Source organism: Phoxinus phoxinus, assembly GCF_949152265.1.
Source record: "Phoxinus phoxinus genome assembly, chromosome: 5".
NCBI lineage: Eukaryota > Metazoa > Chordata > Actinopteri > Cypriniformes > Leuciscidae > Phoxinus > Phoxinus phoxinus.
In genome coordinates, this window is record NC_136880.1 from 10402547 (window position 1) to 10546725 (window position 144179).

Sequence of the window (144179 nt, forward strand, 5' to 3'; positions counted from 1 at the left end):
CATTGTTGGTATATTGTCTATTACCATTGTTGGTAGATTTGTCTATTATCATTGTTGGGAATTGTCTGTTAACCATGGTTTGGATTGTACTCCTATTACATTGTTGGTAACAACTGCTGTCATAAAAACTAAATTGTTATTGTGGTAACGCCACCGTGATATATTATTTGTAAATAATCTGAGAGCACAGTAAATATGAAGCCTAAATATCAATTACAAATGGTGATGCTGGGGTGGGATTAAATAAGTTGTCTTCTTCCCACTCCCTTTCAGGCAGAATTGAAATTGAAATTGATTGTTATATTTGAATACTGTATATCTGTTTTGTTGTTGTTGTTTTTTTAACCATATTGTCTACCTTCATATATATATATTTTTTGTGCTATTGCCTGGAATAAACGAATAATAAAAAATAAAAAATAAATTATATTTGGCTTCTTAAAAAAAAGTATTCCCTGAATTAGGCCTACTTCTGTTCAATTGTTTTATTATAAGTATAAAATTAGTGTAATGAGATATAAGTTCACTGCAACTGATCCAACATCCTAAAGATAAATTATTATAATCAGAAGATATTTCTGGTGTTATAAAATATCGCATAGCCTATTAATTTTCAAAGCAAAATGTATATTAGTCAATATTATTGTGCTCCTATATGGCGCGCAGCAGCGCTCGTTCAATGTGAAGTTTACAGCAAAATTGAACTATTTGCACGACTTTCTAAGATTTTCAGATGGAGAATATTCCTGTGAAATGTAAGTTTTACAAACACCATGTCTCAAACGCATAAAACAGCACAAAATATATGCAGTTTGATGGTGGATTGATTTGATCTATGATCGACCTCCAGGGCTGCTTAAGAAACGCGTGCACACGCAGTTATCTAGACTAGATAAACCTGGATCAAATTAGTGGGATTGCGTGAACTTGAATTACCTTTTATGAAACCGCTTTAGCCCCAACTTATTTGTTAGGTTTATTCAAGTCGGGTTTTGGAATTTAATCCACGCTTTTCTTAGCGTCTTTTATGGAACAGCCCCCTGCCCTGGCTGTCGCAGCTAGCTCGGGAGAGACTGTATAGGTGGTACAGCCTGAGACACGCACAATAAAAATAATTGCCTTCAGCATTTTTGTTTTGATTTTCCCTCCATGTACCGAACTCGTACCGAACCATGATGTATGAACCGAACAGTGACTTCTTGTGTACCGTTCCACCCCTAGTATCTGGTATGCAGAATTTTAATGCATGTGTTGTATTTTTATGGTCAGACTACCTAACGCTAAATCGAAAGGTTGATGAAATCATGACAGAGCTGCGTCAGCTGCGAGAAATAATTATGCAGCAGCAGCAAGAAGTCACTGAAGAACAGGCAACATCTGTGGAACAGATGCAGACAGAGGAAGAGCTGTCTGCATTTTGTTTAAAGCTTAACCAAGAAAGGCCAATTAGAAAATCCATGGTGATTACCTTTCTGTATAAAAATCTAAGTATACATATTTACATTAAATTATAGATACTATATATATATATATATATATATATTATCGATAAAACTGTTACTTACATGTTTTTTAGATTGCATTCAGTGTGCGACTGTGCTCTGGGACAGTTGGCCAGTCGATACGAAGGATGATGCGGGCATTTGGGACAAACATGCTATGGTCCAAATTCAGCATAAAGGGAAGAAAAGGAAAAAAAAGTTTTTCAGGACCTTCACATCATGAGTCTTATCAAAAGTAAGGTCTAGGACACACTAGACGATTTTCAAATCTTAACCAATTTTAAAACTAACCGAAAAACCAAAACCCGGTACCGATATGGAACCGGTACCTAACCGGTATGTAACCGGACCGAATCAATTAATTCTGACCGTGTTAAGGTGATAAATGTTTATTTATATAACTATTTAAAGCACAAATGGAGATATGAGTTCTGCTATGATGATCCTAGTTTGTTTGTGCCGTTCAACTTCTGTCTCTGTATTGTTTACAGGAACATCATATTGGATGCTGCAGGCTGACGAGTGCTTTAATGAAATTACTGCATTATATTTAGCATTGACATTAACGCTTGTCCAGGACAAGTAAAATTTTTTAAACTGAAACTGTACTGAGGGTACATAAGCCTAGCTTTTGCAGCCTCCATTTGGGGAGGTGCGCGCGCAGGCAAATGCCAGTACATAATAAAAAAATTAAAACAATTGCAATATCATCAAAGACAATACATATATCGCACATCCCTAAGCACATAAAGAATGAACTTACAATTTTACTGACATTTGCCAACTTTCTTCTCCTTCTCTCCTCCTGTTTCACGTGCAGGAGACAGACTGCCGTAAATGATGCGGATTGTCACGTGAACAAGCAAATCCACAAAGATATAATAATAATAAAATAATACGTACACTAATTATAGTTTTAATTTGGAAAGCATTAATTTGGAAAGCATTTAGACACGTCTAATTCAAAGTGTCATCTAAAATGTAAGACCTTTCATGAGTAAAAATAAGACATTTTAAGAATCTAACAAGACTTTAAGAATCCACGTGAACCCTGTTTGAGGTGAACGTGTGAAACGTGAATAACAAGAAAATAACAATGGAATCGCCAAAATCCGATAATTTTTATTTATTTATTTTTTGCACGTTAAATAATTGTAAATAATGATATGTATGAATGAAGCACATGAACCTCCTCTCTCGCTCGTCAAACACACAGACCCAAAGCGCTGCACCTTCACAAAGCTGTTCAACCATAAATGGCTGACCATGCACATAACACTACTGATAATTGATATTTTAAATATCAATGTCGATTTTTTTTCAAGTGGTGCTCGATGCAGAGCCAAATGGGAGGAGCTAGAGCTCCAGCTTCTCCTTTGCTGGAGCTCTAGCTTCATCTCGCTGGATCTAGTGTGCGCAGGTATAGTCCGTTCGAAGTTGAACTACCTAATATCTAACTTATATCTCACAGTAAGAAAACTCTGTACTTTAGGGATAAACCGAACTTTGATATGTATAAAATCTTAATCTTACATGTATTGCTGTCTTGACATGACACTATTAATGTTATTGTTTCTGACTCCCTGAAATATGAATCGGTAATACTATAGGCTAACATTTGCGATAAACATCGATTAATATGTGCTAGCATTCTTCCATCCCCCACAAGTGGTACGTAGTGTGTCTAATCATAGTTTTTATTAAAATATTTGATTAACCTGCACAGATGCATCAGACAATACTTTTGCGAGGACAGGATCCCCTGCTGTCTATCGAGAGATGCGCAGTGTGCTGTATAAAATATCACTGTGCATACTGTAAATCGGTGTATAACCATTAACACGAGCTCCGAAATCATGTAGCTAATCACATGCAAAATGCAGTGCAACAAGAAGGTATGTGAATTATTTTAATTATACTGTGCCTTGCTCAAAAGTATTTTAATGTTGTTGTGCTCTTGAGCAATGGCATCACAAAACCTCTTCATAGGCATAGGTTCATAGGATTCACTGTATTAAACGTAAAAAATAAAATTGTGCTAATTTATTCTTTCTACTTTTTAGATTTTATCATTTTCAAGTGTGGTTTGAAGTGCAGGCAATCACCACATTTTCACTGCTGTTACTGTTCATCAAATGGCTGGTTTTAGACTACTGGACTGCTTGTTTCCATTTTATTAAAATAGTTTAATGCATAGCCTGTCTCCTTGAAGGTTCAGTCTATCCAAAATTACAGTCAATATTCCATTTAAATTGACAATATATATATAAAAAAATACAACTTGTTGGAGTAGGCCTACATGCTTTCACATTTACGTACAAAAAGGGCAATTACCTTAAGTCTAGTTATTTACATAATCATAGCAGACATTTTTATCCAAAGCGGGAAAAAACTGCGGAAAACGAGACTGTTTATCCTAATAAAGATAAAATAACCCATAGATACAAAGTGTCAACAGTTTTCAACAGTTTTTAGAAACACAGAAACACAGTGCCTGTGAGCAATGTTCTTATTAAGTGTTTACGTAATGTCGTTTGTCACAGAAACGATACTGACCATGCTGAAAATAATTAATCATCATAATCATGACAAATATTAGAGAAAAATAAGTATGAATGTATGTAAAAAAAAAAAATTATGCGCGCATCAAATGTCCTTTCTTCACGGTTGAACTCGCACTAACAGGCTTGATAGCGCTTCAAACTCTGTCAACTAGATCCAGCGAGGGGGAGCTAGAGCTCTAGCTCATCCCATTTGCCGCTGCAGCAAAGCCCCGCCCACTAAATCCAGCGATGTGGAGGTGGAGCTCCAGCCAAGGAGGAGCTGGAGCTCTAGCTCCTCCCATTTAGCTCTGCATCGAGCACCTTCTCATTTTTTTTACTCGCAGTTGTAGTTGCCAGTATTGGACCCTGTATTCCGCTATCAAAGCTAAATCGACCAACCTCCAATTCTAACCTGCCTGTGGCGCCGACAAGATGACAGAAGCGAGCACATTACAAATCTTACCATTAAATACGTTAACATCTGAATTAAGAATGACGTTATAAAAAAGCAACAGCAACAACTTACCAGTATTTTCACGCATAACCTCAAGATTTCACTGGAAGAACCCACGAATCGATTCCCGCCTGGACGACGTTGACGCATGTGCAATTTGCAATTATAGGCCTACAGAAAAACCAATGTGTAGGCCACCTACTGGCGGTTTAGTTTCATGTTTAAAAGTATAATTTTATTATTTTTTTCCTCAACATTTCTTACTTGTAGTTTCAAAACAAACATTCTCATAACAATTTAATGCCGTTGTAAATTTTCCAATTAATTAATGTAAAATGAAAGATGAAGCACACAAGATGGTGTGGGGGTATATAATTTGTATAAAGGTAAAAGAAAATGCCCTATAGGGGTGAATATCACAAATATGAAAATTTTAATATTTCATATAATTTAATACAAAATATTTTTTCCCCAGATAAGCTACTTTTTACTCCGACAAGTGAATGACTGATTTACTTGTCCAAAGGACAAGCATGACAAGGCTTAAAGGAGAACTCCGGTCAATTTTAACATTGAGCTCAATTTTTAGTAAATTTGGAGTGCTGTCAATACAGAGAACAACGACAAAAATCGTTGTTGCCTACCCTGATCCTATTTTTAAAATTTGCACCCTATTGACTTGAATGGGGCAAGTTTTAAACCTGCTTTTATCCTCTTAACATCTTTGATGTGTCATTACAAGTGCCCAGCCATGTTGAGTGATTCCTTCAGAGTGAACACGAGTGAATCTGACTGCAGTAGATGTGAAAGATATGAATAAAAATGATGTTAATTCAGCCAGCGCAAATACCTGTATTTAGTTCCTGTTTTCGGTGGAAGTCCAAAGTAGTCGATTGTCGAGTTCACGCGCGTGATCATAGTAACTAAACCTATGCGCGTGAACTCGACAATCGACTACTTTGGACTTCGACCGAAAACAGGAACTAAATACAGGTATGTGTGCGCTGGCTGATATAACATCATTTTTATTCATATCTTTCACATCTACTGCAGTCAGATTCACTCGTGTTCACTCTGAAGGAATCACTCAACATGGCTGGGCACTTGTAATGACACATCAAGGATGATAAGACTAAGAACTGGTTAAGTTTAAAACTTGCCCCATTCAAGTCAATAGGGTGTAAATTTTAAAAATAGGATAACACAGTGTAGGCAACACCGATTTGTGTCGTTGTTCTCTGTATTGACAGCACTCCAAATTTACTAAAAATTGAGCTCAATGTTAAAATTGACCGGAGTTCTCCTTTAATGTCGAGCCCTTGTAGTAATATGAAACATGCAGAACTTTTGCATTACTGTAGCTATAATAAAGTAGATATTTGATATCAAGGATTATAAAATGGCCTGCTTTAGCAGATTTGACATAATCAGAGACAATTTCTGACTAAGAAAGTAGCCCCATTCAGATTGAATATTTTTCCTATTTTTTCTTTGGTTTCATGTTTTATCTGTTAATGTTTTTTTCAGGAGCATGCCTTCAAAACTTTAAGGCTGCAAAGATGCCAGAGATAGAGGGAGAAGTGGCAGAGTTTTTAAAGCATGCCCCAAACAAACGTGGAGGACCAAAAAAACTCAGGGTACTTATCTACATGCAATATGTCTATAATTACAAGGACAGTAAAACCTGATTTTTTTAAAACCTAGAATATACAGTGTGCAAACAGTGCATACACTTGCGTGTGTGACAGAGATAAAGAGATTTATCTGATTAAATTGCCTTATATAAGGGTTTTCAAAATTGTATATTTATTTAAGATTGAGGCTATTTACATGTTAGCAATGACAAAGCAATTAGAAAGAAACACTTGTTGTGTCTTGTGTCTTATGTGTTCCTTTTTTTAAGACTGATGAGCCCACAGCTGAAGATGATGACGAGGTAATATACTGTATTCTTCATCTAATTTTTTTCTATATTTCTACTGTTAGGCCAGGGATCAGGGAACATATTGGCCATGAGCCATATACTTGTTTCACTGATTACTAAAATAAAGCAAACAATCTCACAAGTTTTATTTTTTTATTAATTTTTAAGTAATTAGTTGATAGCTTGTATGGCTCTACCAGTGTAGGGAATGATAATAACCAATAATTGATAATACTCATGAGTCATGACATTATTTTTTCATTCTTCTTTGACAGACCCAAATTGGACAGGTACACTTTCATATGTTACTTCACAAATTAATTGTTTCACTGAGGTGATGAACTGATACAAATTTGTATTTTTTTAAATAGGCCTCTCTAAACACAAACAATTGATTTTATTACAATGATTTGAATTTCAGTCTCCCCCCTCTTCCACTCTGACAGTGAAGACCTTGGAGTTTAAAGTGTTTCTTTGCCATTTTGTTTTTATTAAATCTATTACTAATTTGTATATAATTCTTTAAAATTTCCATGTGTTTTATTGATGATTTATCTTGTTGTTTTGTTTCTTATAATAATATTATATATAGATTGTATCATTATTTATTAAAAAATTTGTAATATATTACACAAATGTAATCATTAATTAAAATAATTCATTAAAATCATTAATCATATCATATCACTCATATTGTGTTATTAATTAATAAATTATAAAGAATTTGCTTACCTTTTATGTTTTGTGTCCAGTGATTTCTCAATGTTTTGAACGGGTCCCAGAAAGAATTGTGTTAAAGATGAGTAGCCCACTGATCGATCACTCTTCACACTGGAATCTTGGAAGACGGACGTGCATGGCACCAGTTGCAAAACATAGGCTGCTGCTTCAAACGCTGCTACATCCAAGGATGGAAACATCTCAGGTTTTAGTGAGAACACGTTCTTTCCGTGAATTTTTCGAGTTTTCGGGTGAACGTGGTATAAACCAATTGGAAAAAAAGTACCACATAAGACGTGATATTGACGTTTTTAAAATGTCACAGGATGACGCATGTTTGAAGCAATATTAAAAAACTATTTCTTCAATGTTGTGAAAATACGTATAAAAAATCTATAACGTTAAAAAAATGTTTCAACCACATTGTGAAAATACGTATTTATAACGTTAAAAAAATAATTCAGCCACGTTGTGAAAATACGTATTTATAACGTTTAAAAAACCCTACATCTGTCGTATTAAATACGTCGGATAAAAACATTGTGACAACTTTTTCAGGACGTGAAAAAACCGTTTTCGCAACGTTTTTGTGTTTGCTGGGATCTCATCGCATTCAAGTTAAAAAATGGGAGGGCGTCCATGTGCACTTTTTTAACCTAGGAAACTCGTATGATAATTTCGAAAGCACGTTATGCCCCAAAACGTCACAGGAACTCAAGCTCAGTTATTGTTACCGGGCGGTCCATTTCACTGTTGCATTAAAGCGATGACTGCTGATTTTGTTTAAGTTAGCTCCAGAGCCCGTCTTATTACCCTTATTAGACATTCTCTGTTAGCTCTTTGATGTCGGTTTACTTCGAGTCGGAGGGACTGTGTCAGGCATGTCCGATTACTAATGTACGTAGTAACTTGTGGATGAGCGCTGAGCGGTTCCCGCGGATCCTTAAAAGGTCTTAAAATAGATTTTTTAAATTTAAGGCCATAAAAAGTCTTATTTTTACTTATGAAAGGTCTTAAATTTTAGATGACACTTTGATGTATCTAAATGCTTTCCAAATTAAAATTATCTAATTAGTGTACGTATTATTTTTATTATTCTATCTTTGTGGATTTGCTGGCTCACGTGACAATTCCATTTACGGCAGCGTATTAGACTACGTCTGTCTCCTGCACGTGAGAGGAGAGGATAAGAGATAGAGTAAATGTCAGTTCAATTGTAAGTTCATTCTTTATGTGCTTAGGAGTGTGCGATATTGTCTACTATGAGGATATTGTAATCAATGTTTTAACTGTACGAGGCACTGCGAGTGCGAGTTGACATCGCGTTTGTCTCTCATGCTGCTTTCACTGCGTGATGTGTCAGTGCAGTTATAGATATGTCCCCAAATGAGTTTTTGTCTTATCCTAATATAACAACATAATATGATATAAATATATCACATGAGCAAGAATGCCGTTTTCCTTTGCACAATTGCAAATTTGCTTTTTGTTTTATACAAGTTTAATTAACAATAAAGTTAACATTGTGAGTTACTTTTTGGACACAATATTGTCAATTTTCACTTTATATCACCGACGAGAATATCATAATGAAACCGTAGTCCAACAGACAGCGATACACTTTTTTTTACTGAAATCCGCGTTTTGAACGAATCATTTGATTTAATGAATGAATCGGTCGTTTGAACAAATCGGTTGAATAAATGACTCCAACTCGCTTATTAAGGCAGTGACTTACTGCCACCTACTGGTGGGTTTAGTTTCATATTTAAAGTACCCTTTAATTAAAATGTTAAAATTGTAAATCATTTCATATTTATATATTGAATAGTTTTATTTATGCAACTGCAAATTAAGTGTAAATATAGTAATGCCAGTTCGGATGCCGCTTCTGTGTCTCCTCTGCACTGCAAGGATGGATTTTAATTGAATGGTGGCAAATATTGCCCCTTAATAAAAATTTTAATTTCAGTCACTACTGTGAACTGACCACTGCATAGATAGAATATGTTAAATATGAATATCTTCGTGAGTCTGCTGTCAACAACAGGCCTAAACCAGCCATGGTACCAGTACAAAATCAGTAAAATATCATCTAGTTATTATCAACAAAACTTTGAAAATATCGAGATATTTTTTTGTTAATATTGCACACCCCTAATGTACGGTATTCATTTTTTTTTCTTGAGGTCTTAAAAAGCCTTCTATTTGTCTTTATAAAATGTGCAGATACTCTGGAAAAGGTATAATTGTATTTTTATGAATGTAAACATGTTTGTTATATGTTCAGGAGAATGTTTTTGGTAAAAAGAGATGTTAAAAGTGTTCAAATAATAATTTTGTTCTGTATAAAGAAATTATTTGTTTCATTAGTGCAACGTTTACAAAATATTATTTCCCTAATTTGTTTACTCTTCAAGACCATATATCAGATGCATATTACTATGTGTATTAAGTAAACAAAATGCTTACTCTTCACTTGTGCTGTGCACAATGACAATGTCAAGATGGTGAATCTGAGATGCATTTTTATGTGTATGTATTAATTAGTGGTATTCAGCATCATTGACTAATTTGTTTGTTTGTCTTTTTTATGTGAAATGGGGAATGAATGGAGAAGTGCTGAGGTAAGTGTAATTTTACACTCAATAGTTTTCAGTAAATAGCAGATCAGTCATATTTAGATTTCACCACTCTCAATGATGTAAAATAGGGCTGGGTGATGCGTCATCAGTCAACGGTATCCATATATATCGCCGGTAAATGGTAAATGGACTGCATTTATATAGCGCTTTCACAGACCCAATGGCCACCAAAGCGCTTTACATTGCCTCACATTCACCCACTCACTCACTCATTCATACACCGACGGCGGTGTCAGCCATGCAAGGCGATCCAGCTCGTCGGGAGCAGCTGGGGTTAGGTGTCTTGCTCATGGACACCTCGACACTTGGTCAGGTGGAACCGGGGATTGAACCACCAACCTTTCGGTTTGTAGACAACCTACATGAACCACTGAGCCACTGCCGCCCGTACACCACTGCCGCCCGGTACACCATTGTCGGTAACAAAAAAAAAAAGTCAGATATCGTGCTTGATATTTTCATTAAAAAGCGTGTACTGCCCGTAGATCTTATGGGCTGTTCACATATCACGTCTAAAAACGTGTGGAAAGTGCGGCTGTGCTACTGTCTCCTTATTTCCAAAGCGCTTGCACTCCTGTGGAGTCTGTCGTTGCTATGCAACCATGAACTGCGCACTCTACATCATGTTGACTGAAGGTGCGTTACATTTGACAGTGATAGCAAAGTTAAAGATGGTGCGAGGACTACAACATTGCCCAACATCAAATGGCAAACGTAATGAAAGCAGAACGAAACTGTACTACTTATTATTTGGTGTTTTATTGACAGTTTATCAGTTTAGACCATACTGCGAAATACGGGGGGGTCCGGGGGGGGCTCGACCCCCCCGATTAACCCACGAGACCCCCTGAAAGACTCAAAAGCAAAATTTGAAGGGGGTCTCAAATTTTGTCTAAAATAAAACAAAACATTTTATTGTCACTAATGGTCACTAAAATGTTTTTAAGCTCACCATGTCCAGTATTCAGAATTCAAAACATTTATTCACAATCAAAAATATGTTCTATTTTTTGCCAAGCGGAGCAAGCCAGTCCTGTGCACGTATGCAAATTAGCCATATGCGCCAAATAGAAGAAGAACGTTGAGAAAACATACTAAAAATGGCTAGCAAGCGAAAGCTTAACCAGAGTGTATCACTCACCCACTTTGGGTTCACAAACTTCACATTCAAAAAGGTGGCACTCAGAGATGAAGGCCCACTCGCTACCAAAACAGAGGATCCCAGAAGCACATCGATTAATTGAAGCCGAGTGCTTCAAAGACGAAGCAGGTGCTGAGGTAACTTTAGCGGCTAGTTCTGCTAGCAAAAGTTGTGTTGCTAGCTGTCACGTATTAGCCGGGACGTCCCGTATATTAGGATTAATATATTCGTCCCGTTTAATTGACTGCAATGATCTAAGTAACCACAGACTGATACAGCAGCAACACGACACATGAGAATTATCATGACACCGCCATCATACAATCACAGCCTACTCGCGCGCATCAGACCATAAGAATAACAAACTCTAAACTGAGAATTAATCATTCTTTTGTGACAAATCAAAATCATTATTTTGTGACAAAACAGAATCCTCTGCTGTCTGGTCGCTCCCGGTTCGATCCGGACTCGCGCTATAACGGCAAATCCCTTTACAATCACTGTCCAGTTTTTATTTTGGCAAATCAGTTTTGGCGAATTCAAACAACGTGATAATAGTCCAACATCCATCCAGCCACGCAAAAAAAACACCAACAAAAAATACATGGAATCTACCTGAGGGAATAATATGCTGATGTGATTTGCTGCTCGAGAAACATTTCTGAATATTATTAATGTTGAAAAAAAAAAAAAAAATGATGATGATGAATAGAAAGTTCTGGAAACCAGGACGAAAACCAGTATTCGAACCAAGGCATCTTTTGTCTATTAACTTAACCCTTGAGTGTTTTCAATTTGTAATATAACTGTTCATATCTGTTCTGTTACAGTTTGTTTCTGTTACAGACATTTGTACAATTATATGAAAAAAGAGAAAAGATTAATGATAAATTATAAACTGTAAAAACTAAACTTTTCTCTTTGTAACATCTTTTTTCAGGGTTGAATGTAATCATAATGTAACATTATTGAAAAAAATTAAAAATAAATTCAAAGCAATAAATTGTTCATGTTATCCCCATAAATTAAATTTATTTTACTTTTCTAAAGTGAATTTTACATAAAAAAAGCTGTTTTTGTATAAATTTTTTTTTAAATGTATTTATATAAATGTAAAATATTTAATTAATCCTCCAAAAACTGCATACATGTGAAGTAAAAACATTAATAAACAGAGTAAAATTACATTTGTTTAAATAAAAACTATTATTTTGTTACACAATTACATTTTGTTGCACATGTCTGCATTGTAATGCACAACTTTGCCTCTTCTTGTTATAAAACAACATGCATCCAAACAACTTTAGCCAATGCAACCTAAAGTGATGCTTTAGGAATACTATAGCATATCGGATTATCAAAAATTGTTACGTGTGTGTGTGTGTGTTGTCGTCATGTAGGCTATATACTGATTGTCTTGGCTTGCATGCATCCATGAAATATTGTAATGTTATAGGCCTACTGCATAGAGAGACAATTTTGATCGGTATTGCGCAACAATCGGGAGATGGGGACCCCCCCGAATATTGATGGATAATTCGCACACTGGTTTAGACCAATGCAGCGTGGGCCAATCTTGATTAAGTGATAATGTTACTACACAGCGCTAAGAGATCCAGTAAAGAAAGCATTTGAATTTGCCTCAAAAATAATAACATTGCTTTGAGATGTATTGAGAAACATTCAAATATCACACTGCGCTGATGTGGAAACCAGAAGCTGATGTGGAAACCAGAAGAAGCACTGTGTCATGAATGTACTAGTTATGAATGTACTAGTTATATAGGCTTTAAGTCCACGGATCAGCCAAATTGACCATGGATTTAATGTAGTGACACTAACTGTAACCATGGAAGTTTGGCAGGAATAGTAAAATGCTTTCAAAACGTTAAACATCTTTTTCCAGCACTTTAATCTATCATGTAATGACCAAAACATTATTTGTTCATCCTTCAAAGATTAACCCTATTTATGAAACTAAAAGTTTCAAGATGTAGAAAATCTCACACTTTAATAAATACAAAATCTATGATTTTTTTCTGGCATTTCTTAGTTTTTGTTGGTTTAAACCGAACGATATGAAACATTTATCATGATGATTTTTTTGGCTATATCGAACAGCCCTACGTCAAAGCGTGTTACCCTCGATTTCTGGTTTTATCTGTATAGAAAGCATAGAAACACCAAAGATGCTTTAATGTTGTCCCTGGTTTCACAGACAAAGCTTAAAGTAGTTGTTAAGACTAAAATGCATGTTTGAGCTGTTTTAAAGGGCACCTATTATGGAATTTTGAAATGTACCTTTCATGTAGTGTGTAACATAGATCTAAGTGAACAAAAACATCCTGCAAAGTTTGAAATATGAAAGTGCACCGTATATAAAGTTATTGTCTTTCAAAAGTAAGAGTCGACTCGGAGTCATTTTTATGAATCGTTAGAAGACCAAAGCTTTTTCTCTGACTAGATGACGTCAACTTGTCAAGTTATTTGAATACGATACGCCCACTTATTGCGCTCCAAGGCCAGGGAAACATCAGGGCGACGAGACGCTGTGTTCTGAAGTGCGGCTCAAAAGCCAACTTTTTTCATCTGCCCAAGGAGGAGCATTTGAAGACTAAGTGGCTACAATTCATATATACAACTATACCACAGAAGTATAGTCTGAGCCTTGTGCTTTGCTCGCGCCATTTTGAAGACGATTGCTTTTTAAATGCAATCAAACTTGGATTCGCGAGCCGGCTGATATTGAAGGAAGGTTCAGTTCCAAGTGTATTTGCATCAGCTTCCTCCTCCGTATCACAACCTGTAAGTGTTATTGATAATTGTTGCTTTTATGTTTTATGTAGCATGCTTAATTATTATTTTGTTTGTTGTGTAAGCACCGTTTAGCTTCTAGGTCTTCAATGGCAATTGTATTGAGATATGTGAAGTGTTTGTCGTTGTTTTCGGAGTTGTCTTAAAGAATAGAATAATACCTCGTAGTAACGTAACTGCATTTTTTTTTTTTGTAAAAAAGTTATGTTTATGCATCGGGCTAATGCAAACAAAGACTGATTGTGCTTTTACAATATGAACTCTGGGCTATGCTCGCTAACATAACATTACATTCTTTATCTTATTTTTAGTTTTTTCCTACAAACTACAAAACAGTGGACTATAATCATTATTATAACACGATTTAATTGATAAAAGCATCATTGTACTCCGTGTTAAACAATAACTATTATCTCTGTAAACACTGCTGGGTCATCTGACCAATCGCAGATTAGCGTCGCGCAAAGGAGGGGTTTGGAAAAATGAGTCGTTGAACGAATCATTTGGGAGTCGGTGAGCAAATCAGGTAAAAATAAATGCATATTATACGAAAACAAAAGTGTTTTTTGACATTGCATGCATGTAAAACTGTTGTTGGGGACTCCCTAAACAACATTAGGAACATTTTAAATGTCATAATAGGTGCCCTTTAACTAAAAGCATATCTTATAATATGGTGGTGCCATTGTTTTGTCTCAAGATATATCAGAAGTAGAGGGGTTTTAGAGGGGTTTATTAAAGCTACTTTTATGCCCTAATTGAACTAATGCTGACTTAATCTAAGCCATGTCTGTAAAACCAAGCTTGTTTGTTTTATTAGACAGATGAACAGCTGCGTTTAAATACATTTATTGACAGAAAACTAATGATGTTTTTTTTATAGCTGAACAACACGGATTATCTTATTGTTTGAATAATGTGTTTGTATTGTGTCTCAGAGACAACACTATTGTGAAGTCAGTGTGTAACAGCATAAGAAGAAATAACTTTATTTGTAGTAACAGTAATATGGCATTTTAATCAAGCTGTGCCCTTGTTTTGAATAAGTGATCTCTAGTGGTGAAATCTAATATTACCTTTATTTAACCAGAAAAGACTCATTGAGATTAAAAATCTCTTTTCCAAGAGCGTCCTGGCCAAGACAGGCAGCAGCACAATTAACAAGATTACAGACATAAAACATATAAGATATAACATCAACATATAACAATTTGTGCCAGTAATAAATAGTTATAAGATCATAACAAAAATTAAAAAATCAGTTTCACATACATTATCACAAGAAATAACAACAGCAAGGATCGTCATAATATCGTCATGTATATACTTTGCATTTAATATCAGATGTGTTTAGTGGATGTATATTATTAATGGTTCTATTTCAATTAAATAAATTCTGGTAATCACTCAATTGAATTATTAATATTTAATTTATAATAAAATGTATGTAAATATTTACTCACGCCTAAATAATTATTAGCTACCTTTGATAAATTGTAATTTGTTCAGGAGAAGGTTTTACAAAAAAAAAAGATATACAAACTGTTAAGGGCACAAATATCAATTTATTTGCGAAAGTTTTTGTTTGTTTAAATGAATTTATGATTAATGTTATAAATTGAATGTTACAGGCTAGGGAGTAAAATACAATTTAGTAAGCATTGTACTAAACTTGTTTTTCGATGTGTCTTTTTATGTATTTGCAGATGCCACGTGGAAAGGGTTTCCGTCGGTCCCAGGCGGCGAAGAGAAGGAATGCTGAGCGTCATTCGCTCAGTTCCTTCTTGGACTTAGAAGAGGTTGTCTCCTCTCAAAAAAAAGGCACCCCACAGCTCTGTAACCAAGAATCTTGAGACAGAAAACTGTCCAAACTGCCGCGAGGCACCAAATACTTGTCATACTGGCCGCAAGGCTGCTGAAACTTGTCATACTGGCCGCAAGGCTGCTGAAACTTGTCATACTGGCCGCAAGGCTGCTGAAACTTGTCATACTGGCCGCAAGGCTGCTGAAACTTGTCATACTGGCCGCAAGGCTGCTGAAACTTTTCAAAGCTGGAGTGACATTAACAGTGATTTGCATGTCAATAACTCTGATCCTTTTCCACTGAAAGTCATACAGGGTTCCTTCCATCATCAGGGTGATTCCCGATTTGGTTTCAACAGTGGCAGACAGTGTGCAGCAAACAGTGTAACAGCAGTCATGATGAGTTTGCTGAAGGATATGCTGACCTGGACAACAGAGGACCTGAATGCTGTTCTGTTGCATGGAGATGAGCTGTACACATCTATGAGATGGGTACATTAATCAGGCCACGAGCTACTGGCAGCTGAGCGCCGTGTTGGAGACCCTGTAGAGCTCCGCTTTAGGGTATGGCTCGATACTTTTTTGCTACTTTGTAATAACTTTCTGCAGCCAGCGTTTCTGGAAATGAACGAAGACTAAATGAAATTTAAGACCTCGGATGAAAATCTGGCCGTTTTTAAGACACTTTAAGGACTCAAAAAAAAAAAAAAAAAAAAAGACAACCTAGCTTTAAGTCTTTTTTTTTTCGTGTTCGCATTTATGAGGAAAAAACAATGTTACGTGTCAGTTCTCCATTACGGACGCGAGCGCTCTGAAAGCGGCACTTGCTTTAAATCTTTCACAGAGACCTCAAAAGCACAAAGCCTTTCTTTAAAGCGAATTTCGTTTTGTATTAATTGTATCTTAATTTCAATCAGTGTTTCGTTATCCAATTTCCTTTTAATAAATAAAAAGCAGACAATTGATAATCACGACAGCGCCTGAACTGGAACTTAAACTATCATCCATGAACTGAAACTCAGCGTATAAGGTAGCCTACTCGCCTCACACACCTAAAAAAAATAGAAATATATCTATTATCTACAGAAATCTCTGCTTTTAAATAGAACCATTCAAAATAAAACTATGTAATTCGTATGAAATGTGCATTTCTCTCTGGCGCATTCACTACTGCGAAGATCGCGAGTCAGCAGCCCACACAGAAAACACTTGTTTATTAATAAAAAATTAAAATGTCTCTAAAATGTGTTAAAATGTTACAAAAATATGGAACAATATTTTACATATTTATAATCATTACTTTTGCTGGTTCTTTGTGACAGCTTTTATGTGCCGTTTACATGAACGCGTCACTGCATCAGCACCGAGAGCGAGAGAGGATTGCGTAGAACGTTCACCGAAATCTGATTAGTCGAGAGGATTTATCGCGTTTAGGCTGAAAATAGGTTCGGCGCTTATTGGGGTTTGGAAAGAAACTGCATCTTGCAGTACATTTTAAACAAGGAAATTATTATTATCGTTTATCGCGTTTTGGGAAAAGAGCTCTTCATTTATTGTTTAAAATAAAACAGTGTGCTTCAATAATTAAAGTTTTCAATGTTTTTTTTTGTTTTCTGCGCTTAGAAAATGCAGTTAACCCTCTGGGGACCAAGGTGTTTTTGGGGCCCTTGGGATGTTTTGAAATGCCCTGACATTTGTGCTTTTTTCAGTTATTTATAAACATGTTAATGGCAAAGGTGTAAATTCACTCTATATAGCACAAACGGGGCTACCATAATATGTGAGCAACATGTATGTACATGTTTGTATTTTTAAGAGAATGTTTATGCGTGGTTATTGAAAAAAAGAAAAGAAAGTTGCTGAAATGAGACCACAAAACGCATACTAAATATGTTTTCCGAATACTTTTGACTTGTCGCTTCGAGTTCTGGCTTCAAAATTATGTGAAAATGATGCGTCGACGATCCAACACCATGATGAATGGTAAGTGGTTCACACCTGAGAAGACAATGCCCCCCGCATAATGAGCCATTCAGGTGTCTCACACAAGAAGGAATGTGAGGACAATATATATATATATATAAAATCCAAATATAAATTAAAGTCAAAAGCACATTTTTAGTACATAGTCATACCTGGAAACCAATCCTGTTCAAATAGGCTATATGAGCCATTCTAAGTTCAAAGTTAGATTTGGATACTTTTTTTTTCCCACAATTTTTTTTATACATGCAAATTGTAAAAATTTCTAGTAACTGTATTTTCAGAAAGTTTTGGAATACATCCTTTGCCCAAATGTGTCACTAATAAAAAACAATAAATAATTTAATGAGAAGGCTTATATTGACCTATAAAGATTATTTTACACCTACCTTGTAAATATATTTTTGCTATTTTATTAAAAAGTGTTCACATGTAAATCAACAACAATTACAATTTTAACAATATTTCAAGTGTAATCTTTCTTTTTTTAAAGTATCATACATATTTCAAAGTTAAGGATTCATTAGTTTGATAAAGCCTAACGTTACATTGGAACAAACACTAACATCTATAGTTTATGAGTTTATTTTTGACAAAACATACTATATATTTAACATATGAGCAGAAACTGGCTAACAAAAGCTTATTTGATGTCTATTTTACAGTAAAAACTTTATAGTCTATCCACAACAAGTAACGTTAGCAACAGCGCGCATATATGCCGTTCATTCATCACACACACAAACGCGATTCATATTTAAACAGTCTTTTTGCGGTTTACAGACACTATTCCATATCGCGATTACAACAAAGCATATAAGAATAAAAAACTTACTACTAATCCTCAACTGGATCCATTGCTCCTCAAAGTAAAACCAGCACTTCTGAGGTAAGTTTCCCAGGATTATTCCTCACAGCCTCGCAAGATGATAGTACATTCATCTGATTAAATTTGGTGTGTTTTATCGAGCTGATGTGGCCGGTTTGCATGTATTGCCTCAGATAATTTGCGTTTCAATAGTGCGCTCTGCGTGGGCGTGGTCACATTAAAAGATAAGGAGGTATAATGAGCTGAAATGAGAACTCGCTCTTTTTATATAGATTACATAAACAGAGAATATTTGTTTTAGTTTTGAATTAGATAATTTAAAACTACACACTTAAATGATTATAGAGATATATAGCTCATGTCTGAGTGAATAGTATTCGCTGAGTTTTATTTGAGTTTAGAGACGTGCTTCAGAAAAAAAGTTCACGGAGACGGAGAGGCAGAAAGCACACCCTGTATATTTTCTTTATTTTACAAAAGCACAATGTTTTATTTCGATTGTAAGTGGACACATAAAAAAGTAGACATTTAACAGCTTATTTTTCATATTTCTTAAGTCTGTATGACCAAAAATGACAGAGTATTTTATGTCTATTTTGCTGCTATGTAAAAAAAAACGAGCAAAACGCGCCCGCGCGTTTTTGGTCCCCAGAGGGTTAAAAAGGATGGCCGCATTGATCGTGCTGTAGGAGTCTGCAAGAAGCTGGTGAGCCACTTCTCTCACAGCTGGAAGGCCAGCGATGCCCTGGCAAAAGTCCAGAAGGAACTCAATCTACCATCACATTGTCTCATCTCAGAATGCCAAACAAGATTGGGGTTCCAGACAGATGATGATCAGCAGGATATTAGAGCAGCAGCAGGCTTTAACTCAGGTCCTGTCTGCAGACAAGAAGCTGCGGCATCTAATTCCAACCTGGCAAGATATAGATGTCCTAGAATCTGTAAGCAAGTCACTGGGACCAATGCTGGGTTTCACTGATGCACTTTCAGGGGATGAATACGTCAGTGTCTCCTTTGTAAAGCCAGTTCTTCAGCTCTTCAACACTTCACTACTGGAAATGCGAGAGGAAGACACAGATCTGACCAAGAACATAAAGAAGAAGATGCTGGACTACCTCAACGAGAAATACGAAGATGATGATACTCAGAAGCTGCTAGATATGGCATCTTTTTTGGACCCCCGGTTCAAGATGGACTTCATCAGTGCAGACAAGAAGACCCAAGTTAAGGCCAGAGTGGCATCACAGATGATGGAATGCCAGGAGAAATCAAGCTGCAGCACTGACGTGGAGCCCAACGTTACCAGTGCACCCCAGGCAAAGAAAGCAAAGAAGTCATTGGGAAGCTTCTTTAAACAGAGTGAAACTGCACCAAAAGGTGATTCCTCTCTGACCCTAAAGGATGCTTTGGAAGCAAAGTTAAACATCTACCTGCTAACACCTCCAATAGACAAAGAGGAGGATCCACTTGCATGGTGGTAAGTACACAAACTAAGATTTCCTCGTCTCACCAGACTTGCCCGCAAATACCCGTATATTCCTGCAACAAGCTCGCCGTGAGACTTTTACCGCCTTAAAATTGCGGGGGTGTATTTGCTGCCTTTGACCGCTAAGAGGCGCTACAATCGCAGACTTTGAAAAGTGTCAGTTTATTCTCTCTATTGCGTAATCTGCCACCGCGCCGCGGCTCATTGAGAAGGATTGAAATGTGGTAAAACAGATCAATTCAAGTGAAACATGTAGTTAAATGAATTCATATAATCACAAGACTGAAATTAAATGTAGGCCTAATACATTTAATAAATAATGAAAACATTTCAACACAAAACATTGCAATAGAAAAATATTAGGCTACATCAATCAGGCTTTGCAAGAGCAAGGTCTTAATAGCGGACCGACGATAGCGCAGTGGACAACGCAACAGCACGAGCTTCACGCGATGCAAGATCGAATCTCATTAGCTTTGGCTGACAGCGTTAATGTTTTACCATTCTTGATGCTTAGATAGGTAACTGTTTATTTGAAGTCAAGCGTTTTGTTTAATTATCAATGGCACATTACAACATACATTTGCTACTTTCCAGTAGAGCCGCTGCACAGACGACAAAACTGATGAAGGAAGATTGTCAGCCGATCGCGTCAGAAAATGAAAATGACGAAGCTATCTTTAATCTGCTAAATTATTGTTTTGTGAATCATCCACGAAATTGAGATGACTGACAATTGATACCCGCTTAAAGGAAGAAATTTTTAAAAACAGATCCTGGACATTTCAAGGTTTAAATAAAGTGTCGGGGGGCAGTTTATTTATTTAAAACAGGGTTGCATCGAGTTAGAGTTTATTTTCTAAGTAAGAAACAGAATCTTATTCTTGCGACATTTTAAATCTGTATTGCCAAAGAAATTGCAGCTAAATAAACAATTAAAACAGTAGGCTAGTCTACAAAACGAAAATAGTTCAAAGCAACATAAATTAAGATTTTCTTTGCTTCTCTCTCGTGCTGGATCTCTTTTATTTTAGTTTATTTAGTCTCCCTGCACTGCGCGCGCCGGGGTCTCTCTCGAAATTAAACAAGATTTCAGGGTAAAACCCCATTATACAAATAATAGCCTACTGATGTCGCTGTGTGTCATCCATACAAATCACGAAAAAAAAAACTGTAACAAATGATTGAGTCTTGCTTCAAACAGAATGCCTGGTTGAATTTATTTCACCGTACAATAAAACGAGGTGGATCGCGAATAAATAGCTCTGTATCTGCTGCTCACTTGCATTCGTTTAGTTGGCAAGAACGCGTTTCGTCGATAGTTCATGTTTAGATAATGCCAGATTGTTGACACACACACATGGCTCAAACATGTTAAAATTCTACAAAACTAGTTGAAACAAATGGATTGAACACTTCAACTGAAAGTGTGTGTGAAAAACCTTTAAATACAATACATAAAACTACAATATTTATAATTTAAGGGCCTACATTTGGACACATCGAGAGATTTATCTTTAAAAGTATTTTGCCTTTGCCTGGTCATCAGGCTCACTCTGCATATGAAAGACAGAACATTAACACCTCCTGAACCCCCAACCCCCCACAGGCGATCTGAGTTTGAGACCGAATTAAGACAAAGAGAAGTCGCAATTCACACTTAATTCTAGACATTAGCATTAGGCTAGTAAAGTGTTGATAATGAAATAATTTAATTATTTAGGCTACATGTAGGCTAATAGGCTAATATTTCTGTCATAAAAGTTCATTAATAAACATTTCATTATTTCAATAATTGAAGAAATAAAACGCTACCTCGGTTTGGCCAGCTTTTTCCAAGCAAACCTAAATACAAACGCATGTTCATTTGTTCAAACGCATGTTCATTTGTTGTCATGAATACAATGTTCAACTCAATGTTAAATTCCACAGGGATCTTTGGATCCTTACAACCAGGGTGCGCGATTTGTGAATTAGCTATTATTATTTTTTTATATATAAATCTCGAACCACAGTGCTTCGTGCTGCTGCTAAACTAAATAACATTTATATAATAATTATGAACTTAAATGAAACAATATCGCAACATTTCGACAAATAAATTATCGGATCTATTTTTACAATTTAATTCAGGGCGATTTAGCCTAGACTACAGCTAGTTTGAGTAGATCCTCTGCACCTCTCGGTTTCATACGGATTACCTAATCAGATAACATTTATTAAATATTTAGACATTTAAAGGCTTTAGACATAGCCGGTTTCTTATCGTGTCTGAGCGGAGGAAAGTGGCTTTCGGTTCATTTTTGTGACGCGCAGTTCCCGGAGACAGAGACGACGACAGATACACTTTTGAATAAAAGTTTGAATATGAATAAAAGTTTACAGTTTTGAACGATGTAGGCTACTCTACTCTGATCTGTATGACTAAAAAACTACGGAGTAGCCTATTAGGGCGTAGGGCCTAAGTTATTTTATCTGTCTGTTATGAGAAAAATAAATCCAAATGAACGCGCAGCCGCGTCTGCCGAACACTAATTCAACATGCCAGAATAAAACCCGACTTTAGAACAATGGATAGCGCCACTCGGCGTGGTGTGCCAAAATACTTAATTATAAACTTCAATATTTTATTCAAAATAATCTCAAAACGCTTTGTGACATTTTGAAAGCCGTGCATAATTAAGGCACTGGAACCATGAACTGAAACTGGTTCTGATTTTATTGTTTGTCGTTTAAACGTGCCTGTTGCATATCTTTACATTATATATTTTAAATGGTCTATTGGTGAAGTCATTTATAGCATTGATTACTGTGGAGGGAGGGGGGATTAAAATAATTCAGCAGAAGCAGGGATGTTTAGACCAGAAGGAAATCCCCGTCCCCCCTGGCAAATCGCACCTTGCTTAAAACCATGTTTTACAAACTCTTTATATAACCCAAACTTTTTTTGTTTGTTTGATTGTCTGCATTAATAATAGGCTATGACATGCATTAATAGGCTAATATAAAATGTACAATAATCTTTGTTTGTACGGGATTCGAACCTGTGTCATTCAAATGACCGATACGTAAGTTCTACCACTCGGCCATGAATTTACTCATTTAGAAATGCCCGGTTTATCCAATCTGTTCCAGAGAAGCGCTCATCATTCGTCTCATTCCACAATAGAGTAGTAAACAAATAATCAGCTTCTTTGCACCTAATTTATTTTTGTTCGTTATTTTTGTTATTATTATTATTTTATCACGCTGCTCCCAACGGGCAATAGGCTTATGTCGCCCACCGACGTCTAGGCTACAATATGAAATAAAGGCTATATTGTTCTCGTCTCTATTTTTAAATTATGATTCTATTTTTCTGTCCTAAACAATGTTCTATAGTAGCCTATTTCATCTGTTAATTGACATTAACCCCGCTTACATTTCAAAATTCGGCAATAGCTGCTGTTTTGCACAATGTCCCTCTGCGCCACCTGGCGGTCATTTCGCGAATGACTTTGAAATGCGACTGGATTATTTTTACCGCGGTAGTTTTGCCGCGGTGCCTGTCGCGGCGGTAATAGGCATTCTGGTTGAGTACCATCTGTAAGCATGCATGATCATGCTAAAGAATACTCAGTATTCTTAGAAGTTGGATAGAAGTTTTATTTAATTTTGTTTAGCCATGATTATGATGATGACCAACACTGTTTTACTTTGGCACTTTTGCTAAGAAAAGTTAACTTAAAAACAAAAGATTGTGAACCAAAATGCTTATAAGTTGTTTTATAAAAAATATATTTATTTTAAGTTATATTTTTGTAAACCAATCAGGGGGGTTGGTGTAAAGCTGCTGTTTTATTTAAAAATGTGTTCTGCTTTTGTGTTTACTTTACAGAAATGTTCTAATTTTTTAATAAAATATTAAGTGACCTCTTTGTCCCTTGTAATGAAGCTTGCTTATTAGTGAAATTATTAATATCATGGAATGGTAATTATTGAATTTATGGCTCTCAATATCGTTGGGGTAAAAAATATCGCAATGTAATTTTTTTCCAATATCTTATAATAACTTCTCCCTAGCTCAATAACTGCAAATGAAAATGCGCAAATTAAGCACAAGTGAGCTGGGGATATAATTGCTTTCTCTGTTATTATCATCTGTAACGTCTGATTGATTATTAAACAACTACCACGTCATTTAAAAAAGGGGATGTACCTGAATTTGGGGAAAATTGATGTCGTGACTCTGGGTCCAACACGGTCAGGTTTTGGAGGATGATGTTGTCGAGGGGGAATGCAGTCATCATCTTTGTGGTCACAGCTACAAAGAAGTCTCTCACTGCTCTGACACATGATCAGTGATCACATAAAAAAGTACAGGCATTGTATGATGGGATGTCAGTTTGTTAGCTCTTAGGATGTAAGCTGATTTGGATAACACAATAATCATAATGTTTACTTTATCATCATTGGCACAGAAGAGGAAAGTTCATCCATGTTGTCTTCCAAGAAGGTTTGTGCAAAACAATTATTTGTCTGGAAACTGTTGGCTGGCCTCCTTGAACTTGATGTCCTTCAGTGGGACGTCAGCAATAAGGCTGGCAGGGAGAAATCTTCCCATGAATCTTCTCACCAAGCTGGTCATCTCCTGGTGCAGCCTATGGATCATCACTCTTTCAGCCTAGAAACACATGATGGATGATCAGTTATGAAAAATGATGATATCAGCATTATTTATTATAATTATTTAAGTTTATCTTTTGATAGGCTGGCTGACCTGAAACATAACATTGAACTCTGCCAGTGGTTTCAGAACCTGGGAGAGGAAGCAAGAGTCAGCAAGCTGAGCCACCTGATTGCACAATATCGGAGTATCTTCAGAGTCTCTGAGTCTGTGAACTCAGCAAACTCTTTGAAGATTTCACAACGTTTGGCACTTAAGTTGAGAAAGGTAAAAAACAAACAAAAAAAACCAGGAAAGAAATAGTTAAATAATGAAAAGCCAGGGAACCAAAATGACATCCAATAAATATCAAATTGTGGCACAGAGGCTCTCTTTTAACTTATGTGCAAGTGTAACGGCCGGGCGGAATATCAATATGCGTACCTTATGTCAAAGTGAGCATATATGCTGCTGAGGATTTCTTCAATAGGCTGGTGTAGAGCCCTAATGCAACATCCTGTTGCCAGCTGGACCAGATAACAGATGCATCCCATGTCAATTAGGCCGCGCTTGACTTCGAGGTGTAACCTTTATTATTGTTCGGTCTGAAACGGCGGCCAGTGACGGATGGTGTAGCAATATTGTTGTCCGGGTGGAAATCGGCAGAAATTTGGGAGAAAGGTCGGTCCGGGAGATTTCCGAGAGGGGCTTTGAAATTCGGTAGTCTCCCGGAAAAATCGGGAGGGTTGGCATGTATGCCTACAGCAGGGGTCATCAACTATATTTGTTCAGGGGCCAGAATTTTTCTCTGCAAACACTGTAAAGGCCAGATGCTCGTAATATAAAATAAAATTAGTATAGTATCCGAAGTAATATGTTATCATTTGATATACTAATTCTCATTCCAAATTTCTGTTATTTTTTACATATTACCTGTACTGCAGCAAGCCACCAGCAATATTTTAGGCTTCATATTTGTAAGGTTGTCAAGCTGTCCATCACTGTCACATGCAGGTCGTAGTTTGTGGAGAACACTAGAAGAAAGGCCTTCTGAATATATTTGAATGAAAAATGGCATTCTCAAAGAGCCATGAGCAGAAAGTTGATTCAGAGAACCGTAGTTTTAATGAAGAATAGACTGATCATACTGCCTACTTTTAGAAATGCTGTACCTGTGTGCCTCGAAAATTTGTGCAGGAATCTGAAGCCTCTCATGATGACCTCTTACTCCCCAACGACGTGCGCTGGCTCAGTAAGGGCAAAGAGCGTTTCGTTTAATTTTTTTTAATGCAAAGTCAATCAAAAGCGGCAGCTGACCACCTGCGCATCATGCAAGACACAGAATACATGTGCAACGTTGCATTTTTAACGGACATATTTTCCCATTTGAACGCACTAAATCTACAACTACAGGGGAAATAAAAACCATGGTGAATATGATGGAAACAAACTTGATCTTTTCCACGAAGATTTGTTGTTGGGGAGGCTGCTACACTTTCACACACTTAAGACAGTGGGTCACAGCAAGGTCACAGAGAACATGAAGACATTTATCACATAGCTGAGGGAAAATTTATCTGCCAGATCTGATGACTTTGCCATTTCCAGGGATGTCATTGGATTCGTGCGTGACCCGTTCACTATCAGCCCAGGTGGAGAATTCTCCGCTAACCTGAGGAAGGTGATGCCGTTGGACGAGGCGGCTATTCAAAGTGAACTGATTGACATTCAGGCCGCTGGTGACATGAAGGCTGCTCTCCGTGGTGCTGAAAGTTTGAGTGCCTTGTACCCAAGAGTATGACTCACTGAAGACATTGGCCATGTATGTGCTCACCATGTTCGGATCAACATACACCTGTGAAGCTGCGTTCTCTCTATACAAACGCACGAGAGGAACCGACTGTCAAACCAGTCTTTGGAGGACTGCTTGCGCATAAGCCTGACAGCTGTCAAGCCCAATGTCAAAAAGATAGTGTCGAAGAGGAAATGTAACTTCTCCAATTAAGCAAACGTGAGTATTTTAGTCTTGGGATTTTCTTGGTTTTACTTTTTTTGTGTTTATTTGTTGGATCACAGGCTACTTTCATGTTATGTAAATCGTAACATTTCTAATAACTGAGGCCTGTGGCTTTTATTTGTCATTAGAACTATTTGCTGATGTGCAAGGCTTGCAGTTACCATGTTTTTCTCTGTTATGTTGATGGTTGTTATTGAGACTCATAATTGTGCGCAAATCCCAGGCGAGGAAAATTGTAGCATTTGTTAAAAAGTGAGCATGTGAAACAAAAGATGTCTCACGGTGTATTCACACCTGCCTTGTTTGGTTCGATTGAATCGAACTCAAGTTCGTTTCCCCCCTTGGTGCGGATCTTTTGGGCAGGTGTGAATACAGCAATCGCACTCGGGTGCGGACCAAACAACCGAACCGAGATCCGGCTGAAGAGGTGTTCTCGGTACGGTTCCAAACGAACTCTGGTGCGGTTCGTTTACGGTGTGAACATGAACTGACCCAATTGCAGAAAGCACTGCACCTTTTTTGACAGGGTCAGATTTTAACTATGTAATTTGGGATGATGAAATGCCTATACATTAGTGTTGCAACAGATCGCAGTTGATCTGTTATCCGTAATCGATTTTCATATTAATTTCTAAAGATCGATCCGTAACTCAGAGGATCGATTTAATAACAGGCCTACATTTTCCCCATAAACACACTGAGACATGGCGACCGGCGGCGCTGCTAATGCGTTTCTCTGAATCCACGACCAGAAAGGAGGAAGCGTTCACATAGCGCGTTTTTTGCGCGTGCAAATTCGTTTTCCAGGCGCGCCTCTGTTCATGGTTGCATAGCAACGGCAGACGCAACGGGAAAGCACGCGCTTGTGGAGAGGAGAAAGCGGTGCAAAATGCGCTCTCCATGATGACGAGGAAGTATCATCAAAAAAATTATTGATTTCTAGCCCTTGCATTAGCTTTACTACTAGATATATTAATTGAGATGAGAAATAAAAGACCGCCCTGTACAGCTACGATCAGCTGTTCGGCCGAGCTTTCCATGTTGTTACGGAAAGGCCGCTGGTTTTTGTCACATGACCTGTTGAGATGCATTGAAGTGCTTCTCACTGAATTTGCACGCGCACAAAGCGCGATATGTGAACGGCCCCTAAAGTGGTATCGTGTGCGGTTGCATCTAGTTTAAAAGGCCTTTTAAATATGAACGCAATTTTGGATTAAATAAAAGGACAGTCAAGTCAAATAAAACACGTTTTATCTCCTGTTTAGTTGGTAACACTACATTAAGATATTCATTAACATTAATGCCTTATCTAACATCAACACATTGAGTGAACAATACATTTGTACAACATTAATGTATGTTTGTGAATGTTATTTAATACAAACACTTGATTGTTCAAAAACGTTAAAACTTTTGATTTTAAAAATATAAGATCGGATCGGATCGAATTGAATAATGATAATCGATTCAAGATCTTGAGAATCGGAATCGATTCTTGATATTTGAATCGATACCCAGCACTAGTACATAGACATATAATCAGTGTATATTTTGTAGTTCGTATATTCTGTAGTTTTGCATTTATTAAAACCATTATATCCATGACTGTTTCTGTTTGAAGGTTCGTAATTACAAGTCAATGAGATATGCCGATCCAAGAGCTACCAGCTCTTATTATTTACTACATTGAGTAGTTTAATTTTGTAAACACAGGAAAATTAATGTTCACGGCCGGAAAGTTAATATTTCTTGGAGTTTATAAGAAGGGATAATGTTACGGTGTGACATGTGTTAGCTTCGTATTTCTTTCTGTTTTGAACCATCATGTATTATCGTTTCTAGTTGTTTATACTACTAAATACAGCTTACCCAACATCTCAGATTAACCTGACATTGCTAGCTTCCGTTATTGTCAGCACAACACGCTAACTCGCTAGCCTTTTAACGCACCACCCGTGCGCTCAGTTATTTATTTTTCTCGCACGCGCCCGCGCCTTTGAGTTCACAAAAGCCCAGGTGAGTAAGAATCAGTCAACAAACACGGTGAGTAATGTCTTCTCCTGTTATTGTCACCTGCACTTCATGTCACATGTTTACCATAGCCTTCTCTGTCGGCAATATAGGATTTATATGTGATAAATGCAAGGAGACAGTCAGGCTGACGGAGAAGATTTCAGAAGTAGAGACACGCATCCAAACTTTAATCGAGAATAGTAAGAAGAGTGCTAGAGCTTTAGATACTATTTTGGATGCGCCTAGCCTAGTAAACTCTTTACATGAGTCGGTTCCGGCTGAAGTAGAGCCCGTGCAGCAGGGCAGATGGGTGACAGTGAGAGATCGCTCTAGTCGCGGATCAAAAAAACACTTTTCCGTTCCGATAACAAATCGATTTGCCCCGCTCAGTGAAACACCCACTGAGAATTATGCTGATTGTGCCCTAGTTATTAGCGATTCTATTACACGGAACGTGAAAATAGAGTCACCAGCCACCATAGTCACATGTTTGCTGGGAGCGAGAGCGCCTGACATCAAAGCAAATTTAAAAGTGCTGGCTAATGCTAAACGTAAATTCTCTAAGATTATTATTCACGTCGGCACTAACAATTAGTTTTGGTGCATGTTATCACTGTGAAGCTGCTTTGATACCATCTGTATTGTAAAAAGCGCTATATAAATAAAGGTGACTTGACTTGACTTGACAAAAATTAGAACGGGACTAAGTTCCTTGTGAATGCAGTGTTATCTAGAGATTTCCAGTGAACATCCGTCTCTATGCACTGCGAATCTGTTGCCATGACAGCAAGGCCAATTGCCCGATTGACAGCAGGTATGGAGTAATTACAGGGAGCGCTATGAGAGGGACACGTATCTAAATGGGGCTTTAAAACAGAGAGGAAACAGACTGTGAGGGTGGTTCTCCTCTCGTGAGATACTGTGTTTGTCGACGGGTTGTTCTTTTTATTGAGGCTGGGCTGTGGAGCGGGCGAAGATCGAAGCTGAGAAGTAGAAAAAAGAGAGTGAAGGATTTGTCAGTGAAAACCCAAGGAATATTGTCAGCAGTGGGAAGGACGCAAAGGGATGAGTATTGGATCCGTTGTTTATATGCACTAACACTGAAGTGGTGTTGAGAGTTTGGAAAGTGTGTGGCACGAGTGAACTAGTACACCGAGTGAATTGTTGATCTGTCCCCAACTTCTGTCCTCCCCTTTGCCAAATGTGACCCGTCTTCTGCTTTCTCCGGAGAGAAGTTAAGCCCTTGCAAAAGGCGAGATTTGATCGGGTGGGTGAAAGACCGGTGGGTGAGTGCTGGCCCGAATGCACGGTGTGCGAGTGGAGATGCAGTGCCTGAAGTGACGATTCACACGGTTGGTGTTATGGAGTGAAGTTGTTGTGTGGAGAAGTAATAGTAGTCTGCTGTGCACTCTCCCCCTGCAGTCGTTCACCCGCTGTCTCCGAGGAAGGGCTTCTGATACACCAAGCGCCCAACTTACTACTTCGAGACAACCCGGCCCCGTCAATGTGGAATGTTTCATGTACTATTGAACAGATAAACCCTGGTGCTTTGTTACAGTCCACAGCCAAAGTGGAGCGTTTCGCTCAAAGTGTCCTCCTCGCCTGGTGGTCTCCACACGCCCCTATTGAAAGCCTCTGCCCTGTTCAGAAAGAAAGAAGGTAGTTCAGCTGAATGTTTCATATACTGTTGAACAGTTAAACCTTGCTGTATTGTTCCAGTGCCCGGCCCACGTGAAGCGTTTCGCTCGAAGTGTCCTCCCCGCCTGGTGGTCTCCACACGCCCCTATTTGAAAGCCTCTGCCCTGTTCAGAAAGAAAGAAGGTATTTCAGCTGAATGTTTCATAGACTGTTGAACAGTTAAACCTTGATGTATTGTTCCAGTGCACAGCCAAAGAGGAGCGTTTCGCTAAAAGTGTCCTCCCCGTCTGGTGGTCTCCACACGCCCCTATTGAAAGCCTCTGCTCCTGTTCGGAGAGAAAGGTATTATATCTGAACGCCTCATGTACTGTTAACAGTTGAAGTCTGCTGTATCGTCGCTGTGCACAGCCGAAGGGGGGCTCCCGTCCAAAAGGGTTACTCCCGCCTGGTGGTTCCTATGGGCCTCACTCAAGTTCTGCCTCCCCTTGAGGAAAGAGTAACCCCACCTGAGTATCCTCACCTGTTGGTGTCAGCTAACTGTGTCGTTCCAGGGAATAGCCGAAGTACGTGTCGCGATCGAAGTGTCCCCCTGCTGTCTAAAGGTCTCCTCACGCCCTGGCTAACAACCCCCGTTCTACTCTGGAAGGGTATACTCGCCTGAGCAACTCCACCTGCTAGTAGACGGGCCGCACTGTCGTAACGAGCAGCCGAAGCGACGCGCCTTGTCGAAAGTGCCCCAGGCCGCACTCTTGTCCGGCGTAGAAGACACCTACCGGGGTATACTTACCTGTTTCCTCTCCTGGCCCGGTCCGCTCGTTCACCTGTTCACCTGCGTCCCGTCCGAGTCTGAGGCAACCGTCCCCTGAATACCTACCTGGTTCCGGCCCGAATGGGGTCCGTATAACCACGACCCCCTCTTGAGTCCTGTAAAGAGTACTTACCCAGTGACCTACCTAGACGGTGTGAGTATTCCCCCTGATCCCCCTTCAACGAGCCGCAGGCCCGCCACGATTGGTCCCCCCTCCAAGGTCCAGAAGACCACCGAACTTCCTCTGGCGGCAAGAAAGAAGATTTTAATTAGGACTTTTCCAATTTACTGTTTTTAGCTTAATAAAGAAAACTGTTACTCTTTATAACTGTTATAACTTTATTGAGAAATTGATAAGTTAATCTTAGGTTCGTTTTGCTGGACAAACAACAGTTTGATAATTACATTAATTTCCATTAAGGATTATCTCATAATCGATCTGAAATAAGATTATTGATATATGAATGAGGAATTATAAGACGTTGTGATTGGTTATTCATATATTCATATAATCTATCTATTTTCAATTTCGATAATTTAATGTAACTGTAATATACAATATATTAATCATATTCATGATTAGTTATTAAAATTCCCTATAGATCATTTGAGCTAATGTTCAGGTAATACCCAATGCCGTTACAGCCCTTAGCCACCAACCTGTCTGCAGCTCTCTTTAATGCTCCTCCTACACCATCAGGGTCCCCTTTCCCATGGCTTGATTCAAAATAGTTCCATGTGCCAGCTTTAAATCCACTTTTGTGGATTTCTGTAGTAAAAAGCATGAAATTTCATTTCTGTTTGTACTGTGTACAAGGTCCATCACTAAAAAAATGTAGGACAGAAACTTGTGGATGAGTAGCCTGAAGGTGGTCTAGCACAGGATCAAGATGTTTCCAGATAGCAGGAAGACCCTTGTATCTAGAAGGGGAGATTGTGGTGAAGCACATGTGCTCTTGTTGCCCTACATGCATTACCCCAGTGTGTAGTGTGGCTTGCTTATGTGAGGCCCCAAAGTGAACAGCTTGGATCTCTGATGCATATTTACAGACATAGTTCTCTGAAAAATCAATGTGGATCAATGCCTCATCTATTGCCAGGTTTTTTTTTTTGAGCTCACGATTGTAGGCATATTGCTGTTTGATATTGAACAGGTGCTTCTTAAACTTGTGGATGTTGTTGTGAAGCAAATCTGTAAGGGTCTCCTGTGTACCCTCAATAGTTTTCTTGACAGTTATCTTTACTGTTGAACTCTTCTTCATGTGGTCTTTTTTTTCTAAAGCCTTGTCTTCAGTGACCCACTGTAGAAAAGATGCTTTTGCCATTCCATCATATTGACTGGAGAGGGGGACACACTTTTATTTGCATAAATCACATTCCCCATACATATATGCTTCGCTAGAAGTATCACAAGATACCATCTCAGCCAATCGCTCTACATTTTAAGTCTCAACCACCTTCAGCTGATTCAGCTTGTCAGCCACAAAGCTCAGATTCTCATGGAGCTTACACTGGCATGTGTCTCGGTCAGACATAGAAGGGTGAACAACCCAAAAAGGTCTAAGACGGCAAAACAGAGAATAAGAGATATTCCCAATGTTCTCTGACAAAAATGTTCTGTGCAGGTTTTTCATAGTATCCTGCAGGAACCTTTTCTGCATCTTGACTTTATGCACTGTGATTGTTTGTTTCTTCCCTGCTGTAATCCTGCTCACATCATCTCTCACAAAGAATGACTTCACTTTGCTTTTAAATTCATTGGAATGTCAGTTAACAGCTTTTCTTTCAAAGGCTGTTATATTTTTACTCTCCAGATGTCTCCAGCTTTTGTTTGAAAATTCTAGGGTATGTATGGGGGGGCATAACTGCCTTATGAGAAGTTACTATAGGGGGTTTTACACAATTTCACACTCCGACTACGCCACCTTGGGAATTTCACCCAAAGAATTAACATTCGCTCCTACAAAAAGGCATACACAGGTTCGGATTACCAACATGAGTCAGAGACATGGGTCAACATATCAAATATATACTTTATTGACAATTATTAAAAGAGAAATCTCATAAAATGGTTATGGAACACTCAATAGACTACTGGGGGTTTAAGGCAACATCAGGGCCAGGAACGAGGCTTACCAAGAGGCAGAAAGTGAAGCCACGCAACAAATGGAAATCACTGCATTTCAAGGTGCGCTCGCGCACACACACACACACACACACACGTGTTAGTACTAAGCACAACACACGGTGAGGAAGATACCACCACCTAAAGCAGGGGTGGGGAACCTTTTTCCTATCAAGGGCCATTTACAATTTTTTAACATTCTTTAAGGGCCATTGTAATGAGGTTCAGTGTTTGGAAGGAAGAAGACAGGGTCAGCGTGACTGGGACTCGTACGTTTTATTGGAAACTCAAAACTATAAACAAAACAAAAGGTGCGCTGGCAGGGCATTCACCATAGCCTATACAATAATACTTTTTCCACAGCTTGGGCTCAACTCTTTCCACTAAATCAGCACAGACTCATTCCTCTTTTAGTCGGCCACTCATTCCACTTGCTGTCGGCCACGAAAAAAAATCGTGATAGATATTTTTGCCATATCGTTATAATAAAATATTGAACACATATCACTAACCTCTCTAGTGCGATGGTTGGAACTGCTTCTCTTTGGCAAGGCGTCTGATGTCACATGGTAGTGATGATGATGCTACTCGCAGGTGGTTTTCCAAGCTTGAGTCAGTCAGTCTTGAGCGGAATCGAGTCTTTGCAAGAGTCAGTTTTTGAAAAGAACTGCTCACAGCAGTAAGTCGTCCCAAACAGAGATGCACATTTCAGTGCATGTCTCCTCAGATTGGGAAAACCATCAGAATGTTTATAGAACTCGAGCAGAGGGAGGTTGTTGTACTTAGCTTTGAGCTCGTCATTGCTTTGAAGCTCAATAATTTCAAGTTGTAGGTTGTCAGGTACATCAGATGGTTCCACATTAAATGGCGTAGCAAATATCTTCAGTTCCTTTTGTTTACTTTTCATGTCCTGAAATCTCTCACCAAACGCCTGAAGCAGTTTTGCACACTCACCAGCATATTCAGCTGTCATAGCAGGCTTTTGTTCTTGCAGAGTAGGAAAATGCACAGTGTTACCCTTTTCCAGTTGCAATTGCCACAGCTGTAATTTCACTTCGAATTATTTCACATTTGAAAGCAGAGAGCTGAAAAGCTGGTTCGGACCTTGAAGCTTGACGTTCAGCTCTGACAGGTACTTCGTTATGTCCACCATAAAGGCCAAATCACACAGCCACTTGCCATCACTTAGTTCCGCAACAGGTTTTCCCTTAATCTCCATGAATTGTTTTACTTCGTCCCTCAGTTTGTAAAACCGTGTGAGCATATCTGCGCGACTCAGCCATCGCACCTCACAATGGTAAACCAGATCTCCGTACTCAGACCCAAGATCACTCAGTAACTCTTTGAGCTGGCGGCTGTTTAACCCTCTGCTTTTTATGAAATTTATTGTGGAAACGACAGTTGTCATTACACTGTTGAGCTTCAGGGAATGTGCACACAGACTCTCTTGATGTATGATGCAGTGGCATACAACTAAATCACTTGGATCGAGACTGAGACGACTCATTTCTTTTTTGACCAACGCAGTTAATCCCTTTTGCGAGCCAAGCATGGCTGGAGCTCCATCAGTGACAAACAGTGTTGTGGGTAACGCGTTATAAAGTAACGCGTTAGAGTACTCTAATTACCTTTTTCGTGAAATGTGTAACTTAACGCGTTAGTTTTGTGCGTTAAGTAATCAGTAACTTAGTTATTTTTTAAAAAAAGTAATCCGTTATTTTAAGGAAAGGAAAATCCCGAATAAAAAAATTTCCCCAGGATCAAGACAGTGTTTCTGCGCTTCAATACCCCACCACCCTCCAGCTTCATTAAGGCACACGCGCGCAGTCTCTTGCTCTCTCTGCTGTGCACGCGCTACGCGGTTTGGAGCACAGACTCTGTCTCGCGGGCGCGCTCGCTCTAGATTCCGGGAGGTTTTCACTAATTCGCGGGCATCAGTGAGCCGCTATCAATATGCGGGAGACTCACGGACGGACCTCCCGGTAGACTTGGGATGTCTGCATTTCTATACTGAATTAATATTGGCATTATAATTATTGATTTTTTTATTGAAATAATAGCCCATCCGCGCATCTATACTACCCGGGCTGGGAAGGTGTGAATTTTGATTAATATGTTCTGTGATAATAAATAAATAAAACGCTATGTGGAATAGCCTATTGATGACTGTCTTTCCTGTTATTTCTATCCTGCAGTGTTAATTTAGTCGGATGACTGACGTTATTCATTGCCAGGAGTCACGACTTCTAGGTGCATTTAAAGGGGGCCGTGTCTGTCAATTAAGCTGCAGCCTGTGTGAGGCGCTGCAAACGGCTTTTAATTTTTGGTAACGCATGAGTACTCTAACGCGTTACTTTTATGAATAGATAACGCTGTAACGTAACTGATTACTTTTAATTGATGGTAACGTTGTAACCTAATTAACTACTTTCCAAAGTAACTATACCCAACACTGGTGACAAAGCAACTTAACTTTTCAAATGGTAGTTCAAATTTGTTCAAAACTACTTGCTCAAACAAATCTTCACCTTTTGTAGTGCCATGCATGGCTTGCAAAGACAGCAATTCCTCGCTTGTATCAAATTCAGCAGTAATCCCACGCACAAAAATGGCTAGTTGGGCGGTGTTTGTTATGTCTGTTGTTTCATCGCAGGCCAGAGAGAAAAACTGGAATTTTTTTGCAGTGTCCTTCAGTGTTGTTTCAATGTCTTGTGCAATATCAGTTACTCTTTCTGCAACGGTTCGTCGAGATAAACTGACTTGTTGGAACAGTTTTACTTTGTCTGGTGCTAGCAGCTCCGCAGCGGCAACAAGGCACTCTTTCACAAACTCTCCTTCTGAATGAGGTTTCAGTTTCTTAGCAATTAACTCACTCACCACAAAACTTGCATGAGTAACATTGTCTCTGTCAGAATGCGGTCTTGTGAAAACTGGGCAACCAAACTCCGCAGAAGAGTGTGAACTTTATTCAAACGCATTTGTCCTTGGAACTCATCGAGTTTAGAATGTTTTGAGCTGTAATGACGTTCGAGATTTACCTTTTTCATCACTGCAAGTGCATCCCCACAAACTAGGCAGACTGGCTTGCCTTTCACTTCAAAAAAAAAAAAAAATTTGTCCATTTTTCTTGAAAAGCGCGACATTCTGAATCTACCTTTCTTTTTTTGACAGTTGCCATGATGCATATCAGCAATGACAACCACTACGTGTCTGTTGCGTTCATTCTGACTGTGACCCGGACACAGTCGGAAGCGACCACCCGGAAACCTGACTCTATTATGTTATTATGTTCTGATCCTTTTATGCGCCCCGAAGCTGATCAGTGAGAAACTTGAAACCGGCGCTGTGAGAAACTTGAAACCGGTGCGGCGTGCGCGCCTCCGAAGCTCATCCGTGAGAAACTTGAAACCGGTGCGGCGCGCGCCTCCGAAGCTCATCCGTGAGAAACTTGAAACCGGTGCGCAAGGTGACTCATTAACACTCGCGCTACCGGCCTCGCCCTGCTTGCCACTTTGCCTATTTTGTGTTTTCTGTCACAGGAAAAGTAATTGCTGAGATTTTTGGTTCTGAAGTTTTTTTTGGGGGGGGAGGAATTGACTCGCGGGCCGCATCAAACTGTTCTGCGGGCCGGTTACGGCCGGATGTTCCCCACCCCTGCTTTACTTGCACTGTTGTCATTACTAGTGATATTTGAGCCTTATTTGTAATGTCCGTGGACTCATCCACTTCCACTGCAACAAAGGATGTTGCTTTAATGTCATTTTTATATGGCCTCTGATAACCTCAGCAGTGGCTTCAATTAAGTCATTCTGAATCCGATTTGATGTGCCGGTAAACACATTTGAGGAGCTTAACCCTCTGGGGTTGGCAAACGCGCGGGCAGTTTTGCTGTTTTTTTTTTTTACATAGCAGCAACATAGACTTAAAATACTCTGTCATGTATGGTCATACAGACTTAAGAAATATGAAAAAAGAATCTGTGAGATGTCTACTTTTGTATGTGTCCACTTACAATCTAAACAAAACGATGTGCTTTTGTAAAATAAAGAAAATAAACAGGGTGTGCTTTCTGCCTCTCCGTCTTTTTTTTTCTTGAGCACGTCCCTAAACATAAACAAAACTCAGTGAATACGTGTCACACATTTATGAGCTCTATATCTTTATAAACATTTAAGTGTGTAGTTTTAAATTACCTGATTCAAAAAGAAAACAAATATTCTCTGTTTGAGTAATTTGTATAAACCAACAAGATATCCAGTTTCTCAAACCCTTGCTCATTATTTTTAATGTGACCACACCCACACGCGCATAATATATAGACATGCAAATCGCGCTCATTACCTCAAAAACAATTGTTGTGGCAAACATTACTGCGTAAGAGACAGTCAGAGTCAAATTATAAAAAGAGAAGTATTTATTCTTGCAAGAATAGGAGCAGTCTAATACACAGTTGTTACCCTGTGCAGAAGAGTGACACACCCTCGGACAGACTGAACCACCTTTTTATCCTAGCTCTTTCAAGGTCTTCTTCCCCCAGAGCCTTCCTCCCAGTAGTTTTCCATAGACAAAGGAACTGTAGCAACAATGACAATGACATCGGGTCAGCGTTCTTCGATCAGTGAATCCCAATCAACAAACACAAGCTCTGTTGTCCCAGGACCCAGATATCTTCCTGGGTAAACAAAAGCATTCTGTTTAACTGTTCTGCTGACCAGCCCTTCGAACAAGCCACCATTGTTTAACAGATGTTCACCAGAGTCCACTGGTTGTTAAACTCATCAAATCTAGGCCACGCACATACATACTGATTCCCCGAGGGCACCAAAGGTGTCACGGGGTCCGAACTTTGAATGACTCAACACTCAACACCCCAAAACTCCCAAACACTTCCACACACATAACATGACACCAACATTCCTCACACAAAGAAACACACAGACCAAGATGTCTCCTTAAACGACTCATTTTAAGACATTACCAAATGTATTTTGATACTTTTCTGTGTTGCCATTTATGTGTCATGACAGATTTGGGATTGTTACAATATTAGTATGTATTAATCAAACCTTAAATGTCTATACTAATGCATAATAATTTAACTTTGTATCTTAATATGACGTGTTTGATATCTCTATAATTCTCTAAATCTAACGGAGTTGAATCTCGATAATAGACTGCAATGATATGATTGTTACGATATGAATTCTTTTCAGTCATAGAAATGACAAATTCCAAAGCTCAGTCATATATTATACAGCAGGGGGTCTTCTCGACAAGACAAAGAAAGTTCTCCCGCTTCCAAATCACTGAAGGTGATTGGCCACTCGCGCAAAAGAAGGCGTGATCCATACATTCTTTAAAGAGCCAAACGCTCTCCCAAACGCTCTCTGTCCAACTATTTCCAACGCTGTCCATCTCTCCAGCTCTTGAAGAACAGCTCTCTTCCTCTCTGCATCCCGGCTTCGTCATGTGAACGGTCTACGGTCCTGAACTCCGCAGGAGTTCCCTCCGTTCTATTTTCTTTATCTTAGTCTTTGTTTTCATTTTCAAATTCTCCTTTGTTCGCTTTCACCTAAGAGTGAAAGGATTTAAGCTGAATTATTCCCTCGGCAACTTCCCTTCCAAGAGACCTTCAAAATCTCCCGCAAACAGACCGCTCCGGAAACACGAGAGAGCACGTGAACGAGAACGCGCTCTGCTCCGAGGACACACGCACACGCGTTTCCTTTCCGAATCCCAGCCACACACACACGAACTATGCAAGTATAACTTCAACGAGTTTTCATGTTTTAAGGTTTGATTCATTGTTGGCTCTCAAAAGGTCTGTGATTTTGCTATTCTATGATCATTCGTGATCTATTCTCTCTCTCTCTCTCTCTCTCTCTCTCTCTCACACTCGAACCTCCTGCTCTAAGTCGCTCTCATCCTCTGAGCACACTCTCTCTCTCTCTCTCTCTCCCTTTCTCCCTCTCTCATCTGTTATCCGTTTTGTCTTGTATTGTTCAACTGTAAGTTATGTACATAGACGTATAATCAGTGTATATTGTGTAGTCCGTATATTCTGTAGTTTTGCATTTATTAAAACCATTGTACAGACTGTTTCTGTGTAAATGTTCGTAATTACGAGTCAATGAGATTTCCGACCCAAGAGCTACCAGCGCTCATTATTTACTACATTGAGTAGTTTTAATTTTATAAACACAGGAAAATTAATGTTCACGGCCGGAAAGTTAATATTTCTTGGAGTTTATAAGAAGGGATAACTTTAGTGAGAAATTGATAGGTTAATCTTATATGGTCGTTTGCTGGACAAACACCTATTTGATAATTACATTAATTTCCCTTAAGGATTATCTCATAATCTATCTGAAATAAGATTATTGATATATGAATGAGGAATTATAATTCATTGTGATTGATTATTCATATATTCATATAATCTATTTTCAATTTCTATAGTTTAATGTAACTGTAATATGCAATATATTAATCATATTCATGATTAGTTATTAAAATTCCCTATAGATAATTTGAGCTAATTCATATGGACCCAGAGTCCGAGTCATTTACATTACAGAACCATATCTAGTTTACATCACTAGTTGGCCCACTAAGCCCCCCTGCACCAAATGGCCTTCTGACATCTAGGTTAGAGGTCCTTGTTCATCTGTTTTCTGGAGTGTCTCCCCCTTCTGCCTCCCCAGGTACATAAACCTAAATCTGAGAGCAGTTCCCTGTTCTCACAGCGTACTGCAAATGGCAAAAACACATGACATTCCTTTGCAATCTACTAAGAGTTAATGAAAAATAAAACAAATCAATGAAAGACAAAAACTGCCATAACACAATGCACCTAACCTCATCAGTCCCCTGCTGTTTGCCAAGTTTGGAAGATGCGCGCGAGCTTATTGGACTTACATCCGAAGAAGAAGAACGCGATTTGAAGACAAAGATTTTCAGGTTAGAAATAATTCTGAATTATATTAGTTAGTGTTATTGCTGCATACATTTCACATTCAGCGGCTCCATCGCTTCAGTAAATGTTCTCTTGCATGCGCTTGTCTGTTTGAGTCAGTTGCGCTGTTGTTTGAAAAGATGAAAAATGTTTTTACTCCAATCTCATTTCATAACGTCATAACAATTGTAAACATTTAAAGTAACATATGATAATCAATTATATTTTTACTCTAGTGTAGTGTTACTGAAGTGTTTAACGATTTATAGGCTGCCTAGCTGCTATAGGCTTGTTATTATTATTGTATGCAGCACTGCACGTATATGCCTACAAGGCACAACAAGGTGTTCATTACATAGGCTATATATATTTTTTAAATCTAAAAATGGATTCCCACAATCGTGCAGCCCTATAGTTTATCTTGATATCACCATGTTCACAGTTGTTTCATTTTTTATTTTTTTACAGGGACCAGATGAGAGACCTGATGGAGTCTTGCTGACTTAAACATTCACATGATTCTCTGTACATGTAGGCCTACATGGTAAAATGAAAAATCAAACAACATCGAATTGACAGGTATGTATGACACCTATGTTTCAGGAATGGCACAAAGGTGTGATCAGTGTGTTCAATAATGTGCTTTTTTGTCCTTTTTTGTGTATCTTTGGATTTTGTTGTGTTGTAAATAAATCCCAAAAAGCCATTCTCTTTTAAATGCAGTCATTCTTTGTGCCTCATAATGATTATGGCCTGAGAGCTCCTAATAGGGCCATTATGGGAGGGTCTTTGTCTTTCTCAGGTGTGAAACACTCAATATGCATGGGTTGTTAACGCCTCCTCGCATGAAGCTTTCTTACACAAAACATGTCTTACAAATTTTAAATCAATATATTGTATTATCTGAATGAGTATGCAGGAAGTTTTTTACATAGTTTTGAAGCAAATATTCTAGGCTACATGATACAATTCTCAAAAGTCTTGTGAAGAAATAATCAGTATGGGCATCATGACCTTATTTCAGTGACAATTTTTTTTTCCCCACAAACCACGCATAAACATAATTATCTCAAAACTACAAACTTTAACATACATGCTGCTGATATACTATTGTAGCAGAGTTTGTGCTGAAAACAGTGTAATAAGACTTTAGCCATGAAAATGTCACAAGTAACAGAAATAAGCGCAAATGTCAGAGCATGTCAGAACACCTCCAGGACCCAGAAAACACCTCAGATCCCAGAGGGTTAAGTGTGCAGATAACTTGTCATCTTTTTTTGCCAACACATGTAACAGTTCAATGTAATTTCCTTGATTGACAGAGGTACTGCTCTCATCGTTTCCCCGAAAAGCCAGTTCTTGTTTGCCAAGGTAGCATGTAACATCTATGAGGCTTTTTAATATCTCCCTGTTTTCCTTTACCTTTGAATTGTGCGCGCTTATGTGGAGCCTGCGCTGCTCATCCAGGGCCATGTCAATACGAGTTTTGCCGAAAGTTTTCAAGGCGATCTGAGAGTTGACGTGTGCCGTAGATTTTTCATGCTTCAGCAGAGTTCTTGGTAAATTGTTAAGGTCACTATATCCCAACACTGCAACCGGCGTTTCTGAAAATCCTCACCCTGGCAGGGGTTTTCAAAAATGTTCGGTTTCAGTGACCTGATACTGCTTTTCCGTGTGGACGAACGGGCGAACCGCGTAAAAAAAGACACGGTTATAAAAATACCTGTGTTCGTGTGGACAAGGCCTCAGTTTAAAAAGGTTTGTGTTATTTTTTGTCCCTTCTGTTGGATAAGATCCTGTAAGGCAGGTGTTGGTTTCCCGTTAGCGACCACAGCTCTTTTTTCTTCATAGATTTGAATGTTGAAAATCGTTTTAAGTAATAAATAGCCATAATATCTAACGGTTCACAGCCTATGAGCTAGGTTGGCAGCCAACGCTAGATGCTAGGTATCGGGAAGCGCGGATTGAGTGAGAGCGAGTGGATCACGTGACATGAAGCAAGCTCGGTCTCTGCCTCAATGTTGATAATTCAAGACAGCATGAGAACTGACTGCGCATTCGCAAATCTACGTAAACTACGTTCTATGGACCAAAGAGGCACCGCTAACCTCTGCCTCAATGGCCATGGCCTTGAATTTCCTGCATGAAACAATGGTTTTTAGGAGCAACTAATGGCAAAATTAGTATATTATAATGTGTATTCCTGAAAAATTTTGTTACATTTTTTTGTTAATATTTGGAATAAAGTAAATGCAATTAATAATGTGGTGAATTAATAACGCTCTTGGAATTAATACATGTAATGTCAACATTTCGTTTGGTGAGGCACTGCCTACCCTGCCTACCCTGCCTACCCTGACTGCACATCCCTGCATTACATGTGACTCACTCAAACAAAACCCCAATAAACATGTTGCATCACTCTTGTAAGTCTTTCTTCTGAGGCCACATCCACACGAAGCCAGAGCTTTCCCTATCCGATGTTTTTTTTGGCTCGTTCTAAAAAAGATTTCCGTAAACACGGCGTCGTCTCAAGAAATATCTGCGTACGTACACACGAAACCACTGAAACCGACTCAAAACGATGTAGCATACATGCCAGACCAGTATGTGGCGCTGTAATTCTGCCATAGAGATACAATAAAAACGGAGAAGAAGACTTTGAGCATGCGCATAAACCTTGCGCGCTGTAGGCTATACAATAATATTAGGCACAGTAGCTTCTTCTTTTCTTTTTTACCAAGAACTTTATTAAACAATATAAACAACCATAAATGGCCTGGTACAAAATAGGGATGAGTCACGAATCACGATATTCAATTAGTTATCGGACTCATAAAGCTTGCCACAAAGAACCGGCAAAAGTAATGAATGAGTCAAATATAGCAAGGAGACATTTTAATAGTTAGTAGACATTTCAAGCATTCTATATATTTCTGAGTTTCGGTTCATTTATATGAGACGAGTTCCAGTTCACGAGCAATGCAAGTTATATTGCGCCGGCGCGTCCATGTCATGATTATATTGTCAGCTATAATTGCTTCTTATTTATTAAATCCAGGCAATTGGTTGATGAAACTTTGATTAAAATTAAGATACAATTTATACAAAACGAAATTCACTTTAAAGAAAGGCTTTATACAAACCAGCTTTATATAAAACAAAACTTAATGTGGTCAAAATGATGTCTCCCGATATATTGCGCATCCTATGATTACTCATGCTGTTCACTTTCATAAATCAACATAGATGAAATAAAAAAAATAACATATTATTTAAACATAAATATGAAACTAAATACATTTTCTTTAATGGCTACAACAGGCTTACTGAGAAATGTAATGTCGGAGTGGAATTTGAGCGAGCGCCGTTGTGCCGGCGAGCATGTGCGTTTTTTGAACAGCCTAATAATCAAATAATTCCCAGTGATCGTCGAATATTATATTTGTTTGAAATGCCCATCCATACAAAATACAAAATGTCTTAATCAGACAATACAGACCAGCACCATAGCATAAGAAAAATATAAAGAAATACAATGAAAATACATTTAAGTAAATAATAAATAAAGTAGCCTAATAAAAGAGGCTCATTAGCTTCTGCAGCATTATATTATATTATACAAGCATGTAGTCGGCAGGTGTTGTTGCTGTTACGTGACTAGCCGACACGTGGGGTGATGACATCATCGTTTCACAAAATATACGGATTGGCTGTACACACGAAAACGCAAGCGTGTCGTTTTCAGATTTATCCACTTTGGGACCCGGTTTCAAAAAATAGCGGTTTCGGTCTCTCAAAACGCCGGATCCGTCTGGACGAAACGCCAATACGACACAAAATTTGTCCGTATACAGCTATACGCGTCTCCGTGTGGACAGGGCCTTATACTCAAGTACTATTTTTCTCAGATAACTAAATACTTTTCCCCGTAAAACATTCATCACAATGTATTACAGTCTCTGTTGTCTGTGCAAATCTGTCCCAATACTGTATAACTGAATAATTGAGCGAACCATTGGTTACACAACCATTTAAACTGATTACTATATACAGTACAGCGGATCTACTTAATCAAAAGATCATTAAAACTGTAGCGCATTGCAGATGATCAGGTCTGCCTCTGATTAAATTAATCAAGTCTAATTTACAAACGACCCTGTCCTTCCTGGATTGCAACACAAGAGAACAGAGTGCCTTCCGCTGATTAAAGTAATGACATTACAATCAACAAATACAGGTTTGTTCTTCTCGGACTGGCTTGAAGAGAGAGAGCAAATTGCGCCTAACATTTGCATAAATCATTGATAGCCTATCTGAGAACACAGATCTTTTCTGTCTGAATCAACAAAAAAACATTCTGTTTTACTGCCCTGCGGGGATCTGTCAACCAACAAGGCGCCACAACTCCGGGAGATCTTGCAAACCCCCATGAGATCTTCTAACAACTTATTAACCCTTCAGAACAACCGAACAGTGTTTGACCAACGCCACTGCTAATCTCATCAGTTCGAGAATACACGCACACACATACGAACCTCGGGAAACCAACGTTCAACGTGTGAAGGACTCCGCATACGCACACACATACACACACCCAAAAATGCCCCTCGAGGGACATCCTCACACTGGGCATACACACAAACAAGCCATGAATTGTTTAACAGATGTTTGACCCAAAAAGTCCACGGACTGTTAATTTAATCAATTCCAGAAAAACGCACATACAGAGTATTGCCCCGAAACTCAGGACAAAAGTTCAACATGTGTTTCGAACTCTGCATGAACTGCGAACAACTTTACACCCACACACACACCAAACACGAAGACATTCCCTCCCTGGACATTGTGGTCAAAAAATCAACCCTTTCCAATGTATTTTGAAATGTATTTGTGTTGTGTTTCATGGTCACTATATGATAGACCGCTATAACTATAAGTATTATGGTATAATCAAAAATGAAATGCTTATTATTATTAAGAATCATGTAACTCCTTGTTATCAAATCACAGAATGACGGTCCGTGGTACCGTCTTGTTCAAGAAAAACCACTGGTGTTGAATTCTTAACTCAAATTATGAAATTATGCATTCTGCCATTTATATCAGTTTATATAAATGTCCACTGTACACCGTCCCAGGAGGCGTTACCTAGCGAACAAAGGAAAGTTTTGCGCCACACGCGCCCTCCCAAGTGATTAGATCTGACACAGGAGGAAGGCGTGACCTTATCTCCCTCAAAACACGGCGCGTAGCTCTCCTCAGTGTGCAGTTCACCAGAGAGAGAACCATTTTTCTTCACTACAAGCATTCTTTCGCTTGCTTTCTAATTTCGTCTTTATTCTACGTCTTTATTTTCTTGATACTCTACCTCAATCTGTATTTTCCTTAAAATACCAACTTAAGACTAAGTTATCTTTGACAAAGTTTGCGTACGCTCTGAACCTGAGTTACCAACGTCTCACCTTCTCCTTGAAGACGCATTCTACCACGTGACTTCACGCATCCTTCCGACATAGACGCACAAAGAGGGCATTTCCAAAGTAACGTAACGTAAATTCTTAAATTTACAATCCGGGAAGAACTGCTGTGTTAAGATTGTCTAGAGATTGTCTAAGTTCTTTTGGCTCTATTTTTTGATGTAACTGTGTAAACTGTTTCTCAAAAAGATCTCTTTCTTTCTCTGACTATCCATCACATCCACTCTCTTACCCACACGCTAACACTCTCTCTCTCTCTCTCTCTCTCTCTCTCTCTCTCTCTCTCTCTCTCTCTCTCTCTCATACTCACCTTTTTGTTCTTATTACGATCGTTTTTATTTTGTTTATTTTATTATGCATATTTACTCCTGTGTGTTGTGATTAGTATATGTAACCCTTAACTTGTGTTATATTAAATTCCATAATCTTATGAATTGAATCTGTCTGTGTTCCATTACTGAGGTTCCTGAAAAGTGCGATCAAGTTACAGCTCTACCTTATTTTAATATCTAAATTGTCTAAAACACGAAAATATCGTGCCTTGTGGCCACAGGAACGTTATTTGGCGGTGTTACAGACCTATAGTTCCCTTTCGAGGGAACTCGCGCTGCATTGAAATGACGCCATGGGAATGCTCCCAGCGTGAACGCGTCTGAAGCATCACTGTCAACTTAGTCCAATGGAAGGAATGAATGAACGAACGCCACGGGCGGGTGACGTCATGACCAGGAATTGATAAAAGCACATCCGGTGAAAACCGGCATTAGCTTTTTTGTCTCAGCAAAGCGATCTGTGTCAAACCTGTCTGTCCTATTTACTGTTGTCTGTTCTCATATATTTATATATTATGGCGAAACAATTGTACAAGCAGTGTGCTTCTCCCTGCCCGCGTTATTTAACGGGCGGGGACACACACAAGCTTTGTGTGATGTGTTTGGGAGTGGAGCATGCGATGTCAGCCTTCGAGGGGGCTGATTGTCTACACTGCGAGCAGTTACCGCTTCGCATGCTCCGCTCCCGCCTGTCACTCTTTGACGAGAGTGGCCAGGCTCGTGATCCTCAGGGTGCTGGACCCGCTGCTGCCAAGGCAGCACGGAGAAGGCATACTTGAGGATCGTAAATGGATCTCTCAGCGGGGTTGGAGACGGGTCCGAGGACCTTATCTCCTCCTTTAGCTGAGGGATCCAGCGCTCTTTCTCCGGTGTCGGAAGCCCGCCCTGCGGTTTCTTCCGCCCGGAGAGAGGCCAGTGCTTCATTGCTCTAGCTCCGAGGCAGCAGGTCAGGCTGGAGCATGTCTGCATACTATGGCAGTGCTCCAGACATATCAGGCTGATCTGCTGGGGGATTTGGACAGGAGTGAGGGAGTTAGTTCCGAAGATGTTCGCGAACTTCGTCGGGCAACAGATTTGTCTCTCAGGGCGACCAAGGAGACCGCCAGAGCAATTGGGCGGTCTATGGTCTATACGATTTTCGGGGTATACTCCCAAAGATGCATTGCACGGTAGCGTGACGTAGAAACCTTGATCATCCATGGCACTTCTTCACTCGTATGATCTCATCCGTTAAACGTCGGCTTGTTTTAAGGTGTTTGTAAGTCCACCAGAGTTTTTTTATCTATATAACTATTGAATTTTGAAGGCCATCCTAACCATTTCACTAAAACAAGCGTAGATTTCCCTTGTTTTTTCTGACCTAAAATCTTTTCCACCTTAAAAGATTTGTTTTTACTGACGATTATTTTTTGTAGCTCTTTTTCATAAAAAACTCCCTCGATGACATCACCGTCATAATCTGTGAGTCTGTAGACTGGTGGTTTGCGTGGTATGCAAGCGGCTATGGTGAAAAATTCTTCCGTGTAGTTCTGCTCATAACCTTTGGCGAACGGGCCTCTCACTTTAGAAATCCTGACGACGTCACCGACTTTGAAATTAAATGCGACTCTCTCGGTCTTCTTTATATCCCCGTACAAGTTTTGAAACACTTGACCCTCATTTGCTTTGTTGACGTCCACGGGTCTCATTTTGATACTTCGATGATAACTGACGTTGTACCCCTGGATAATGTCTTGTAAAACATCTATGTATCGTCGCGAATTTGTAGCCGTTAAAAATCGCCACATTCGACTTTTTAACGTTCTATTAAATCGTTCCACGACGCTGGCTTTCAAATCGGTAGCGGTAGCGAAATGATTAATATCATACTTTTTCATTACATCTTGAAAATGTTTGTTAAAAAATTCCTTTCCCTTATCCGTCTGCAATTTCTGCGGTACACGCCCCTCTTCGAGTATAGACTCGAATGCTCTAGCAACCTCTACGCCAGTCTTATTCTTCAATACGCGAACCGATGAAAATTTTGTAAATACATCGATACAAACCAGCAGATATTTATAATCATCATTATCCTTTGCATATGCGATCATGTCGACTAGATCGGCCTGGAACTGCGTATCGATCCCGTACACCACTACTCTATTTCGCTTGTATTTTATAGGGGCTGTTTTGTGTAAAGTGTAAGCATCCTCGCCAGACAGCCATTCTGAAACCTTTTTATCGCTTAGATGAACCCCGCTATCTTTTAAGATTGCGTCTTTTAATCGTTTTTTACCCCCTAAAGAACCAGGGTTGGAGGGTGTATAATAAGTCTTTTTCATGAGCTCCGTCATGCTGCCGTTTCAACCGCTGTAAAAGAATAACTCGTACATGTGGTTTGAATCAATCTTTTATTAAAAAAGTTACAGGATATACAATTTAACTAAATGGCATTAATATAATACAAGATAGTAGACATGGTTATAATAATAATAAATCCATCACAAAAAAAGTAAATTGAAAATAATAATGTTAGTACAACAAAATCTAAGTAAATTTTATATAATGAAGTTAGTACAAAATGGATATAATAATAAAATATAGAACAATTGGATATAACAACGTTACATGATTAGTCTAAGTAAAATGGATATAATAAAATATAGTACAATTAGATATACCGATGTTACATGCACCGTCTAAGTAGGATAGTCATAATGACGTCACTGATAGTTAAGCCAGAAAAGAAAATCACGACAGGCCAACATGTGTTTGTCTAGGATGTAGTCGATATACATCGCAACAATTTTGTCGACGCTGGTACTAATTTCGTAAATTTTAATAGAATCGTCTTCATCATCCGAATCGTATTGTTGTTTTGAGTTCAAGGTCAGCATGGTACAGACATCCGCCACATAAGTACAAGTACAGAGGACATCGGTGACTCCGAGTGGGGATTGTGATTCACAGAGCATATCTAGAATCTGTTTTATCATTACATCGACTGATTCGATACCATGAATGCATTTGTCGACCAATTCCTTCCAGGAAGGAGTCAGTCCTCTTATATAGATCATTTGTTTCTTGAAATTTGCCTCACGTATGGTGTCTTCCATAAATGGGTCACCATCGCGCGATGCATCTGCAAGAATCTTATTCATCAGCATGGTCATCTGTCGCTTGTAATGTCTTTTAAACATGAATTCCATAGTATTCTTCACGCTACAGGCTACTCCCATAGCTACAGTGTCTTGATCACTCGCCATTCACGATTGCGAGACCTTCCCAGAGATCGACGACGTCGTGGACTATTTCTTCGCAGGGTTTCTCCAGAAGTCCGACTCTGATTTCTTCAAGCTTAGCGCCGATGAATGGTTCGTCTTTTAATTCGTGCAGAATAGTCCCAACCGTTCCTTGAATCCGTTGTGCATGAGATTTTAACCCACAACGTTTTAGCACGATACCGATGATTGCGTGAAAATAGGGTCTAAACAGTTTGGTTGAAAGTTCATCAAAATGGGTGTCCAAGTAGTAGTTAGGAGGGTCAAACAGGCAGGAATGCTGCAACTGACTCGGGTGATCAATCTCGCAACCCTCACACTCGTCCTTCAGCTTCGTTCCGATGAGATGTTGGAGTAAAACCGCGGTCGCGGCTTTTATGATTTTGAAACCCAAGACATCGAAACATCCGTCTGTGACGTCGAAGGCATGATTAGCATGAGGGAGGGTCCGGTCGATTTTAGATATGTCGTAAGAAGCCTGATCTTTATGGAGCTTGAAAATTTTGAATGTCCCCATGTCCGAATCCTCGACTTTGTCCGGGTCGATTTTGATACCTGGACCGCGGTCGTTTTGCACGTTCAATGTTTCAGGGTTAATAATATTACCCGGACCCCAATCGTTTCCAATGCATGTGTCAAAGTCTATGCGACGTTTGATAGTTTTAGCCGAAGACCAGTCTTTGTGGTGATCCAACGGATCACAGGCGTTGTCGTCGGGAGGGTCAAGAATGCTACCGAAAGAGATTCCGCAGCTGCACACATGTTCGGGTTCCGAAGCGCCGTCTTCACCCATGTTTTATAAATGACGCATGTAGGGTCTAGTTGCCAGAATTTATTGTCGTTGTAGTAAAGGGGGTGGAGACACGGATTTATAAAAAACAACTCTTGGCAGGGTTTCCCGGTCGAGGTTTACGATGGGCGTAGCGAATGGTGGGGGACGGGAGACAATCAAACCCTCCGTCGCGCGGGGTTCTCTCAGGGTGAAACAGCTGCACTTTCATTTTGTTGTACCCGTCATGAATATCACACCATTCGAACATTTTGTTGATGGTCGAAAAAAAACCATTCAGCTGATACAGATCACCCCACTTGAACAAAAATTGCATTTCATACAAGTCATGATGATCCTTAGGGACGACTGTTCGGATGTCGGTGAGCTTCGTCTTGTCTTTACAACTGAATATGTAAACAGAATCATTCGGCGGCTTGTTAGTATGGTCACCCACCACACGGTACTGAATATTCGGGGTCTCCCCACCCCACTCCGCCACGTACAGAGGCTCTCGCCCTGTGTCATTCAGATCCGTCCAGATACATTTGTAAAATAGATCCCAGTCTTTTTCAGGAAATATCAGACACGGATCCTCACCTGCCTGAAACTCACGGACGTGGGGAGTGGTGTAGAGTATAACAACTCTCGTCGGTTTGTGAAATTTGTACCCGAATACAAGGCCACTAGGCATCACAAATTCGCGTTCAGTCCATTCGGAAACATCATGGAGAAAATTTGTCAAACGGATATGACCATAAGCTTTTCTCGGAGCCATAGTCAGAGTTGCTATCATGCTGTTGGTAAGCCCCGTCTCTCAGGGTTGTGGGGATGCTAAACCGTCCATGCTCGTATAGCTCATGTCTCTGTTGGTTGTAGAACACACTGACACCATTTATATATATATAGACCAGTCTGGAATGTCAACGCACAATGGTTATGTCAAAACACATGATTGATCGGATAGATAGGTCAACTGCTCAGCCCTTATCATAGAGGCCGGATGGTCAAACTGCCAACTGATCAACCCTTATCAGTAGAGACCCGATGGTCAACCTGTCAAAACATTTGATTGATCGGATAGATAGGTCATCTGCTCAATCCTTATCTATACACACCGGACGCACAACCTGTCAAAACACATGATCGATTGGAGGGGTGGGGGTCAATAGGTCAAACCACAACAATAGACACCGGAAGAGGCGGGACCGGAAAAGGTCAAAGGTCAAGGTCAACCGGAAGCCATCAATCATTTTGACACATGGTACAGCATATTTACTACTAGGATTCACTCTCAGGAGTATCAGGGGGTTCATCATGTGGGGTCATGGGCCCATCATTTAAGGGTGCTGCTGTTAACCCTAAAGAAACAAGACCATAAAAGACATCAGAAAATTAATTTATTTTTATTCTTATTAACACACACACACACACACACACACACACACACACACACAAAGGATTCCTTAAAAAAACATAACTTTCATTTTTGATTTTAATATTTGTACATTGCCCAAATTGATTTAAAAAAGATTGTTTGCCAATGTAGCTTACAGTTAACAATTGTTTTAATATTCTGTTCAATGTTACATGTATTAATATTAGCGTAATGTATCTGTAATACTCAAATTTCTACGGCCTATAAATTATATATTATCTTCGGACTATGAAATTTCAAAATGATCATCTTGTTGTCTGTTCCCTTCTGATTGATAGTTCTTTTTTAATATAGAAAATGAGTCATTCCTCATTTCTGTAATGTTAAAAAATAAATGTTAATTATGACAGAAGGTTTATTTGTCTTTCAATCAGTTGTAGTGCATATGAGCTATAAAAACTTGATGTATGAAACAATGAAAACATATTACATTTTTATACAAAAGATTGGATGTGTGTTTTGTTGAGTATTTTAGCTACATAGGCCTATTTATTTGTGTGTGTGTGTGTGTGTGTGTGTGTGTGTGTGTGTGTGTGTGTGTGTGTGTGTGGGGGGGTTTTTGTGATTTACGAGGACATTTTATATGAATACACGCCACACTACGAGGACATTTTGGATTATGAGGACAGTGTCAGTGTCCTCATAATTCAGACAACGTAGAAGTGCTTCTACATGTGGGAGGAGCTCAAATTCAAATTTTCTCCAAAAGTCCTTATAGTTCACAATCATCGGACTTTGTGTTAAGAGTGTGTATCGGAACTGCGCTCCTGCAGGTGGGTCTTGGTACTGCACCTCCTCATTAATATTCACACTTGTGAATGGAATCGCGGGTTTTGATTGGCTGAAAGGTGAGAAGTCCTTGTAAATTCGGGTTTTGTCTAACCACTGTGTTTTAGCCATTCACACAAAGGACAATAACGATAAAGATATGTTTGTAAAATAGATCTAAATATAAAGGAATAACAAAGTCCACACCACAACTATAAAAATAAAAACACAGAGAAGCAATATCATTGGAATCATTTTCCTCCCCTCCCCCACCTCCGACCGCGTCTCTTCCGGCTGAGATAATCAGCAAGTCACCCTGAAGACACTTAAGGTAAGATTGATGATAAAACTCAATAAACAATAAAACAGTATATTATATTAGTTAACGTTATAAAACAGACTAGCTTTGGTCACGTTTGTAAGCTTTTATCTAGCGTTTCCTCACAAAATATAAGGAATATAAGGATATATAAGGAATTAACTATTGACTTACTAACGTTAGTCTGACAAATAAACAAGCAATAACTAAACCGCTTGTATTATGTATGTTTTGGGTTTAAAAGTTAATGGCTAATGGTTAAATAACTCATGATGCCAGATTGAGATCATATTTATTTTGCTATCTGGGCAGTTCAGTGTTGTGATAATGGGGTTAATCTATGAAAGGCCTAATGGACAAATATTGTAGTGTTTGATGTAGTAAATTGGAGTTTACTGCAGTATGTTAGTATAATAGTGATTACTACACTTTGTTAATGCACTTCAGTATCCTGTAATATTAGTGAATTGATAAACCATAGTATTCTTTAATTTTTACTATGGTAAGTTTAAAAAAACCTATTGTATCTAGGATTATTACTCTAGTTTACTATAGTACAGAAGTCTACTACAGTATTTTTCATATGGGAATGGTGAACTTGAGGTTTTTCAGGGCACACAGCTGTTTAGTTGTAAACTATTTGTGTGTCTGATCAGATCCTTTTAATAGAGCTCCGGGGGCTGACGTCATGCAATCTAAACTCCGCCATTTTGGCAGTCAACCAGGAGAGCACCAGAGCGGCTTTTGCGTTATCGATAGCGGTCGGGTCGAATACTAATTCAAAACAATTACTATTTCAACATGGTGGACAGCTGCTGTGCGCCTGGATTCCAGAACAGGTGGAGGAAAGCATTTAAAAGCATTTTAAATGCTTATGGAAAGTGTGTGAAATTTTTTTTTTTATGTTCAGTCACAATTGTGACCGGTGGGATAATGTGTAAACTAATATCAGTTTATGTTATATATATATATATATATATATATATATATATATATATATATATATATATATATATATATATCAGATACATTATCCCACCGGTTTATGATTGGACATAAACTCACATTTTCACACACTGTCCATAAACATAAAAAAAAAACAGGCTTTTGTAGGCCTTTAAAGAGTCTACGGAATAGGCCGAGGAAAAGTTAATGAAGTAACGTTAGTTATATAACGTTATATCAGGATACTGCAGTTCAGGAAAGCTATAAGTTCCTTTATTAATACACATGAAAAGCACCCCGGGGGCATTATAGGGATCTGTTATGTTTAATCTATTAAGTTTTGCTATGTACAGGTAGCCTGGCTAACGCCAGACCCAATTCTCGTTGAGACTTGGGTCTGGGAACCACATGCGCATTTTCTCGTATTTGAGGCGTGGTTTACGAATGCCCGGCGCCGTTTATTGGGTGCTTAGAATGTCTATCAAATGCACCTGTACGTAGCTCATAGCCAATCGTTTCCATTATACCAGATGACGTATGTAGAGACGCCAAAAGCTGACGCCAAAAGCTGCTCTTTTTTCGAAATAAACTTGCGTTCTAAACTACTTAGAACAATATCTAAGGCTGCATCAAAAGGTAGCTTCGCGTCTGCTGCCATGTTGAATCCATAAACAAACTGCTTAGTTGTGTCGTCATCGTCTTGCTGCTCCCTCCCCGTTCTGTGATTGGTTCCCTAAACGAGGCGAAAATCAGGTCCATGGTTTCCAGACTGCCTTTCAGCGAGAATAAAATCGCGCTACGCAAAGGCAGTATGGGGAAACCCAGGCTAATGTACAGGTCTATATCTTTTTAATTAAAGTGCGCAGTGAACTCTGTTGCCTTAAAACTCATGCTGCCGTCATTCGTTCACGCTCGTCTCGTACGGCCTCTTTACTGCCAAAATGGCGGGGTAAACAGAATAGGTCACGTGGCGTCCGGAGCTCTATTGTTTACAGTTCTTTGTGAAGGTTATTCCTGTAATAGTACAGTAAGGGTAATCGGTGTTGTTTTATCAGACCTGCTGTTAGTTTTAACCTTGCTGTAGGTGTCTGTAGAGGTTTCATATACTGTATACAGGTCATTCTCAAAAAAATTAGCATATTGTGATAAAGTTCATTATTTTCCATAATGTAATGATAAAAATTACACTTTCATATATTTTAGATTTATTGCACACCAACTGAAATATTTCAGGTCTTTTATTGTTTTAATACTGATGATTTTGGCATACAGCTCATGAAAACCCAAAATTCCTATCTCAAAAAATTAGCATATTTCATCCGACCAATAAAAGAAAAGTGTTTTTAATAAAAAAAAAGTCAACCTTCAAATAATTATGTTCAGTTATGCACTCAATACTTGGTCGGGAAACCTTTTGCAGAAATGACAGCTTCAATGCGGCATGGCACAGAGGCAATCAGCCTGTGGCACTGCTGAGGTGTTATGGAGGCCCAGGATGCTTCGATAGCGGCCTTAAGCTCATCCAGAGTGTTGGGTCTTGCGTCTCTCAACTTTCTCTTCACAATATCCCACAGATTCTCTATGGGGTTCAGGTCAGGAGAGTTGGCAGGCCAATTGAGCACAGTAATACCATGGTCAGTAAACCATTTACCAGTGGTTTTGGCACTGTGAGCAGGTGCCAGGTCGTGCCGAAAAATGAAATCTTCATCTCCATAAAGCTTTTCAGCAGATGGAAGCATGAAGTGCTCCAAAATCTCCTGATAGCTAGCTGATGATCACTGACTGTGGGTACTTGACACTGGACTTCAGGCATTTTGGCATTTGCTTCTCCCCAGTCTTCCTCCAGACTCTGGCACCTTGATTTCCGAATGACATGCAAAATTTGAGCAACAGTCCAGTGCTGCTTCTCTGTAGCCCAGGTCAGGCGCTTCTGCCGCTGTTTCTGGTTCAAAAGTGGCTTGACCTGGGGAATGCGGCACCTTTAGCCCATGTCCTGCACACGCCTGTGCACGGTGGCTCTGGATGTTTCTACTCCAGACTCAGTCCACTGCTTCCGCAGGTCCCCCAAGGTCTGGAATCGGTCCTTCTCCACAATCTTCCTCAGGGTCCGGTCACCTCTTCTCGTTGTGCAGCGTTTTTTGCCACACTTTTTCCTTCCCACAGACTTCCCACTGAGGTGCCTTGATACAGCACTCTGGGAACAGCCTATTCGTTCAGAAATTTCTTTCTGTGTCTTACCCTCTTGCTTGAGGGTGTCAATGATGGCCTTCTGGAGAGCAGTCAGGTCGGCAGTCTTACCCATGATTGCGGTTTTGAGTAATGAACCAGGCTGGGAGTTTTTAAATGCCTCAGGAATATTTTGCAGGTGTTTAGAGTTAATTAGTTGATTCAGATGATTAGGTTAATAGCTCGTTTAGAGAACCTTTTCATGAAATGCAAATTTTTTGAGATAGGAATTTTGGTTTTCATGAGCTGTATGCCAAAATCATCAGTATTAAAACAATAAAAGACCTGAAATATTTCAGTTGGTGTGCAATGAATCTAAAATATATGAAAGTTTAATTTTTATCATTACATTATGGAAAATAATGAACTTTATCACAATATGCTAATTTTTTGAGAAGGACCTGTAAAAGTCTGATAGCCATAATCATAATGTTTCTCTTTAGTGACAGTCACAGTGTAGTTGAGAAGGAGAAAAGCAGCATGTTTCAGATTGTTAAAAATACTAAACACATTTGTAAGGTCTAAGATGCTTTCCTGTTTCACTGGTGCTGTTTACTGACCTGCAAGTAGTACATAATGATCCCTATTGTTTATATTTAAGCCCTCTACAGCAAATAAAAGTATAAACTCATTGTTGATTAGGTCAGTGATGTCTAAAAAAAACATATAATTATTATAATTTCATCAAGTGACCAAATACATCATCTGGCTTTTGCAGGAAATGGCAGGAACAAGGTCCCGGAGGGCCAAACTAAAACCAAAGGATGAAGCTGCATATTTTTCTTCCATGCTCAAAGATAAGGATGGATTTGAAATAAAATACATAAATTCATTTAAAGGTGAGTAACACAATTGTCTATGTTTTAAGTATTGTTTTAACTTCTACCCTGACTGATCTGCTCTTGGTTAGGTCGAGGAGTGTTCAGCTGTCGCCACTTTCAAAAGGGAGATTTCCTCATTGAATATCGAGGGGAAATCATATCTAAAAAAGAATATGAAAGAAGGCACAGAGTATAGCATGCTGCACTTGAAGTTTTTTTATTTGAATTTCGTTGTGATGGAAAACAGTTGTGGTATGTATAAACTTTGCATTTCCTGATGCAGCAGTGGTAAACTAGAATTAACTTTTTATTATTATTATTATTATTCTGTGAAACTTTCCTATTGTATGATTCAGTCACTATAACACACAGTGGAGATAGCACTATGTTCTTGCTGTTTCAGGGTTGATGCTGCCAGAGAAGATGCTTCTTTAGGGAGAATCGTCAATGATGATCATGTGACCCCCAACAGCAAAATGAAAACAATCAGAGTGGACGGAAAGCCCCATCTGTGCTTATTTGCAGTAAAGGACATAAGTCCTGGGGAAGAGATAACGTATAACTATGGAGATTCTGACTGGCCATGGAGAAGAAAGGTATTAACAGATTGAAATAATCCTTTTACTTTAATTTAAAGACACAGTTTACAGTTACATGTGGAGAAGTGTTAGTATTTGATTTTGAACCCACACAGGTTTGTTCTGAGGTTGTACGAATTGATTTCTTTAAAATTTCCATAAAAAGTGTTTTATAACATAGTATAGTTGACCTTTTGTCAATCTGATTACACAGATCTTTCATATTTCACAGGTTTGTTCTGAGACCAAACAACAGGTGCATGCTTTGGTCAGCTGTGCAGCAGGAGACGGGTCAAAGGAGGTAAGTGTGTGTTTCTAATGCTCAACAGGTAGTTAAATCTCCATTAACTTTGGTAAGATGATGCAAAATCCTTATAAACTATTGATTTCTTTAAAATTTCCATAAAAAGTGTTTTATAACATAGTATATTTGACCTTTTGTCAATCTGATTACACAAATCTTTCATATTTCACAGGTTTGTTCTGAGATTGAACAACAGGTGCATGCTTTGGTCAGCTGTGCAGCAGGAGATGGGTCAAAGGAGGTAAGTGTGTGTTTCTAATGCTCAACAGGTAGTTAAATCTCCATTAACTTTGGTAAGATGATGCAAAATCCTTATAAACTATTGATTTCTTTAAAATTTCCATAAAAAGTGTTTTATAACATAGTATATTTGACCTTTTGTCAATCTGATTACACAAATCTTTCATATTTCACAGGTTTGTTCTGAGATTGAACAACAGGTGCATGCTTTGGTCAGCTGTGCAGCAGGAGATGGGTCAAAGGAGGTAAGTGTGTGTTTATAATGCTCAACAGGTAGTTAAATCTCCATTAACTTTGGTAAGATGATGCAAAATCCTTATAAACTATTGATTTCTTTAAAATTTTCATAAAAAGTGTTTTATAACATAGTATAGTTGACCTTTTGTCAATCTGATTACACAAATCTTTCATATTTCACAGGTTTGTTCTGAGATTGAACAACAGGTGCATGCTTTGGTCAGCTGTGCAGCAGGAGATGGGTCAAAGGAGGTAAGTGTGTGTTTCTAATGCTCAACAGGTAGTTAAATCTCCATTAACTTTGTTAAGATGATGCAAAATCCTTATAAACTATTGATTTCTTTAAAATTTCCATAAAAAGTGTTTTATAACATAGTATATTTGACCTTTTGTCAATCTGATTACACAAATCTTTCATATTTCACAGGTTTGTTCTGAGATTGAACAACAGGTGCATGCTTTGGTCAGCTGTGCAGCAGGAGATGGGTCAAAGGAGGTAAGTGTGTGTTTCTAATGCTCAACAGGTAGTTAAATCTCCATTAACTTTGGTAAGATGATGCAAAATCCTTATAAACTATTGATTTCTTTAAAATTTTCATAAAAAGTGTTTTATAGTATGTTTGACCTTTTGTCAATCTGATTACACAAATCTTTCATATTTCACAGGTTTGTTCTGAGACCGAACAACAGGTGCATGCTTTGGTCAGCTGTGCAGCAGGAGATGGGTCAAAGGAGGTAAGTGTGTGTTTCTAATGCTCAACAGGTAGTTAAATCTCCATTAACTTTGTTAAGATGATGCAAAATCCTTATAAACTATTGATTTCTTTAACATTTTCATAAAAAGTGTTTTATAGCATAGTATATTTGACCTTTTGTCAATCTGATTACACAAATCTTTCATATTTCACAGGTTTGTTCTGAGACCGAACAACAGGTGCATGCTTTGGTCAGCTGTGCAGCAGGAGATGGGTCAAAGGAGGTAAGTGTGTGTTTCTAATGCTCAACAGGTAGTTAAATCTCCATTAACTTTGTTAAGATGATGCAAAATCCTTATAAACTATTGATTTCTTTAACATTTTCATAAAAAGTGTTTTATAGCATAGTATATTTGACCTTTTGTCAATCTGATTACACAAATCTTTCATATTTCACAGGTTTGTTCTGAGATTGAACAACAGGTGCATGCTTTGGTCAGCTGTGCAGCAGGAGACGGGTCAAAGGAGGTAAGTGTGTGTTTCTAATGCTCAACAGGTAGTTAAATCTCCATTAACTTTGGTAAGATGATGTAGAATCATTACCTTAGCATTACAGACGATTAGGACTGTGTGCTGCAATGAATTCTCACATGCCCTGATTGTTTGATCGAAGAATTCACTTGTATTATGTCATTTTCACATTAGTTGTTTTGGATACTCAAAGCATCACCATGTACTGCCGTGTTATCCAAATTGAATGTTCAGTACTCAAACCTTTTCAGATCTCAACAACGTCTGATTCTCAGCTGACATGTCATGACAACACTCAACAGGTAATGTACTTTCCATTAAAAATGAGCATTTAATAAGCATTTATTTCTTAAATGTTCTTTAGTTGGCAACAACAGTGATTTTTAATTACAAACTTAAAGAATTAAAAAAGATAGTGATAGGCTGATGATACACAGGACAACATTTTGAGCAATCTTGCCAGGCAACTTTTTTTGAACAATGTTGCTTGGGCACTTTCCCAACTGAGAATGGGTAAAAAAAAAATTTTTCAGACTTTAAATCAGTCATGGGCCCTGTGTCTCTTCTGGTTGCCCACTGATGCCAACATTAACCCAAGTTGCCCCGCAACGTTGCTCATAAAGTTGCCCCATGTATCATCAGTCATAGGAATTGTTTAATTTACAATGGTATATGGATGATGGTTCATTCTGAGCTAGCATGTGTATCATATGTTGTATGTCCCCATACTTACTGCTTTTGTCATTTTGTGGGGGATGGGTAGAAGTTCAGGGTGTGTTTTGTCAAACTGCACAATGGTTTGTGTGTCGTATGTCCCCCATACTTACTGCTTTTGTCGTAAGTCCCCATACTTACTGCTTTTGTCATGTTGTGGGGGATGGGTATAAGTTCAGTGTGTGTTTTGTCAAACTGCACCATGGTTTGTGTATCGTATGTCCCCCATACTTACTGCTTTTGTCGTATGTCCCCATTTTGTCATGTTGTGGGGGATGGGTAGAAGTTCAGTGTGTGTTTTGTCAAACTGCACCATGGTTTGTGTATCGTATGTCCCCCATACTTACTGCTTTTGTCGTATGTCCCCATTTTGTCATGTTGTGGGGGATGGGTAGAAGTTCACTGTGTGTTTTGTCAAACTGCACCATGGTTTGTGTATCGTATGTCCCCCATACTTACTGCTTTTGTCGTATGTCCCCATACTTACTGCTTTTGTCATGTTGTGGGGGATGGGTAGAATTTCAGTGTGTGTTTTGTCAAACTGCACCATGGTTTGTGTATCATATGTTCCCCATACTTACTGCTTTTGTCGTATGTCCCCATACTTACTGCTTTTGTCATGTTGTGGGGGATGGGTAGAAGTTCAGTGTGTGTTTTGTCAAACTGCACCATGGTTTGTGTATCGTATGTCCCCCATACTTACTGCTTTTGTCGTATGTCCCCATACTTACTGCTTTTGTCATGTTGTGGGGGATGGGTAGAAGTTCAGGGTGTGTTTTGTCAAACTGCACCATGGTTTGTGTATCGTAAGTCCCCATACTTACTGCTTTTGTCATGTTGTGGGGGATGGGTAGAAGTGTGTGTTTTGTCAAACTGCACCATGTCCCCATACTTACTGCTTTTGTCATGTTGTGGGGGATGGGTAGAAGTTCAGTGTGTGTTTTGTCAAACTGCACCATGGTTTGTGTATCGTATGTCCCCATACTTACTGCTTTTGTCATGTTGTGGGGGATGGGTAGAAGTTCAGGGTGTGTTTTGTCAAACTGCACCATGGTTTGTGTATCGTCGTATGTCCCCATACTTACTGCTTTTGTCATGTTGTGGGGGATGGGTAGAAGTTCAGTGTGTGTTTTGTCAAACTGCACCATGGTTTGTGTATCGTATGTCCCCATACTTACTGCTTTTGTCATGTTGTGGGGGATGGGTAGAAGTTCAGTGTGTGTTTTGTCAAACTGCACCATGGTTTGTGTGTCGTATGTCCCCATACTTACTGCTTTTGTCATGTTGTGGGGGATGGGTAGAAGTTCAGGGTGTGTTTTGTCAAACTGCACCATGGTTTGTGTATCGTATGTCCCCATACTTACTGCTTTTGTCATGTTGTGGGGGATGGGTAGAAGTTCAGTGTGTGTTTTGTCAAACTGCACCATGGTTTGTGTGTCGTATGTCCCCATACTTACTGCTTTTGTCATGTTGTGGGGGATGGGTAGAAGTTCAGTGTGTGTTTTGTCAAACTGCACCATGGTTTGTGTGTCGTATGTCCCCATACTTACTGCTTTTGTCATGTTGTGGGGGATGGGTAGAAGTTCAGTGTGTGTTTTGTCAAACTGCACCATGTCCCCATACTTACTGCTTTTGTCATACTACAGTGCAGTACATTTGTGATATACATTTTGTTATTTGTGAAATTAAAATAACTTGTTCAAACCTTAGCCCTATGTCTTAAAGGTGCCATATAATGAAAAACCTTGAAATTTACCTTGGCATTGTTGAATAATATGGAAAGATAAAACTGTTTCTAAATCATTTTTGCCCTTACCTAAGCCACATACCTTCTGTATAGATATCAGAGACCAATTTAAATATTGTATTAATGCATTTTATTGTGCCTTTAACACCTAACTATAGTAATACAGTATAATTTCCTCTAATCAATTATAACTTTTTTTTTTCAACAGAACTGTAAACATGTCATAATATCTACAGTAGTATCAAGCTTGAATAAATGTGATTGCTGTACTGGTCCTTATTCCGCTTTTAAGTGGGCTGGTGTGAGATGTAAGGGTAAGTATTTTGTTCAGACAATTTTAATACTTTTAAAAATGCTTTACCATTGAAACCCTAAAACTGTGTAATCTTGACGTTCTAAATGCATCTTTAAATTAGCTTGAAAAAGTTAACTTTTCATTCTTTCTTTCTGTCTTGCTCAGTCTGTCTGCCTGTGTAATTGTGTAATCGATTCATATTTATATTAGTCTTCTCCTTTCTCTGTTCTCTTCCATCTTATAGCCACACTTTCAAACACACTGATCATCTATCACTGCTTTATCTATCACTTTTTAAAGCATCTTTTCTTGAATCACCTTTTATTCAAATGAAACCAACCTTGTTTATTATATGCTCAATCTAGTTTGTTCCCGCTTCTGGCATAAAACTTGCTACGAGAAAAATGTGAAGCCCAAACCTGACCCCTCAACATCCGTAAGTATGATTTATTGAATAGTCAGATATGTTTTATTTTTCAGCAATTTTCTTCCTTGGAACTAAACTTTCTGAGTATGTACAAAAGATATGTTTACTATTTCAGGATTCCGAAGTAGAATTTTCCAGTGAGAACATGTCGGATGAGGACTATGTACCTAATTCTGTCTCAGAAGGTTCAGACGTAAGCATAGCGTCTCCAGAAAAACTCTTAAACATTAAAAATACTGAAGTGTTCTGCATCAAATCTACTGCAGAAATTCAAAATGGCAGACCATGCCAAGAAAGTGTCATAGGTTCACTCCCAAAAGTTCCAGTCTGCACAGCACAGCTTGAAATGCCTAGTAGGAAAGCCATACAAGTACAAATATCGAAAGTTCACAGCGATGGCAATACTGAAAGCACTGTTGAGGATATTACAGGCACAGGGGAAGATCCATCTTTACAATCTTCAAATATATCCTCTTCAGTAAGCAAGAAGAATTACTGCTACATTTGTGGAAAACCGCAGTCAAAATTTACACGCCACTTAAAAGTACATGAGAATTCAAACGTCGATGTTGCTCGGGCTTTGGCTCTACCAAAACATTCCAAAGAGCGTCAAAAACTTCTGAACAAACTGCGGAACAAAGGAAACTATGAACACAATGCAGATGTTTTAGCGAATGGGACTGGATTGTTAAAACTACGACGTAAGCCAAAGAAAAGATATGATTCAAAAGATTACGTGCACTGTATGTATTGCCATGCAATGTTTCTCCGAAGGGATCTCTGGAGACACGTTAGAAATTGTCTTTCCAAACCAGTGGAAGATCAGGCAGAGCCAGGAAGAACTAGGGTCTTGTCTTTGGCAACAATGTCTAATGCAGCCCTCTGCCAACAAATATCACAAGGTGTTTGGAAACTGCTAACTGTGATGAAAGACGATGACATCTCTGCTGCTGTGCGGAGTGACTTTTGTATTCTTCAGCTGGCCCAGTCATTTTACAATAAACATGGGCAAGATCCCACTAAATTTGACTATATTCGACAGAAGCTCCGGGAAGTTGGAAGACTTCTGCTGATTCTGAGAAAGGAATTTTCTGTACAGACTCTTGAAGATGCTGTGAGACCTGAAAATTTCAATGTGGTTATCCAGGCTGTCAAAAAGGTATCTGGGTTTGATGATGTAAAACACTCATTCCAGACTCCAAGCCTTGCCCTTAAGTTGGGCCACTCACTGAATAAGATATGTGACATTGTACATTGCCGAGCTCTAATGGCAGAAGATGGTGAGGGGATAAAGTCAACCCAAGCATTCAAAAAGCTGTATGATGCTAAATGGTCTGAACTCGTTTCCCACACAGCTTTGACCACCTTGAATGAGGGGCGCTTTAACAAGCCGTCTACCCTCCCTTTCACAGAGGATGTACAACTTCTTCACCAGCATCTTGAAAAGGTTGTTGATTTACGTTCTGAGAACTTGAAACAGATGCCATCAGCACAAGTCTATGGCGACCTATGCAAAGCAACTCTTGCAAAAATAATTGTGTTCAACCGGCGACGTGGAGGAGAGGTTGCAAAAATGCAACTCAAAGGTTTTCTTGAGAGGGATACAGCTCCCCTACACAAAGATGTTGCTGTTGGGCTAACAAAGTTTGAACAAAAACTTTGTACACATTTCAGTCGGGTGGAACTTAGGGGTAAAAGAGGGCGAAAAGTGGCAGTTTTGCTGTCACCAGAGATGGTTGATGCCTTAACCCTCCTCATAAGCAAAAGAAGGGAATGTGGAGTCCCTGAGGAAAACCAATTCCTGTTTGCTCGACCAAGCTGTTTGAGTTGTTATAGAGGACAAGACTGTCTGAGGATCTATGCACACGAGTGTGGTGCACAAAACCCGGAACTCCTCCGGTCGACCCAACTGCGCAAACATGTGGCAACTTTGTCGCAGGTGCTTAACCTGAAAAACCACGAGTTGGACCAAGTTGCGGACTTCTTGGGCCACGATATTCGTGTCCACAGAGAATTTTATCGACTTCCGGAGGCTACAACCCAGCTGGCCAAGATTTCAAAGTTACTCCTCGCTATGGAGAAAGATTCTCTTTCAAATCTCCACGGCAAAACCCTAGAAGAAATTGAAATTGAAGGTAATGCTACTAAAGTTGTTACAAATGACATTTTGAAGTTAACTAAGTATATTCATATCCTAAAGATAATCCCTAACGTAGATCTTAATGTAATGTTCACCAGATATTAGAGTTATCACTATGTCTTCTATTTTTACTCTAACATTAGCAATGTTAAGCTTACTTGATACTCAATTTTTTTTTTAGACAAGTTAGACTTTTCTGATTCGGAAAATAGTGAAGACAGTGATGCTGAGGAGGCGCATCCACAGACACAAACAGAAACAGGTAAAAGCACATAAACATACAAACATCAAATCAGTAAAGTCAGTGTAAGAAGTGCACCATATGATGCACCAAAACATTATACAGTAGTTCAGAGATGTCACAGAAGCATAATTCATATAGACCAAGCGCCGCTGCTGTTTGTTATAGTATTTTATTTTTCTATTCACAGATACTGATCCTGCCTTAGGAGGCCCATCTAAAGGTATGACAATACTAAAACTTTTTTAACTTCAAACCCACATGTGTATATATACTTTTGAAACCAAAATGACTGTTAGAAATGTTTAAAATGCAGTTTAGGTTGCTTTTGATTGCTTAAATTATAACATTGTGTAAATGATGCAAGTTTTTGGGGAGCACTTTACAGTAGGGGTACATGAATTACCATGAATTAATGCATAAATTAATGAAGAATTATGAATTACTTCATCCATTAATATCTCAATTATCAGGAACTAGCATGAGTTCAAAATCTTTTATTCATGACCTCATAGATGAAAAACACCTTAAGACATTCACTAAGATGAATACATCATCATGATTAATAGGTTATTATGCATGATCTTGATGTTTTCTTTTTCACAGAAAACAAGATTTTTAATATCCATTATGGATAAAGCTATGCTTTTGGTACATGTACTAAAACATTTTTTTTCTCAAATAAGATTACTTGAATTATTATAATAATATATACAAAAATCTGCATTGCCTCATGCATGCATAGAGGTTAGAACAGTATATCAGTTACAATAATTAATGTGAGAACTAATGTTTTTCATTAATTATGATGAGTTATCAAGCACGTATACAGTATGTCTTCTTCATAGCAGCCTGCATGTAAATGGACAGACCCCCAACACTGGCCAATCACAGCACAGAGTATGTGAATTCTGTTGACATCCAAATACAGTAGTCATCATTAACTAAGCATTAATTTCTTATGACCTCATCGTGTGTGAACCCTCAAGTAAAGTGGTAACTTGGTCTTCTGGAAATACTGATAAACAGTGTGTTATTAAAGCGATAGTTCACCCAGAAATGAAAATGTGAGGTTCAACTGCTAATCCCTAGGAGTCAGTGATGTAGATGACTTTGTTTCTTCAGTAGAACTCAAAGATTTTTAACTCAAACCGCTGCAGTCTTTCAGTCATATCCCTGATAGCGCACGTACATCTAGAAGATGTCTATTTGACGTCTGCATTTACATCTGCAAGATGTATTATTTAGGTTATTTGCTCATCTGCAATACGTCTATTGGATGTCTCTTTTTAGATGTCACATAGACGTCTGTTAGATGTCTTTAAGATGTTTATAATTTAGAATGTATGTAAAACTGACATCTGAAAGAAAGTTTTTAGACAGCGGATGTTTCCAGATCAAGAGATCTTTAACAGACATCTTGCAGACTTGCGTGTGTCATCTGGGATATAATGGCAGTCAATGGGTCCCAAACATGCACAGACTAAACCAAATACATGCTCTGGCATAGTCGTATTCTATCTTGTGTATAGGTCACTTATTTGTTTATACAGTGCAGAGTGATTGTGGTCACTACAGCTAATCAGAATGGTAATTACTTGTGCTTATCCTGATTGTTGCAACCGAATTTTGTTTAGCCGTTGTATTCACAATCTCTGCACTGTGTAAACAATGAGTGACATATACAGTCTGTATTTAGATGTAAGACTACTGTATTTGGATTTACATTTACATTTAGTAATTTGAAAGGAAAAGTAGAGAGGTAGGTCTGTAGTTCTCTACAAGTGATGTGTTAAGTGTTGATTTTTTCAGCAGTTGAGTTACCAGAGCCTGCTTGAATGCAGTAGGAAAAGTGCCAGTATGGAGGGATGAGTTGATGATGTGTGTGAGAGCTGGTAGAAGTGTGTGAGATATGGCTTGTAGAAGGTGTGAGGGGATGGGGTCAAGAGGGCAGGTGGTAGGATGACTGGAGAGGAGAAGTGTAGATACTTTTTCCTCGGTTAGCGGAGAGAAGGAGGAGAGAGGGTGATTGGCTGTGGAAGGGGTCGGTCTGTGCTCCTGTGTGTGAGGAGCTGAGAACTGACTGCTGATAGTTGTTGTCTTGTTGGTGAAGAAGTTCGCAAAATCGTCAGCAGTTAAAGAGGAGGTGGGTGGTGGTGGTGGAGGAGGACAGAGGAGAGAGTTGAATGTCTTGAAGAGTGATCGTGTGTTGGAGGAGCTGTTGATCTTGTTGTGGAAGTAGGAAGATTTTGCAGCATGAACATCAACGGAAAAGGAAGAGAGGAGAGATTGATACATACTCAGGTCAGATGTGTCTTTTGATTTGCGCCATTTCCTCTCTGCTGCCCTGAGTTCGGTCCGGTGTTCACGAAGAACCTCAGACAACCAGGGGTTAGAGGGAGTAGCGCGTGCTGGCCTGGAGGAAAGAGGGCAGATATTGTCTAGAGAAGAGGTTAGAGTGGAGCAGAAGGTATCCGTTGCGGTATTAACATCCAGAGATGAGAATTGTGGGGGTGAGGGAAGAGAAAATGACACGGCAGATGAAAGATGGGCGAGAGAAAGTGAGCGCAGGTTTCGCCTGAAAGTGACTGGTGGTGGGGTTGGTGGTGCAGGGGCAGAGAGTTGTAGACTGAAAGTGATGAGGAAATGATCTGAAACATGGAGAGGTCTCACCAAGATGTTGTCTGTGATGCAGTTGCGTGTGTAAACCAGATCCAGTTGGTTGCCTGATTTGTGAGTGCCTGTGGTGATGAATGGTTTGAGATGTCAACAAATTTTGCACACTGTGCTGTGATTGGCCAGTGTTGCGCTCTGTCCATATTCCTACAGGCTACTATGAAGAAGACATGAACATGCTTGATACCTCATCTTTAATGAAAAACATGAGTTCTGACATTAATTGATATACTCTTCTAGCCTGTATGCATGCATGAGGTAATATTTATTATTTTTCTATATTCCTTTTAATAATTCAAGTAGTCTTACATGCACAAAATGTTTTTTTTGTATTTTGAATCATGTGCCATGACTATAGGTTTATCTACAATGTATAGTAAATACCTTGTTTTTTGTGAACAATGAAAACATCATGATCATGCATAATAAACATAAATCATGATGATGTACTTGTCTTAATGTCTTAGGCTATGTTCACACTTAGTGTCTTTTTTGACAAGAAAAAGTTGACAATGCCGTTTTTTTAGCAAAAAAGAAAACGCTGGCAGCGTTCGGTTACAAATAGCAGCCGAGCGCGTCTTTTGTTGCTATAACAACAGCTGCAACAGTAGCCTAGTGCTGTGTGATGCAAAAAATGTTGAGAAAGAGAAAGTTGGCTCTTGCGTTGGCTTTTGAAGTTACCGGGGAGGAGAATGTCGGTTCACAAAGACGTTTGTGGGTGCACGACATTATACGGGAAAGGAAACTGTATGGAGCTCCTTGTGCTCCGAAACAAGGACGATACGTTTATCTACCGGCACCGTCTCCATTTTTTCTTGTTGTTATGGAAACGACAGGTCTCACTACTCGCTTGTCATTGGTCAGCTGTCAAAAAGGCGCTTGACGTAGGGCGTTCTTTTCATAAAAGTTGAACTTTTTTTCAACTTAAAAAGACGCTCTGAGCTGCAGAAAAAGACGCCGGCGGTGGCGTCTAAAAAAGCGCTCAGGACTTTTTTGAAAAAACGGTTTACTCCATAGGGTTATAATGTAGAACAGACGCTGGTAGTTCGAAAAAAGACGCTAAGTGTGAACATAGCCTTAAGGTGTTTTCATCCATGAAGTCATGAATGAAAGACTTTGAGCTTGTGTTAGTTCCTGATAATTCATGAGATTCACACTTGCCATAAAGTGTTACCATGTTTTGAATATGTGTTTTTTTTTTTTTTTTTTAAGATCATTGCATGAAGGACAAAAATCACAGCAGGAGGGAGGAGCATGAACAACCTGGTAAAAGCACACAATCATATAAAGAAAGAACACTGTACTAGGGAATTCTCTAGATCAATCATTTTAGCTGGTTTTATAGTAAAGGAGGATTTTTTGCTAGAGATTTACAGTTTCCACTTAAATGTGTAGAATAATTTATGAAATGTTTGAGTATGTTCCATCAGAACCTTTATTCTGAGCCATTCTATTCATACCACAGGAATGAAGAAAGCTAGGCGGCCTGTTGTGAACCCTACAGGCACCTCAGATGGTATGAGCATCTACCTCACTCAGCCAGCATATCCATTAAGGTTTGATTCAATTCATGCAGACCAAGCAATACTACTGTTTGTTATAGTGTTTTATTTGTCTATTCACAGATATTGAGACTTCCTTTGGAGGCTCATCTCAAGGTATGATGAGAATACTACTAGTATAATGAGAACTACTTATCTATATTGGCCTGTCATGATAACTTTTTGTTGGTCGATATATTGCCCCTTAAAATAATTGTGATAAGTGATATTATTGTCATTTTAAGACCATTTTATGCCAGTGAATGTAAAATAATAATATAACAGCATAATAATGCAGGAAGGCCACACACTTTCTATTAATAAACAAACATTTAATTCATAAATGATTTAGATCATCAAAAAAATCATTTTCTTACATAGAGAAAAAAGACAAATGGACGAAGAACTTTTATGGAGATTTTTCCATCTACAGATTTTTCCTTTTTTTATGTTTTATGTTATGTTTTATGTTATTGTGTTTTTTATGTAAATATAAATGGTGATGTATTGCATTGGCAAAAATTGAGATCATGTACATTTATTGTGCGATAAGTCGATATATTGATTATCGTGACAGGGTGGGATGCAGCGATTATAGATTTTGGCTGTACGATTATAGTCTGAGGAATAATCACGGTTTCACAGTTATCACAGTAATTATTATTCATTAATTCATTTCAAAACACTATTAGTTAAAACAAATAATAGTCCATTTCCTGTAATAATTTTACACTGAAAATATATAACAGAATAATGAATAAATAAATAAATAAAAATAAGAATAAAAAATAATAGTATTTGTCTATATAAAATCTTAGCTAAATATTAGCTAAGTATTTCCCTATTAAAGAGGACAAATGTAGTTAAATGCACTTTAAGTTGTGATCAACTATATTACAAATATTTTTGGTATTTTCATTTTTTTTGGACCAGAGTAGAAACATTGAAAATAAAAAAGCTCTAACTGGCTTTTGACTTAACAATATAGCCTCCTTTTGAAAATGAATAATGCAGTACAGTGAAAATAAATAAAAAGAAACACATCTCTGGTATTGAATATTAGCAAGCTATACATATCCTTTTGGAACAAAACAAGGAGTCAAAAGCTGCAGGACCCACATACAACATGGCCCTCAAATTGCACACTTATCTTCAGTCCTTTCTGTTCATATTATAGTGCAGAAATGTAAGCATGTTCACATTCTCAGTGCTCAGTCTTGACCTCTGAACTTTAAGCTAGCGCACAGTTGGAAAAACTTTTAGTTGCAGCAGTTTTATTCCGTGCAGAAGAAACGCTGTGTTGAGAAGCCTTAACGATTAATTAACCGTGACGAATTAAAGCACGGTTAATAGTGAAATCAGTTTATCGTTGCATCCCTAGTGACAGGCCTAAATCTATATTAGGAAATAAGCAACCATGTAGTCAGGTCTTTAATTTTATTCTTTTATTTACAATTTGATATTTGATGTATGAGGAATGTAACATTGGGCCAACAGTTAAAACCAATTTTACTCTTACGGATTAGTGACCTATACAACAAGACTTGACTAAAGACAAGGGTTGGTAAGAGTGTGGCTGGTTGGGAGAAGAGGGAGAGGAGCTCTGGCCATCATAGTGTTCAACCCAGGGTTCAGGAACCTGTTTTCCTCTTTTGTAGGGAATCATGAAAATTCTGCTGAAAAAAATCTGGATGATGCTAAAAGGAAGCAGAAACAAGCCTGGTCTCCAACTGAAATTGCAGCAGTACAGAGGCATTTCCGCGACCACATAGCAAGGGGTAAACTCGCCACTAAAATTGAATGCCAGCAGTGCAAGAATGCTGAGCATCCAGCTTTGGCTACTCGCACGCTCCAAAACATTAGGGATTTTGTCAGGAATCGCGGCTTAACCCTAAAAAAGAAACAGTCTCATTAGGTGTTTTTGTTTTTTACTTTTTGTTTATATGTAAGCAGAATATTCTTCTGCTGTTAAAGTTTGTTCATGGATTCAGTATGCTTTCAGCAATGTTTAGTTTAGCTGTTATGCTTAGGAACAGTTAAAATATTTAAGTTGTTCTCTTTACACTTACAGTAAGAGCGTTTGTTTTTTCATTACACACAGTACACACAGGATGTTTCTTGATACACAAAATGATCTTGTGATGTAAAATATTAAGGGCAACTACAGTAATTTTGCTGTAAACAAGAACAAAATAAACTTTGCTCTTTGTTCACAGAATGTGCATACTGTTATGTCTGCACCGCTTGTTTGAATGTTGTTATGGTATGTCCCTTTAATACACAGTCTTTACTATTGTGTATGTGTTAAGCCATTAGTCCTCATATATCAGATATGTCCCTTTAATACACAGTCTTTACTATTGTGTATGTGTTAAGCCATTAGTCCTCATATATCAGGTATGTCCCTTTAATACACAGTCTTTACTATTGTGTATGTGTTAAACCATTAGTCCTCATATATCAGATATGTCCCTTTAATACACAGTCTTTACTATTGTGTATGTGTTAAGCCATTAGTCCTCATATATCAGGTATGTCCCTTTAATACACAGTCTTTACTATTGTGTATGTGTTAAACCATTAGTCCTCATATATCAGATATGTCCCTTTAATACACAGTCTTTACTATTGTGTATGTGTTAAGCCATTAGTCCTCATATATCAGGTATGTCCCTTTAATACACAGTCTTTACTATTGTGTATGTGTTAAGCCATTAGTCCTCATATATCAGGTATGTCCCTTTAATACACTCAAATGACACTTTTGTGTGTTGTATATCTAGTGTCCTCAGAAATCACTTTAGTCCTTATAATAACGTTTTGTGTCATAGGTGGGGCTTGTGTATCAAATTATAAATTGTCCTCATAATTGTGTATATTTTCAGGTTGTTACATTATAGATTGTGTTTTGTGTAAACAAACTCTAAAGTGAAATCTGTGTTGTATGGGTCAAAATAGATTTTTTTGATCTTCACCACATCTCTGTACAGCAAGTGGAAAGGGGTGTCCCCCTAATACACCAACACACCTGTTTGGGCTGCAGTGTCCTGGTAATTCACAAAAACCAGTATGTGTGTGTGTGTGTGTGTGTGTGTGTGTGTGTACATGACTGAAAAATGTGGTGACTTACCTGATGAATCCGACGATGGACCCATGGAACAGGCAGCCATCTCTGAGTCTTCATTCTCGTCATCTAATGTTAATTTGTTTACATGTAAGAAAGAACCTATATTACTTACAAGAGTATATCATCGAACGCATGTATAGCTTTATGGTCGCATAAATTGACATAAGCAATAACATTTTTAGCTTATGAATTATGATTGGAACAATCAAAGTTTTACGTAAACAAAGCCCGAGGATAACAACCACTCTTGTAAAACACCAGGCTAATTCATATCAAATCATGCCTAAAAAGAATAGAAAAAAATGTTTGCCTTACCTATGCTGTTTAGAACTGTGGTCATCGACGTCACAATAGGTCTCTGGCCAAGTATTTCGTCCATTAAATCGAAATACTTGAATTTTACTTTCCCTTTCCCACCAGCACCGCTTTTGCAAAGATTTCTCTTCTCTGAAAGATACTTTTGTTTGAGAGTTTTCCATTTGGACCGTAAAATTTGCCACGGCTTGTCAAAGCCCTTGTCCTGCATGTCTGATTCCAATTCCTGATATATTATGGCATTTCTCTGTTGCTTGGAATCTAATATTCCCGTAATTTGTTTGTCTTTAATTAGTTTAAGGAATAGCTCCGTCTCATCGTCGGTCCATACATACCGTGCCATCTTTAAACAATGACCACGTGACTTTTAACGTATCCCATGTGATCTGTAAATGCGAAAAAACTGTTTCCATTGCAGTTTTGCGAAATACTCCTTTTTCGAATTGCCTGCAAAACCACCTCATGCAAGCGTAAAAACTTTTTTGCGATAAATGGGAGTTTTTGCGAAATTGACGTGTTTCCATTGAGCGTATTTTCAATTCGCAATTTCAATTTGCGCAATTTGAAGGGTAATGGAAACGCGGCTACAGTTGTGCTGTTTTCAACAACAAGTTGCTCTTGTAATGGCGGCTTGTTCTCCGCGATATAGTCTCCAATCCCATATATCATCCCCCTACTGTCCACTGAGGGTATTACGCATCACAAGTCCTGCATACTAACAGTAATTCAAACAATATCATTCATTATATATTATATTATTATAGGGTCTAACCCTAACTCATTTTGACTCTGCTCTGTACGACTGTTCAAGGAATTACTCTTATATCCTCTTGTTTTTGTTCCAGACTCCAGTTGAATTAAGCCAAGAAGTCTTGATAAAATTCAATCTTGAAGAGGGAATAATTCTTGTTCTTTTAAGGCGAGACACCACAGGTGAATAGGGTAAAAAAAAATGAACTTAGAGATATCACCATGAAACTTTACCAGTTGATTACTCACATGAATAGGAGAAAAAAATGTATTGCAAGTGCTCTGTAATTTTATGTTTAAATATGATAATCAGGCTATATCTAATTAAATATACGCTTATTGCGCTAATTTGCATATATTTTGAAGTGACAAATCTGACCATTGAAATAAAACAAGGTTCAAAATTATTTTTGCATTTTGTTGATATATTCAATGAAAAGACATTATCAGAGGGGATAATGAATATCTCCTTTTGTTACCCTGTAAATCAGAAAATACTGCCAATAGCCTTAATTTTATTTCTGCCCTATTTTTAGGCATAAAATGTCATATAATCATCAGGCCAAGAATGATATATCAACAAATCCCTCTGAACAAACCTTCACAATATAGTTAGGAATACGATTGTAAAGTTTGGTGTGTGTAGGTGCTAGAGAAGTGAAAAATCGTCACTAGGAGTGTGAGAAAAAACTCATTTTGAGAAAACGGCCTTTAAAGATTTTTACGGCAAAATTCTACTAATTTCTATTGAAAGCCATGAATTACAGACAAAATATGCTTTAGGTCCATGTAAAATCCATGTATCACACTGTATAACATCCAAAACTAATTATTGCTTCATCCGACACTGATCATAACATCCAAAACAACACATCAACAGTCCATCACACAGGTATGACAAAAACTAAATATATCACACCCACAGCAACATCACGTGACGCTTCTGAACAAATACAAAAAGTAGGCTAAATTAACTTGTTTGGATTAACACATCAACATGGCCTTCAACTGAAGACCATTACATCACAAACTTCAAACTGACAGAACTCAACCTTTAGACCTAGTTCATTTACAGTCTAAATATCCATGCCAGCACCATATGTAGGGCCCTCCTCCATCTCCTTTTCTTTTAACTTTTTTGGCTGTGCTTACACTTTTACGGCTCCGTTTTACACTAGCGGAATGGACACTATTGGCTTTTGAAATCCTAACCATGTCGTCATCCTTCATTGCATTTACAGTTACGACTGTGCTCTGAAGCCACAGTTTTTCCATCACAGCCAGCATGGCAGAGGCACCCTCATTAAATATAGAAACTGCCATACTGGCTACAGCCTCAACTCTGCTTTTCCCCACAAAGACTGGTTTTGGACATCGGGCCCATATGACCGAGTTGAGGCATTCGTTGGCATTCTGAGTGCCTCCATGCTGCATGCGCTTGAGCAGGCTGTCACTGGACATCCGGTGATAGACAGGGATGAGCTTCTGACCCACCTCCGGTGATAAAAAAGTTTCCTGTGTGAAGACTATGGCTCTCTGGCTTTTTTCTATTCTCCTCTGCTCTTCTGTACCAACACCAGGATGGATTACACCTAGTGTGTGTAGGACTTTTATCACTAGACATGGAGTGGAGGAGACCTGCCCATATTTCTGCCTTAATTTGATCCAATGACCCTTGATTATTTAGAATAGCCACCCTGTAATAATTCTGCAAGGCTTTACATTGCTTGGCAGTTAGCTTACCCTGACCTTTGCCCCCTAACTTACGCTCACCACTCAGTTTCCTAAGTGCTGTGCCCATACGCTTGTGAGCGTGATTTATTCACTCAATCTTAACAATTTCATGTCCAGGGTATGGGTTGAGGGCAACCACCTCTTTGAATGCTGCACTGTCCCCATCTGACAGCATCTCTGTGTAGCGCAGCTGATGCTGAGACACAGACCTGGCCCACATCCTCTTGGCTGCCTCCTGCTCCATGGCCTTACTTGACCCTGATAAATTTTTTGCACAGTCTACATGACTCTCCTTCCAGCTTTCAAATTCCTCCTGTGTAATCTTACCACCTCGCATGGCACACTCTCTCAGGGTACAAGCATGGCAGTAGGAGGATAGCACCTCAAAGTCCACTACCAGCCCAGTGAGGATGTCGATGCACACACCAATGCCATAGTGGGACGTGAAGCCTCTCTTCTGCCAGGTGCCATCAAAAGACACACTGATATTTATCATGGCATCCTCATCCTCCCTTACTATCTCAGCCACATCAGGGTCAATATCTCTAGATAGAGCGGAGAGATTTTTCTATACCTGTTACTGTCTTTTGGTGTCTCTGATACGTTTTAACATGAAGACCAAGAATCCCCAACACTTTGCTGATTTTTTTTTTAGAGCTGCATATCCCAAGCCTAACTCATGAGCTAACAGCACCATTCGCACATCCACATCGTTCCTGGATGCGTCTTGTAGACGCATAGATGTATAGACACTTTGCCTATACTTATCTTCTTTGCAGAGACTGCACTCTAGTACTAAACTACAACAGAACCCATGATTGTTCGGATCGATGTTAACTTTCAGCCCTGTCCCTAATTAAACCACCGATCAGTTCATTCAAACGTGCTACATGAACTATCAGCCACTGCGGTGTGGCGCTTTGATTACCTCCGCTGTCTGAACACTCCTCTTTTCCAAACGACAGTTTTCGCATCGACACACTATGTGATGGCATTTCATCATCTTCTGTCTTCGTTGGTAATCCCTTGTGTCTTCTTGCTAATGACAACTGTTTTCGTTTTTTCTGAGAGAATTTTACACTAATATCTTTCGACATTTTTTATACCGGCGCGGAAATGTCAGAGCGCGTCACGTAACAATTCTGAACGAATCACATTGTTAGAAATTGGCATCAGCCAATGAGATTGCGCATTTCGAGTTAAATCACCAGTTTTACTTTCATGATTGGTTGCTGATCAACAGGAAATTACCAAATTTGGATCTGACAGCATTGCAAAAGAAAGAGAGCTTTCCAGCAGTGTGTGATGATAGGGAGCAGAGAGCCATCGCGGAGCAGCGGTATGATTTAGAACGCCAACTTTTGATGAATTTAGATGAAATCTACAGACGCAAACAGACAAAGTGTAGTAAAATAAGACCTAAATGTGTATTTTTCACCACAAGTCTCAAAGAAGACACGTTATTGAAGGACATATAGCCCAAAATGTCAAAATTGACCAGTGAAAAAAAAAATGATGTTTTTGCCTGGCTTGTCTCGCCTTAATATTGTGATTGCAGGGCTTCTATGGAACTATATAAGGTGTGTGATTATGCCAATGAACTCCAGTAATGTTCATTCTGGTTAAAAAGTTTTGTCCTGGATTTTTGTCTGATCTGAAATCAACATTTATAAGATCAAATTGTTTTAAATTATGTTTTATTTTTTCCAAAAGTTTAAAATGGAAGAAGAGAACAATTCTGTATTTAATACTGCAATTTCTTAGAATCATATAATCATTTAAATGAAGTTAATTTTATATAAATGCTTATAGTAATATTGTCTTTGTATTGTACATTATGAATAGCATTTTCCCACAACTCATGTGAGTTATATATGTCACATTTATGACGTTTTCATTTTCAAGGTGACCTAATAAATTGTACACGTGTTTAACAAATAAAAAATAAATAAACAATGCTGTTGGATCCATCTTACAGACTTCTGGGTTCTTTTTCCAGCTTCCAATGTCTTTTGTATTAAAGTCCTGTGAAAATGAGTGGCAATCACACATTTGTATTACTGAAATAAGCAGAACATATGATATAGTAATGATGAATTATTACAAAATATGGCTGATATTCTCTACGGCTAATATTCACATACATCACTAACCTCTTAATAATTTGACACCTCACATGACTACCATGTGTAGCAGTAAGGTTTACTGTCTGTTGGGGTTACTCCATATGAAGGGGGAGTGCCCTTTAATTACGTTCCCGGTGTATATAGGGGTGTCGCTATGTGTGTGCGTTCTCTCTCTCTCTCTGCGTCATTTGAGCGAGACACCGTGTTTCCGGCGGGACGCGTGAATGTTGCACGGTAAGAGCTGTTGGCAGCGACTATACTAGCATGGCTTGTTTGTGGGGTTGTCTCACAGGGATTACATGATTTTATCTGGTAAAGGTTGGACAGAGGAACTCTGTGGGATGTCGTCATTTTAATGAGTGCTTAATACCAAGCTGTTTGGGTGCCGTGTGAATCGCACTACAGGTATGTTTTAACAGCTGACGAACACATGATTGCTAAGTAGCCGGGTAAATTAATATTTTGTATTTTATATTTAAGGTGCGGGCCAACGTGCGCAAGACGTTACAGTGGGCTTTCTCTGGGTTCATCTAAACCGCCGTGTGGATGTTCCCTTTTTACTGTTTGCATTGTGTTTGCTATTTCTTTCGACTTCTATCAGACTCTTCGCCGTGATCATCACTCTAGCTTAACGTGAGGCGGGGCTGTCCCGAGTGTGTCTCGTCCATTGAACTGGCCAGCCCGCCTCATTGACTGTTTCAGCTCGCGTGCCGACGCGCTGTTGCTCAACCCCTCGTCCCGTCCTTTGTTTATGTTCAGCGCGTGCTCCATCAGCTGGGCCGTGGACTGCCTGTGGGCCGTTGGCGCGGTACATCATCGACGGTGTTGTGAGTAAATAAATTGAGCCATAAGCCTCCAGTGGCACCCAAGTACTAGAACAGCCACTTAACGGTCACCAGCTCTTCTATATTTTGTTTCCTTTAGTTTATATTTTTCTGTGAGTTCACTGTTTGTGGACTATATATATTCTTTCCCATTGATTTGTGTTTTGCTAGATATGTTATCCATATATCCATTTGGTGTGACAGTTTATTTATGTGTATGTTTCTTGTGTAGATAACCTAAGGGCAGGTGTTCAGTATACCATTGTTGGCTGCTTTGCCCATTTCCGTCCACCCAGTATTGTAGGGTGATCAGACGCGACTCCTTGATTTGATGAGCCAAATTGATGTGGTGAACTCTTTTAAAATCGTGTCTTAAATGGCCAGCTGCTCTGTTTAATGTTTTAGATATTGTGTGTGTTTCGTGTTTTCTTTTTTTTCTCTCTCTCTTCAGAAGTGGGGCAGCCAGTAGCAGAGAATTAAGCGTCCCTTCACGATTGTGGTGGTGGGTTCTTTTGCCTGAATACTGTGTTCACAGTGAGGTGTGCAGTGAGTGTGCACGTATGATCGCTATATCCGCTCTGTTAAGGCGAGCCAGCGCCCCATTCTGAAGTGAGCGTCCGTATCATTTTGTGCTTAGCTTACTTTTTTTTATTGGTGTTGTCTTGAATAAATTTGAATGTTTTTATTGAGAAAATAAAGCTTTGTACTATTTTTCTACACATCCATGTCTGATATCTGACTCTGATCAACGAACCTCTGAGCCTTCGTTAATCAAAGGGCATTTTCCCCGGAAAGAGGCCCCCGGGTGGCGTAGTCGGTGACTCTCTTTAGTGTACCTCTAGTCAAAGCTGCCACACATGCACCTCTCCCAAACATCAATTAGAATAAGAAATGCTTGATTGTTTACTTTTTTTTGCTGACCTCTTTAAATAAAATATATGACACAATGGTATATCAGTTTTATAAATAATATATAATGGATGTGGGCCTCTATTTATATAATATAAATTTGAATTATGCCAGTTCTCTTAATTTGACTGGTACCATGAAACTCATTAACATATTAAAGACCCACTCCGATGAAAATCATGTTTTTCTAAGTGTTAACATGTTCTTGTGGCATTTTTCTGATGTTAGAGAACATATCTATTTCTGAGTATTTCTAGATTCAAATGACTGTGAATCAGTAGCAGACGCTAAAATGCCGTCTAAAATAGACTGGAATTGTGACGTAGTAACTTCTCCGGTTACTTAACTGTAACCTTGTTCCCTGAGAAAGCGGAACGAGATGCTGCGCTGCTTAGCGCATTGGGAACGTCTTTAATCGTGACCTGCTGTGAATATAGTGTGTAAACACGTCGATGAAATCGACCGGAAGTAATATAGCCTCGGTCGGTGACGTCAACGGCGCGCACCCGCGACGCGAGGCTATAATTAGATGAGCCGCAGGTGCATCGTCAGGATATTTTGTCTGAAGAGCAGTCCTGGGACATCATCAGCACGGCAAAGTAGCGCAGCATCTCGTTCCGCTTTCTCAGGGAACAAGGTTACAGTTAAGTAACCGGAGAAGTTCCCTTTCGAAAGCTACAATCGATGCTGCGCTGCTTAGCGCATTGGGAACGAGAATACCCACGCCGCCGTGCTTGAAGGTGTCTGGACTCCCTACGGCTGTGTAGGTGTGCTCACAAGAAACGTAGGAAAGCCCTAGACATTAGCTTGCGATGTCGACTCAAGGACGTGAGAGCCCGGAGTGGTATGAACATCCAAACTATAAAATCTTATGAATGTGTGCGGAGAGGACCAGCCTGCCGCATCACAAACAAACTGCAAGGGGGCACCTCTTGCCAAGGCAGCAGAGGAGGCGACCCCTCTGGTGGAGTGAGCCCTTAGACCCGTTGGCGAAGCTTGGCCGCGCGCCTCATAGGCAAGAGCAATAGCATCCCTGACCCAATGTGACATGGTCTGTTTAGTGGCGGCAGCACCTCTGTTGCTGCCCCCATAACAAACGAATAGTTGCTCTGACTTACGCCACTGGCTAGTGCGGTGGACGTAGGCCTGAAGGGCACGGACTGGACACAGTCTGTGAGATCTCTCCCGCTCCAGCGTTGTGAACGGTGGAAGGCAGAAGGCCTCTAGAGTGACCGGATGTACAGCCGAGAATGGTACCTTAGGCAGGTAATCAGGATGAGGATGCAAAATCACTTTCACCATTCCTGGGGCAAAGTCTAAGCAGGGTGGCGATATTGACAGAGCCTGCATGTGCCCGATTCTTTTTAGAGAGGTTATAGCCATAAGAAAAAAACATCCTTATGGTCAGAAGTTTATCAGACGCTGACTCTAGAGGTTAAAAAGGGGGTCTCAACCAGACCCTCTAGGACTATTGCTAAGTCCCACGAAGGGATCTTTGGTTCTTACGGGAGGCCTCAGTCATCTGGCCCCAATATTGAAGCGAGCGAGCAGAGGATGTCTCCCGAGTGGCACCCCGTCAACCAAGGCGTGGCAAGCCAAAGAGCGACCACATAAACCTTGAGAGTGGCGGGGCATGTACCTGTTGATAATTTTTCCTGCAGGAAATCCAGAACTGAAGCAATCTGGCAGTTGACCGGATCTGCATTATGTACAACACACCACCTTTCAAAGACACCCCATTTGTTGGCATAACTCTTTCTAGTGGAGGGAGTCCTAACACTTAGAATGGTCCCAATAACGGCAGGCGAAAGCCCAGTGTCCCTCAGTTGGTACCCATCAGGGGCCAAACATGAAGATTCCACAGGTTGGGCCTGGGATGGAATATCGTACCCTCCGCCTGAGAAGATCCCTCCTCTCCAGAATCGCCCATGGCGAGCCGTTGAGGAGAGAAATATCTCCAAGAACCATACTCTGTTCGGCCAACGCAGCGCTATCAGTAAGAGGCAAGACCCTTGCTGGCGAACTCTGGCTAGAACTCCTGGGAGCAGAGCCACTGGAGGAAACGCATACAGGCGCATTTTGGGCCATGTGTGCGCAATCGCATCCAGACCCAGGGGGCTGGGTGACTCAGAGAGAAGAGGAGACATTGCGCTGTCCGCTGGGCGGCGAAGAGGTCCACCTCCGCTTCATAAAATCTGATCCAGATCTGTTTTACTACATCTGGGTGGAATTTCCACTCCCCCATTGGTAATTTCTGTCCGGACAGTAAATTTGCTCCCACATTCAGATGCCCTGGAAATGTACACTGCCCTGAGTGACAGGAACTTTTCCTGGGCCCAGAGAAAATCTGCCTCACTATTCTGTACAGATTGCGTGAGTGTAGACCTCCCTGGTGATTTTAAGTAAGAGGCTGCTGCTCTAGCACTAGGACATGACAGCCTAGGACATGACAGCCTCTCAACTGAGGGAGAAAGTATTTCAGGGCCAGAAATACATATTTCATCAACTTGAGGCAATTGATTTGCTAGTCAAGATGATGCCTCCCCAAACCCTTGGGCTGGACGATCACTTAAGACCGCTACCCAGCCCGACAGGCAGGCGTCTGTCGTTAGCATTATGCGACGAGAAGACGCACCAAGAGTGGGACCCAAGGTGAGGAACCGGGGTCTGAACCACGTAGAAAGGGAACGAAGCTACAGCGCGTAACCCTTACCATAAACATGGATTTTAGAAAGTACACAAAGCGTTCAGCGCGTGACTTACCATAAACATGGATTTTTAGAAAGGACACAAAGCACCCAATGCGTGCTCTTGCCTCTATTTGCCCTTGGGGAATTTGAGCCACGAATGAAGTGGTCTCATGTGCAAAAGGCCCAGAGGGATCCCTGTGGACGCAGCTGCCATGAGACCTATCCTGACCTAGCCAGATGTTGCTTTAGGGTGTTAAAAAATGGTCTTGACAAGCGGGGGACAGTTGTGCCCCCGATGGTGACAGAGTCCCATTTAAACCCCAAGCACGTTGGAGAGTGAACGCTCTTCTTAGCGTTGCAACTCAACCCCATAGAGAGAAGCGTGGATCGATATTGATGTCGAAAGCGCAAGCTCCTGAGACTGTGCCAGTATCAGTCAATCGTCTATGTAACATGGCTAGGTCGAATGGAAGAACCCGATATTGGTAGGCTTCGCCCCCAAAAGCAAACCTCGGGAACTTCCTGTGTTGTGGCAATATTTCTATGTGAAAATATGCGTCTTTAAGATCGACCGTGAAGATCCAATCATGATGTTGAATTTGCAACACGATCTACTTGATAGTTAGCATCTTGAACTTGAGCGTTCTGACGGAACGGTTCAAGCCTCAAAGATCTAAAAACAGACGCAGTCCCCCATTTCTTTCTTGTGACAGCAGATGCGCATACTTCTGTTTTATGGTAGTGGGAACACACCGTTAAAACGAGGAGGGCAACATATTCCTTTTACTGTCTTTAGGACACAAAAAGAGATACTCGGCAGTAGCTTTCACACTGCCAAAGTCTCTTAAAGGGTACCAAATTTAATACTTCGAATTGGGGGAATGTTAAATGTTCTGTGTCCTGGGCGATAACAGGAAACAACAGAACCTTCAACATTTCGCTGGACACCGCTACCCCCTGAATCACCAAAGGTGGCAGGGATGTAACAGTGGTTTCGTGAGGGTGTCAGGTAGGAGCTGATTGATGTATTTTACATGCCCAGGGCTCGCAAAATCGCCCGCCCGACGTCCCGGGGCTATTGTGTTTTCCAGTCGGGCAACCAAAATGCATAAACGGCCTGCCCGACGGGCTATCTGAAATAGTGTTCGCTTCAGTCTTGTTATAATCAGATTCAGCGCGTTCTTCGTCTTCAATCCGCAGTGGCGCCGAACAGAGCGCACGTCAGAAACCGAGGACAGGATGTGTGTGTGTGTGTATATGTATCTGAGCCTCATTGGTCTGTCACTACTCGTCAATGTCAGAATATTAGAGATTACCAATCAAATCAAAGTAGGCGGGATTTATATTCACAGAAGCGGCTGAGCGCGAATTTGAGCAGAGCGACTCGACGCTTCAGTTTACGGTCAAGTGCGATAAGATGTAAGTAGCTAAACTAAATATTTCACAGTTTTTTTTTTAGGTCATAAATGTTAAACAAATGACAAATTATCAGGCAAACGAATTTACTTGTCTAATTTCGCCATTTTGAACTGAAAATAGGCCTTTGTAACGTGACTCATGTAATGTAATTCGTTTACTGTCATTGTGAGGGGACGAGAAACAAACAAAGCCGTTTTCATCTTGTTAGGCACAATATTAATAACGAATGTGTACATGTTGAGAATTAATATAGTACAATTTGTAGCCTTCAGTAAATTAAAAAAGTTCAGCTTTAGGAGGGGAAGAGACAGGGCAAGATGAGGAGACTGAGAAAAAGAAAGAGTGATGGATAAGAAGTGAGAGCAGTTATTGACAAATCTACTGCCCGCTGACATGGTTTTAAAGCTATTGTTGTCCAATTTTTTTGCCATTCAAAACATCTTAGAATGCACATATGTAGATAAGAGAAAAAAATGATGATAAAACCCTGCCATCTGCATGTTAATGAAACTAGTTAATTGTGAGCGAGCGTTAGACCCTAACCCAAACTGTTACCTTTTTTTTTTTTTTATCATACCCTCATTGGGGGCTGAGCCACAGACAGATTCATGTTCCATACTGGTCACACACATTTCACTTCAGAGAACCAGATGTATATTTGTATTGGTGATTCTAATTTGATTATTTCATATCCAATTGTTGATATTTGTGTTTTGAAAAAGTTTTTGATTCATGTTTTGACTCCTAACCAATTTTCTACATTAAAAATTGTCTTTTTTATGTGGGCTAGTAAAATTAATTTCGGGCTACCAAAATCTGAAGAGTGCCTGCCCGAAGGGCTACCAGCGATTTAGAAATTTTGCGAGCCCTGATGCCCTATCCCGGAGGGGCACACCCCCACAGACCTGGGACAAAAAACTCAGGATTTCTGTCTCTGGTATATTATGAGGCTGCTGAGCGCGACAAACCGGTCCCCAGTCATTACGAGGGGGAACGCAACTCGCCACACTCTGCTTTTGAGCCCTCTTTTTTTTTTTTTTTTTAATCAGATCAGCCTGGTACGTCTGCAACACTGCCATAGTGTGCAGAGCAGCACCAGTCTGACCCCCACCAGCGTGGATGACATTATACACGGCTTGGTGGGGAGTGCTGACTCCTTAAATGACGATGAGCCACAGAGAAGAGATAGCCAGCGAGCGTCTCTTCGGACTGGCGCATCATCGTATGCACATGCCCCCATGATAGTCTAATAAATTGACGTCAAGGGCACAAAGAATAAGGTTTTCCCCATGCACGAGTTAACGTCATGGAGATCCTCAAGGAGGACAGTCTAGCTGTAATCTGGCCACTGCACGAGTCACCAACTCGAGTAACCTCTCACACGCTTTATCATAACGAGAGAAGTGCTCGGAGTCGGTACTCTCAAAGTCCATCATAATATATATATTTTTTAGATGGCTTTTACAATATTTAATCCCTCAGAATTAAATGTGGCCAAAGAACAGCCAGACAATAAATTATTACAAGCATTTGATATATTGCATTGAATATCTGATTTCTCATCATCATTCAATTCATCAGCAATAAATACAGCCAAATATCAATCAGACACGGTCTGGATGACAGGCTGTATTTAAATCTTTCATAAGATCAGCCTGGTATGCCTGTAGTGTACAGCGCAGTACCAGCCTGACCCGCTGAAAATGCATGTGATAATACGATCCCAGGGGAGAGAAAGCTCGCGCGCGTCTCTCCAATCTGAGACAGCATCATATAATCGCGTGCCTTTGCACCTGCGATAGTCGAATTGGTCGACGTCGAGGGCACAAAGACACGTCATGTATAAATATATATATTATATTTACATCTTTATTTATAATCTTTGAGTGTCTTTTTGTTGTGATCAGTGTAGTCTGGCCACTGCACGAACGATCGCCCCGAGCAGTTCTCCTTTTATTATCACGGGAGGAACGCTCGTAGGCGGCAAACTCACGAGATTAAATGTCCTCTGCCCGAGCCGAAGAAGCGCCGAGGCACGCTTCGGTAGTCAGGCAAAAGGACATCGCGATCTGGAGAGAGAGCGAGCGAAAAGGACGCACCCGTCTCTCGCTTCTCAGCCAGATCGACACGCGAGCCCCACAATCGCATTGTGGGTGCCACCCCTTTGAAATAAGCAAAGCGAACGCGAAGCACTTTAACTGTGAACATTCCACTGTGCTCGAATTCACCATGCTCAAACGCAAGGGCAGCATGCTCTTTTCCAAACAAACAAAGCAGTAAGCTTGTGTATCCAGTTCTGACATAGGACGAGAACATGGAGGGACACAGCGCTTACTCCGTCGACACATTTCTCTTTCTCCTTTTTAGATCGTAGAGAGATGAGAAAGAGAAAATCTGCACACTGTCAGTGATAAACTAAATAACTCCTAACAAAGATCTGTAGTAGATAGAGAGGAGATAAATGCTTGCACACCAAACACAGAGAGATCTCTGAAGACAAAAGACCTGACGATGCACCTGCGGCTCATCTAATTATAGCCTCGCGTCGCGGGTGCGCGCCGTTGACGTCACCGACCGAGGCTATATTACTTCCGGTCGATTTCATCGACGTGTTTACACACTATATTCACAGCAGGTCACGATTAAAGACGTTCCCAATGCGCTAAGCAGCGCAGCATCGATTGTAGCTTTCGAAAGGGAACTTCACTGGGCGGGGCTAGTTAGTTAAAGTTAACTCTCTGTTAACTTAACTTCATCTGTGTTAAAGCGATGTAGATTATAATGTAATGCGTTTTACAGGGGCTTTTTTGAAGTTGTGTTTTGTTTAATTTTACTCAGCAGCAGGGTCAGATAGGGTCAGACGCCTGTCCCGAGATAACTCAAATAGAGTTCGTCAGCTCCAGTTATGTATCCAGCCTCTCATGGAGACTTCAGATGCCCCAACGCCTGTGATGAGACGACTCGACGCCTGTAAAGAGACGACCCAACGCCGCCGATATGTTATGCCCTAAATTTCATGATTAACTAACTGTATTTTTGTATGTATATTTTTGAAATGCATTTTCTGTAAAGCTGCTTTGAAACAATGTGTATTGTGAAAAGCGCTATACAAATAAACTTGAATTGAATTGAATTGAATACACACACACACAAGCCATTGCATGTCATTGTGAACAGAGCTCCGATAGTGGCGCTGAAATTGGAACACATACTGTAAGTCACTTTCACCGTCGAGATTCGCCTGTCGCAGTCGTTTGTCCCCTCGTGTGTCAAGCCCATCACTCGTGAGAGAGTCAGTCAGTTTTTCAGATAGAGCGGTGACATTAGCATCATAATAATCCCAAAATTCCGAGCAATCCACTGATACTAAATATGTCCTTATTGATCACTGTGGGAGGGATGAAATATCGAGGCGAAGTCGAGCTGTTTTTTACCGCGACGTCTCGGAGTGAAATAATGATCGGTGATCAGAGCTCTCAGCAACGGGGAGAGGGAGGGTCGTCTCCGTGCCAACGGCTCTGCCCACAACGCAGAGGCGAATTGCTAATGAGCTACTGCCGCTCTGCTGAAGCGAAGTCCCAGAAAACAGCACAGGTTTTGAGATTTTGGCTAAAAATGGCATAATCATAATTTAAAGACCACTGGGAATGTTTCAAAATAGCTCATAATATTAATCGGAGTGGGACTTTAACTTTCCTAATTCATCTCATCATTTGCGTTCATTGTTGACGTCTGCTAACAATTAGGAACAGATGAAAATGTCTATAAATTAGGTGTGATTATTGTAACTAGTGTCGTTGTTATGCCATATACTGCCATACCAAATGGATGCAATTAAAGTTAGAGAAATAAAAAACTTTTTGCAGGATAACCAATATCCTGATAGCTGCTCAGGAAAGGAGCGCTATTATATAAAGAGAAGATGTGAAATTTTCACAATGAAAGGTATGGTGTATTAAGTTGGTCTCGCCATAAAAAGATAATACAACTGTGACCTTTATTTACTAATATAACATTATTACATTAGATGGAGAGCTGCATTACATCTGCAGGAGAAAAAAGGACAAGAGACAGCATTTAGCTAAAGTTGTCCTTTCACCCGAGGAGGCGCACAATGTCTTTATGGAATTTCACGCAGGCCCTCTTGGTGGACATTGTGGAGTTGAGAAAACCCACAATGCCATAATTATTAGATTTTACTGGCCTGGCATGGAACAGGACATCCGCAAGTGGGTAAGTTAATTGTTAAAAAAATAGTTTTTTTTACTACACTAACTCAATTAAAATGATCATGGCCCACCTCTCTTCTTTCAGATAGCTCAGTGTCAGGCTAGGAAAAAAATCAATAAAGGAGAAGGCGGCTTACAATCCTATAGTTGTATGTATTAAAATGCAAATATAACAAACTTCTAATTCGTAATAGCCTTAGTCCTGAATGTTTAAAACATTGATTTTCATTTCAGGTCACAGAACCACTGGAATTAATTGGGATGGATCTGATTGGCAAGTTAACTCCAACTGAAAATGGTCACCAATTTGTGATGGTTGACTATTTTACCAAGTGGTCTGAAGCCTATCCTCTTAAAACAAAAAAAGCAGAAGAGGTCATGGGGTGCATCCTAGATTTTTTTTTTTTTACAAATTTGGAGTACCGCAGCATCTTTTACCAGATATGGGAAGAGAGTTTGTCAACAAGGTTGGTTCAACACAAATCAAGTCAAAATAATTGGATATAACCATTAGAAATATTTGGTCAATCAGGTGGCCAGGGGCTGGAGCGACTTACTATTGTTGCTACAATCCTCCTCACCCTGCAACGCTTCCATCACCAGCCAATCCTCCTTACCCTGCAACGCTTCCATCACCAGCCAATCCTCCTCACCCTGCAACGCTTCCATCACCAGCCAATCCTCCTCACCCTGCAACGCTTCCATCACCAGCCAATCCTCCTCACCCTGCAACGCTTTCATCACCAGCCAATCCTCCTCACCCTGCAACGCTTCCATCACCAGCTAATCCTCCTCACCCTGCAACGCTTCCATCACCAGCCAATCCTCCTCACCCTGCAACGCTTCCATCATCAGCCAATCCTCCTCACCCTGCAACACTTCCACTTCCACCACCAGCCAACCCTCCTCACCCTGCAACACTTCCACCACCAGCCAATCCTCCTCACCCTGCAACGCTTCCATCACCAGCCAATCCTCCTCACCCTGCAACGGTTTCATCACCAGCCAATCCTCCTCACCCTGCAACACTTCCACCACCAGCCAACCCTCCTCACCCTGCAACACTTCCACTTCCACCACCAGCCAACCCTCCTCACCCTGCAACACTTCCACCACCAGCCAATCCTCCTCACCCTGCAACACTTCCACTTCCACCACCAGCCAACCCACCTCACCCTGCAACAATGGCACAAACACAAATGAACCCAGGCCCACAAACTACTCACTCTTGCTCCCCAGACACCTGTGTCAACATATTCTGAAGAACGAGGTAAAACAAGTGGTTTGGTTATATTTCACTGTGGCTCAGAATTTTACTTTGTATGTATTGTGCTTATTTTAGTGATACATGCAATATGGGAGGGCAAGAAACAAAAAGTGCTGTGGAGTAAAATGGGCCCCTACAAATTGTACACCAAGAACCTGATGGGTCTGGCACCAGGCAAATGGTTAGAAAGTGATGTAGAGTTGCATTCTCAAACCAATCCAATAGCCTTTATTTTGATTCTTTTTGTAAATAGGTTGTGAATGTGTAGAAAACCAATCTTCAAAAACGATTAAATGTTTCAGGAATGAAACGGCCATATTTAATCGATTCAAACCATACGACTGCAATCTGGAATGCAAGCCAAAAGGGCTTGAAAAGGTTTTTGCATTCAAACACTTTAAAGTGTTTTAGTATATTGACAGTTTTTAAAACTGCTATTGTATTGTTTGTAGCTTGATCCATCCAGGTATGATGTTCTTTTCGGGGCTGTTTGTGTCAACGAAAACCATTGGACGTTTATAGTAAGTAACTTTCTAAACTGACACAGAAGTAGATACATGAATAGATGGTAATATAGACTTAAGATTAATTATCTAATGAGAGTTAATGTTTGTTTTAGGCAATGTTCCAAAAATTGTCCAAATCCATATATATTGACCCTTTTGGTGCTAATGAATCAGCAATTTCCAAATGCAAGGATGCTACACGGCAAGTATTGTATGCAAAGTTTCTTAAAACGTTGAAGTATCTGTTTTATTTTATGTATTGCAGCTTAATGATGAGTTCACTTGCACACACTTCAATTTAATAGACATTTCCTTAGGATGAAATGTCTGAACCTTTCCAGGTGGGGATGCTACTCAGTTGTGCATCCTATCCAACAGGATTCCACATCATGTGGTGCATTTGTTTGCAAAGTAAGCTTTATGTACTGCATTTTTATAGTCTTTATTGATAAAACATAATTAATGTATGGGATAACTGCTCACATCAGCTAGCAGAGCTGCTTCTTATGGAGGAAGAAATGACGTTTTCAAATGAGGGAGGCGTTATTTTTCTGCGACTGGAAATTGCAAAAAGGCTTTTAAGAGAAACTGGTGAGAAATAGTCCTTTACATTTTTATAGCCTTGACTACCTTTATTTAGCTATAAAGTTTTCTGGGCATGCCATAACTCCCTCTACATATTATAGATGACCTTTCACAGCTCTGTCGTTCGTGTGGAGAGCAGCATATGCATGCAGGCCAAACCGTGCAATGGGTAAGAACAATTTATAAATATACATTGCAAAACACACACTTAACATGCAACTTATTCTAATGTTTGTTCTTCCTTCCTTAGATTGAATGTACAGAATGTGCAAGGTGGTACCATTGGGACAGATACAGCTGCCCTGCATGCATGCATGTAGTTAATTTGTCCTGCCTCATTTTTTTTCTGTTATTGTTGCTTCAATATATGTTATGTATATGTTTCCTGAACATTCCCCTAAATAAATGCTGTGGGTAGTTCACTGGATCCTACCTGTCACATTTTGTTCTGTCGTGTTTGCACCTGTTCTCATTATCCTTAATTAGTTTACCTTCTTCCACCTGTGTTCAGTTAATTATCATCACCTGTTTTCAGTTCATCAGTGTTAGTATTTAGTTTCTTTGAGTTCAGTCAATCTTTGTCCGTTCATGTCGTTTATTGGTGTGTGTTACCCTCCTGCCCGTCTGTACCTTTTGAGTGACATTGTGAGTAAATGTTTATATTGAAGCTCTTTGACTCACTAGTCTTCTTCAACCTACACCAAACCGTGACAGATGAACGGACCTCTCTGATCGAGAACTGCCTGGTTAATCCAGAACGGGAGCCTCTTCCTCACCGCCAGCGAGCCCGAGGCGCCCATGAAGATAACGCTGCTAACACCTATCTAGTTATACTTCCCAGTGTGTTGTCACAAACAATGAGAAACATATAAAGATATAAACATTTCATTCTAAGTTGTTTCTGGAATGATTCGGTAGATCAGAAATCATAAACAGAACAAAGCATGAATATGAAAAATACTTTCGGTAAACCAGTACAGTAAGTAAAAAGGAATATAGAAAATCTGCAAAGTAAATTTTTAGACAAAAATAATAAATAATGAAATGACACCAACAATAAAGAAACTTATATAATCAGTTCAGGGTTGTAGATTCCTTAGCAAGAATGGATTCACTGCACTGCATTAATCACACACAGAAACGAGATTCATATTTAAACATCTTTTTGTGGCTTCATATTTAGATTCATAAATAAACGTCTTTTTGCGGCTTACAGACACTACTCCATATCGCGATTAGAACAAAGCATATAAGAATAAAAAACTTACTACTAATCCTCAACTGGATCCATTGCTCCTCGAAGTGAAACCAGCACTTCTGAGGTAAGTTTCCCAGGATTATTCCTCACAGCCTCGTAAGATGACATAGTACATTCATCTGATTAAACTTGGTGTGTTTTATCGAGCTGATGTGGCCAGTTTGCATTGCATTTGCATCGCGCCGCTCTCCATGGTCACATTAAAAGATAACGAGCTATAATGAGCTGAAATGAGAACTCACTCTTTTTATATAGATTACATAAACAGAGAATATTTGTTTTAGTTTTTAATTAAATAATTTAAAAGTACACACTTAAATGACTATAAAGATATATTGCTCATGCCTGGGTGAATAGTATTCGCTGAGTTTTGTATATGTTTACAGACGTGCACTAGAAAAAAAGTTAACGGACGGAGTATTTTAAAGGGATAGTTCACTTTAAAATTAAAATTCTGTCATCATTTACTCACCCTCAAGTTGTTTCAAACCTGTATTAATTTATTTCTTCTGCTGAACACAAATAAAGATATTTTGAAGAATGTCAGTAACAGGGTTGCCAACTTCGGGACTTTGGCTGGAGTGAGACTTTGTAAAATTTCAGTGCGCGCGAGCAGAGACAATTTTTGGTAACCCTAATTTTAAAAATGTCAGACCTTGTTTACTTAATATAAACCCATATTTATGCAACAACAAAAAAAAAACGAATAGAATGGGAACACTTTTTCAAAATGTACAATTAAAGGGGGGGTAAAATACTTAGTTTCAGTCAATCTCATGTTAATCTTGAGTACCTATAGAGTAATAGTGCGTCCTTCATATCTCCAAAAAGTCTTTAGTTTCATCATATTTATAAAATAAAAATACAGCTTTCCGATTCTATCCGGAAAAAGCCGAGGTCCTTGATTCTGGGCGTGGGCGGAGCTATAGAGTCAAGCGGGAGCATCCACAACATACAAACTGCATCCACTGTTCCAGTAACACTGGGTTCTTTGGGAAGCTGAACAAGGTAAACTTTCCCTCACATCCCAAAACACACTTTTTTACAGACATTCTTGACATCAACCATTCCTATTTAGCGCTGCTGATGATGATTTCCGGTAGTAGCGCGTCGATGAGCGCGGTCTTTCTCTCCTCTGGTCGACGTGTGCGTGAACGCGCTTTTCCGAGAGCAATGCTCATATAAGGAGTTCCACTCTGGTCTACGTCATTAGATCTACGATAGAAAAAAAACAGCCGAAACGTGTTGCAATCCTGTTGCAATCATACGTGTTGCTGTATGATTTTCAGCACAGAAATTCTCTGTTATTCGTTCAAAATAACTTTTCAAACTTTGGCCATTATTAGCATGAGAATCCATCTCTTTAACACTGTAAACAACTCTGAATACATGAAACACCATTGTACCCCCCCTTTAATTTATTGATTGCACTAAAAAAAAGATAGATGTGATTAAATAACAAACATGTAAAACAACAACATCAAAACAATAAGAAATCTCAAAACAAAAGGGACACATAATAGTTACTCCACCTCACCAGAAACCCACAACACTCAAGTTTCACAAATTAGGCCTGTTGTGCCACAGTGGTAGTTGGGCCTGCTTCACTACCTCTGCTGGAGGTTTGTATCTGAAGCAGGGTTCAAGGCTGCTCATTTTCATTGTCATTGATGACAGGGTGCTGTCATAAGTGACAGTCTGTTCCTGGTGTCAGTCTTGTTTAGGCCAATAACTGAAAAGGTTCGCTCAGCATCCGCATTTGAGCAATGTTGGGTAAGTTACTTAAAAAAAGTAATTAGTTACTTCTCACAAAAAGTAACTGAGTTAGTAATTGAGTTAAATCATTACAAAAGTAACTAATTACCAGGGAAAGTAATTTCGTTACTTAAAAAAATAAAAAATACCATCAATATTAAATATGTTAAATGAATGCAATGGACACTAAATAGAACAAATTATTATTATAAAACATTGTATACACTAACAAAAATGCTCTCGATATAATAGTGAACAATGTACCAACATAAATAATAATAATAAAATATAATATTTTGGGGTTTTATTTTTATAACCTACAGGTCATCATCAGAGGTTATTTAAGACAAATTCTAGTCGTGTTTGCCTCACGTGTTCACAACCGGTCAAACATAGATGTTTTCTTTGAACGTTCCCTGCGTTATTTTGGAGTTTTATTTTATATCCTTGTAAACTAATTACAACGCTGCAGATTATACCAATAGGCTACAGAGATCATCCTAATGCGGAAATGTATATTTAATTTATAACAAACTATATTATGCTCGCCTTGCTCGGACACACTTGATCTCACTCGCGCACTGTCGAGCGCGCTCTCGGACAACACTCTCGGCACAGACTGAAGGCTACGTCTGAAGTGACAAGGCACACTATTTTATTATCTGCTTACCTTGATTGTCATCCAAACTTTCAAATGCGCATCAGCGGCTCCGACTCCGAACGCTCCGAACTCTCTCTGAACTTCTCACACGCAACTGACCGATTTCACGCGCAAAGGTTTTCAGCGAATCAACGATCAGAAAATACTGCCGTGAGAAGGTTGTTGGCAGATGTTACAGCTGTGGGCTCAGCTAAACTCCTCTCCTGTCATTAATACACTGTGGTCTAGTCAATAGTCATCAATATAAAATTAACGGTTTGAGAGGGGAGAAAAATGGATTTTGGCGTGACATGTCTTGCCTGTGCGTGAGAGCGTGAGATTGATGCTGAAAGCGTGAGTATCACGCCAGATGCGTGAGAGTTGGCAACCCTGCAGTAACCAAACAGTAGTCTGTACCCATTGACTTCCATAGTAGGAAAAAAAAATACTATGGAAGTCAATGGGTACAGACTACTGTTTGGTTACTGACATTCTTCAAAATATCTTTCTTTGTGTTCAGCAGAAGAAATAAATTAATACAGGTTTGAAACAACTTGAGGGTGAGTAAATGATGACAGAATTTTAATTTTAAAGTGAACTATCCCTTTAAGTCTATTTTGCTGCTATATAAATAAAAAGCGAGCAAAACGCGCCGGCGCGTTTGCCGTCCCCAGAGAGTTAACACACAGATTTAAACACAGATTATGATTTCACTTTTCTAAATTTAGTTAGTGTGTAATGTTGCTGTTTGAGCATAAACAACATCTGCAAAGTTACAACACTCGAAGTTCAAAGCTAAGGGAGATGTTTGCTTTTAAAGAAATCGTTTAGGATTACAAGAAACGGCTAGTAGGACTACATGACATTCCTCCCGGGTTAGTTACATCACTAAACCTAAAATTTACATAAACCCTGTCTGCCTGAACACGATTTATAGATTATCAGGACAGAATATGCTATTCAATGACTAGAAGATAACTACACATGAACTACATAAATTCATCAACTAACCTTTCAGAAACATCCTGTTGCATTCTACGTGTTGTCACTTCTTTAGTCTCACCATTATTGTCTAACTTAGGTTTGATCATAAACATTGACATTTTCAGTGAATGTCTTTTGTGAGGTAAAAGAACACGAGCTCTTGAAGCTCCGCCTACTGTGCTGGGAGCTGCAGCTCATTTGCATTCAAAGGGACAGACCCAAAAACGGTGCGTTTTTGCCCACCCTCAAAAAGTGACAACTTTAACAGGCTATATAAAAATATCTGTGGGGTATTTTGAGCTAAAATTTCTCATAGACACTGGGGACATCAGACACTTAATTACATCTTGTGATAAGGGCATTTTACCTCCCCTTTAATGCTCTCAAGGTTTTCCCAACATAAATTAAATAAATTACACATTCATTTATTTAATTACATTGGATTAAATAGATCATACTTGTATAACGTGTTCCACCAATAATGTGATTTAATACACTTTTTTTTGTAGAGAAACGTAACATTTTTGCATTGTGCATTTTGGAAAGTCCACGATGTACAATTGCAATATGGAAAACACACTTGTAAATCATCACGCATGACATCTCACTAAGATATTTGCAAAAATGTTATATCTCTAGTCAGTAAACAGGAGGATTTTTAAGCTAAAATAAACCAATATTTATTCACAATAGATTTGATCTGGAGACTGTTAGTATAAATGAGAATATAAGTTAACCCTCTGGGGTCTGAGGTGTTTTCTGGGTCCTGGAGGTGTTCTGACATGCTCTAACATTTGTGTTTATTTCTGTTACTTGTGACATTTTCATGGCTAAAGTCTTATTACACTGTATTCAGCACAAACTCTTCTACAATAATATGTCAGCAGCATGTATGTAAAAGTTTGTAGTTTTGAGATAATAACATTTATGCGTGGTTTGTGAAAATGACAAAAAAAAAAGTCACTGACATGAGGTCATGAAACCCAAACTGATTATTTCTACACAAGACTTTTGAAAATTGTATCACGTAGCCTAGAATATTTGCTCCAAAACTATGTGAAAATCATCCTGAATACTCATTCAGATCAGACAATATATTGATTTAAAATTTGTAAGACATGTCTTGTGTAAGAAAGCTTTATGCGAGTAGGCGTAAACCACTCATGAATATTGAGTGTTTCACACCTGAGAGAGACAAAGAGCCTCCCATAATGGCCCTATTAGGAGCTCTCAGGTCCTATGATGAGGAACTTTGAACAAAGAATGAGGAGATTTTAAAAAGAATGGCTTTTTGATTGTTTGGATTTATTTACAACACAACAATCCAAATATACACTACAAATGGCAAAAAGGCGCATTATTTAATACACTGAACTAAAGAATTAACCAGTCACATACATTTGTGCCATTCCTGAAACATAGTGCATACCTGTCATTTCCCTGGTGTTTGATTTTTCACTTTACCATGTTCTGCTCGTGTTGAAGTCAACAGGACTATACCTAAAAAATAAAATAAAAACTGTGAACATGCTGATATCAAGAGAAACTAGGGCTGCATGATTTTGGGAATACATTTTAGATTTGTTCTGGTTAAAATTGCTTTTTAAAATTTATAAAATACACACACATTATATATATATATATATATATAAACACCAGGTTTGTTGTGCCTTAGGCATACGTGCAGGGCTGCATAAAATAATAACAATAGTAGGTTATAGCAGGCATAGTTAAAAAGGAACTCTTCAGTAAGACTACACTAGAGAAAAATATATTTATTATCATATGTTACTTCAAATGTTTACATCGATATGACGTTACATCGATATGACGTTATGAAATGAGATTGGAGTAAAAATAAGAAGCATATGTTTGGTGCGTTTTGCGGATGAGGACAAATTTTTCTGTCCGAGCCCGGCCCGCGTCCGATAGGCATAAATAGATATTTTTTCTCATACTAATTACACATGTACGTTTGTTTGTGTGGAAAGCATTTGGAAATGTCAACAGATGAGCGCATCAGCGTGCAGAGCAACAAGGCTCTTAACACCGGCACGCATGCACGTGTTTCGTTGTCACGGCTACATAAACAAATTTCCGCACACAGGAAGACAGTTATGGAAATATTTTACATGTATTTTAATCACAAAAACGAACGTTTGCATCAAGTGAAAGCATCAGGCACATTGGCTACCTACATAACAAGCTGTTTTAAATGTAAAATGTTCAATGCCGCGGTCAAGGCTCGGGTCAGGTATATCCATCCTCTATTTCAAACACAACGTGACTGAGAACATTCACTGAAGCATCGAGCAACAGTTCGACTGCAATGTGAAGTTTATGCAACTAACTAATATAATTCAGAATTATTTCTTACCTTAAAGTAACACTAGGTTACTTTTCTTTTTTTTGCTCGCGGGGTCCCCCTACAGTTGGGAAACAGTATTGTCCTCTACTACTGTCGTAAACTCTGTCATGCACGTGCATTTGTTGACAACCATGATAGCCCTGAACACTGTAGGAGGAGTTCACATGCAGGTGTTCTGCTTGCGTCGCGTGTGAAATGTCTTCATCCAGGTACAGTGGCATATATTTCAGCATGTCATGATATGAATATAATTTCATGGGTTTTATTTTTTTCAAACGACAAATGATCGCGATGCTCACGTTTACAAGCCAGCGTCATTATAGTAGCCTAGTCTATTGGTTACCGTTTTACTGAATCTAATATGATACTTCAATGCAATGTTTGAGTGGTAGATATAATAACCATATATCGTCAATATTACAATATCAAGCTACCATAGATGAATCTGCAAATTTTACAAATCGATTTGCATTATAGCTTGTTTATTTGTTTACAATAAACAAATAAACAAATATCACAGACATGTTAGGTATCCTAAAATATTATTTTGTACATCTTATATATTTACTTGCAAGAATGTAGCCCCTATCAAACTTGTACACGACCTTTAGACATAGGCTTTCATTTGATATTTGAAAGTCCGCATCGGCATAGGGTTGCCACCTTTGATTTGTGAAAAACCGGGACACTCAGATTATTATTATTTTTTGGGGTCTGAGTTGTAGGTTGTAAATAGTATTTTCTTTGACACTGGTGGCTCATCCGACTTTGTTGTGTTATCCTCATAGAAAGTGGTTATCCTCCTCGTCCGTCTCTCTCCCCATTTCACACAATAGATGTAAATAGACAGTTTTTAAAAAGCTAGCTAGCAACTAAACTCACACTGTATCATCTTTGATGTGTGTTGATGCGCGCGACCGACCGACCGACAGCACAGGCAGTTGCTAGGCGATAAGTTGAGCTTCCAATCAAATAAAAGTAAACGCCTGGCATTGGCCAATCCACTGTTTTACCCGTTTTTACCATGGTTTTTACCCGTTTACGGACACAGGATTGGATGTACTGTACACAACTATGAAGGAAACACAGTAACAGTAGACGGAAACGGTTTAATTTGAAACCAGGAAATTCTACTTTAGAAGTACATTTTCACAAAAAAACGGGACAATTCGTGTCCCGGGAAAGAATAGGAATTTTCTGGGACTGTCGCTCAAAAAAGAGAATAATCCCTGGAAAACCGGGAGGCAACGCGCACCCCTCCTCCTCCTTCAGCTCACGCCAGCGAGACAACGCTGGCCCAATGTTGATCCTCGTTCTGCCTTTAATACGATCACTTTCTCGTTTCCTCTTGTTGCTTTCCTCCGACAAAACCTTTGCTTTCTTGCTGTTCTGTCTGCTTCGGCTATGACTATAACATTTGGCAAACAAACGCTAGTTTGGCTCGCACGTCCGATTTTAAGGAAGTGGGGGTGGTGGTGGAAGTGACGTATATGCCGTAAAGCAGTCGAATTTTGTAGTTCTCTTTGTTCGCCGGTTACTACCCGAAACCCGAAGTTTAAAAGTACAATTAAAAACGCTACAGACCCCGTCAGGCTATGGCAGACGTGTCATTCAACCTATTGTAAGTCGATGTACCATCACAAGAGACTTGGAAATATATTATTAAGGTTGAAAAGTAACCTAGTGCTGCTTTAAAATCTTTCTTGTCTTCAAATCGCGTTCTTCTTCTGGTGTAAATCCAATAATCTCACAGCGTGTCTTCCAAACTCAACGACTGCAGAGGACTGATAAAGTTTGGCGTCGCTTTGTTGTGGAGGTAATGGGCGCGTTTGCGTGACGCATGGACGATTTGCATCTCTATGTTTTGTGGGTGTGGTCACATTAAAACTAATGAGCAAGGGTTAGAGAACCTGGATATCTTGTTGGTTTTATACAAATGACTTAAACAGAGAATATTTGTTTTCGTTTTGAATCGGATCATTTAAAACTACACACTTAAATGATTATAAATATATAGAGCTCACAAATGTGTGACAAGTATTCGCTGAGTTTTGTTTATGTTTAGAGACGTGCTCAAGAAAAAAAAAGTTCACGAGACGGAGAGGCAGAAAGCACACCCTGTTTAATTTCTTTATTTTACAAAAGCACAACGTTTTGTTTTGATTGTAAGTGGACACATACAAAAGTAGACATCTCACAGATTCTTTTTTCACATTTATTAAGTCTGTATGACCATATATGACGGAGTATTTTAAGTTTATTTAGCTGCTATGTAAAACAAATCGCGCAAATCACGCCGGCGTGCTTGCGGCAACAGCCATTATTATGAGTTGACCTATATCTGCTGAACGCAATGTCCAACCATAATGAAACTTGACACAGAGACAACATGACATTCTGAAGAGACACACACCAAGTTTAGTCAAATTTCGCCAATAGGGGTGATATAATTGAAAAAACACTAAGGGCGCTTTCACACTTGGTTCGATTGCCTGTTCCGAACCCGAGTTCGATTGCTCCCCTGCTGTGTTCACACTATATTATTTGTATAAGAACCGCGGTACGCTTGCCATCATCAAGCTGCAGCTGGCGCGTAATCGTGTTGCTTGGTAACCGGCGCCGCTATGAATGAAAAGGCGTCAAAATGGATAGAATTGCTCGCTTTACATTTGTTCTTCTTTTTTTTTTAAACCTTTGCTTTTGTTTTCAAAGAAAAGATACAGAAACACACTTGCGTCTGTCTGCCATAAAAGTACTAAAATCGTTCCAAAGACAGCGGGCTGTCCGCCGAAGACAATTTTTGCGGAGGCAACAGGCAAGCATAATTCATCTCTCTGCTTGCAGTGCGTCAATCCCGCTTTTCGTGAAGGTAAGAGACACACGCGCACTGACGACTGTCCTGTCGACCACATTATACATTATACGTCATCAATAGTGGTTCACTTTCCGTGATTTGGTACGATTGCATTCATATCAGCAGCGAACTGTACTGGAGTTTACATGAACCGTACTCCAGACCACCCTTTTTAAGTGGACTCGAGTACGGTTCGCGGGTGCGCATGTTCGGAAGACAGCATTCACATCATCCAAACGAACCAAACTCTGATGTTATTCAAACCCGGGTGCGCACCAAAAGTGCTAGTGTGAAAATGCCCTAACTCTGCAACCATGTGATCAATGAAGTTTAAAATTGGTATCTATCTTCTTTGGTGGAGGTGCTAACATATCAGAGTGGCCTCTGAATGGCCTACCATTAAAAAAAGTATATATTCATACATTGAGTGAAAATGTGTACTGAATTTTGTGAAAATAGACCACAAGGTGATGCTATAATGAGCAACTTTATGTTTTAGCTATTAACTTCACAAACGTGTTTAATTGAATCACAATTCTTATTTCATTGCAAAATTCATCTAAATTTTTTTTTTACTTTTTATGCGTTTTGGCCGTTCATTTACACGACAACAGCGTTCTGGGTGCCTGAAAACGCAAACTTTTGAAAACAGGTTTCAAAGTGCAAGTTTTTGAAAACGGTTTCCGTGTAAACAACAAAAACACGAATCTCTGAAGACGATGACGTCATCCACATGCATATTACGTGTTCAGTCTATAGTGTTTCATCGCCATCTAATGGCCTGGCAGCAGAATACAGAGTTTTAGTCCTTTTCACGGATCTGTGTGAATGGGGATCGTTTTGACCATTTTAGCATATCGTTGTCTTGTAAAACGTACCTGGCCATTTCACACTGCAAGCGTGAGCAGCTCATATTTTTTCGGTGTGCATGTTAACTAATGAGTGAATTCACACCAGCATTAGGAGTAGCGCGTGAGCAGCAGTGAGTATTTTTGCTGCGCTGCTCACGCTCAATTAAAGTGGAAGCACACTTTTGATGGAGAAAATAAAAATTTCACACAAAGTGCTCAAAATGTACAGAATAACCATGTCTAGTGTGTTTTAAAGGTTGTATCAGCGATTTCAGGCCCAAAAAAAGCCCAAACATAAATGATCACATTCATTTAATCTTTCCTATCCGCTAGCTGCCCGTCCCACAAGCAGGTCGTTAAAAAATCGCGTCTCTGTAGGCAGCCTAGGTTCTGTGATCTGCACACAAAAACAATTGGTTTCAACCAAAATAAATAGTGTTCCAACCAATCACCGACAGGGGCTGGGTGTTGTGAGGTTTTGCGCTCGTGCACGGCTGCACACGAAGTCGGAGCTGAAGAAGAAGCCAGCGTCTATCAATGAATGAGAAATTGAACATGGCTGAGTCAATCCCCAAGAGGAGGAAGAGGATTAGGGCGAGGGAATACCATCGTGTTTATTCCAAGACACAAATAATTATCGGGAAAGCTTTTGAAAGGTGGAGAGAACTTAAATAACTTGTTCTTGTTTCTTCTGGACAGGTGAGTAGCTGCTAGTGCTGACTTTTTTGCATGTGAACTGTGTGTGAAAATATCCTTCTTGAAAAGATATGAGTGAAGCTCGACTAAACTTGGGTAGCTCTAGCTAACGTAGGCGACATTATGCTTCTTCTTCAGCTACGAATTCGCGTGCAGCCGTACACAAGCGCAAAACCTCACAACACCCACTACTCCCTGTCGGTGATTGGTTGGATTGTACATTATAAGCACTTTGAATTAAAACATTTTTTTTACTTGTTTAGTTGTACCATTAAAGAAACTAACAACATCACTCCATGTTCCAGCAAAGAGGTTCGATGACCTCTTAAGAGAGACATTTCCTCAATTAAAAAAAAAAGAATATGAGTTCTGCTGGGTAGATCGCCACAGAACAGTGCATGTTTTGCCGGTTGAATTAAGGACACCAAGGAACATCAAAATGTAGGCTGACATAGAACGATCTGCACTTTATTTAAGGCCAAAGGTGAGACATGAGAAGAGCTTGAGAAATTATCAGTTTGTTTTATAGTATTGTCTATAGCTGTACTGTGCTCACATGAAATCCATGTTTATGTTGTTTTTAAGGTGCACCTTGAGGATGCTGAACCTGAGTGCAGTGTTGTCATGGAACAGGTTTGCTGTGTCTTCCATTTTCTTGACATTTTACAGTTGCCAATAACAACAGAATGTCTGATCCAGGAGCACTTCCAGTTTTAGTCGTTTAGTCCTTGAGGACAGTGATTCAGAACCAGAGAGCAATGTTATACAGGTTGTTGTTTTTTTAATTTCACAATGGGCCCTTTTGACTTTCAATTTTTGTATATTACAGCTGTATATAACTGGCTTGTTGTACTTCTTTCTGTCATTGTGTCACGGTTTGGGTTTTGTTTCTTGTTCTGGTCATTGTCATGTTTCTGTCTCTTGTCATGTGATTCCCTGTTTGTCATATGAGCCTGCCATGTGTCTTGTCATTAGTTAATCGTCTGATCATTGTTCACAGGTGTTCCTTGTCTTGTAATTAGTCTGTATTTATGTCTTGTGTCTAGTATTCAATGTGTCATGTTTCTTATCCAGGGGCCTGTTTCAGAAAGGAGGTTAAGTAAAAACTCTGAGTATGTTAACCCTGAAATGAGGGAAACTCTGGGTTTTCCGTTTCAGAATGGGAGGTAAATCAAACCCGAGAAAGCAGAGTAAGTCAAGCCCGTTTCTGAAAGAGAGGTAACTTATACTCAGTTACCATGGTAACTTACTCTGTGAACCTAACCTGGTCGGGAGCAGGTTTTCAGTAAACCCAGAGTTTATTTCGGTCTCCTCCCCATTTTTAAAGAGGAAGTGGTATTTAAACACCTCATTCATTCTTTCGGTACATTCATTCATTGCGCACATTTCAGTCACGCAGAGCGGATCAAATTAATGAATGAAATGGCATGTCCTTTTATGGACAATCCTGTGGATGAAGAGGCTGCATTAATCCGTAGGGAGTTACATTTTACGTTGGGAGAGGATTTTGAGGCCCAGAGTGGATTTTTTGTCATATCCATATTCATTTTTATTTGAGCGGAACCGTTTTTCTTTACAGTCAATTAGATACATCCATAATCTCATCCATCCTTACATCAGAAATATCAGCCATTGCGGCACGTGCTCTTACATCCGAGCAGATGCTTTGCGTTGCATTACGTTTCTTGGCAAATGGTAGTTTTCTGTATAACATCAGGGATGCAGAACATATTAGTAAGGCTACTGTTTGCAGAGTTGTAAGGAAAGTATGCCTCGCTCTTAAGCGCTTTTTGAGAATTTTTGTGCTGTTTCCTGGGCACAAACCCATCAGAGCCATCAAAGAGGAGTTTCACAGGATTGCAGGTCAGTGATGTATAAATCGGTTTAAATGAGCTAACCTGATAAATGACGTTCAGTTAAGAGCATCTTGCTGCGACCCCTGGAAGTAAACTAATAATTAGAATTCCTTTTAGGATTTCCGAATGTGGTTGGATGCATTGATGGCACACATATTCCCATCATTGCACCTTCCGAAAATGAAGCTGACTATGTCAACAGGAGGTCCATCCTCAGTATTAATGTGCAGGTACACTGACAGCCTACTATTTCCTAAAGACTACATCACAATACTATAACATGTCTGATTCTTTGCACTGTCAAGATCATATGTGATGCTGCACATCTCATTACAAATGTGGAGGCCAAGTGGCCCAGTTCTGTTCATGACTCACGAATGTATCGTGAGTCAACCCTGAGCAACAGACTGGAAAGGGGTAAGTAAATGCACGTATTTCAATGTATGCACTACACACTTACAGGGAAACTTCTATGCTGCTCTAAAGCAATGTGATCTTTCTTACAGGAGAGATTGATGGCTTTCTGCTGGGAGATAGGGGTTACCCATGCCGACCAACACTAGTTACCCCTTACCCAGAACCTGAACCAGGCCCCCAGCGCCGCTTCAATGTGGCACACTGCAGGACGAGAGCCCGGGTGGAGATGACCATAGGCCTGTTGAAAGCACGTTTCCAGTGCCTACGTCACCTCAGGGTAACCCCTGAAAGGGCCTGCAACATTATTGTGGCATGTGTTGTTCTCCATAATATTGCAATAATTAGAGGGGAGCAACACCCTGCCCTACAAATACAAGACCCAGAGGAAGACCCCATCAACCCGGCAGATTTCCAGGATGGAAGGGTAGTCCGGGATATGATATGCCACAATGTCTTCTCAGATTAATACACATTATATCCACCACCACCAACCACAAAGTAAAATAAAAATGAATAAACACAAAATCACAGCAATTTATATGGTGTTCTTTATTGCCTACACATTCAAAAAAAGAAAAGAGAAAAGATTTTAATATATTTTCAATACTTCTTAGAATTCACCTGTGACCATGCACTCACCTCTAGCTTTAGTTTCAGAATCTCGATTTCTAGATCTGCCTTTTGGATCTGGCGGTCCAAGTATATAAGTTCTTTGCCGTTTCTTTCTATCTTTTTAATAAGAAGAAGTCTATATAACTCCTTAACTGGCAACTGAAAATACAGTAGATTACAGTTACATCATGTAGTTCTAAAATTCTACAGAATTAAACTGTGGCATTTACTGAAAATCACTGAACTGTGTTCATCTGTGCACCAGAAGTTGATGGACCGTCCTCCTGCTGTTCTTCCACACTCTGGGGGTGAGAGATGTCCGTTTATACTTGGATATAAACTTAGATTCTATAGGCTACTCCACATAAAAAAGGTGAAGAAATGTGAATGTGTAGATTGTTTGATAGACACATACTATTAACATTACCTCTGTAGGCCTCTCTGTGGCAGCAGAAACGGTTTCTTCATCCCCATCATCCTGTGAAGATTAGCATTTTAGTACACTTTATAACACTATTTGTCATAATTTCTGTTGTGTTGAGTCGGCTACTTACAACTGCCTGTGGTTCTGTTGGGACAGGAGGCTCCAAAAGACAGATTTTACCATCATAATCTGTTGGGACCAACGAAAAACCCATCCCAAAGTAAAATAAATGGAAAGATCACAAATAGCCTATATAAAAAAACACATAGGTAGACCTCATACATTTTATGAAGGCACTTGAATCTTCAGGAGTGACTGGCTCTGATGAAGTCCCTCCAGGAATTCCCTCAGCCATTGGCCTTCCAGCATTCAGGCTCAGGGCCATTTGTCAGAGGTGGTGGTGCAGGTCCTCCCCCCGTTTTGCGAGCCTCTGCCTTCTTTCTGTTGGCTGAGTAGTCAAATGAGAATGAACATTTAGACCTAGGTCAAAAATGCTGCTGCACTGCTAGACACTAGATGCTATTTAGTTATTTAATATGTCAAATGTTTGTAAAGTCAGGTAGACTACAAGCATGATATGCTCAAGCCTTACCTGATTGAATTACGTTTTTATATTTCATTTTCAGCTGCTGCCATGTTCTTTTAACACCTGCAGGATTGCACCTACAATCATGTAAAATTAGGTTGAATAACATGCTCTTCCAGTTTCACCTCTGATATTATAACAGTTGGGCAAGTTACTTGTATTACTAACTAACTACAAATTACATCTTCAACAGTGTAATTAGATTAATGTAATAATTACTATCTCCAGAAAGTATTGGTCTACTTATTACTAATTACTTTCTAAATCCCATATCAACATCAACCACTTGAACAATACAAGGAGAGACAAGAAACTGCACTTTTAATGCTTTCAAATAAACATTATACAATTGCATGAATTATTCTTGAAATATCTTTTAAAATTTGATGTTAAATCCACTATTATTTTATACAGAATTGCTTTATAGTCTATGCAGCATTTAATGCAATTACATTTGATTTGATTTACTTTATTAATCCCCAGGGGGAAATTCATATGTCACAGCAGTACAAAAACACAATGAATAAATAGACGGCAACAACAACAGACAACATACACACAACAACAAGTCTTGTTCTCAAGTATCCTTTTTACAAAGCATTATGATTATACGAACAGGATAAAAAAATAAATAAAAAAAGTATATCATCTTATATAACACTGATTATAAAATCTAATTGCGGTTCTGCCTGGCAGGCTCTGTTGTGGGTAGTGTGTTACCCACTTTAGAGGAGATAGTGCAGGATAGAATGATTGGGAAACTTTCTCTTATGACTAATGACTGTCATTAAATCTGATGTCATTACATCAGATTTTACTTTAAATTACGGAGTAATCGCTTTAATTAAAGTACAGTTTTTAGATTACTTAGTAATTAATTACACACAACACAGTATAAAAGTAATTCAAATGTAAACTTATGCATTGACTCGAGCAGCTATTTTCTCCCAAGCTAACTCTCTGTCCTATGCCGCTGCAGCCGTGTTGCTTTTTTTTTTTAAATATATGTTCGTACTCTCCATATGCTTGCATAAGCACATCCAGTTCTGCTGGTGAAAAATATGAAGACCGCTTTTTGTCTGGCGCCGTTGCCATGGTGACATAATATCTGCGCTCCATTGATAATGGCTTTTTATAGTTGTGGTGCACGCGCTTAATTCAGAGTCAATCAACTTAGAGTTGATTGAACTAACTAATTTCAGCTGATCTGAAACCGAAAACTCAGAGTTTCCCATCTCAAGGTAAGTCAACTCTGAGTTCAAGTTTTAACTCAGAGTTGTATGAACCTCCTTATTGAAACAGGCCCCAGGTTCTTGTTTTCAGTTGTCATGCCTTTGTTTTGTGTTTGGCTACATTTGTTAATTAAAGCAGGGTGGCCGCGGGTCCTTAAAAAGTCTTATTTAACATTTCCTGAAAATAAGGCCTTAAAAAGTATTATGTTGTCTTATTTTCAGATTTGATGGGTCTTAAATATTTTTTCTCATGTCACCGCGAAAATGCAGCCAATCTGTTCAGCCAAATATATTTCTTCCCGCCCGGTAGTCTATGCGCTGCGTTGTTTATGGTTAGTTCAGAACGTAACCATAGTAACAGAGCGTACTGCTCAGCTTTTGATTGTGTGCAACGGTTGATACAGAACAGAAGGTAGCTAATATTGCTAGCAACATGGGGAAATGCAAGTTCAACAACAAATGGCTTGAAAAGAACGAGTATTCCTGGTTAAGGTCAGTACCTGGAAATGCTTACGAAGCATACTGCGTTGTGTGTCGGAAGAATTTTAAACTTGGGACAATGGGGATCAGAGCGGTGGAATCACATGTGCAAAGCAAAAAACACCAAACTCACGTTAAGGCAAGCCAGCAGCCTGCAATTGCTAGTTTCTGCTCCACAATTTCCATCGCTAGCAACGATGTCAACGCTACAACGCTGGATGTTACATGTGGAAATCCACAGCCAACAATCCCACCTGACATCCGTGCAATTTGTGGCTCTACGCCAACACTCCGGGCAGAGGTGATTTGGGTGCTGAGAACTGTGACAAGCCACCATTCATACAGGTCTAATGACGGAATTGTGTTTGATGAGGCACTGAACCAGACGACAAAAAGCAAACAACTGGACTTACTGGTTAAATGACCATGTCCAGTCAAGATTTTATGGAGCACAGTTTATGGGCCATGCAACTGCCGAGGACCTACTTCAGCATTTCAAAGTAAGTCTGTAATATATTTATATATATATTTATATTAACTAAACTTTTGTACTGTATTTGTTATTGTATCATAATAGTTAAGCTTTTCTGAGTTATGAAGTGAATAACAACTATGGATAGGGCACTATGTCAATTAGACAAGTTAAAATAAATAAAATAATAAAAACAGCCAAATCGAGTTTTAGAATTGTAGTAGATTCTGGTGTTTACCTGTCAATGTCTAAATAGTATACACTGTGGCTATAGGGATGGCTAATGTTGCTTAATTTGTGATAAATAAAGTGTTCATTGTTTTTTTTATCTGACCCAGTCTGACATTAATCTGAAGAGGTGGTGTCAGAAATAAGATGTGTTGACTGTTGTATTGCTAATGTCTGCATGTTTTTATTTTATTTTCAGGAGTGTGTGCAGCAGCTTGACCTGAGAAATATGATTTCTATCTCAATGGATGGACCAAATGTCAACTGGAAGTTTTTTTCAACACTCCAACAGGAACATGCAGAGGCATTTGGAAGTGCCCAACTGATTGTGGTGGGGAGCTGTGGGCTTCACACACTCCACAATGCCTTCAAATGTGGCTTCATTGTCTGGCAGCTGGAGAAAGTGCTTAGGGCATTGCATACACTCTTTCATAATACCCCTGCTAGAAGAGAAGATTTCTGCACGTTGACCAAGACATCTGTGTTTCCGCTACCATTCTGTGGGCATCGCTGGATAGAAAACCTACCCGTTGTCGACAGGGCTATTACAATATGGCCAATGATCGTGATGTATGTGGATGCAGTGACAAAGAAAAAACTTCCAAACCCCAGAACATCATCCTATGACACTCTTGAAGAGGCACGGAATGACCCTCTCATAATTGCCAAGTTGCACTTCTCCATGGCTGTCTCTAGGACCTTCACCACTTTTTTGACAAAATACCAGACAGATGAGCCTGTGATGCCATTCATCAGTAAAGATCTGGCTGTTCTCATAAAGGTACAGTAATAGCATGCCATGGATGGATAAAGTGTATGAAATTTCAATTTGAATTCAACAACTCCCCTACAACACTTTGTTTTAATTTGTATTGTTATTTATATATGTTTCAATGTATAATGTTCTCAGAGCCTGCTGAAGAGGTTCATCAAGGCAGAGGTCCTCAGTAACATCACAGCTCTGCAAATGGTCAAACTGGACACAACTGCCAAGGAAGCAAGGGCTCGTCTGAAGGATGTGGACATTGGATTAGGAGCAGAAGGAGTCCTAAAGGTAAAGGCAAATGTGTTAAATATCAAACAATGGTTGAGGTTAGGGCTGTCACGATATATGATATTGCGATATTGCAAATATCGTATGCAAAATAAAAGTTTGTATTTAAATCATAAATGTGTGTGTACTGTGTATAATTATTTTGTATATTTAAATACACATACATGCATGTATATATTTAAGAAAAATGTGTTATTTAGATATACAATATTTAAATATAATATAAATTATATATAAATCTATATACAGTATATACATGCAAATGTTTCTTAATTATATACAAGCATGTGTGTGTATTTATATATATATATAATATGTTATATGTTATGTACGATAATCGCAATATCATATCGTGACAGCCCTAGTTGAGGTACAGGAAATCAACATTAAATTTTTGCATAAAACCTTAAGTAAGTCTCATAGGCCCTGCCCCTCTCTTCCTGTTAGGAACTCCAGAGTAGGCACAACAGCAGCGTAGGTGAGCTCAGTGTATTGGCATTTAGAAAAGACTGCATGGAGTGTTTGACTAACATTGTCAAGAAAGTGCAAGACAAGAGCCCACTGAAGTACACCATTGTGAGGCAGATGGCATGTTTGGACCCAACAAACATGTTCTCAGACCCCGACTTGTGCTATGAAAGAATGAAAGGAGTTGTTCAGAGGTTTCTGCATGATCACCAGCTGTCAGGAGGCGTCTCTGCTGGTACTTAAGATTTAGAAGTTTAGCAGAATGTACATTGTCACAATTACTTAATGTGATATTTATATATTTACAATTTTCATTACATTGATTTATTTATAATTTTTTGTTTGTATCTGTTTTGCGACAGGTGATGTGATTGTCCAACAATTTGGACATTTTTTGTCTCTGGAGGCAAAAGATAAATCTTTCTCCTCTTTCCAACCCTTGCGTACAAGACTGGATGTTTTTTTTGCATGGACTCCTCAATCAATCCTACCCTGAACTCTGGATATTCTGCAGGAAACTTCTGCTCCTCTCCCATGGCCAAGCAACGGTTGAGAGGGGCTTTTCTGTAAATAAGGAAATAGAGACTGATAACATGAAGGAGGACACAGTGGTTGCTCAGAGGATGATATGTGACTACGTCTCTGTCTGTGGGGGGGTTCTCAAAGTACCTCTGACAAAGGAACTTTTGGCAGCTGCACCCTCAGCGAGGTCTGAGTATTGACTACACCTGGACCAGGAAAAAAGAAAGCATGCGAGCAATGCACAGAGAGAAAAGAGAAAAGTTGCTGAAGACTGAGCAGCTGAAAAAGAAGAAGATGATAGGGATTGAGGTAGCAAACAGCCTGGAAAAAGACGCAGACAAACTGGCAGAGCAAGCTGAGGGTAAATCAGGCACACTCATGGCCCAGCTAATCACAAAGTCAAACATACTCAGAAAAAGATACAAAGAAAAAATTGCAGAACTCAAAGAGGTTGAGAAAGAACTGGAAGTTAAATCAGCAGAACTCAGGCATATGCCATAGTGTCTCATCAGGCATTTTCACCCTCTTCCTTACCTTCCTGCCTCTGTTTCTAGGGTTCGTATGTTCTGTTGTGCACATGTACATTGTTATACGTCGGTAAGTACACTCTTTGGGAAAGGCTTTCTTAAGTGCCATGTCAGTGTTTTGTTTATTATTAGTATTTTATATTTTATTTTGGTTGATTTTAAGTAAAGAAAAAAGTTGAGGAAAAAAAAAATTCATACAGTATATAATTGTTTACCAAGTATATTCACAACAGTTCAGGAGTAAACATACAGGTTATATAGAGAGATGAGAACACAGACATAACACACACACACGCATACATACACACACACACACACATTTATTCACATTTACTTGATTGTAGCATTTGTTCATGGGACCTAAATGTTCTGAAAATATTGTAATAATAAATATAATTTTGGACCGCAATGACATTTTTGTGTTATCTTTTTGCATTACACACATTTCTAAATGTTCTTAAACTCAACGGATTGTCATGTTACCATACTGTTCATTTTGAACAAACATCAGTGTGTTTACTTGGAAAGATTACTGTATATTTACACTTTTGATATGTATTTCCATCATTAGTTTGGTCTTAAATTTTATGTAGATGTGGTATTAAAAAGTCTTAAATTTAACTTGTTTATTACTGTATACACCCTGTAAAGTTGTGTTTGGGTTCTCAACCAGCTTGCCTCCAGTGAATTCATGACAGAATACTAGACCAAACATGGACCCAGCAATTCGTCTCTTCCGCCTCAGCCAAGGTGACCGCCCAATTTAAATTTATGTGAGGGAGTTTTGTGAACTCTGCCATGAGGTGGATTTTGGTGATGGTGTTTTAAAATGGACATACGCGGTTTTCATCGGACAGCGACGATTATCATTATCAATCACTAATAAAAAAAGACAACAGTTTTTGTAATTTCACACAAGAATAGGTAGGCCCTACTTGTATATTATGATGATGTAAACACAATTACATTTCAGCAGTAAAATATTACGTCTGTGCACTTGATTCTCGATCACACTGAGAACTGAACGACACCTGCGTGATGTCCCTCTGCGGTGCTGGAGAAGGAGAGCGTGATGCAGACACATTCCTAAAAAATAAACTGTTACCATACATTATCCAAAATAAACTGATGGGCAACTAATGGGTATGGACACACAATGCATGTATATATCTGTTGATGGGCCATAGGACGGAGAAATATCTATTTATGGGCCATAGACCGCGTCACCGCGATTATCTGTTGATGGCCATATAGACCGCACGCATTTAGAGCATTTCAAACATTTACACCTGTATTCACAATCATCTGTGCATAAGGAAATATTTTAGCAAGATAATTGTCATAGGCTAACCAAAACAGAACATTTATATATAAAAATATAATGTCTACTGTCTAGTATTTAGACAGTATCACATTTTACCAGAGGCTGAAATATATTTGCACTAAATCATATTTACACCTAAGCAGCAGATATTCGCAAATAAGCTACATTACGCATAATGCAGTATTTTTAGCATGATAATCAGTGTCATAAGCTAATCAAAACGGAGTGAAATATAATACAAATATGCTTAGAGAGTAATCCCAGCACACGCACGTCGCGCAGACATCTGTGTGACGTCGTCATTTCATCTGGAAGACGTTTATATTAGGGCGTGTGCTCATATTCTTTACGTCGCAGAGACGTCCTTGCCAGCTGTTAGAACGACGTCTAGGCTATGTAAATAAGACGTAAATAATTTAGAACGTCGGCAATCCGCTCTTTTAAAGATGTTCATCAGATGTTCAAACATCTCCAAGACATCTGATTCATGTAGCCCAGACATAGTTTAAATAAATAATTCCTTCCATTAACAAAATTAATTCCCATATAACGCAGCCGCTACAAATTTTCATTTTCTGTTTTATTCATTGATGTCAGCTTTCACAGCAATACTGGTAAATGAGCAAAACAAAATAAATATTTTTATTAAATACTGTGAGATTTAATCTGATTTCAATGCCACAGTTGTGTAGTATCTATTGTTGACAGTATTGTTCATGTTTCTACATTTAACATGGTGTTTACGACCCAATATTTTTTGTGAGAAATAAGTATATTTAAACCCACAGTAACTTTTACTTATGAAATGCTCTAACATCTTTTTCTTTTCTCCACCAAAACAGCTTTAGGAGATGGTTCATCCTAAGATGCAGATCTACCTCTAGTCCACCTTCATTCCCACACCCACCTGGCCATCAATGTTTAATTAAATATGCAATAAAATAATAAATATGTAGTCAATAACCAGTGTCTGCCATGCACAATCTGTTCCTTTTTCATTGCAAATGTTTTGGATTGTTCTATTAAAGCTCATTATAATCTTTAAGACCGGTATTAGGGTAGCTGCAACACTTCCTAGAGAAGGGAACTATCGTGTAGGTGTTCTGACAGAACTCGTCCAGCAGGAGCAAGGTGTGGGTCATATTACTCCAAGATCCTCTAATCAGCACCAAGTCATCAGTGAAAGCCAGAGTAGTTACTAAACCTTATTTGTGAGCTCAATCGGGAAAGTGGAAGCTCAATCGGGCTGATCTTGAATCTCCTCCTTATGACGTCATAAGGAGGAAATGTTACCTCCCCTTTCTCTGCTTTGCCCGCCCAGAGAATATTTCCAGTCCATGAGAAAATGAGCTAGGAAGTAGGAACGCGTGCGCGTGATTTTAGTTTGTCCACGGGAGATATCATGGCTTTTGAGCGAGCGAAGCATAATAATTGCTCAATAATTGGATGTACAAATGAACACCGAAGCCTTTTTTTAGTTCCTTCATCCAACCAAGAACCAGTGGATTAATTTAATTTTCTCTGGAAATGCGCCGACACAACTCCCCAAAGTTTACATTTACGGCATACATTTCACCAACGACCGTTTCCTCAACTTGGGTCAATACAGAGCCTGCCTCGACGAACGTCTGAAAATAAATCGATCTAGCTAACGTTACTAAGCAACACTTTCTGATGTGTAATTGTTCAAGTTCAGACAGGTAATCTTTCTCTCAATTCGTTTAATACTGCTGTACCTAAGTAAGTCAAGCCAGTGACTAAAATATCAACTTCACATCGTTTCTTTTAGTAGGATGAAAATAATCGTATTTAAATTGTGAATAAATTATTTACAGAAAGCAATCAAAGAACAATCTTTGTAGGAATCGCGCGCACGCGTTCCTACTTCCTAGCTCATTTTCTCATGGACACAGCGCGATCGAGTTTATCTGGACACTTGCCAAACTCGTTATGAAATCAATGACGCACGTTACACTGCACATGATCGCTCTTACTGTATTTACATCATCGTGTTTGCATTGGTGAAAGCAGAGAGAGTGCAGAAACTGCGTTGCAATGATAAGCTCTTCATTCTCGCGATCAACAACAGACTGTCATCTGCACAATGCTCATCACTCATCGCAACATTTTATGTGATGGGAATAGATCTAAATACTTTAAAGGGCACCTATTATGACATTTAAAATGTTCCTAATGTTGTTTTGGGAGTCCCCAACAACAGTTTTACATGCATGCAATGACAAAAACACTTTTGTTGTCGTATAATATGCATTTATTTTTACCTGATTTGCTCACCGACTCCCAAATGATTCGTTCAACGACTCATTTTTCCAAACCCCTCCTTTGCGCGACGCTAATCTGCGTTGATTGGTCAGATGACCCAGCAGTGTTTACAGAGAGATAATACTTATTTTTAACACGGAGTACAATGATGCTTTTATCAATTCAATTTTGTTATAATAATGATTATAGTCCACTGCTTTAGTTTGTAGTAAAAAACTAAAAATAAGATGAAGAATTTAATGTTATGTTAGCGAGCATGTAGCCCAGAGTTCATATTGTAAAAACACTATCAGTCTTTGTTTGCATTAGCCCGATGCATAAACATAACGTTTTTACAAAAAAAAAAAAAAATGCAGTTACGTTACTACGAGGTATTACTCTATTCTTTAAGACAACTCCGAAAACAACGACAAACACTTCACATATATCAATACAATTGTCATTGAAGACCTAGAAGCTAAACGGTGCGTACACAACAAACAAAATAATTATTAAGCATGCTACATAAAACATAAAAGCAACAATTATTAATAACACTTACAGGTTGTGATACGGAGGAAGAAGCTGATGCAAATACACTTGGAACTGAACCTTGCTTCAATATCAGCCGGCTCGCGAATCCAAGTTTGATTGCATTTAAGTTGGTAAAGCAATCGTCTTCAAAATGGCGCAAACAAAGCACAAGGCTCGGACTATACTTCTGTGGTATAGTTGTATATGAATTGTAGCCACTTAGTCTTCAAATGCTCCTCCTTGGGCAGATTAAAAAAGTTGTCTTGAGTCGCACTTCAGAACACAGCGTCTCGTCGCCATGATGTTTCCCTGCTGGCCTTGGAGCGCAATAAGTGGCCGTATCGTATTCAAATAACTTGACAAGTTGACGTCATCTAGTCAGAGAAAAAGCTTCGGTCTTCTAACGATTCATAAAAATGACTTCGAGTCGACTCTTACTTTTGAAAGACAATAACTTTATATACGGGGCACTTTCATATTTCAAACTTTGCAGGATGTTTTTGTTCACTTAGATCTATGTTACACACTACATGAAAGGTAAATTTCAAAATTCCATAATAGGTGCCCTTTAAAAACTTCTGACGATTTGTTCATCTCAATAGCTGTAATAGTAAAAACGTATAATAACTGTAGTAAAAGTATTCGAGAGAGTTTCACATGTAATAAGTAGCTATTTCATATGCAAGCATGTCAGCCAATCACAGCAGTGGCCGGTTACACTGAAGTCTCACACAGACACGCCCCTTCAAACATAGCGTTCAAATCAGAGGCTAAAATAAGGCTAGGAAAAATGCCTTTTGTTTCTAAATTATGACTATTTTTTATCTAAAAAACATACTAACATTATAAGCGCAACCCAGGAAACATTATAAAATAATATAATAACCCCATGTCATGGGACCTTTAAATCTGTGAGGTAATATGAATCAAATTAACATTTGTATATTGTTTCCTCCTAAGGCTTCTTCCTCATACATACAAGTGTTTTCCTTACCATTGCCATTTGCCACCTTTATCTTGCTCATTGGGAGTTTTATTTATATATTCTGATTTGTATCCAGTAAGAGGATAAAGTTCCACTTAAATCATTGAAAGCTTAATTTAAATAAATCCATGTTGTATTTATGCTTAACTTTTTTTTTTTCAGTACAGAATAATATATAAATGTCCCTCGTAAATATTAAAGGGTTAGTTCACCCAAAAAATGAAAATAATGTCATTAATGACTCACCCTCATGTCGTTCTAAGCCCGTAAGACCTCCGTTCATCTTCGGAACACAGTTTAAGATATTTTAGATTTAGTCCGAGAGCTTTCTGTCCCTCCATTGAAGCTGTATATACAGTATACTGTCCATGTCCATAAAGGTAATATAAACATCATCAAAGTAGTCCATGTGACATCCGTGGGTTAGTTAGAAGTTTTTGAAGCACCGAAAATACTTTTTGGTCCAAAAATAACACAAAATAAGACTTTATTCAGCATTGTATTGTCACATGTCTGTCCTGTCTTGTGATGCACATGGGTGTTTTGTTGTTTTGGGGCCATGTGCTCTTGTCATTGTCTGGTCCCTCCCCCTTGTTATCTGATTATTGGTTAATTTGTCCCACCTGTCCTGCTCGTTACCCTCTTTGTTTGTTCCCCTATTTAGCCTCCCTGTGTTTGTAGTCCTGTTGCTGGTTCGTTGTCAATGTTTCCCTCGTGTTATGTTCGTGATTATTGCCTGTCTTGTTTCCCCCCCCAGGGGAGGTTTTGGTTTGTAGTTTTGTTTTGTCTATTTATTTAATAAATGTCCTTATCTGCACATGAATCCTCACTTCACTTTTGACCAACCGTGACAGAACGAACCAGCCACAATGAGGATTCAGCGGAAGGATTCACGCCAGCCACCAGTCTTTCCTATTTCCTGCCCGCGTTATGAACGCATTGAAAGGTTCACCGCCTTGAGTTCCCTTCGTCAGGATGGGACAAATGTGAAAGACTTTGCCCTGGAATTTAGCTCCGCTGCAGAGGGGCTGGGGCTGGGGCTGGGTGAGATGGCCCTTAAGGACCTTTTTAACTACGCCCTTGAGGAGCCTGTTGATGTGTGGACAATGGCAGGGCTGGAGCGCTTGACGTTCTGGAGGTTCGTTGCCTTTCTGGACCGACAAAGGAGTCCTCCACACTCAAAAAAAAAATTATGTCTAAACATAAGATTTATGTATTTGAATTGCATAACAAATTTCCATCCATTTGGATTACATAGTTTTAACATAAACCAATTAATAATCTGAATGTGATTCATATTTTTAAGTCATATATAAATGAAACAGATAAGATGTATGTAATTGTATTAATAAACTGAATGTGATTCATATTTGTCAGTCATATGTAAATGAAATGGATAAGATTTATGTAATCGTATACAGAAAAACGCCCATGTTAAATTAGCACTGCTCAGTGTTCATATGTGTGCACACTACAGAGTTAAAGTACCATTGAATCAGTGTTGAAGTTAATGAGATAATTAAGTGGTGATTGAGCATTAAATATGAACACCTGATGTTAACAAACAGAATCACTGAAGAACAGAGAAACACAAGAACTTCCACTGACTTCAGCCACAGCCTTAGATGAAATCAACTAAAAATAAAAGAAGACATTAAATATGTGAAGATCTCAGCAGAGGAGGATTAAACAACTCCACAAACAGCATTACCAGCTTCACTTATTACTAACCAGACTGACTTTATTTAATATCCGTTTTAATTTAATCATATTTTGTATTTTAAAGTCACCATAATGGTGGATAGCGTTTGCTTTAGTTGGGCTCTTGACTCTTGACTCTTTAATATAAAATATTCTTTGGCTGTTATAATTTTGTGTTTGTAAACCACATTTGATATAGCAAAAAAGCCATGAGAAAGTGAGATCAGGTGATGTTGGCTTTTAATTGGTGATGATATCATCATGCAATTGTCTGGCTCACTGAACTTATTCTCCGCCTAATGCTTTGATTATATTGGACTTGTGTTTTTAATATTGTTTTATTCATAATAATTTAATGCTACAGCAGTGTTGTTTGTAAAATAATATCCATGTTTTTTAAAAATATTTATTTAGTGAACAAAAACTTTAATCTATGGTATCACTTTGATGCACACAGCCATCAAGAAACACCGTATGAATCTCAACAATGGTGACAATCAAACAAAATATCCAGATAATCAGTGCATGCTGGGAGATATGGGTGAGTTTTCATTGGTGGTACCCAGCATGCACTGCAGCATGTAGCATTTCATTGATTGTCACCATTGTTGAGAATCATACACTGATTCTTGATGTCTAAGTAACATCTTGGCAGAAGAAGATTGCTGTATTAAATGTTTTTTAATATAATTTATATTATTTAATAAACAAAAAAAATATTAAAAATAAAAATCTATGACTAAAGTATTAGACACTGATTAAGATCAGGGATTCAGGCAATTACGTGACGATGACTTTGTATTACACCAGTAAACATCCAACATCACCTGATCTCACTTTCTCATGGCTTTTTTTGCTACAACAAATGTGCTTTACTAACACACAATTATAACAGCCAAAAGAATATTCTAGATTTAAGTGTTAAGGGTCAAGAGCCCAGCTAAAGCAAACGCTATCCACCATCATGGTGACTTTAAAATACAAAATATGATTTAATTAAACCGGATATTAAATAAAGTCAGTCTGGTTAGTAATAAGTGAAGCTGGTAATGCTGTTTGTGGAGTTGTTTAATCCTCCTCTGCTGAGAACTTGAGAGATTTAATGTCTTCTTTTATCTTTAGTTGATTTCATCTAAGGCTGTGGCTGAAGTCAGTGGAAGTTCTTGTGTTTCTCTGTTCTTCAGTGATTCTGGTTGTTAACATCAGGTATTCATATTTAATGTTCAATCACCACTTAATTATCTCATTAACGTCAACACTGATTCAATGGTACTTTAACTCTGTAGTGTGCTCACATATGAACACTAAGCAGTGCTAATTTAACATGGGCGTTTTTCTGTATACGATTACATAAATCTTATCCATTTCATTTACATATGACTGACAAATATGAATCACATTCAGTTTATTAATACAATTACATACATCTTATCTGTTTCATTTATATATGACTTAAAATATGAATCACATTCAGATTATTAATTGGTTTATGTTAAAACTATGTAATCCAAATGGATGGAAATTTGTTATGCAATTCAAATACATAAATCTTATGTTTAGACATAATTTTTTTTTTGAGTGTAGATTCCAATTTGGTCCCTGCCCTCTGGAAAAAATCCATCATCGTTCCCATTCCTAAGAAACCTTGTCCTATGGAAAATAACGATTATAGACCGGTGGCTTTAACGTCCGTTGTCATGAAATGTTTTGAAAAATATATGGTATCTTTAATGAAAGCTGAAGTTAACACAGAACTAGATCCACTCCAGTTTGCGTATAGGCAGGGGAGGAGTACAGACGATGCAACTAATAGCATCACCCACCTAACTCTAAAACACCTGGAAGATCCTAAAGCTTATGTACGCCTTTTATTCATTGATTTTAGCTCTGCTTTTAACACATTACAGCCCCATCTGCTTCTACAGAAAATGAGTCAGATGAATGTTAATCCTTTTATTATTAAATGGTTTTATTCTTTTTTAACAGAGAGAACTCAAACTGTTAGGATTAACAACTCTCTTTCTAAATCAAAATGCATCAGTACAGGCGCGCCTGAGGGTTGTGTAAGTTCACCCGTCCTGTTCACCATTTATACTAACGACTGCACCAATAGTTTCCCGGGCAACTTGTTTTTTAAATTTTCTGATGACACTGCCATTCTTAGTCTACTTCATACATACTCAGATCCATCGCTGTACTTTACGGAAGTTAACAAATTTGTTTTGTGGTGTGACAAAAACTATCTTACAATTAACACAAAAAAAACAGAGGAGATGTTGTTTGACCCTAGGTCTGTGGGGGATCATACCCCCTTGACCATTCATAGAGAGGATATAAAACAGGTCACTTCATACAGGTATCTGGGCATCCACCTGGATAACCAGTTAAACTGGAGGGACCACGTGGATTATGTATGTTCCCGTTTACAGCAGAGACTGTATTTTTTACGCAGACTAAGGGTGTTTGGTGTCAGTCAGAACATTATGTTTTTATTTTATCAGGCAGTGATTGAAAGTGTCATCAGGTATGGGATGACAGCGTGGTTCGGCAACCTCTCTACACAGTCAAAATCAAAGTTGCAGCGCCTGGTACAGACTGCTATGAAGGTGATGGGGAGGACTGAAAAGCTCTCCCTTCAGTCCATCTATGAGCAGTCTGCACTTAGGCAGGCGCAGAGAATTTTGTCGGACCCGTCCCACATTCTCCGAACAGAATATGAGCTCCTGCCTTCTGGTAGAAGGTACAGAATACCTAAAACTAGATTGAATCGGTATAAATACTCCTTCGTACCAGTTTCCACCAACATTTTAAATCTAAATCTAAATTAGAAGTTGTGTGATGATTTGTATGAGATAGGCCTGAGGTATGTGCAATAACGCTGTGTGCTGTATTTTATCATTTTTAGCTATTATATTTGTGTATGTGTAGTTGTGTATTTATTCTATTTCTATGTGTATGTATTGTCTGTAACGGCAGCGATGGCACTTAGCACTTTTGAGTCCACAACAAATTTCCCCCAGGGGACAATAAAAGTATATTCTATATGAATACCCGACAGTGGTAATTGAGTTATTTTGAATAATTACAACACATAAAATTCCCACCTTTGTGTACAGTGCAACACCTGCAGGGTCTTGGAGACACTCCAGGTGCTTCTGTTGCACTTCCCACACGTGGCGCATGCTGTCATGGCTCACCAGACGCAGCCCTGTGGTGTCTGTCAGCTCCCACACTGATTCCAGCAGCCCTGAAATCATGCTCCGTATCTCCTCCACTCCACGCGTCCTCCTCCTGCAGTGTCTCTTCAGTTCCCCTGGGCTGATGGTGGCTGTTCTTCAGTGGGAGCATGTCCGCTGTGGCTGCTCTTCCACTCCGCTCTCTTGGCCTCCTTCAGGCGTCGCACATCTTCCTGGTCCCATTCAAAAATGCAGGAGGATAGCTTGCCACAAAAGGTGCCATAGAGAGGGTGGTGTTCTGTAGTGAGGCCGCAGTTAAAGCGTCTCATGAAATGGAAGCTGTCTAAGCGCACTGCAGACTTCCATGGGTGAAAGAGCTTAGCCACTGAAGACACACCTGTGAAAAACAACCATTCATAATAACATAGACCACAACACCTGTACTTACACCATGATTAAGTAAACTCCCAATTCCCTGTACCACTTCTCCCCCAAGTGGCATTTGTACATACATTTAATACAAATGGTTCTAAGCAGAGGTGGGAGTAAGTCACTAAATGCAAGTCTCAAGTCAAAGTCAAGTCAAGTCATTCTGTTGTAAGGGTCAAGTCAAGTCATACTCTTTGTCAAGTCAAGTCAAGTCAAGTCGCAACTTAGTGATCAAGTCATACCAAGTCACACACAGGCTCGTTTGACACATTTTTTAACTCAGGGACTTTTGTTACTTATTTATAAATAAGTAACAAAAGTCCAACGACTTTTTTAACTCAGGGACTTTTGTTACTTATTTATAAATAAGTAACAAAAGTCCCTGAGTTAAAAAATGTGTCAAACGAGCCTGTGTGTGACTTGGTATGACTTGATGACTAAGTTGCGACTTGACTTGACTTGACAAAGAGTATGACTTGACTTGACTTGACCCTTACAACAGAATGACTTGACTTGACTTTGACTTGAGACTTGCATTTAGTGACTTACTCCCACCTCTGGTTCTAAGTGAGAGAGAGAGAGAGAGAGAGAGAGAGAGAGAGAGAGAGAGAGAGAGAGAGAGAGAGAGAGAGAGAGAGAGAGAGAGAGAGAGAGAGAGAGAGAGAGAGAGATTTTCACCCACCTGACTGGCTGCAGCAATCCCGGTCGACATAGACGACCTCAGGTTCAGTTTGGCCCGCATTCTTGTACCGAGTGACGATGCCTTGGCACAACTCTTCCAATCCTGCACCTTCACCCGTTGTCATAACAGAGTTCAACACCTGGCCAAACTCGTTGCCGATGTTTGACATCCATGCAGCACTGTCCCCGATCCCGCCAGCCAGCTTTTTGGTAATCTGTAAAACAAACACAAGCATTAAGAAGTAATCCAATTTCCTGTTTTGTTGTAATTATACATGTTCTATTTTATATACTTTTTTTACTGTTGAAACCCTAACCTTCTTTGTTGAATCCATTTTAAGAATTCTACCATAGGTAGAAGTGATCACTCCCTTCATCTCATCCACATGGCTGAGGATGTCGTTGGAGTGGACCGTCTCGAACCATTGAGCAAGTGGAAGGGGCCTGAAGGCTGGTGGAGGAAGATATACAGCTGCAGTGGGGACGAAGGTAGCCATCTTCATGTGACGCTCACAGTCTGAGAGGTAGCGGATAGTCTGCCGTGCCCACTCCTCGCTGTGCGCTTTCTCTATTGCAGACTGGAGGTAGGAGGAACTGTTACCACTGGTCCTTGGCTTCAGGAAAGTCATACATTTCCTGTCCAGAGCCAGCTGTGTTGTGAGGACAGCGGGGAACAGGCTCCTGTGTGCCACATCCACCTGGGAGAGTATATCCTGGCTCCATGGGCAGACCGGCTGAGAGCACTTGCTGCAACGTGGATAGTCCCCTCCAGGGGCGGATCTAGGGGGTGGCCAGGGGTGGCCATGGCCACCCTTTGCCTAAGCTTGGCCACCCCTCTCACAACTGCTGTTTCTGTCTCTTTTTTTATTGTCAAGAATTACGTTTTTTAAACGCAGAACCGTCTCTTTAAGACCACAAAAAAAAAAAAAAAAAAACGCGCACTCCAACTACACCTCAGCGCCAGCGCAAGTCAAACGAGTGCGGAAATGTGCAGGTGCCGAACGAGCTTCAGCAGAACAACAGACAGTGATATACGCATAGTAACTATAGAGTCACTGTTTCTCAACTGGTTTGCAAGACCGTCGCTAGTGTGCAGTCAAAGAAACAACAAGCGTAAATCTTTGTTTTTCTGATGCCACTTTTATTTTGACTTCTGTCAGATGCTGAGAAAAGCGGCGCGCGTTGTCCTACATCAGTTGGCTATCTTCGGTAAGATGAGATGTTGTCAGGCCAAATTTCAGTAAAACTAACTTTCCTGTCCTGTCAGCCGTTGTACTGTGCTCGCGGTGCGCAAATGCGGCGTGTTTTGACGTCAATTGACTCGTGAAATAATCAAAAAGGCGATTAAAGCTGTGTCAAAACTGCATGCATGCATCATGTATTTGTTATGTGTCACATCTGTCTGTAATAATAATAATAATCTGCTATGTGAGATCACAATATAAGGCACAAACTGATGTCATTTTTAAATGTAGCCTACAAATAAATGTGAGCACTGTGCATTTGTACTAGCTGGCGTTAATTTTTAAAGAGGACAAAAATGGATAATTTTTAAACCCATAAAATAACTAATTTTACATTCTGGCATTTATGTGCTGTTGACTTCTGCCTTGTTCACATTCTTGCACATGAGGATTCAAAAAAAAAATTGTTTCCCTTTTTAATTTAAGTAGCCTATTATAGAACTGTTGCAATTATTTATTTTGACAACTAATTTAGAAAAGTTAAACATAGAGTGTTTTTGACAAACTCAGAATTGGTTGAAGAATTCAATGATTATGTAAAATTCACTGAAGGTTTATTCATCTTTGAGCTACAGTAGTTATCTGCATGTCTCATTCATTCATGAAGGTGCAACAATGTAGAACAAGCTATTGGGTGTTTTGAGAACCAGAAGCAAGCTAACTGAGCAAGTTGAACTTAGTGTGTGCCCCTTTATTAATATGCCTGGAAGTGGTGAATAATAATAATAAAAAATATAAAAATTCACTCAGTATTCCATGATTCCTAATTCACTACTATCTCAATTACAATTAAGTATAAATTAACTGTATTCAGTTGTGTAGGCACTAAAACAGTCCAATACTTATAGTCAAACTCATTTTTAAATTAAAATGATAAAAATGTCTGTGCCACCCCAGACTGTTTGCTGGCCCTTGCCTGGCCACCCCCATGAAAAAATCCTGGCTCCGCCACTGGTCCCCTCCCACTAGGTAGTAACGGCTATCTACATCAATCACCTCCCTGACCTTTCTGTAGATCCCGGAGCTGTTCATTTTACGGGAACATTGTGGGCATTTTAAAGGAATCCCCCACATCCTCATTGGTGCCCAGATGAACATCCTCTGCCGGTAGTACCACCCAGGCTTAGGAGGAGATGGTTTGGGCTCAAAAAGAGGGCCATGCTACATGCAACTAAGAATCCTACACTACTAGTTTTCTCTAGAATTGTACAGATACATATTGTTCAATAAATAAATCCACATGCTACAGTGACTCATCATGACTTAAAATAGAATAATGTTAATTCAGACATGTTAAAATAAAACAAGAAAATATACAAAAAAAGCAAGCAGGCTTTGAAAACATCAGGCATTACTGCAAAATCACTGAAGCCCACCAGAGGATAAAACAAACAAACCATCAATTAGTAAATAATAGGAAATTTCACCTACCTTGTGGAACCCACAAGAGCACCGAAGGCTTCTCCCAAACAGATCCTTAGTAGAATGGCTCTGCAGGAGGCAAGCATCAATTTTCTCCAATGCCTTTTTCCATTTCTTGGCCCCTGGCCGTTTGCCAGTTGAAAAGTGGTATTGGCCCTGGGCATATTTTAAGCAGATGTCCCTCCAGTAACTATCTGGCTTTCTTGTTTTAGTCATCTGCAAACATTAAATATAAAACAGGTTAATATCAAACTAGGCTATGTGTGTAGACAGACAGAGGAAATTATACATGTCAAATACATACATACATACATGTATATACATGCATGTATGTTTGTATGTAATGTATGTATGTATGTATGAAACGTATGTATGCATGTATGTAACGTATGTAGCCTATGTATGTATGTATGCATGTATGTTTTGCATTACTGTTTTATAATTGTTGTGAAGCAATTTGTAAATGTATGTTTTAAAAGGTACTATATAAATAATTGAAAAGGTACTATATAATAAATTAATACATCAGGACACATTTGTTTGCTCTGTTCAAACACATAACCAGGGTCCATTACCGGAGGGAATGAATGAAACTTGGCACAATTATTTCACATCTTAAGGCTTTCCCCGAGAAATCGTTTATACGGCAAATAAACAAATAAATAAATAAGTTATTATTGGTCTTCTGATTCTGTCATATAACCAATATCCCCACCATAGCCACCACACAGTGCTAGTATGTAACTTAGCTGCTACAGCGAGTATTTAACAGCAACGCTATTACAGTCAGAAGATCCGTTAGCAAAGCGGCCACGTAACAAGAAAGTTGAAATACTTTTATGAATATTAACCAAGTTTCCAAACCTTTGTCCTATGTTTTGTGTTGATGCAGAGGAAAGAATGGCCGTCAGCCACTCTAAAGCGATAACCGCGGCCGCGCCTCCTCTCGCGTCACGTGACCTATACTGTTTGGACTTGTGTACGGACGTTCGGACCAGTGTTTGGACCTCGTTTGAAATTATTTGATCTCGTTAGGAATGTGTTCGGACCGGGTTAGGAGCTGGTTCAGATCTCGTTCGAATGTTAGGAACTCGGAGGCAGTCCAGAAACTGACGGGTACGGCCACCTCGTCATGCATCCTCAGCTGTCGGAAGCGGTATTATGGTGATTTTCACCCGCTCTCATTAACATGACAGCGATAAAGTTCACCATAATGTGTTGTAAAAGATTGGGCTGATGAGAGAGGTAACCCTTCGACTGACATTGGGTTTTATGGGTTTGGAGACTCACAACTGTATTGATAGAGGGAGATGTTTCTTTTGTGTGCTGCTTCTGCTTTGTTGGAAAAAACCTAGAGAGAACGCATGGGTCAAGAAAATGGCAGCTTACATGTGGCTTGCATTGGACCTCTCTCAGAATATGTTTGCAGTGTCCTTCACTCTTCATTATCCTACCTAACCTCGTAGGGGGCTCGTAGAATCGATCCCGAACTCAAACATGTTCTTGGAGAATGAGGGTTATAACTCCGCCCCTTTGCTAGCAGGATACCAATAAGTCTCTCCCCCCAAAATTACGAAAGCAGCGCACTTTTTGTTCTTTGAGTGAAGAGAGAACAATGAATAAACCTGTTTGTGCATATCACTCGCCGGTTGCGTAGACACACCATGCAGCCATCAGTGCCAAATTCTGATTACATGGCAGTTTAAAGCTTGATACCACCCTGTCGTTCCATGTCCAGATAAAAGCGCAGAAGACGTTGCTACCTTAACTGGCATTCTTTCGCAGAGGCAATATCGTAGTTTATGAGGCTCATCCGAGACGTGATCTTTGCTGGTTGAAAACTTTACCCAATACCCCGCTGGGATGACTTGAAATATAGTCAGGCTATGCAATTTTTGCCGGTCTCTTAGGAGACTTTGTGATTTGTTGGAAAAAATTATTGTGCTTTTGCTGTGGTGACGAAAGCATGAACTTGAAGAAGACTCTTGTAGTCAGTATTTGGACATTCCCTAGAATGTGTTTTTGCATTTCTATTGGTCATATCCATGCACCAGAGGGCCTCTTGTATTTATCCTGACCTCAACAATGTTTTCAGAAATGAACATGAGCTTTTTCTGCAGTTAGAATTAAAATGAAATTCGGCTGAAGGTCACCATGAGCGGTACCCATGCGGTTGACCTTTTCACTAGGCTCTCTGTGAAACTAAACACCAAAGATGGGACACGATCCAAAGCCCACAGATCACAATGGATTCGCAGTCCATCACCTTAACCACTCACCTGCTGATGGTGCTTTTCTGCAGCTATTTTTAGTATGATTAGGTTATAGTTGGCAGCAATGGGATTTGACACACACACTTGGCTCTCTCGAAACACTAAAGACATCAAACGACAAGGATGGGATTCAAACCCACGCGTGCAGAGCACAATGGATTAGCAGTCCATCGCCTTAGCCACTCGCCAGCATTTCAGCCCGAAGCAGGGCTGTGGTGTGTTTCTGCTCCTATTTTAAGGATAATGTCGTTAAAGTTGGCAGCAAACTACTTTGAATGGCTTTGCCACGCACACTTGGCTCTCTCGAAACACTAAAGGCATCAAACGATGAGGATGGGATTCGAACCCACGCGTGCAGAGCACAATGGATTAGCAGTCCATCGCCTTAACCACTCGGCCACCTCGTTACTTGCCTGCACTTCTGCCCGAAGCAGGGCTGTGGTGTGTTTCTGCTGCTATTTTAAGGATAATGTCGTTAAAGTTGGCAGCAAAGTACTTTGAATGGCTTTGCCACGCGCACTTGGTTCTCTCGAAACACCAAAGACATCAAACGACGAGGATGGGATTCGAACCCACGCGTGCAGAGCACAATGGATTAGCAGTCCATCACCTTAACCACTCGGCCACCTCGTCACGCTTCCTCAGCTGTCGGAAGCGGTATTTTGGTGATCTTTACCCGCTCTCATTAACATGACGGCGATAAAGTTCACCATAATGTGTTGTAAAATATTGGGCTGATGAGAGAGGTAACCCTTCGATTGACATTGGGTTCTATGGGTTTGGAGACTCACAACTGTTTTGATATAGGGAGATGTTTCTTTTGTGTGCTGCTTCTGCTTTGTTGGAAAAAAACTAGAGAGAACGCATGGGTCAAGAAAATGGCAGCTTACATGTGGCTTGCATTGGACCTCTCTCAGAATATGTTTGCAGTGTCCTTCACTCTTCATTATCCTACCTAACCTCGTAGGGGGCTCGTAGAATCGATCCCGAACTCAAACATGTTCTTGGAGATTGAGGGTTATAACTCCGCCCCTTTGCTAGCAGGATACCAATAAGTCTCTCCCCCCAAAATTACAAAAGCAGCGCACTTTTTGTTCTTTGAGTGAAGAGAGAACAATGAATAAACCTGTTTGTGCATATCACTCGCCTGTTTCGTAGACATACCATGCAGCCATCAGTGCCAAAAGGCTGATTACATGGCAGTTTAAAGCTTGATACCACCCTGTCGTTCCATGTCCAGATAAAAGCGCAGGAGACGTTGCTACCTTCACCGGCATTCTTTCGCAGAGGCAATATTGTAGTCTATGAGGCTCATCCGAGACGTGATCTTTGCTGGTTGAAAACTTTACCCAATACCCCGCTGGGATGACTTGAAATATAGTCAGCCTATGCAATTTTTGCCGGTCTCTTAGGAGACTTTGTGATTTGTTGGAAAAAATGATTGTGCTTTTGCTGTGTTGACGAAAGCATGAACTTGAAGAAGGCTCTTGTAGCCAGTATTTGGACATTCCCTAGAATGTGTTTTTGCATTTCTATTGGTCATATCCATGCACCAGAGGGCCTCTTGTATTTATCCTGACCTCAACAATGTTTTTAGTAATGAACATGAGCTTTTTCTGCAGTTAGAATTAAAATGAAATTCGGCTGAAGGTCACCATGAGCGGTACCCCTGCGGTTGACCTTTTCACTAGGCTCTCTGTGAAACTAAAAACCAAAGATGGGACACGAACCAAAGCCCACAGAGCACAATGGATTCACAGTCCATCACCTTAACCACTCACCTGCTGATGGTGCTTTTCTGCAGCTTCTGCAGCCAGACGCACTTGGCTCTCTCGAAACACTAAAGACATCAAACGATGAGGATGGGATTCGAACCCACTCGTGCAGAGCACAATGGATTAGCAGTCCATCGCCTTAAAGGACAAGTTTGGTATTTTACACTTAAAGCCCTGTTTTCAGATCGTTTCTGATAAAATAGAACGGTTAAGTTTAAAATTTGGACAGATGCTGCTGTCCCGAGAATTTTAGGTTTATTTCGCTTCCACCCCCAAAAAGCAGGACAACCAGAGAGGAGGCAATTGGCATGGTTTTAGTATTCTCTTGACTCTGACTTTACTATCTGGGGACGTGCAATTAAACCCAGGCCCAACTACTAACGTTTCCCCAGAGTGTGCACCGGCAGGAGGACTACGCGTGCGGCGGCTGAGCTCCGGAGGGACGGACGTCTTCCCCGAGGTAACAGGAATTCTATACGGTGACGGCGGTATCCAATCAGTAAGGAAACAACGAGAATTCTGATTTATTCAGACTGTAAATCACGCACGGGTAATATGGGAGCCTATGTCTAAACCTAAGGGTATTCTGGGTTGACATTTGAAGTATATTGCCAAAATGTGATCAGATACTGACTCTAATTTAGATTTTTTAGCGTTGAGCAAAACTTGGCTGCACAGCAATATCCCGACCAGCATGATTGATGTCCCTGGTTACATTTGTCATAGAAAGGATAGTTAGAACAGGAGAGAGGCCGCACTATGCATAAATAGTTTTTATTTGCACAAATAAAAACTATGTATGCATAGTGCGGCCTCTCTCCTGTTCTAAATATTCTAATTATTCAGGCCAGCACTCTTAAAGTTTACGTTTAATCATTGAGTGAAGCCCGCTCCTGTTCCCATTTACTCATAGAAAGGATAGAACATCTGACAAGGGTGTGTGTGTGTGTGTGTGTGGGGTACTATTCTATGTTAGAGACACTCGGAATTGTAATGAAATCAAACTGGATACACCATTAGAATGTTTGGCTTTGAATGTTGTATTATCCCCTAAGGTGAATTTTAACATTGTAGTGCTGTATAACCCACCATCCCATGATGTTTCATTTTATGATAACTTAGACAAACTTTTTAAATATGTAAGTATTCTCACCAAATCTAACTGGCGAGAGAAAAGTCGTAGAAAAAACTTAAAGAGGCTGCTGTCAAAACACAGTCTTCAGCAGATGATGAAGGGTCCAACAAGGATTACGCGAACGAGTAAAACTATGATAGAACTGATAGTCACTAACAGACCCCAGCGAATCATTAGAACGTATAATTTACTAACGGGGCTCTCTGATCATACTATGACTGTAACCCTCTTTCTCTCTGTCCAGTGTCCACACGTGCGCTGGTCTCTAGCACCGCCGGCTGCTACTCTGCGTTGTGTTGTGTATGTTCGTGGGTGGTGGTAAAGAGCGGGGACTCAGACACAGAGGGGTTCGGGATCATGGCTTGACCGTTTATTCCACAGCACGGCATCCATAGTGTTGATAACATGAACTCAACTTAAGTTTTAAACTAGCAAAGTACATTTCAATGCACATGCAATTCAACAGCAAGCTCGTGCTGCTTATGTTACTATAAATAGCTTTGCATTAGCCACCGTGCATTAATCACATTTTAAAGGAAAAAAATAACATTTTAACTCTCTGCATTTCGGTCTTTAGCAGTTGAAAACACAATATATATCAATAAACTGAACTTTAGTGCATTAATAACAAATATATTTTACATTTCTTTTTTCCATTACCAATAACGTGGCTTACCTATAGTGTTGATAACATGAACTGAAGAAAAGATCACGCACTACTCGCGTATCAACACTACGGTACATCGAGAGGCTCAAACCGCGCTAAAGGCACTTTAACCTGTCCTAATACAAGTGTTATAGTGACACCTTGTGGACAACACAATATACTGCCTTACATGACCATGGCTGTCCAGAAACTCACTAAACAGCGTTTTCCAAAATTTGCGAACTAAAGTAAACCAGGGAACCCGGGTATCCCCAAAGATAAGCTGACACAAGTTGAAAATTATCTTGATAATTTAGACTGGAAAAACATTCTACAATCGAATGAGTTAGAAAATTGTTGTAACTCCCTGATGAAAAACCTCACAAACCTGATTGGGAAATATACTAAAACATTCAAAGGTAAGCAACGAAAAGTCTCCTTACCATGGCTGAATAATGACACTCGTCAGCTAATGAAAAAGAGAGACTATGCATTAAAAAAATCGCTGCTTTCCAAAACAAATACCGATCTCCTCATCTTTAAAGGATTGAGAAATGCAGTCGTCAGAGAACTGCGTAAAATAAAGAAAGCCTATTTTATGCAACTGATTGAGGAATCTGAAGGAAATAGCGCATCCCTTTGGAAGCACCTCAACAGGTTTATTAAACCTCAGCCTAGTCAACAAAAAACAATAACAGAATTGGAAATGAATGGAGTTATCAGCACTAACAATTTAGCTATTGCAAACGAATTTCATTTTTTTTTTATTCAGTCCGTAGAGGAGCTTGCTGAGACTTTTGAACCAGGAACCCTATCACAGACCACAAAATCTGAGCCTTCAAAGCTTTTCCAAATGAAAGAGGTCAGTCAGGAAAAAGTACATAAAATTATTAATAAACTAAATAAGTCTAAGGCAAAGGATCTGTTTAGGTTGGACACTGCCTTTATTAGAACTTACTGCTCTGCCCTGGTTAAACCTGTAACCCACATGGTAAACCTTTCCATCAGAGTGGGCAAATTCCCACAAATTTGGAAACAAGCCATCATTACACCAATTTTCAAGGCTGGCGCAAAGGACCAAGCAAGCAACTATAGGCCAATCTCAACACTGCCTGCTCTATCCAAAATTGTCAAGAATATTGTCATGGAACAGCTAGTGGAGCATCTTGAGGGTAACAAACTTATTAATTCTAAACAGTTTGGATTTAGAGCAGGGTACTCTACAGAAATGGCTAACTGCTACCTTACCGAGAACATTAAGAGTAAGTTGGACAGGGGTAATGTTGTGGGAGCTGTGTTTATAGACCTAAAAAAGGCCTTTGACACCGTGAACCACAATATACTCCTGAATAAACTCACCACCTTTAACTTATCTGAACATGCTATCGGCTGGTTTGCATCATATCTGGAGCATAGAGAGCAACGTGTTAAAATAAACACCGAACTCTACAATCCACAATGGGTATCCCACAGGGCTCCATTTTGGGGCCTCTGCTCTGGTGCTTTAGGAAGACAGAGCACGGTGGGCAATGTGCATTTAAGTTGGTAAAAATAGGAGGAGTATGTCAAAGTCAGTTACAAAAATGTCCTTTATTATGGGGATAATAGCATGCGTTATCACTCAGATAGGTGTTGCTAGCATGTTTAGAACTCAATGGCATATTAAATATGTCGTTAGTAATGCATCACAGTGTAAAACGTGTCAATAGGCTCCTTGCACGTAACTACTTCCTTACCGGAAATGCGGCCTCGTCTTTTCCGGTGTAAACATGGCGCTATTCTACACTAGATGTTTACAAGAGTTGCCGAAACTTACAATAACGGACGTACATCGCCTTTGTAAGTTCTCCTCCAAATCACCTACCAGCAAATTAGAGAAGGGCTTTAAAATGTATGCCTCTTCATATATCCACGGATATGAAGGTAAGTCTATATATCTCAAACTTTATGGCTTACGTTAGTTTGCTAGCTTACATTAGGCTAATAAACAATCCCGGTCTGACAGAATATGCGTGTTATAATGTTGTACTGTTTTCTAGTATTAGGCGGAAAATGTCTACGTTGTGTCTGTACGCCTTCATGCATGTATCTAACTTCTTATTGTGTTAATATGTGATTGGCATTAGTGTCAAACAAAGACAGGGCCACAAGTGAAGTCGCTGTAAAGGCTTTCTGCTTCAGATCCATGAAGAAGCACGAAAAACCTCATTGTGTAAATGTAGGGCTGCACTTGTAATTTGTGTCAGAGTTTCGAGTTCAGCAGTTCCAAAAGGTTCGAGTTCAAGTTGTGTGTTGTGCTTAACATGGTCATGTTACATTTTTACCTTCGTTATCGCTTTGTATGTGCTCAACTTCCAAAAACTGCTCAAGCTGTTCACTGTTGCTGCCTTGCATGTGCTTAACTTTTCCAAAAGCTACTCAAGTTGTTCAAGTCTCTGTTATTGCTTTCTGTGCGTTTTATTGTGGTGTTTGAATGGGATTGTGTTTACAGTGTGCAGCTTTGGATGCCAAAATATAATTATTTATGACTTAATATAATGCCATAGCCTACTTGCTGCACACCACTTCTCATAATTCCATTTAAAGACATCTATTTCTGTGTTAAAGGTAGCATCAAAATCCCTTTTTTTCTGGCCCAAAAGAAGGGATTTTCTAAAAAAATCTATATTATATAAATATATAATATTATATTTTATATATATATATACATATATATATATATATATATATATATATATATATATATATATATATATATATATATATATATATATAGAAAACATAAATTATCAAATTCATCTAATCTTTCCTAACGATCCGCTAGCAGCCTAGGCTCCGAGATCTGTACACAAAAACACTTATCAACAAGTGTTCAACTTCACCACCCACTCAAAAGCAAAACAAAGTGTTCCAACCAATAACCAACGAGATGCACATTTAGGAGAGTTTCAATTGCACGGAAGGGAGGGGGAGGGAGTAGCGAGCTAGCTCTCTGTTTTATTTGAACATCAACAGAGTGACGTAGCAATTGATGAATGTGATGATTTATTTTTGGGCCAGAAATCGGTGATACAACCTTTTAAGAAGGATACATTCATGCCAACAGTTCACAAGTCCAGCATGACCATATAGAGTAATTACGACTAATCTATCAACAGATGGTCCTCAGGGACACAGATCCTGTAATTATGGTGCGGTGCAGATGCTCATGTGTGGCGGGGACAGCTCTATGCAACCACACAGTTGCCCTATTATTCCAGACAGCGCACTTCTCCCAGCTGGGTGTGCCAGTGGTTCCTCCTGTACACAGCTGTACAGAATCTGAGCAACAATGGCACAAACCCCGAACAGCAGTAAGTTTCATATCAAAGCATGGTTCATATGGGATAGTTTGCATAGATGTATGTCATGCAATAGTATGTACCAGTAGCTGCAAAATAGAACCTCTGTTTAATAAATTCTCAAAATTATGAGTGTACACAGCAAAAACTGTGTTAAGTGTTAAATTAACACTCCTGGGAGTTTATATGAGTCCACACTCAAGAGTGTAAAGTGTTAAAATATGAGTGTTAAATGAACACTCAAGAGTGTTAAAGTTAATGAGATAATTAAGTTATTAATTGAGTGATGATTGAGCATTAGTGATGCACACCTGATGATAACAAGCAGAATCACTGAAGGAGAAAATCTCAAATTGTAAGCCACCATTATGGAGATCAGTGTTTGCTTTAGTTGGGCTCTTGACCCTTATATTATTTACTTAGAATTTTATTTTATGAGTTGTTAAGCCTGTGCAGGGTCGGATGGGTAAAGGAGGATTACGGTAAATAAATATTAACTTAACAATTATTTTCATGAGTTGTTTCCCCCATTGTTATGTCAAATTAAGTACCTCTTTATGATATTTTTTATTAAAAGGAGCACCCTCTACAGAGAAATGACTGGCCCTCTTCCTGACCTGTCGGTACTTCGTGTGGCAGAGGTGTACAGCGGCCCCTGGCCCCTGGTGACAACAATGGGGATGAGCATTGACAAGCCCCTTGTGGATTCTGAATTTGGACTGGTACAGAGGGGTAGTGTGATCTCCTATCAACAGCCGAAACTTCTGACACAATGCACAGAGCTACATAAGAATGCCCCGGGTCCTCCATGTCTTCCCCTTATTACTCATCAGCTGTCACCAACAGAATGTGTGTGGGTGTGCACAGAGGAAGAACATTTACATATACAAAGTTTGCAGCTATCTATTGAGATGGCTCACAAAATTGAATTGTCGACACGGGGTCAGAGCAAAGATCCAGAGTGGCATGTGCTACGGCGAATGAGGATAACCTCCTCAAGGTTTAGGGAAGTTTCCCATGTTAGAGGTTACAGTAGTGCTGAGCATCTTGCAGAGCGAATTATCAGGGGCACCAGACAAACTGCGGAAATGAGGAGAGGTTCAGAAATGGAGTTTCAGGCAGCAAAAGAATATGCCCAGTACAACAATGTCAATTACTCCCCTTGTGGACTTGTGGTTCACCCACAGGCTCCATGGCTAGGGGCCTCACCGGATGGCCTTGTTTATGATCCCAATGCAACACCTGCTTACGGTTTGGTTGAAATTAAATGTCCAAATGCTAAAAGTTACATTGACTGCAAGTACTTGCACATGTCAAATGGTGCTTTTAAACTAAAGAAAAGCCATGCCTATTTTTGGCAAATACAAGGCCAGCTTTTAATTACTGGACTTCAGTGGTGTGACCTTTTTGTCTGGGCAGACGAAGATTTCTTTGTGCAGCGACTGCACTCAGACAAAGAAGTTCAAGAAACAATCAGGCAGAAGTGTGATAATTTCTACTTCAGCATTTACATGCCAAAGTATCTCTCAATGAGACGCTCACAACTGATTAGCAGGTAAAGAAATCATAATCTGATTCATTATGTATTTTATTAGGACTATGAATTTGACTTCTCATTTACGTTACATTTTCCACTCGTACCTACAGTGTATATATTTCGCCTGGAACTGATTGATAAATGATGTGATCTGGGATAAAATGTGTCTTCAAGCTTGTTGCTTTAAAAAACAACAACAAAAAAACAGTTGAATAAGTAATGTCAGATTTATTCATGGACTTTATACAATATGGCATCATTTTACAATAAAAATCATTGTTTATAATGTTGTGTGAGATCACATCTGTTGTCACTGTATGAGAATTTATTCAGAGATAAATAATGATTAATACATTTAAAAGTTGTAGGTTTCTGTAATGTAAACTTGTCAGCACTACTTGGCCCATGCTGTGACAAGATGTTTATTTTGATAATTGCTAAGCAGGCAAGCAACGGCAAAAATTTCATTAATGCTTCCAGCAATTGACAAAGGAATAACCGAATCAAAAAGTTTATTCTCCTTTACCCTTCGGATGACTCGCTCAACGTGCACTCTTACACGAGCAATTTTCTGTGTTTGGAGGACACTGGATGCTGGCATCTGGCTTTTTTTGTTGAGAAAAGGTGGACAGTACACTTTACACTTCACACAGTCAGTGATCAGGAAACCATTATCAACCATCACGGCCATGTCATCAGTTAAAAGGTCAGCCAACCCTGACCGCCTAAAGAGTTCTTTATCACTTATTGACCCCTCATAGAGTGAAGAGATGAAGGTCACTGGACCATGAGGGGCGATCCCGATAAGTCCTTTCATTGTACAGTGAGATTTGTACTTAGAAAACATCTCACTTTGGAGGAGAGGCGAGGATGGCGTCTGGCACTTGAGCTCTGTACAGTCAACTATTATCTGAGTATCGGAGAAGTCTTTGAAATCATCAGGAAGGTGAGCTTTAACGTCTTCAGGCTCAATCCAGATAGCCACCGAGCCCAAGAGTGTGTACAGGTAGTTGGTCCACGAACAGATAATGCGGCTTACAGTAGAGATGTGAATGCTGAAACGGTTTGCCAAGTCCTGCTCCTTTAAACCAACGGACAAGTACATTAGGAAAAGGAGTAGCTCATCGATGGGTTGCAATGATTGTCTCTGGGGAGAAAACACACACACACACAAACATATTAAACATAATGTAACCTCTCTAGTCTAATAGATAAAAGGATGTGCAATTATCATTACTGCTGTTGGTCTATAATTAAAAATACAATAGCAATAATACTCTACATGTTACTGGAAATTTCAAATGTGGGACTGTGACTGCAATAGGTTACTCAGGCACCTTATTTATTGATTTATACCTAGGGTGACCATATTCTGAGAATCCACATGAGAGGACACCCTCCCCAGCATGGGCATGACTAACGACCTCCCTAAATACTAAATCTAATATCAGAATCTTGAGGTAAATGCAGTCAGATGTCATTTTCATCTCTCACATTAATGTGAAGGTTTGCTTTGAAAAAACACCATAATAAATCAAATAAACTAAAGAATATTTATATTTGCAGAAACATATTATGAATTATTAATGATTATCATTAATGACAACTTCAACAACATTAATGACAATATTATTATCAATGACAACTGCAAAAACCAACCGTGTGTGTGGGACGGACAGATGTTACTGCTTCATTCAATTTTTCTGCAGCTTTGGTCCTCGACGCACGAACCATTTTATGCACCGATGGTTCAACCAATCTCCAAAACAGCATAAGGTTATGATAACTGGGAAATCTATGGGAACAGAAAGAGTACACAACGTTACAATATGGTCACGTATGGTCCAAGTTACTACGGTCAGGGGTATCTTGTTCGCATCTTACCGTGTATAGAATCGAATGTCGTCGTCAGAGTGGGCGAATGTTTGTAATCCAAATTTACAGCTAATTTTCAGCTCCTGTATCTCTTTCTTTAATGAGTAATTTTCTTCTTTTAATTTTGTGTTTTCGTCGATTGCCGAGTCCATGAAAGCGGGTTCTGGGACAGATGAATAGTCATGATCAGCAGCAGGAGTGTAGTCCATATGTTGCTCATCTTCTACTGATGCCAGCTCAGGCTGAAGTTTGTTTACTCTGTCCCAAACGCTCAGTCTTGGTGATGGGATGGAGTAATCATTCCACTGGAACAATACCGGGACAGCTCCTTTCTTTAGTTGCCTTTTCCCCTCCGGTGTTTTCGGCTGAATTATCTCCTCCGGTGTGAAGTGCAAACTACAGACTTTGCTGTGCCCTGTGACAATGAACTCATCACGACGAATATTCACCAGCCACCGCTTTCTGAGTTCAACATCGCTGGGAAATCCGTGGTAACTTAAAACGCCGTTGAATTTAGATGATGACGTGCATGTGGGAACACAACAATGTTCATGATATTTTCTTTGTTGCCTTTGGAAAAAAACTATCTTTTTTAAGGCTCATTTTCCGCTGTTTATGCCGCCGCCATATTTCGCCAAACAGGAAGAGAGCGGGCCGTATTTACCCGTTGCGGATATGACGTCAGGTTGCTATGTGCAAGGAGCCCATTCCTGTCGACAGTAGGTGGCGCTATTACTTTAACTTAAAATTGTCATGTAGATGTGTTCAGGGCAGGACTCTTATCAAGCGTGTGAAGTTTGGGGCAGATTGGACATTGACTTATTCAGTAACACCAACTTCCAGTTTCATTGCATTAGCGTGCTTTAAAACTTAGCTAAGAATTGCTAGCATGTTTTAACATGTTTCTAACATGTTTACGTATAACTCAATGCCATATTTAATATGTTGTTAGTACTGCATCACAGTGTTAAACATGTCACTTCCTGTTGCCAGTAGGTGGCGCTATTACTATAACTGAAAAGTGTCATGTAGATGTGTTCAGGGCAGGACTCTTATCAAACGTGTGAAGTTTGGGGCAGATTGGACATTGCCTACTTGAGTAACAACAACTTCCTGTTGCATTGCATTAGCGTGCTTTAGCACTTAGCTAAGAATTGCTAGCATGTTTTAACATGTTTCTAACTCAATGGCATATTTAATATGTTGCTAGTACAGCATCACAGTGTTAAATATTCTCATGTAAATGTGTTCAAGGCAGAACTCTTATCAAACGTGTGAAGTTCGGGGCAGATTGGACATTCAATGCCTGAGTTACAGCAAATTCCTATTTAATTGCAGTAATAGCATGCTTTAACAGTATCACAGTGTTAAACATGTCACTTCCTGTTGCCAGCAGGTGGCTCTATGACTGTAACTGAATTTGAGCATGTGCATGTGTTCAGGACAGAACTCTTATCAAACGTGTGAAGTTTGGGGCAGATTGGACATTGTTTGCCTGAGTTACAGCAACTTCCTGTTTCATGGCGAAACATCAAAATTTGTCAGGCCGCCGAGGACGAAAACTCAAGATCTTCGCAATTTAACGTCGCAAAGGCCTTAAGATTACACTCACCAAATTTGAAGATGATCAGATTAAAACTGTAGGAGGAGTTCGTTAAAGTACGAGGCCTGAAAATGGCAAAAACTGCACAAAAATCAGAGAGGAAGTTCAAAATGGCTGACTTCCTGTTCTGCTTAGGGCTATGCTCCAAGAGACGTTTTTGTAGGTACCGAATTTCGTACACGTACGTGAAACGTAGCGGGAGGCGCACTCCGTTGAACCTCTATAGGTGGCGCTATCGAGCCATTTTACCCCGCCCTATTCTGAAACGCATATCAGATGTCAATTTTCGCCAGTTCTGACGCGTGTGCAAATTTTCGTGAGTTTTCGTGCATGTTTAGGCCCTCAAAAATGCGATTAAATGCGGAAAATAATAATAAATATATATATATATAAATAAATATATATATATATATATATATATATATATATATATATATATATATATAAATATAGCTGCAAGCAGCGATTATGGGCCCAAGCCAGGGTCAGTTTGCACATCAAAGGGTGCATAAAAATACAATAAAAGAGCTAACTGAACAGAATCTGAGGCTATGATCTGAGGTTGCCCCTACTTTTTCCACTTACAAAAGACAAAAAAAAAAAAACCTCTTTCCTAGGCCTACCTAGGCTACATATCTGACCTATCTGATTACAAAGTGCATAAAACAAAATAGTGCACAGTAGTAGATAAGCAATAACATTTCCTTTTGAAACTAAATAAACATCTCAAAGTGCATAAAATGAAAAGTGCACAGTATTCACAACTAGGCTATAACTAACACATGAATACAAGCTGGACTACTGCACATATTGCACAAATTTTAAATTTTAAATCACCACATTTGTGATTAGGACCTTTGTTACATATCCAACATTATAGTGTTGTAGGCTACAGTTACCCAGCTGATTTAGTGGGAGAAGTGACATTTTTTGTTTTTAACAAGAGCAGTGACTTATGGCTCGTAAGTTGTCAATGCGATCCTAAGGCATTGGTCGAGAGTACGGTCAGTCAGGGAGCAACGAGAGTTACTTTTTATGGAGTTCATGTGTGAAAAACTTGACTCACATGTGTATGTTGATCCAAACATACTGAGCATGATGATCGCTACTTTCTTAATGTTAGGGAACTGATGTACATTGACATCAGTCCAAAACATTGTAGGACCATTAGTGCAAAGCTCCTGTGCCATGGTTACAGATGACTGCATGTCAACAAGTTTGAGTGTGAATTTCCCCTCGTCAATGGAAGGAACCACTTGCTTTGCTCTGGCGGATAAGTCCCCTTCTATTGCAACAGTGAACGGGTCTCTGACAAAAACGGCCACCTCTGTGGGCAGAACAAGTCCATCCAATCGATCAGCAAAGTTCATTTTCAACCTCGCAATAAAATCTGTCATCACATCCGTGATTTGTGCGGGGGATGAGATGCATTTGCGGAGTGTCGCAAAATGCAGCATTCGGCCTGTGCTCAAATCAGTTGCGAAAAGGTCCAGTTTAACTGAGAATGCGCGCATCTGTTCCACAAGGTCGATGACAGTTTTGTCTCTGCCTTGTAGTGCCAAATTGAGATCATTCAGGTGTTTGAATATGTCGCTCAGAAAGCAGGCATCGGCCATGAAGTTGTCGTCCAGTATACGACTCAAGTGCGTTTCTGACTTTTTTTGCTTGCTGCTGCGGAGGAAAGTTATGATCTCCTCTCGGAGACCACAGAAATGCTCCAGTGCTTTGCCTTTGGACAGCCACCTCACATCATTATGCAAAAGCAGGTCGTGGTGCTCAGCAGACATTTCTGACAGCAGCATGCGGAACAAGCGGTGTTGGAGGCTTGATGTGGAGCGAATATTTTATAATGAATATTTTATATTATAATTTGTTGCTTTGCAGCCTGAAATGAAAACGGACAAAAACTATTTTTGTGTTATTCAGCTGTATTTACAACTTATAACATCCAAGCGAAAGATATAATACCAACTTGTCAGATTTTTTTTTTTTACAAATTTAAAAACAGAATCACTGAGTTGGAAAAAGAATCACCCCCCTCCTAAAAATGACTTGTAAACCCAACCAGGTGTAGTAAATCACAATCTCAATAGCACACAAAGCCAATTGACTTTCATCTGTGATCAGCTGTGGTCATTTTGATAAGCTCAGCATGAAACAAGCTTTTCCTGAAGCATTTCAGTCCTTGGTAGTGCAACTGAAGAAAACAATCAACTATGGGTGGCAAGGCATTGTCAAAAGATCTCCAGGATAAAGTTGTGGACAGGCACAAGTCAGGAGATGGATACAAAAAAATGTCAAAGGCTTCATCAGTGCCTAGAAGCACAGTGAAGTCTATTATTAAGAAGTGGAAGGTATTTGGTACAACACAGACCCTCCCTGTGTCAGGACGTCGCTCCAAACTGGATGAAAGAGCCAGGAGGAAACTGGTCAGAGAGGCTCCCAAGAAGCCTTCCAGCAACTCTGAAGCAGTTGCAGGAATTGATGACAAAGAGTGGTCATTGTGTGCATGTGACAACAATATCACAAATTCTCCACAAATGTGGCTTGTATGGGAGGGTTGCAAGAAAAAAGTCACTCCTCAAGAAAGGCCACATGCAGGCACGACTGAGCTTTGCCAAAATGCACCTTGAAGACTCTAAGGCCACGTGGAAAAAGGTCTTATGGTCAGATGAGACTAAAATTGAATTATTTGGCCTCAACGCCAAACGATATGTCTGGCGAAAATCTAATACAGCTCACCATCCAAATAATACCATTCCTACAGTAAAGCATGGAGGTGGTAATATCATGTTATGGGGTTGTTTCTCTGCAGCAGGGACTGGAGCACTTGTCCGGATAGAAGGAAAAATGGATGAGGCAAAATACTGTAAAATTCTTGAGGAAAATCTGCTGCTATCTGCCAGAAAGTTGTCAATGGGAAGAAGATTTACCTTCCAACATGACAATGACTCAAAGCACACAGCAAAACTGACCACACAGTGGTTGAAGGAGAAAAAGGTGAATGTCCTTGCATGGCCTAGTCAAAGCCCAGACTTAAACCCCATTGAAAATCTGTGGAATGACTTGAAGACAGCAGTCCACAAACGGTCACCATCAAATTTAACTGAACTTGAGCAGTACTGCAAAGAAGAGTGGTCAAATATTGCAACGTCTAGATGTGCAAAGTTAGTAGAGACATATCCCAACAGACTAAAGGCTGTAATTAAAGCAAAAGGTGGTTCAACAAAATACTAAAACAAGGGGGTGATCCTTTTTCCAACTCAGTGATTATGTTGTTGTTGTTTTTTGTTTTTTTTTGACATGTTGGTGTTATATCTTTTACTTGGATGTTATAAGTTGCACTGAGTAAATACAGCTGAATAAAAAAAAAACTGCGTCTGGCTTCATTTCAGGCTGCAAAGCAACAAAGTGTGATTATTTTAAAGGGGGGTGATTCTTTTCTATACCCACTGTATATGCACAACTGAGCAGTATCAGTTTTGTCTGTGGACTCATCTACTGCTATAGACATAGTATCAGCTTTCCTCAGGTCTCCTAACAGCGTTTCATACACATCTGCAGCAAGAATTTCAACCCCACGAATGTTGGAAGTATCTGACAGGGGTACGTTTTTTATAGCAGATGCCACGCTCGTTTTAATTTTATCGTCATTTATCACCTCATCCACGACGGCCAGCATACATTCCTTCACGGTTTCAGAGTCGGTGAATGGCCTTTTCTTTTTTTGCCAATATCCAGGAAACAAGAGGGATGCTGCGGTAGCTCTCTCTTGGGCTATGAATGACCGCAACATGGTAGTACTGCTCTGGTTGTAAGATGCAATCAAACTCTGCACTTTTGCTGCCCTCTCTTGAGATCCCTCGGGAAAATTGGTGCGGAAAGTCCTGTGTTTCTCAACGTGGTGCCTCCGCACATTGTAATCTTTAAGTACTGCAACGCACTCATTACAAAGTAAACACATCGGTTTGGCGTTTGGATGTGGCGGTAAAATAAACAAGTATTTGTCAGTCCAGGCAGGGTTAAACTGACGGTTTTCATTGGCAATTTTACGTTTCAGTGTTGAGAAAGACATATTGATAGTAATCTAGGCTACTACCTGCACGCTCTGCATTGTTTGCGTGTTGCTAGGCTACGTGGTCTGTACTACTGAATGAATTTATGTAGGGATGTGCGTTTTTGGCGGGACCACGGGCTGGGCCATTTGGAGGTTGCTTCCGGGCCGCCAATTGAATAGCCCTGCCCTACAGTCTCATGGACTTAACGGACACATGAAATCAGACCAAAAATTCATATGAAGTGTGGTATATATATATATATATATATATATATATATATATTAAAAATATATATAACATTTTTTTGCTTTTAAACTGTGAGTGTGAGTGTGAGTGTGTGTGTGTGTGTGTGTGTGTGTGTGTGTGTGTGTGTGTGTGTGTGTGTACGAGGCTCGATTAAACAATGGAGACATAAAAACATACTCTGTAATTTTGTTCATACAGGACATCATTCAAACTGCAAAGTGTTTCCTTATATTTGTGTACATTCGCAATAAAACACATTGTGCTTTTGTTAAACTATAAACTCTTGTCAATCTGTAACCTGCAACTTTCACCCAACCACACACACACACACACACACACAGTTTAAAAGCAAAAAATATTTATCCAACCTCATTTAAAAACAGTCTGTCGGTGCCATCTTTTGGACATTCATCATATTGCATTAGTTTTCATTTCTTGTCCTCAAACCTGTTTGGACCTGGACATCTGTTTATTTTTAAATTACACATTCTACATTGATTAAAAAAGAAAATCAAATGTATGTTTTAATGCTTGTATTATTTTATACAGAAATAAATAATTTATAATTCAGATGTGAATAAAGTTAGTGTTAATTAAAATTTTAAGGGAAACAAATATATTGATCTGAAATCTACTAGGCTATTATTTGCTGCAAATAGGTTGACTATTTTATTATTATATTTTATTTTGGCTATAATGAACAGGCTGCGATGTCAAGATTGCAATGCACTGTGTGTGTGTGTGTGTGTGTGTGTGTGTGTGTGTGTGTGTGTGTGTGTGTGTGAGGCGCGGGCATGATCGAACAGTGGAAACATAAAAACATAGGCTACTCCGTCATTTTGTTCATACAGGACATATAAGTAAACACATTGCAGTTTGAATTATGTATGTTCACTCGTAATAAAACACAACATTGTGCTTTTGTAAAGAAACATTCAAGCAATCCCACCCCCGAAATGGCGCTATTTTTAAAATGAAACTAAAACGCTCACGGCTGCACGGGCAATAACCATCCTGGGCGAGGAACGAGCAGAACAGAGTGAATGTTTTTTAGTTCAGTCCTACTGGACGTTTTCGATTTTAAGTTCGCTCTTTAAAAGCCCCCTCCGGTGTCACAAGTCGATTAACCGGTGGGAAAATATCCTCACACAGTCACATCCCTAATAAATATATATTTATGTCTGAACAATTTTTTTCTCATTTAGACCTTTCATGCTGGCATTGACTGTCATACATCACTAGAGGGCAGTATAGCCCTATGTATGACTTGATTTTTATTAAATAGCCCTATTCTGGCCTATTCTGTTGGTCGGAGCTAATCACTGTAAATTAGAAAGTTGTCCGTCTAGGGGAGTCCAATTTAAATACCGATTTTTGTGACTCTAGGTAAAACGAACCCCCCCTCGTTTGTCAAAAGCATTTTGAAAGTGACACACTTCCTGCTGCCAGTTGGTGGCGCTATAACTTTGACTCACATTAGTTACAACCATCTGATCGGCCTCTTACCACGAACACAGTGCTGAAGTTTCATCAAGATCAATTAATGTATGCAGAAGTTATAACACTTCGTGTTACTCTTTTCTCGCCATAAATTAGTTTCCTCGCCACGGCCAAACCGTTCGAGATATCAAAAATCCGTCCGCAATTTAGCATCCTCAATGTCTTGACTTCATGCTGACTGAGTTTGGCGGTGATTTAATTAATTTTCTAGGAGGAGTATATCAAATTCCAGGGGCATGCATTTTTCAATCAACCCATAATAGCCGACTTCCTGTTGGGCTGGCGTAAAACTTGACCCAGGGATAGTTGTTCGGCCCGATTAAATCTATATGTGTACCGAGTTTCATATTAATTCATGCAAGCGTGTTTGATATATGGACCAAGTTTTCGGAACCCGTTCAAGGGGGCGCTGTTGAGCTCCCCTGCCACGCCCGGGTAACAGCTTCAGTCCGGCCCTGATGGCCGTAGGTTCTGACCCGTGTGCAAAGTTTCAAGAGTTTTTGAGCACGTTAAGGGCCCCAAAAGACCCTGAAACCTTGAAAAACAAACATTAAATCCCTCACACCCCCCACACACACAGAGAGACAGAGAGAGAGAGGGAGGGGGGGAGAAAATCCTCCAGAAATTCACATTCAAACCAAAATATCTGACTTCCTGTTGGTCGGAGCTAATGACTGTAAATTAGAAAGTTGTCCAGCTCGAGGAGAACAATATATGTACCGATTTTTGTTACTGTAGGTAAAACTAATACCCCATTTTTGACTAAAGGTGGCGCTACTGAGCCCCTTACCACACCCTTTTCTGAAACTTTGCACACGTGTACTGGCAAGTAAATGTAAAGTGTCTGTTGAGTTTCATGCAATTTGAAGCATGTTAAGAGTCTCAAAAGCATCAAAAA

At 39.4% G+C, this 144179-nt stretch overlaps 4 protein-coding genes and 1 long non-coding RNA gene across 6 annotated transcripts; 4 read left to right on the forward strand and 1 right to left on the reverse strand.

Annotated features, from left to right (window-relative positions):
- The first annotated feature begins 51932 nt into the window (after window positions 1-51932).
- LOC306999275 lies at window positions 51933-57528 on the forward strand. Its single transcript, XR_013797805.1, has 6 exons — window positions 51933-52423; window positions 56301-56421; window positions 56493-56655; window positions 56807-56999; window positions 57214-57282; window positions 57458-57528. It is a non-coding gene; the product is annotated as an uncharacterized lncRNA (long non-coding RNA).
- Window positions 57529-58913: 1385 nt separating this feature from the next.
- Window positions 58914-70987, forward strand: LOC306999234 (uncharacterized protein). The gene is made up of 11 exons (XM_079613763.1): window positions 58914-58985; window positions 59240-59290; window positions 61658-61763; window positions 62110-62180; window positions 62287-64306; window positions 64493-64573; window positions 64743-64775; window positions 68441-68494; window positions 68694-68744; window positions 68854-68886; window positions 70428-70987. The coding sequence occupies exons 5-11, from the start codon at window positions 62317-62319 to the stop codon at window positions 70682-70684; spliced, it is 2499 nt and encodes an 832-aa protein (XP_079469889.1). The 5' UTR covers window positions 58914-58985; window positions 59240-59290; window positions 61658-61763; window positions 62110-62180; window positions 62287-62316; the 3' UTR covers window positions 70685-70987.
- Window positions 70988-102281: 31294 nt separating this feature from the next.
- LOC306998938 (putative nuclease HARBI1) lies at window positions 102282-103395 on the forward strand (the record flags this gene model as incomplete). The annotated part of the gene is made up of 4 exons (XM_079613336.1): window positions 102282-102519; window positions 102630-102742; window positions 102818-102929; window positions 103019-103395. The coding sequence occupies exons 1-4, from the start codon at window positions 102318-102320 to the stop codon at window positions 103393-103395; spliced, it is 804 nt and encodes a 267-aa protein (XP_079469462.1). The 5' UTR covers window positions 102282-102317.
- A 3317-nt stretch (window positions 103396-106712) lies between these two features.
- LOC306998818 (uncharacterized protein) lies at window positions 106713-109996 on the forward strand. Of its 2 annotated transcripts, XM_079613167.1 has the most exons (5): window positions 106713-106763; window positions 107163-107744; window positions 107874-108017; window positions 108465-108720; window positions 108848-109996. In XM_079613167.1, the coding sequence occupies exons 1-5, from the start codon at window positions 106722-106724 to the stop codon at window positions 108979-108981; spliced, it is 1158 nt and encodes a 385-aa protein (XP_079469293.1). In that variant the 5' UTR covers window positions 106713-106721; the 3' UTR covers window positions 108982-109996. The 2 variants fall into 2 exon arrangements, with proteins under 2 accessions (XP_079469293.1, XP_079469294.1); XM_079613168.1 differs by lacking the exon at window positions 108465-108720 and having other exon boundaries at window positions 108848-108976.
- Window positions 109997-118455: 8459 nt separating this feature from the next.
- Window positions 118456-124720, reverse strand: LOC306998543 (uncharacterized protein). Its single transcript, XM_079612730.1, has 5 exons — window positions 124682-124720; window positions 123302-123508; window positions 120944-121204; window positions 120628-120841; window positions 118456-119913 (listed from the first exon to the last, which is right to left on the reverse strand). Exons 2-5 carry the CDS (start codon window positions 123506-123508, stop codon window positions 119645-119647), a joined length of 951 nt encoding a protein of 316 aa, XP_079468856.1. The 5' UTR covers window positions 124682-124720; the 3' UTR covers window positions 118456-119644.
- Between the last annotated feature and the right edge of the window lie 19459 nt (window positions 124721-144179).

Coding starts and splice junctions, on each gene's coding strand:
- LOC306999234 (XM_079613763.1), top strand. CDS start 62,317: ATGTCGGATGAGGACTATGTACCTAATTCTGTCTCAGAAGGTTCAGAC. Junction 64,574..64,742: donor ACAGACACAAACAGAAACAG/GTAAAAGCACAT, acceptor TTCTATTCACAG/ATACTGATCCTGCCTTAGGA. Junction 64,776..68,440: donor CTTAGGAGGCCCATCTAAAG/GTATGACAATAC, acceptor TTTTTTTTTAAG/ATCATTGCATGAAGGACAAA.
- LOC306998818 (XM_079613167.1), top strand. CDS start 106,722: ATGGGCCATGCAACTGCCGAGGACCTACTTCAGCATTTCAAA. Junction 106,764..107,162: donor ACCTACTTCAGCATTTCAAA/GTAAGTCTGTAA, acceptor TTTTATTTTCAG/GAGTGTGTGCAGCAGCTTGA. Junction 108,018..108,464: donor GAGCAGAAGGAGTCCTAAAG/GTAAAGGCAAAT, acceptor TCTTCCTGTTAG/GAACTCCAGAGTAGGCACAA.
- LOC306998543 (XM_079612730.1), bottom strand. CDS start 123,508: ATGACTAAAACAAGAAAGCCAGATAGTTACTGGAGGGACATCTGCTTA. Junction 120,842..120,943: donor AAATGGATTCAACAAAGAAG/GTTAGGGTTTCA, acceptor TTTGTTTTACAG/ATTACCAAAAAGCTGGCTGG. Junction 119,914..120,627: donor GGATTGCTGCAGCCAGTCAG/GTGGGTGAAAAT, acceptor TGTTTTTCACAG/GTGTGTCTTCAGTGGCTAAG.